This window comes from Leiobunum rupestre, chromosome 1 (assembly GCF_980474605.1).
Source record: "Leiobunum rupestre chromosome 1, qqLeiRupe1.1.hap1, whole genome shotgun sequence".
Taxonomy (NCBI): domain Eukaryota; kingdom Metazoa; phylum Arthropoda; class Arachnida; order Opiliones; family Sclerosomatidae; genus Leiobunum; species Leiobunum rupestre.
In genome coordinates this window covers 21,752,573-21,896,751 of record NC_143384.1, presented here as the reverse complement: position 1 = coordinate 21,896,751, position 144,179 = coordinate 21,752,573, and the positions used below count along the sequence as shown (strand labels likewise).

The following is a 144,179-nucleotide window of genomic DNA, read 5'->3' as shown; positions in this document are numbered from 1 at the left end:
TTGGATTCATACCCGAGTCACCCCACACCAATTAGGATCCATATCCGACACCATCACGGATTTATATCCGACCCCGTTTGGGATTCATACCCGAGTCACCCCACTCCAATAAGGATCCATATCCGACACCATCACGGATTTATATCCGACCCCGTTTTGGATTCATACCCGATTCACCCCACTCCAATTAGGATCCATATCCGACACCATCACGGATTTATCTCCAACCCCGTTTTGGATTCATACCCGATTCACCCCACTCCAATTAGGATCCATATCCGACACCATCACGGATTGATATCCGACCCCGTTTTGGATTCATACCCGAGTCACCCCCACTCCAATTAGGCGAGACCATGCAGAGTTTACCGTAAATTTCGCACTTTGCATACATAGGCACACAAATGCCAGCTCACTTGCGTTGCCCTTTAAATCTCAAATTCTGGGTTTTTACCAGTCTTTTTGGCCGCAAGTTCGGTGGGGTTATACGTATTTTAAAATATTTTCTCGGTAAAACGGTAACATAGTATAAGCCAGTGTTGCCAATGTGTGGGATAATTCCCATATTATGGGATTTTTGGCGATTTATTGGGCTTTGTGGGGTAAAGGGATTTTTAAGTGAAATTCATTGATTTTGTGGGATTTTTTACCTTAAAAATTTTGCTTTAATTTATTTGACAAAAAGCACTATTTCCGAAAAAAAATATCAATTTTACCTATTTGTGTATTTTATATCGCCTTAAGATTTTTGTATTTTATAATATTTTTTTTAATATAATTTTTTATTCCGCGCTAGCCTACGAAAGTAGAAAATATTTGATGTTTTCCGCTGAGATTTGGGAGGGGGCGTGGCTAAAAACGTTTGGGGGGTTTGGGTGAAAATTTGTTAACCGGACTGTGAGATTTTCACTCTTCAAACAATGGCAACACTGAGCACCTCCTTCGGTCGGTTGAACACGCATTGAGAAGTTCCATTCGGACGATAAAAAGTTCCAATTTAATCATGGCTGATAAAACGGTAAGTAATTTATTATTCTATTAGTCCCTTTAGTTCATATGAATACGAATATAAATTATATAATCTACTATAACAAATGAACTTTGGTTTTTCTTTGTATTCCTAAATAAATTTTAAAAACATCGCCTGCCGGTATCGAAGATTTTTATACATCAAAAGCAATTATCTAAATTTACGGCTGGCTTGGATATACTACGTTAGTACATGATATAGATGACAAAAATTTAAATTTTATTATGTAAGAATAAGACCTATAGTGCCGATTAGATCAGATAATGTTTTTACATTCACCGCCAAGTTAAACCTGATATTATTTCACAAAAATATACCAAATGGTGTTTAGAATTCTATACGATTCATAGAAAGTTTTGTACGACGGGTTATAAAAGAGTGTTATATGTTTCTAAATTTAGTTATAAAGGCATGTAGCTATAGTGGGTGAAATATGTATCCCCCTTATGAAGTGAAGACACACCCCCCTAAGTCGTTTTGTGTTCCATTATCTCGAGCTTTTAAAGTAATAAGTGGGTGCAAATACCTTTTAAATAGTGTGGGTACTTGTACATTTGTTATATCTTGGCAAACCTCGAATGCTACTTCTAATAATAAGCCCATGAGAAAAGGGGGGCTGCCTTTGAAATACACAGGCGGAAGTGAGGAAACGGATGTTCCGTCCAAATGCTAAGCTGCCAGTTAAAAATGTTAATTTGCGATCCCTCACTATTCTCATGGGTCTATTGCAATTTTCGTATCACCAGAAGTATATTATACAGGGTTGCCACACTACTGGAATAAATCAGGGAAATAGTTCTAAAATTCAGGGAATTTTAAGACCCAGGAAGAAAGGGGGTGGGGTGAAAGTCTGGAAATTTAGTTTGTTTTTAGTTTTTATATATGGTAATAATATTTATATACTTTATATTTTGTTCTTGAGTTAATATATTACGAAAAATGGTTTACATGGGCAGTTTAATAATATTGATTTTTTTTTGTAGATGCATCGCAAGGATCGTCCCAGAAAATCGTACAGATGTTAATACAAAAATCACATTTCTGACCAATAAAATTTTTCAGTTTGAGTGGATGTGATTATAGAAATGGAAAAAAATGGATTTTGTAACAAAAATTTAAAAACCAAATAAAACTTTAAGTATAGTATACTCATTGTATTTATATATAAACAAACAATTATTAACAGAATATAAATCAGTAAAATTAAAACAGCTCAAAGCTGTGAAATGTACTATAGTTATGAAAAAACGTAAGAAAAAACACAAAAACATGTAAGAAATGCAAATATAAACAATAAAATTTATAACTGTTCAGTAAAAACCACAGAATAACAACACAAATAAAAATAGTAAAATTGACAGTTGTTTCTGTCAAAAACACAGAATAACAACACAAATTAAAACTGTAAAATTTACAATTGTTTCTGTCATAATCACAAAATACCAATACGATAAAGACAGTCAAATGTGCATTTGTTTCTGTAAAAAATACAGAACACATACACAGATATAAATGGTAAAATTTACAGTTGATACTGTAAAAAATACAGAATACCTACAAAATATAAATAGCACAATTTACAGTTGATACTGTCAAAAATACAGGTTTGAAAACAGAAGCCCACAGTAAAACCTGCAGTTGATACTGTAAGAAATACAGGTTTGAAAAACAGAAGCCCACAGTAAAATCTGCAGTTGATATTGTAAGAAATACAGTTTTGAAAAACAGAAGCCCACAGTAAAATCTACAGAACATTTTCCATAATTTGGAAAAACGGCACATCGGCTTATTTTACAGTACTTTTCTGAAAATTCTACTAGCAGTCTTAACAGTAAAATTTACAGTAGTTTTCTGGCATCACGTGCTGCCAGAAATTTTCTGTAATTTTAGCAGAATTTTTTCTCTCAGTGTAAAGCGTATATTGCTTTATTTTCACGCGCGGAAACCAGCGCACTTCATTTGGAAATGGTCACGGACCTATCGACAGAAAAATTCATCTATTAGCTTCGAAGATTTATGTCGTTTCGCGGAATTCCGGCAGTTATCTACAGCGATAACGCGTTAACCTTTAACAGAGCCGAACAAGACCTCATGGAGATCTTTGGAGCAATTAGAAGTAAGGCGGTGGAAGACTTCTTGGCGAGCTCCAGAATCAGATGGAAATACATCGTAGAAAGGGCGGCTTGGTGGGGAGGATTTTACGAACGAATGGTTCGCTCCATCAAGACCCACCTTAAGAAAACAATCGGGAAGGCGTATCTCACTTTGGAGCGGAGGCAAACGGGGGTTGCTGAAATCGCAGCCACATTGAATTCTCGTCCTCTCACTTTTGAGTACGCGGATAAAGGCGAACCTATGCCTTTAACGCCAGGGCACTACCTAACCCAAGGAAGACTGACAACTCAACCGTCAAAGTTCTTTAACGCAACGGAACGAGTCTCCAGCTCCAGGGAAGAGCTGATCCAAAAATATAGACACCAGCCGACTTTGCTGGTTCGGTTTTGGAATCGTTGGCACAAAGATTACCTTCTAGAGCGAAAACCCGTGGAAGGCGGTACGCGTTTCAAAGTCGGTGATATCGCTTTAATTGCGGACAACGTTCCACGGTTGTTGTGGAAAACTGGAATAATTGTCGAGTTGCTTAAATAACGAAGCGACGGAATTGCGCGTTCGTGTAACTTGAGATTGCAAAATCGGAATGTAATAAAACGGCCGATTCAATTGGTCTACCCATTAGAAGTTGATAATTATGAAGATTAATAATGAACTATCAAGTGTTGAAAAATTAACTGTTTTGGCTCTACTTTTCAAACTTCACGTGGAACTCGCGTGCTTTGGAATACCGCGATTTGATGTCTCGCGACACGGTTTATATTGTATTTTTTCAAATCATTTTTTGTCGTTAGTCTGAAATAAATATTGTTTCGGAAAAGTTTAGTTTTTGTGTTCCCCAGTTTTTGTCTTTCACTCATCCACATTTTCATAGTGTAATTATTATTATTCGCGGCAATAATATATAATATAAATAATATATAATTTTGGTATAAAACACATATTATTTATTAGCAGTGTTTTTATTTGAATCGGTAATCTTTCAAATTAATACCCAATATTAACTTAAAGTGTTGGTTGCACGAAAAATCGATAGTAATAAAAACGAATGAATGCGGGCTTGTTTTGAAGCCCAGGACGATCTCTTTCCGAAAATGTCATTGTCGAAACAAATTTCCTAGCCTAAGTGTATTAACTTTGAGTCCGAAACTGACCTTTTTCGCTCCCCAAAATCCAGAAATTTTCGGCGAATTTTTCTCCTCCGTAGCACGAGCAATTTGGGGCAAATCAAAGCTGTAGTTTTATTCCTAAAATAGAAGGAACTGAAGTGGAGGGATTCTGTTTACTTGTAGAAGTTTTCAAACCAGAGGTTTTTAATCATAATATTAGAGTGACGTAAAATATACGTAATTTTCGGAATGTTTTTTAAACGTTTATGTAACTATTTTAAAACCATTATACTAACGCTTAAATTGTTTTAATATCAGCTGGTACATGGATACAAAATACAAATGAGCTTTAAATTCAGGTACTATTGCAAATTGTATAGGATTTAGAGCTCGCATCTTCAAATTGAAGTAAAACATCTCTCGCTGAAACTGCACGTCTTCTTTTTTGACGATTTGAAATATCAAAATTCTCCATTTTGCAAGCTATGATACCATTAAAGCCTAAAATATTATAAAACCAATTAAATTTAAATAAAGTTCCATATAAGTTTCAATTATGTTTGGATCAGAATCTGATTCATTTTGAGATTCAATAAGCTATTACACATTTAAGCTCATTCATCAAGCTGCAGGTCTACTAACAATTGTTAGTGATGTATTAAGATATCAATTGTCTACAATTTACAATCTAATTACATTAAAGTTTAAAAATTTCTAATTAAATTAAAAGAAACACCCTATATATTTTTCAAGAGCTGATGACAGACTAAAACCAAGTGTTTTAATGGTTCTAGTTTAAAAAAATCCATTTTTACAATCTCTTAGCTAGGTATACATTTCAAATAAATAAAAATATAAAACTTACAGTCGAAATCCTGATAAACGCTCATATGTAATTTTCTAGAATTATTATTACCTAATAAGATGTAGACATGGCTATATTTGACCATACAAGCCAATTATCCAATTCACTTAGCAACATCTTCTAAAAAAATTCTAGAACAGCCTGGTAATTCTACCTTCCCTTGCGATAACATTAAATATTGTAAAATCACCCCAAAAATGAAGAATATTATCCTATATCTGACCAAATTTAAATGAAATGACATATATGTTCCTCAAGGGCTAATAACAGACAAGCCAAGTGTTATTATGGTTCTAGTTTCAAAAATAATATTTTTATCAGTGTATAATAAAGGCGTTATAATTCAAATCCCTAAAAAATTAACATATCACAGTTAAATTCCAAATATTCCATTACCTTTAAATTTCTAAATAGCTTATTACGCTAAACAGAATAAGAAAGAGCATTTAGAAATACAATGAAATTGCCATGAGCATGAGCATTATTTTAAGACCATGGGTTAAACAAATGTAATTAATAAATCTAAGCTTTGCAAAAAATGTTTAAAACTTGTATTGATTTAAATAGCTCAGTCTATTTCGGAAATTCGGATAAAAATAGCCAATGACCCAATAATAAGGGCTAGATATAAGCGATGTCTCATAGTGTTTAATAAGTTAGTTTCTAATAAAGTTTTTGTCTTTTTTTCTAGTATTAAAACCATATTATGGAAATTTTAGTTTTATAAACATTTAAAAAACGTTTATATTTATTTTTAAATTACGATTCGGCACATCCAGATAAAATAAAAATTGGCCTAATTAAAAGTTTAAAATTCAAAATTGAAACGATTAGTGATGAACCGATGAAGGATAAAAAATTATTGTTAGAACAATTAAAAGATTGTAAATACCCTCAAAATTGTGTAAAAAGTATTTTTGATGATAATATAGTAAAAAATGATCCTATGGCAAAAAAAGATAAAAACAATGAATTAAAAGAAAAATTAAACTTAGTACTACCATACATTAAGGGAATTAGCGAAAAAACGAACCGTCAACTCGCGAGACATAATATAGGTCTTATTAATAACAATTTTGGAAACTTAGGAACGATTCTGATAAAGAACAAACCAAAAACTGAAAAATTGAATGAAACAGGAATAGTCTATAATATACCATGTAATTGTAATAAAAATTATGTAGGGCAAACTAAAAGAAGGTTTAAAAAAAGAATAGACGAACACAAGGAGAAAGTAAAAAAATTAAGTCTTGAAAACGGGTTAGCCAATCATGTAAATGAGAACGTTGGACATAAAATACTCTGGGAAAATGCCAAAATATTATCAAAGGAAAATAATTGGTTTAAAAAGAAATTTTAAGGAGGCAGCATATATTAAAAATAAGGGGGAATTAAACCAAGATAAGGGACAGGTAGATATAAAAAATTGGGGAAATTTGAAAATTAGATTAAAAAAATCAATAAATTGATAAGGCGTAAAATTGGTATAAAAAATATATTTTTGTGAAATCTTATGATTGTTCATTTTTAATTTTCATTTGTAATCCTCGGCTTGAAAAGGGACCACGGTCCGAAAGCTCGCCCATGTAAATAAAAATATATAAATTTTAGCCATGAAGTATCCAGTCTTTTTATTACGTAATTTTATTTTATTTTAAATTTAAAAAACGGGTTTTACTCGAAAACATGCTTATATTAAAACGTAAGAAAAACAATATTTAAACGTTTATTTGTTAATATTATTTATATCATTATTAGATGTTATAATACCAAGAACGTATTTATGTTATTATCTTCATAATACTAACGAATATTGTATAATTTGTTTCATTGTATATTTTGTTTTACTGTATGTATTAATGTTTGTGTGTACATTTTATTTTTATAACCATTATTTGTAAATGGCCCCTAGCAAACTCTTCCAAAAGTAAAATTCCCCCATCCTAAAAATTCCTGGTTCAAGCGGCACAAATTGATATATTATATTCTCTGACCCTTTCTACATGTAAAGTAAACCCCATAGAAAAATACTCCAGCCTCTCTGGCGCTAATATGTACTCGCCCGCTAATCCCCAAAACTTTCCATACCCTTTTCTCTAAAATGTTGGCCACCAGGGAAAAATGTTTCTTGGTAGTCTTCACGACGCCTTTAAGGCAGAATTATCATCGGGACTCAAGTGAATGGGTCAACTTTTAAACACCGTAACCAAGTAGTAAATAAATCAAAGTTTTATACAAAATGTTGTACTCTCTAAATTAAGATAGTCCAAATAATAACCTATCTTCTAGATTTTTCAGTCGGTTTAGAAGATTAAGTTGCTCTCCCAAATTAATAGTTAAAGGCGCGGAAAAGAAGAATAAATTCGGAAGTCCTTTAACTAGAAACCCGGGATTAAACGGACATAATAATTTTTTGGTTACTAATCAACCAGCGGAATAGGACGGATTTTTAGAGAGGTTACGCAACAACCCGCGGAAAATAAATTTTGGAACGGTTACGAAACAATCGGTCGAGCGGATTAGTGATATTAGTGAGAAGTAAGAACTAAAAATGAATAACGAAGTGTCAACCGACCAGACCGCAGTGGGAGCGGGGAACTTAAATAAGACAAATAAATTAAATCCGGAGTTAGCGAGATTGAGATCCTTGAGGACACCAGCGCGATCAAACCTAACTAAAGCCACCAACGCCATGAGTGCCCTGCTGAAAGACAAAACTACGGACGAAGAGGACATCGAAGACCATTTAACGCTGATGTTATCAAGAGCGGAAACGCTTAGTAATTTAGATAAAACAATTTTGGACTTAATTAAAGACGCATCTTCGCTGGAAAAAGAAGGGGAAGAAATAGACGCCTACTACGAGAAAAACAACTTCGAAATGCTAAAGATAAAGGCGCAGAGAATCGTCAAGAAGGCCAACGGAGTCAACTCAGCAGCATCAGGGTCTACAAGTGGACCATCAAACGTAACGAACACTAACGGAAACCAAGTCACCGTCATCAGGGAGGAAAGCATCAGGTTACCAACGTTAGTGCTCCCAAGATTCTCCGGTGATATTACCGAATGGGCAGGGTTTTGGAGCCGTTTTGAATCCACTTTTAAGGATAAGCCCCAAACTACTAAGGTAGAAAAATTTAATTATCTGTATTCTTTTTTGGAGGGTGACGCGAAGAAAACCTTAATTGGAATGAAAGCTAGTGAGGAAAATTACGATGAGGCGGAAAAGATTTTAAAAGAAAGGTTTGATAGAAAAGATCTAGTTATACATACTCATGGTAGAAGGTTAATGAATTTAGAGCCAGTGTCGGACTCGAGCGATACTAAAGGGTTACGTAATCTATATGATAAGATTCAATTAAACGTAAGATGCCTTAAAGGCTTAGGTGTAGACGCCACCTTAAGTGGTACATTCATTTGTCCCAGACTGATTGAATGTTTACCAAAAGACATCAGGTTAGATTACAGTAAGAAATATTCTAAAGATGGTGATTGGAACCTAAAAGCTTTTACCGATTTTTTGCAAAGCGAGGTTGAAGGTCGCGAAACTTGCGCACTCTTAGGTGAAGTCAAAGATAAAGAGAAATCGCAAACGCGTTCCTACGATAGAAGGGAAAATTCGCATCAAAATAACAGGCATGATAATTTGCGAAGTTACGTTCCCTCGACGCAAGCTCTACTAACTAGCGTTGCCCCGCGCAGCCTTTATTGCATTTTCTGCAAAGCTACGGAGCACGCAACGAGAAGCTGTACCAATTACACGCTCGAAGAAAAAAGAAATATAACGCGAGATCAAAGGAGATGCTATATTTGCTTAAGACCAAATCATGACGCCCGAAGATGCGACTCAGATTATCAAAACTGTCGAATTTGTAAAAGACGGCATAACCAAGCGCTTTGCACGCGAAACGAGGCCCACAAGCGAGACAAAACTGAAGGGATGCCCCCCGAAGAAGCGAGGGAAATAAATACGAATACAGTTTTCGATAATGAGAGAAAAAACGTTCTTTTGCAAACCGCGCAGATTTTTGTCAAAAATCCAGACTATCCCCAAAATCAAGGAGCCGGCCCTCTGAAGTTAGTACTGGACAATGGAAGCCAAGGGACATTCGTCTTGAACGAAGTTGCCGATAAACTGCAACTACCGGTAGTAGGAGAAACTAGAGTCCTGGTGAGCGAATTTGGAAACCAGGCAGCGGAGGAGAAAAAGAGAAAAATAGTTCGGCTCACCGTTCAAAACACCTCTGACCCGGGGAAGAAAATCGAGGTAGAAGCAGTGGCAGTACCTTTCATATGCCGCGCGCAAACGCAAGATTGTCAAGAAATTAAGAATTTCGTGGAGAAAACAAAAGTAGTATTGGCAGATGATCCCAGAAGAGAAGGTCCCAGTAACTCGAAAATAAGCTTATTAATCGGCGGAGATTACTATTGGGACATCGTGAGCGGTAAAACGGAAAGACTTCAACACAAGCTCGTAGCTATGGACACGCTTTTTGGATGGACCATAGAAGGCCCCATGAGCACGCCGAAATCCAATGTCAAGCGAGTTGAAATTCAAAACAATTTAATTACCGTAATGAATGTCAACTCTAAAGATGCGGATCTGACAAAATTGGTAAAAGGTTTCTGGGATCTGGAAGCCATCGGTATTCAAACTAAACCAGAAAGACTATCGGAAGGAGATGATGTTTTGGAAAAATTTGAGCGAGATGTAACATTCAATGATGAAGAAGGACGCTATCAGGTTAAATTCCCGTGGAATACGGAGAAAGACATTCTACCTAATAATTTACGATTAGCAACGAAACGAGCCTCAGGTCTAGCGAAAAGGTTTAACAAAAACCCTGAATACTACAACGCCTACAAAAACATAATAAATGAGCAGCTTGAACTCGGAATAGTGGAGAAGGTGTCTGAAAACGAAGCAACAAGAAGGCCAGGGACATATTATATTCCACATCAGGGAGTCAGCAGAGAAGGGAGTCAAACCGCAAAACTACGAGCCGTTTTAGACGGTTCAGCCCACGAAGATGGAGTTCCGTCGCTAAATGACTGCCTTTCCAATGGTCCGAATCTCAATCCGGATCTATTGTTATTGCTCCTTTGCTTCAGAAAATTTCCCGTGGCGATTGTCGCTGATATTGAGAAAGCGTTCCTTCAAGTGTCGCTGGCGAAGGAAGAACGAGACACTTGCAGAATTTTATGGGTCAAGGAAGAAGAAAACGGCAAGGTCAAGGAAAACGAATTTACCACTTTGCGCATGACCAGAGTGCCATTCGGCGTGAAACCAAGTCCTTATCTTTTGGCCGCTACAATAAAACATCACATCAAGAAATACGAAACCATAGATCCAGAAGCCGTAAACGTTCTGAACAAAAAACTCTACGTTGACGACTTAGTTGCCGGAAATCAAAATGTAGAAAGCGCGTTTCAGCTATCAAAGAGAATGTCAATCATATTGAGCGAAGCCAAGATGAATCTAAGAAAATGGCAATCCAATTCGGAAGAATTACGCAAGATGTGGGGAGAAGAGGCGGACAAACCAAATGCCGTGACCAAATTTCAAGTTCAAGCGCCAAATGGTCAAAAAATTTTAGGATTACAATGGGATCCAATTGCAGACGTATTCAGTTTCGATCTTTCTAATCTAGTTGATGTATTAAAAGAAGTAAAATTCACTAAACGCTACGCACTCAGCTCTGTTTCCCAGATTTTCGACCCTATAGGCGTATTAGCCCCCTTTACCATCAGGGCAAAATTAATCCTCCAAGAGCTATGGGAAAAGAAAACTAAGTGGGACGAAGAGTTAAACGAAGAAATGGCGAAGAAATTTGAAAAATGGTGCAGCGAACTGCCCGAATTAAGGAAGATCAAAATACCAAGGTACTATTTTACTACAAATCAAGCGGATCAAATTAAAAAATTGGAAATTCACGGTTTTTGCGACGCGAGCAAAAGGGCGTACGCTGCCGTCGTATATCTAAGGTACGAATTGAAAAATGGAGAAATTGGAGTCTCCCTCGTGACATCAAAGGCGAGGGTAGCGCCGCTCAAACGAGTAGACCCGTCGGACGAAGATTTGTCATTACCTCGATTGGAACTAATGGGGTGCGTTTTAGGCACGCGTCTCGTAAACAATATCAAAGGGATATGGAAGTCGGAAAATATAGATAATACAAAAATTATCTAACCCAAAAGTGTGGCAACACTGCCCAGGATTTCAAAATCCAGCGGATATCCCAACGAGAGGAGCACGAGCGGAAGAATTGAGTCAAAGCGAATCTTGGTGGAAAGGCCCCACGTGGCTTAAGAGAGATAAGTCCGAATGGCCCGCGGACGCGATGCCAGAAGTAAATACAACAATAATTGAAAAAGAAACACGAAAAACTGTACTCGCAGTCGCTAGGACAGAAAAGGCGGGAGTAAGTCAAATAATAGATTTATATAGATATAACGACCTGGATAAAACACTACGTATTACGGCTTATGTCTTCAGAGCTATAAAATATTTCCGAAAAGACAGAAGACAAAGGGGAGTTATTAAAACGGAAGAAATTTTGGACGCTGAAAATACTTGGATAAGATGCGTACAGAAACAAGACTTTAGGCAAGAAATATCAGCATTACAAAACAAGGAGAAAATTGAGAGAAGTTCGAAAATCGCGGAATTAAGACCAATATTAAATGACAATAAAATCCTTTGCGTCGGAGGCAGATTAACTGAAGCAGATTTAGATTACGAAATTAAGCATCCAATAATTCTCAAGAAGGAACAAAGATTGGCTAGATTAATCATGGATCGGTGTCATTATCAGATGATGCACGGTGGAATCCAGAGCACCCTAACCCAATCACGGGAAAAATATTGGGTAACCGCCGGGAGACAACTCGCGAGAAAATCGGTCAAAAGTTGCCTACAATGTCGAAAAGCCGGAGTAAAAGCGGGGGACGCCCCCACGGCGCCCCTTCCCAAAGATCGAGTTGAACAATCGCCGAGCTTCGAAATCGTCGGGATTGATTTCGCCGGACCCCTCTACGTCAAAATGACGGCCGGAGAGGTCGCCAAATCGTACATTTGCCTTTTCACGTGCGCCGTGACAAGGGCGATACACCTGGAATTAGTAACGTCGTTATCGACTAGAGACTTTTTATTAGCGTTCACGCGGATGATTTCCAGAAGAGGAATTCCTAGAAAAATATACACGGATAACGCGAAAACCTTCAACCGAGCTAGCAAAGATCTAAATGCAATTTGGAAAAATTTAAAAAGTAACGAAGTGTTAAATTTTTACGGAAAAAAGGGGATTTCATGGCATTTTATTGTGGAGAGAGCCGCGTGGTATGGCGGATGGTGGGAAATTCTGGTTAAAAGTACAAAATCAATATTAAAAAAGAACTTAGGAAATGCCTCTCTTACGTATGTCGAGATGGAAACAATGTTAATTTCAAACTGAGGCCGTCATTAATTCAAGGCCAATCACGTACGTTACTAGCGAATCGAATGATCCCCAACCACTGACCCCCTCTCACTTTCTAATCGGAAAACGTTTGACATGTCTGCCACCTCAAATTGTCAAAAATGAAAAAGCCCCCAAAACGCAAATTGAAATGAATAACCGTCAAAAGTATCGCTCCGCTCTAATGACTAGATTATGGAATAGATGGAAGAAAGAGTATTTATTAGAACTCAGATCAGCTCATCAAATTAAATTAGCCAGAAATAAGTCTAAAATGAAAGTAGGAGACGTCATGATGATTCATGATGATAATGTTCAAAAACATCTATGGAAATTAGGGATAGTAGTTGAAATTTGTGAGGGTAGAGATGAAAACATTAGGTCATGTATGATAAGAACATCAAATGGAAATGTAATAAGGAGACCTATTCAATTGTTATATCCGTTGGAAATAGACGCAATTTCGGTACGCGAAAATTCGGACGATTTGAACTGTGAAGCTTAAATGTTTAAATCAACATTAAAATAGATATGTTGTAAAAAAAAATAATAATAATAATAATCTTGATTTAACTTGTCGGAATAATTTGTTTACCCATTATAAATACTAACGTATTTATCGGCGGAGTGTATAATTTGTTTCATTGTATATTTTGTTTTACTGTATGTATTAATGTTTGTGTGTACATTTTATTTTTATAACCATTATTTGTAAATGGCCCCTAGCAAACTCTTCCAAAAGTAAAATTCCCCATCCTAAAAATTCCTGATTCAAGCGGCACAAATTGATATATTATATTCTCTGACCCTTTCTACATGTAAAGTAAACCCCATAGAAAAATACTCCAGCCTCTCTGGCGCTAATATGTACTCGCCCGCTAATCCCCAAAACTTTCCATACCCTTTTCTCTAAAATGTTGGCCACCAGGGAAAAATGTTTCTTGGTAGTCTTCACGACGCCTTTAAGGCAGAATTATCATCGGGACTCAAGTGAATGGGTCAACTTTTAAACACCGTAACCAAGTAGTAAATAAATCAAAGTTTTATACAAAATGTTGTACTCTCTAAATTAAGATAGTCCAAATAATAACCTATCTTCTAGATTTTTCAGTCGGTTTAGTTGCTCTCCCAAATTAATAGTTAAAGGCGCGGAAAAGAAGAATAAATTCGGAAGTCCTTTAACTAGATATTCTTCAAATATAAGATGTGAACTATAGAAATTAACAAATTTGTTTATGAAGCTTAATATTTTATTTAGAATCAATCACTTTAAGTTTAATTTCAAATTAGTTACTTGAAATTTAAATACTTGAGCCTAGGTGGCGCAGAGACATTGAAGCTTAAGCGTCTCCTAAGAGGTATTTTTTACAGAAATGAATAATTTGTTTTAGATGCCCAAGAAAAACGGAGTTATCATTTACGAGTATCTGTTTTAGTTTAGGAATAAGGATGTTTAACAGTTTTTAGTTGTAAATTCAAAAATTATAAAGAAAATCAAAGTTTTAAATGATAACTTCCGAAAATATGATAAATGTTTTGAAAAAAAATCGTATTTTTCTAAATATAACTAATATAATATTTGTAAATTGAAACGATATTTTAACGTCTTTATCGCTTATGGAATATAACGCTGAAAAGAGCTGAAAGTATTCACCTAATATCAACGTTTGATATAAATCAAAAAACAAAAAATCAAGAAAACTGAAACGTTGTCATTGCTACCTGGGAGTCCATAATATTTACCCTAATCGCCCTGACAGTCGAGAAAACACTTTTTGTATGATTGGGCGAGATTCTACCAACAAAACCGAACTCAAAAGGTCATTCGGAAATATTAGAAATAAAGAAATTAGCTGGTTTCGTGAATCCTTTTCTAGTTCAACATACGAAACACGATCCAACTAAATCTGAATCATTACTAGCTGTATTGTACTCACGTGAAAATGTTTTGGAAAAATATAATTTTGTACTACTTAAAAAATTATTATATAGAAGTATAATTGAAGAAATATGTCTGCGATTTTAATAAACAGTAAACCTAGTAGAAATAAATATAATTTTTTGTTATGTATTGTTAAATGTTCATTAATATAGTTTTGGTATGATAAGGGTCAAAGTATGCTTTAAAATATTTCTTTTAATTGTATATTTATATATGTTTAAATACGTTCTTTTAAATTGATTATCGTTTCTGCTCTTAGTTTTACACCAGAATCAAAACTATTTTATACATACTCTCGTAACAATAATTATAAATTCATATTGGTAACAAATTCATATTTAGTATTTCGTAACTTATAACCCACGAATATATAATTTATATATATTATATTATATATAATATATATAATATATAACTATATCATTTATAAAATATTACAAATAAAACATTTCAAGAAATATATGGGTGTATAGTTCTTAAAAAGGAAAAAGCTCAGCTACGCTGAGTAAAGAAGGTGCTATATAGGTACCCCTGTAGCACACGGGAGTCGGTTACGGGTCGGTCTTTGGTCGAAAAGTCGGTTTTAGGTCCATGACCAAAAACCGACCCACGAAGTTTTAATCTTTTTCGAATAAAAATTTATACGTACGTTTTTCAGACTTTTCTTAGTCAGGGTGGCGACCACTGTAACACACGGGAGTCGGTTACGGGTCGGTCTTGGGTTGAAAAGTCGTTTTAGGTCCATGACCAAAAGCCGACCTAAAAAGTCTTAATCTTTAAAAAATATATGTACGTATTTCAGACTTTTCTTAGTCAGGGTGCAATTTTGGACTTAAAAAAGACCTTACACTGTTTTCTGATAATTGAGATTTTGGGCATCTTATCGGTTTCATGAACCAAAAATATTACCAAAAATACTGTGTTAACGTTTTGAATACGTATATAGATAAACGATTAAATCAATAAAATATACAGCAGTGCTAGCTTGTAATATTTTGTTTATTTTTAAATAAAATTTATTGAAAAAGTGATATGCATTGTCAAATTGCTTTACTTAAATCTTGTACAAGATTAAAGATAAAACGAGCTGGCGAACACCGTGATCGACAAAATGACTAAAAATCTTTATCTTCATACTTTTCAACTGACATATTTTTCTTTAATTCTTAAGCACCACTCGTTTGGTTCTAACACCATTAAGTACTTTTTGGGTCGCAAATAAGACTTACCCTGTAGCACGAAGAGTCGATTTAAAGTCGATCTTTGGCCAAAAAGTAGCTTATCGGTCCTGGTCCAAATACCGACTCTAAAAGTCCTAAACGTTTGTGAGATAATAGGTACCTTGTAAAAACATTTTTGAGGGTTTAAAAGTCGGTATGGCGACTCAACATTTTGGACCACTTGCCGACTCTAAAAGTCTAAGCATTGGAACTATTTAGAATCCGAACGCCGACCTTGAATTGTTATAGCTGTCGTGACTTGAAAAAGACCTTACACATTTATAGCCCAACCAACGGCCGACTTATATCCGACATTTTATTTGCCAATTAATCTCTCAAAACTGTGAAACTTTTGCGATTTAATAAAACAAATTGAAATATTTTTAAAATAACATCTATTCTGTATTATATTTTTTCGAAAAAGATCATATATTCAATCTGAGAATGTTTCCTTATTAAAAAATTTCTCAACTCAAGTAGGTTACATTCGTATAGCTAAATATGTTAGGGTAAGATATGTTTAATGAAGATTTACTTGTTAGTTTTACTAAGCCTCAAAAAACTATAGAACTCTTTACTCTAGATTCAAGAGCTTTCCGACGGAAAGAAATTCATTGCTTCACTCTCGTTCATGGGACATCACGCTACTTTGCCATACCGGCCCACCGATGTTTCGGAGTACATACGACGAACATTTAAAGTCGGCAAAAGTCGAACATACGACGTCGGGCCGACCCTAAATCAAGTAGGACATTTCGACCCTAAATAGTGCAGTGGGCCAACGTCCACCCGACTCCGCGATTGGGGTCTCCCGCCGACGTCGGCCCGACTCCGATTTGCTACAGGGGTTATAGACCTGAGTCATTCGTGGCGGTCAAGAAGGGACCGGTATTTGAGTGGATAATAAATAGTTTGAATTGTAAATTAATTCCAATAGAGTTTATTTTTTGGGGTTACACAGGTACACTCTGTTTAAAAAGTCTTCGACAGGTGAAATTTTTGCCCTCTTTATAATTATGCTAGAAAACTATAATAGATAGATCGATGAAACCAATAGACGTTAATATAAATGGGGGTGGAATTTTAAACCGTCATTGCCACTAAAAAACTGGACACTAGCCAGGGAGGGAACACCGGATTGGTTGGTATTGGAGCATGCGCAGAGACCAATTTTTGACTGTCGCCGAGTAACAAATAACATAATCGTGATTCTTCGTAGAGCACGTGGCGCCATCTAAGTAAACTGACCGTTACATTTCGGGAATAAAAGCTTGACAAAATGGTTGTTTAACTGTAAATTTAGCTATAACTTGAATTTTTTAAATTAAAATACAAATTATTAATTTTAATGCATCGTAATAGACGTGAAAAACGGTTGAAAAAACTTCAATGACAAATAAAGTCGCGAAGCCGGGAGGCTGGCAGCCATGCCGTCACGAAACCTTCCCCCTTTTTTCCTACCCCCCAATTCAAAAACCCCTCAGAGGCTGGGAGGCCTTTGGAATTTATTTTACCGTCAATTGCAACTATTATTTATTTTCATAAATGCAAAATTTAACCATGGTTAGTTTAAACTAGTAAATAGTAAGTAATATACTATAGAGACAGATACTTCATGGTTTAAAATAAACTTTTATTAAAAAGAATATTGGGGAAGCTTTTCGAGCCCACTCGCTCCTTTTCAACCCAGATAGAAATGGCGAAAAATCCAAATACAAATAGATAGCAAAATCAGCGTACAGTTATTTTTGTTGAACGCGCTCTTCCGTTTTTATGGCCTAAAAACCTTTTAAAACTGCCCCAATTACTCACTTTCACCTTTCCCCCGTTTAGGTTCATACCCCCTCTGTCAGCAATAAAAATGCTTTCTTTGAAGGTCCGTCTGAACCAATTTTTTTCTTTTTCTAACACTCTCGCTTCTTCCCACTTGATGGCGTGTCCGTCGCCGCCAGAACTCCACATATGTTCGGCTATCCCGTTCTCCCTATTGCCCTCTTTTACACAATTCTTACGCTCTTTAATCCTTACATTTAAATACCGTTTCGATTCACCTATATATTTTTTTCCGCATTTGCAACCGATCTCATATACAATTCCAGTCATTTCATCAAAATTTTTATCTGGTTTATTTTTAATTAAGAGCGAACCCAATGAACCTTGGTTAGAGCTAACAAGTTTTATTCCTTATGGTTTTATTTGGCGGTTGGTTTTTTCGGTTATTGATTTTACATAAGGTAACACTAATATGTTATCATTTTTCGTTACCGTGTAGTTTTTATAATTTTTTACAAGATTTGTCGCAAAAATGTCTTCTACTAGTTTTTTAGGATAATTACAATTCAATAATTGTGTTTTATATAGCGCTCTCTTTAATCCATGTGTCCGTGGTTACCGTTAGTCTCTTCTATTTTACGCGCATGCGCAGAAAGCCATTTATTACTTTCAGTTAAATAGTTTTTGTTAGATAGATATTAATTAGAGTCACGTTGAATTGAATTAAGATGTCTTTTCGCTGGCTAGAACAATGGCTGAAATACAAATTAATGACTATTACCCTGTATTACTTTTGGCTTTCAAAGGTAACATGGACATTCAGTTTGTAGCGGATGATGAAATGGCTATTGTGCGTTATATTACTTCGTATATTACGAAAAAAGAGAAATCTGACCAAGATAATTTGTGGAATGATTTGGCGAATAAAAATGTTCGTAGTCGTCTTTGAGCTTTAGGCCTAAGCGCTATATCGCAACGATAAATGGGCAGTTACGAGCCACCTGATCGTTTAACACATCAGCATTTGTATGGAAAGTCGGATAGTTTCGTATTCGTGAATGCTGCTCCTAAATAACACAGAAAGCGCTTACTTGAGCGATATGAAGATTTACCATCTTTGAGCCCGAAAGCACAGATATTTTTATGAAACAACTAGCCCAGGTAGCAAAATTTCGTTGATAAACCGTAGAAAAACGGGTTTAAACGGTTGATAAATAGTTGATAATTAAACGTTATTGACTTGTTGATCATGTCCGGCTAAGGATCCCCACGCAGCAAAAATTGGTCGGACCGACTGTCGGTGTAGAGTGCATCGCGGACTTTCCCTTTGTACTATCCACTGGAGAGTCGCGAATGTCCCAGTCACCCCGACTGCCCAGAAAGAGGTCGGCCCGACGGCACAGAGTAAAGTTTGGGCCAACCTTCCAGAAATGAGTCGGCCCGACGTCTATGTGTTTTAGTTGGGCCTTCCCACAAGTTGGTTGGTCCGGCAGATTATTGTAATTTTAAGGTATACCTAATCATTGGTTGGCCCGATGGCTTACTGTAAATGTTGGACGGACTTTACCCAAAAAAAGTGAATTATCGAGGACTGACCGACTTGAAATAAATTGGTCTCCAGCCATTTGCTATGAAAGAGGTGTACGCCACTACTCTGACCAAGAGAATGTTTTTACAAGGTCTCTTTTATTCTCCGGTCCCCACAGTCACACGGGTTAGACAAATATAAGGCGCTAGTCCAATGACACCTGCTTTGCATTATATATACATTCCAGTAATGTCGCAGTAGAAAACCTTTCTCTGTCTTGATTTTGTTAATAGTATAAAGTAGATGAATATTTGGCAGTATTTGGATAGTGAATTATCAAGGACTGACTGATTAAAAATAAACTGGTCTCTAGCCACTTGATATCAAAGAAGTACGCCACTACTCCGACCAAGAGAATGTTTTTACAAGGTCTCTTTTATTCTCCGGTCCCCACAGTTGCATGGGTTAGACAAATATAAGGCGCTAGTCCAATTACACCTGCTTTGCATTATATATCCATTCCAGTAAAATGTCGCACACAAAGGAGAAAAGGTCGACAAGAAATAAAGTATATCAGCGCTAGATCCCATCCTAGACACCGACGAGCTGATTCGCGTTGGCGGACGCCTTCAACAAGCGGACTTCTCGTACGCCGAGAAACATCCACTGATACTACCAGACAAGCATCGTTTTACGAACCTCGTCGTCGACTACCATCACAGTGTGTCAGAACTTATAGCCCGGTGTACCTAGTAACAAAGACCATACCACCGGAGGCCTATAACTATAGTGCCCCACGCCAGCGTCCCCTAGCCCGGACAGGTGACAAATCCAGCATGGGTAGCAGAACCCTACTGTTGATGTTCGCATCAATGGAACAATCGCGAATCTTCGCGAGCATTACTGGATTTTGCGGTCGCGCCAGAAGGTGAAATCGCGAATTAAACTCTGCATTATTTGCAAAAAATTCAAAAGTCAGCCGGGAAATGCGATTATGGCACCGTTACCCAGCGATCGAGTAACAAAAGCTCCAGCTTTCAATACGACTGGTATTGATTGATACGTCAAGGGTGAAACGGGTCAAACTTTGAGAGAAATTCCTGTAGTTTTTACAGTGGTTTTTTTACAGTTTTGAATTGTTAATAACTTTTACAGTGTTTTTCTGTAAGAAAGAAAAACAGGAAAGTCGTTTTACCGTAATACAATGAACGTCTGTAAATCTTACCAATGGGACTGTTATTTTCACTAAATTGTGTAAGAATTACAGAACTTTTTCTGTAATCTTTAATCCACAGTTTTATACTGTTAATATCACATAAATATTTTACAGATGGACTGTATTGTTTACTAGATAAGTACTGTAAAAATACAGCTCCACTTTTTTCGTCGTCAAAGCGTTTTTTTTCTGTAGATTTTACGGAAACATTGCAGGCACTAATTACTTGTGTTTATTTCTTTGACTTGTGAAATAAAATGATTTCGAACTTATTCGGACGTTATGGCTATCTATATTATAAGGAGCGCTTGGTACGTTGGCAATGTTTGTTAATAAATGAAACAATGTTTTTTAAAAAAATGGTACTCGTTGTTCAACCCAATTTCATTCTTGACCAATACTCACAGTCACTGTCAGCTTACCTGTAAGTATATTTGTAAAGGGTATGAGACCGTTCCCTCCCCGCGTTCACAAGTCTCAGATTACTCACAAACTCAAGCAAGGTCAGCTATAGCCTAAGCGTCGACACGCTGGGGGTGCTACTACCAAGCCTACTGCAGCTGTGTGAAGGATGAACAATGCTTGGCGACAGGAAATTGAGAGACTGGTTTAAAGGGCAACGCAAGCTCTGAGGCAAGAAAAGAAAAAGCATGGTGCTTTTTAACCCCATCCACCCCCCCTCGATATTGGCGAGACCATGCAGAGTTTACCGTAAATTTCGCACTTTGCATACATAGGCACACAAATGCCAGCTCACTTGCGTTGCCCTTTAAATCTCAAATTCTGGGTTTTTACCAGTCTTTTTGGCCGCAAGTTCGGTGGGGTTATACGTATTTTAAAATATTTTCTCGGTAAAACGGTAACATAGTATAAGCCAGTGTTGCCAATGTGTGGGATAATTCCCATATTATGGGATTTTTGGCGATTTATTGGGCTTTGTGGGGTAAAGGGATTTTTAAGTGAAATTCATTGATTTTGTGGGATTTTTTACCTTAAAAATTTTGCTTTAATTTATTTGACAAAAAGCACTATTTCCGAAAAAAAATATCAATTTTACCTATTTGTGTATTTTATATAAGATTTTTGTATTTTATAATATTTTTTTTAATATAATTTTTTATTCCGCGCTAGCCTACGAAAGTAGAAAATATTTGATGTTTTCCGCTGAGATTTGGGAGGGGGCGGGGCTAAAAACGTTTGGGGGGTTTGGGTGAAAATTTGTTAACCGGACTGTGAGATTTTCACTCTTCAAACAATGGCAACACTGAGCACCTCCTTCGGTCGGTTGAACACGCATTGAGAAGTTCCATTCGGACGAAAAAAAGTTCCAATTTAATCATGGCTGATAAAACGGTAAGTAATTTATTATTCTATTAGTCCCTTTAGTTCATATGAATACGAATATAAATTATATAATCTACTATAACAAATGAACTTTGGTTTTTCTTTGTATTCCTAAATAAATTTTAAAAACATCGCCTGCCGGTATCGAAGATTTTTATACATCAAAAGCAATTATCTAAATTTACGGCTGGCTTGGATATACTACGTTAGTACATGATATAGATGACAAAAATTTAAATTTTATTATGTAAGAATAAGACCTATAGTGCCGATTAGATCAGATAATGTTTTTACATTCACCGCCAAGTTAAACCTGATATTATTTCACAAAAATATACCAAATGGTGTTTAGAATTCTATACGATTCATAGAAAGTTTTGTACGACGGGTTATAAAAGAGTGTTATATGTTTCTAAATTTAGTTATAAAGGCATGTAGCTATAGTGGGTGAAATATGTATCCCCCTTATGAAGTGAAGACACACCCCCCTAAGTCGTTTTGTGTTCCATTATCTCGAGCTTTTAAAGTAATAAGTGGGTGCAAATACCTTTTAAATAGTGTGGGTACTTGTACATTTGTTATATCTTGGCAAACCTCGAATGCTACTTCTAATAATAAGCCCATGAGAAAAGGGGGGCTGCCTTTGAAATACACAGGCCGAAGTGAGGAAACGGATGTTCCGTCCAAATGCTAAGCTGCCAGTTAAAAATGTTAATTTGCAATCCCTCACTATTCTCATGGGTCTATTGCAATTTTCGTATCACCAGAAGTATATTATACAGGGTTGCCACACTACTGGAATAAATCAGGGAAATAGTTCTAAAATTCAGGGAATTTTAAGACCCAGGAAGAAAGGGGGTGGGGTGAAAGTCTGGAAATTTAGTTTGTTTTTAGTTTTTATATATGGTAATAATATTTATATACTTTATATTTTGTTCTTGAGTTAATATATTACGAAAAATGGTTTACATGGGCAGTTTAATAATATTGATTTTTTTTGTAGATGCATCGCAAGGATCGTCCCAGAAAATCGTACAGATGTTAATACAAAAATCACATTTCTGACCAATAAAATTTTTCAGTTTGAGTGGATGTGATTATAGAAATGGAAAAAAATGGATTTTGTAACAAAAATTTAAAAACCAAATAAAACTTTAAGTATAGTATACTCATTGTATTTATATATAAACAAACAATTATTAACAGAATATAAATCAGTAAAATTAAAACAGCTCAAAGCTGTGAAATGTACTATAGTTATGAAAAAACGTAAGAAAAAACACAAAAACATGTAAGAAATGCAAATATAAACAATAAAATTTATAACTGTTCAGTAAAAACCACAGAATAACAACACAAATAAAAATAGTAAAATTGACAGTTGTTTCTGTCAAAAACACAGAATACCAACACAAATTAAAACTGTAAAATTTACAATTGTTTCTGTCATAATCACAAAATACCAATACGATAAAGACAGTCAAATGTGCATTTGTTTCTGTAAAAAATACAGAACACATACACAGATATAAATGGTAAAATTTACAGTTGATACTGTAAAAAATACAGAATACCTACAAAATATAAATAGCACAATTTACAGTTGATACTGTCAAAAATACAGGTTTGAAAACAGAAGCCCACAGTAAAACCTGCAGTTGATACTGTAAGAAATACAGGTTTGAAAAACAGAAGCCCACAGTAAAATCTGCAGTTGATATTGTAAGAAATACAGTTTTGAAAAACAGAAGCCCACAGTAAAATCTACAGAACATTTTCCATAATTTGGAAAAACGGCACATCGGCTTATTTTACAGTACTTTTCTGAAAATTCTACTAGCAGTCTTAACAGTAAAATTTACAGTAGTTTTCTGGCATCACGTGCTGCCAGAAATTTTCTGTAATTTTAGCAGAATTTTTTCTCTCAGTGTAAAGCGTATATTGCTTTATTTTCACGCGCGGAAACCAGCGCACTTCATTTGGAAATGGTCACGGACCTATCGACAGAAAAATTCATCTATTCGCTTCGAAGATTTATGTCGTTTCGCGGAATTCCGGCAGTTATCTACAGCGATAACGCGTTAACCTTTAACAGAGCCGAACAAGACCTCATGGAGATCTTTGGAGCAATTAGAAGTAAGGCGGTGGAAGACTTCTTGGCGAGCTCCAGAATCAGATGGAAATACATCGTAGAAAGGGCGGCTTGGTGGGGAGGATTTTACGAACGAATGGTTCGCTCCATCAAGACCCACCTTAAGAAAACAATCGGGAAGGCGTATCTCACTTTGGAGCGGAGGCAAACGGGGGTTGCTGAAATCGCAGCCACATTGAATTCTCGTCCTCTCACTTTTGAGTACGCGGATAAAGGCGAACCTATGCCTTTAACGCCAGGGCACTACCTAACCCAAGGAAGACTGACAACTCAACCGTCAAAGTTCTTTAACGCAACGGAACGAGTCTCCAGCTCCAGGGAAGAGCTGATCCAAAAATATAGACACCAGCCGACTTTGCTGGTTCGGTTTTGGAATCGTTGGCACAAAGATTACCTTCTAGAGCGAAAACCCGTGGAAGGCGGTACGCGTTTCAAAGTCGGTGATATCGCTTTAATTGCGGACAACGTTCCACGGTTGTTGTGGAAAACTGGAATAATTGTCGAGTTGCTTAAATAACGAAGCGACGGAATTGCGCGTTCGTGTAACTTGAGATTGCAAAATCGGAATGTAATAAAACGGCCGATTCAATTGGTCTACCCATTAGAAGTTGATAATTATGAAGATTAATAATGAACTATCAAGTGTTGAAAAATTAACTGTTTTGGCTCTACTTTTCAAACTTCACGTGGAACTCGCGTGCTTTGGAATACCGCGATTTGATGTCTCGCGACACGGTTTATATTGTATTTTTTCAAATCATTTTTTGTCGTTAGTCTGAAATAAATATTGTTTCGGAAAAGTTTAGTTTTTGTGTTCCCCAGTTTTTGTCTTTCAGTCATCCACATTTTCATAGTGTAATTATTATTATTCGCGGCAATAATATATAATATAAATAATATATAATTTTGGTATAAAACACATATTATTTATTAGCAGTGTTTTTATTTGAATCGGTAATCTTTCAAATTAATACCCAATATTAACTTAAAGTGTTGGTTGCACGAAAAATCGATAGTAATAAAAACGAATGAATGCGGGCTTGTTTTGAAGCCCAGGACGTTCTCTTTCCGAAAATGTCATTGTCGAAAAAATTTCCTAGCCTAAGTGTATTAACTTTGAGTCCGAAACTGACCTTTTTCGCTCCCCAAAATCCAGAAATTTTCGGCGAATTTTTCTCCTCCGTAGCACGAGCAATTTGGGGCAAATCAAAGCTGTAGTTTTATTCCTAAAATAGAAGGAACTGAAGTGGAGGGATTCTGTTTACTTGTAGAAGTTTTCAAACCAGAGGTTTTTAATCATAATATTAGAGTGACGTAAAATATACGTAATTTTCGGAATGTTTTTTAAACGTTTATGTAACTATTTTAAAACCATTATACTAACGCTTAAATTGTTTTAATATCAGCTGGTACATGGATACAAAATACAAATGAGCTTTAAATTCAGGTACTATTGCAAATTGTATAGGATTTAGAGCTCGCATCTTCAAATTGAAGTAAAAAATCTCTCGCTGAAACTGCACGTCTTCTTTTTTGACGATTTGAAATATCAAAATTCTCCATTTTGCAAGCTATGATACCATTAAAGCCTAAAATATTATAAAACCAATTAAATTTAAATAAAGTTCCATATAAGTTTCAATTATGTTTGGATCAGAATCTGATTCATTTTGAGATTCAATAAGCTATTACACATTTAAGCTCATTCATCAAGCTGCAGGTCTACTAACAATTGTTAGTGATGTATTAAGATATCAATTGTCTACAATTTACAATCTAATTACATTAAAGTTTAAAAATTTCTAATTAAATTAAAAGAAACACCCTATATATTTTTCAAGAGCTGATGACAGACTAAAACCAAGTGTTTTAATGGTTCTAGTTTAAAAAAATCCATTTTTACAATCTCTTAGCTAGGTATACATTTCAAATAAATAAAAATATAAAACTTACAGTCGAAATCCTGATAAACGCTCATATGTAATTTTCTAGAATTATTATTACCTAATAAGATGTAGACATGGCTATATTTGACCATACAAGCCAATTATCCAATACACTTAGCAACATCTTCTAAAAAAATTCTAGAACAGCCTGGTAATTCTACCTTCCCTTGCGATAACATTAAATATTGTAAAATCACCCCAAAAATGAAGAATATTATCCTATATCTGACCAAATTTAAATGAAATGACATATATGTTCCTCAAGGGCTAATAACAGACAAGCCAAGTGTTATTATGGTTCTAGTTTCAAAAATAATATTTTTATCAGTGTATAATAAAGGCGTTATAATTCAAATCCCTAAAAAATTAACATATCACAGTTAAATTCCAAATATTCCATTACCTTTAAATTTCTAAATAGCTTATTACGCTAAACAGAATAAGAAAGAGCATTTAGAAATACAATGAAATTGCCATGAGCATGAGCATTATTTTAAGACCATGGGTTAAACAAATGTAATTAATAAATCTAAGCTTTGCAAAAAATGTTTAAAACTTGTATTGATTTAAATAGCTCAGTCTATTTCGGAAATTCGGATAAAAATAGCCAATGACCCAATAATAAGGGCTAGATATAAGCGATGTCTCATAGTGTTTAATAAGTTAGTTTCTAATAAAGTTTTTGTCTTTTTTTCTAGTATTAAAACCATATTATGGAACTTTTAGTTTTATAAACATTTAAAAAACGTTTATATTTATTTTTAAATTACGATTCGGCACATCCAGATAAAATAAAAATTGGCCTAATTAAAAGTTTAAAATTCAAAATTGAAACGATTAGTGATGAACCGATGAAGGATAAAAAATTATTGTTAGAACAATTAAAAGATTGTAAATACCCTCAAAATTGTGTAAAAAGTATTTTTGATGATAATATAGTAAAAAATGATCCTATGGCAAAAAAAGATAAAAACAATGAATTAAAAGAAAAATTAAACTTAGTACTACCATACATTAAGGGAATTAGCGAAAAAACGAACCGTCAACTCGCGAGACATAATATAGGTCTTATTAATAACAATTTTGGAAACTTAGGAACGATTCTGATAAAGAACAAACCAAAAACTGAAAAATTGAATGAAACAGGAATAGTCTATAATATACCATGTAATTGTAATAAAAATTATGTAGGGCAAACTAAAAGAAGGTTTAAAAAAAGAATAGACGAACACAAGGAGAAAGTAAAAAAATTAAGTCTTGAAAACGGGTTAGCCAATCATGTAAATGAGAACGTTGGACATAAAATACTCTGGGAAAATGCCAAAATATTATCAAAGGAAAATAATTGGTTTAAAAAGAAATTTTAAGGAGGCAGCATATATTAAAAATAAGGGGGAATTAAACCAAGATAAGGGACAGGTAGATATAAAAAATTGGGGAAATTTGAAAATTAGATTAAAAAAATCAATAAATTGATAAGGCGTAAAATTGGTATAAAAAATATATTTTTGTGAAATCTTATGATTGTTCATTTTTAATTTTCATTTGTAATCCTCGGCTTGAAAAGGGACCACGGTCCGAAAGCTCGCCCATGTAAATAAAAATATATAAATTTTAGCCATGAAGTATCCAGTCTTTTTATTACGTAATTTTATTTTATTTTAAATTTAAACAAGTTGGCAAGCCAAAATATACCTCTCCTCGGAAGAATTGTCCCTAGTGGTATTAATTTCTCGAGATAACCCTTAAAGATATATCTCCGCAATTTAGAGTTATTTGTTAAAAATATTAACCCATTTCTATCCCGCCCGGTATAAAATGTTAATTATAATTAAAATAATTGAGACGAAACGACCAATTTTAATTTATTCAGAATATCATAAGTTAAGTAGTTACAACAGTAAGTTAGACGTACTATAGCAATGCACAATTGAATTAAACCCTTTTACAGAACAAGTTTATCAGTTAAATATAATACGAAGCAAATTTTAATGAAATATCTACAGAGGCTTTTTGGAATTACTCGCTTACGAAATACTTGCCGCATCTTTAACGCTCATTTTATTTCAACACTCGCCCTTGATGAAGATACCGTAGATATCTGGTAGTGGACGACTCGTTCACTTCCTGTTGACGTTGTGACGCAAACCACATGAAAAAGACCAATGCCGTCCAATTTCCAATATCATATAATGACTCGCACACCCAAGAAATCATTGACTGCGTTAGAAATCGTAGATATCCAAATATCCACACCAAATGTATTTACAAGAAGCAAAAACCTTACCATCAACAAAGCACAGAGAGCCACTTGACTAACCGCCAGCTTTTAAAGCAATTAACGTTAAATTATCTCCTTTGAATTAACAGAACTATATATAGGTCGTTAAGAAAGTGGACCACCCACAGGGTCTACCCTTTAACCCTCTAATCTCGGCTGACTGCGCTAAAACAAGATTTAACCTTTAAAAAATACCAGATTAGGCCTTCATAAATTCATTAATAAAAAAAGACTTTATTACCTATTATGCTTACGATGCCTGTCTTAATTTCAGTGAATCTAAGCAGCTATCGGTGGTTCTGTGGTAGAGCGCTCGACTGCCAAGCCGAATGGTCTGGGTTCGAAACCTGGGTGGCGCATTTGTTTTTAATCAATAGAGAAACGCTAAATTAGAATTTCTTCGATGCAATAATTTCAATTTCAATTCTATTTCAATTAAACCAAAATTTCGTACTCTATTAAATACGCTTCCGATAAAGCTGAAGGTCTAATTTTCAATAAGGCGTAACAAGTGTCGGTGGTTCTGTGGTAGAACGTCCGCCTGTCAATCAGGAGGTCTCGGGTTCAAATCCCGCCCGATGCGATCGCAAATTGATACTAAGACGAATACCGTGTACAACTGGTGGAAACCCTGCCATTGGACGTTGAGAGGTAGCATTACACTCAGCACTCGGTCCGTCCCAAAGTCATTAAGAAGAAGTTGGAGAGAAAACGCCCATATAAACACTACAGACTCAACATGCACATCCATCAGAACACAAACACAACAAATTCAACACTCACAACCTACGCATAAACATTACAAAAACCGTAATACACCAAACCGTCACGACGGTGAGCGAAAAAACACCATCCAAACCAAACCGCAAATGCATCCGTTAACGCTCACCGTCACACGGTGGTTTTGCCAACCCTTTGAGAAACTGCGTACGCAGTGATTACACTTTGCACCGAAAATGCGAACGCGTTCGCAGTCCTGACAGACAGACACACCAACAGACCCACCCACAGACCCACCCACAGACCCACAGACAGACACGGTCGTTGTATAACCCCTCCTAGGGGACTTTGTCCCCTCGGAGAGGTAAAAACGGGTTTTACTCGAAAACATGCTTATATTAAAACGTAAGAAAAACAATATTTAAACGTTTATTTGTTAATATTATTTATATCATTATTAGATGTTATAATACCAAGAACGTATTTATGTTATTATCTTCATAATACTAACGAATATTGTATAATTTGTTTCATTGTATATTTTGTTTTACTGTATGTATTAATGTTTGTGTGTACATTTTATTTTTATAACCATTATTTGTAAATGGCCCCTAGCAAACTCTTCCAAAAGTAAAATTCCCCCATCCTAAAAATTCCTGGTTCAAGCGGCACAAATTGATATATTATATTCTCTGACCCTTTCTACATGTAAAGTAAACCCCATAGAAAAATACTCCAGCCTCTCTGGCGCTAATATGTACTCGCCCGCTAATCCCCAAAACTTTCCATACCCTTTTCTCTAAAATGTTGGCCACCAGGGAAAAATGTTTCTTGGTAGTCTTCACGACGCCTTTAAGGCAGAATTATCATCGGGACTCAAGTGAATGGGTCAACTTTTAAACACCGTAACCAAGTAGTAAATAAATCAAAGTTTTATACAAAATGTTGTACTCTCTAAATTAAGATAGTCCAAATAATAACCTATCTTCTAGATTTTTCAGTCGGTTTAGAAGATTAAGTTGCTCTCCCAAATTAATAGTTAAAGGCGCGGAAAAGAAGAATAAATTCGGAAGTCCTTTAACTAGATATTCTTCATGGTGCCGAAACCCGGGATTAAACGGACATAATAATTTTTTGGTTACTAATCAACCAGCGGAATAGGACGGATTTTTAGAGAGGTTACGCAACAACCCGCGGAAAATAAATTTTGGAACGGTTACGAAACAATCGGTCGAGCGGATTAGTGATATTAGTGAGAAGTAAGAACTAAAAATGAATAACGAAGTGTCAACCGACCAGACCGCAGTGGGAGCGGGGAACTTAAATAAGACAAATAAATTAAATCCGGAGTTAGCGAGATTGAGATCCTTGAGGACACCAGCGCGATCAAACCTAACTAAAGCCACCAACGCCATGAGTGCCCTGCTGAAAGACAAAACTACGGACGAAGAGGACATCGAAGACCATTTAACGCTGATGTTATCAAGAGCGGAAACGCTTAGTAATTTAGATAAAACAATTTTGGACTTAATTAAAGACGCATCTTCGCTGGAAAAAGAAGGGGAAGAAATAGACGCCTACTACGAGAAAAACAACTTCGAAATGCTAAAGATAAAGGCGCAGAGAATCGTCAAGAAGGCCAACGGAGTCAACTCAGCAGCATCAGGGTCTACAAGTGGACCATCAAACGTAACGAACACTAACGGAAACCAAGTCACCGTCATCAGGGAGGAAAGCATCAGGTTACCAACGTTAGTGCTCCCAAGATTCTCCGGTGATATTACCGAATGGGCAGGGTTTTGGAGCCGTTTTGAATCCACTTTTAAGGATAAGCCCCAAACTACTAAGGTAGAAAAATTTAATTATCTGTATTCTTTTTTGGAGGGTGACGCGAAGAAAACCTTAATTGGAATGAAAGCTAGTGAGGAAAATTACGATGAGGCGGAAAAGATTTTAAAAGAAAGGTTTGATAGAAAAGATCTAGTTATACATACTCATGGTAGAAGGTTAATGAATTTAGAGCCAGTGTCGGACTCGAGCGATACTAAAGGGTTACGTAATCTATATGATAAGATTCAATTAAACGTAAGATGCCTTAAAGGCTTAGGTGTAGACGCCACCTTAAGTGGTACATTCATTTGTCCCAGACTGATTGAATGTTTACCAAAAGACATCAGGTTAGATTACAGTAAGAAATATTCTAAAGATGGTGATTGGAACCTAAAAGCTTTTACCGATTTTTTGCAAAGCGAGGTTGAAGGTCGCGAAACTTGCGCACTCTTAGGTGAAGTCAAAGATAAAGAGAAATCGCAAACGCGTTCCTACGATAGAAGGGAAAATTCGCATCAAAATAACAGGCATGATAATTTGCGAAGTTACGTTCCCTCGACGCGAGCTCTACTAACTAGCGTTGCCCCGCGCAGCCTTTATTGCATTTTCTGCAAAGCTACGGAGCACGCAACGAGAAGATGTACCAATTACACGCTCGAAGAAAAAAGAAATATAACGCGAGATCAAAGGAGATGCTATATTTGCTTAAGACCAAATCATGACGCCCGAAGATGCGACTCAGATTATCAAAACTGTCGAATTTGTAAAAGACGGCATAACCAAGCGCTTTGCACGCGAAACGAGGCCCACAAGCGAGACAAAACTGAAGGGATGCCCCCCGAAGAAGCGAGGGAAATAAATACGAATACAGTTTTCGATAATGAGAGAAAAAACGTTCTTTTGCAAACCGCGCAGATTTTTGTCAAAAATCCAGACTATCCCCAAAATCAAGGAGCTGGCCCTCTGAAGTTAGTACTGGACAATGGAAGCCAAGGGACATTCGTCTTGAACGAAGTTGCCGATAAACTGCAACTACCGGTATTAGGAGAAACTAGAGTCCTGGTGAGCGAATTTGGAAACCAGGCAGCGGAGGAGAAAAAGAGAAAAATAGTTCGGCTCACCGTTCAAAACACCTCTGACCCGGGGAAGAAAATCGAGGTAGAAGCAGTGGCAGTACCTTTCATATGCCGCGCGCAAACGCAAGATTGTCAAGAAATTAAGAATTTCGTGGAGAAAACAAAAGTAGTATTGGCAGATGATCCCAGAAGAGAAGGTCCCAGTAACTCGAAAATAAGCTTATTAATCGGCGGAGATTACTATTGGGACATCGTGAGCGGTAAAACGGAAAGACTTCAACACAAGCTCGTAGCTATGGACACGCTTTTTGGATGGACCATAGAAGGCCCCATGAGCACGCCGAAATCCAATGTCAAGCGAGTTGAAATTCAAAACAATTTAATTACCGTAATGAATGTCAACTCTAAAGATGCGGATCTGACAAAATTGGTAAAAGGTTTCTGGGATCTGGAAGCCATCGGTATTCAAACTAAACCAGAAAGACTATCGGAAGGAGATGATGTTTTGGAAAAATTTGAGCGAGATGTAACATTCAATGATGAAGAAGGACGCTATCAGGTTAAATTCCCGTGGAATACGGAGAAAGACATTCTACCTAATAATTTACGATTAGCAACGAAACGAGCCTCAGGTCTAGCGAAAAGGTTTAACAAAAACCCTGAATACTACAACGCCTACAAAAACATAATAAATGAGCAGCTTGAACTCGGAATAGTGGTGAAGGTGTCTGAAAACGAAGCAACAAGAAGGCCAGGGACATATTATATTCCACATCAGGGAGTCAGCAGAGAAGGGAGTCAAACCACAAAACTACGAGCCGTTTTAGACGGTTCAGCCCACGAAGATGGAGTTCCGTCGCTAAATGACTGCCTTTCCAATGGTCCGAATCTCAATCCGGATCTATTGTTATTGCTCCTTTGCTTCAGAAAATTTCCCGTGGCGATTGTCGCTGATATTGAGAAAGCGTTCCTTCAAGTGTCGCTGGCGAAGGAAGAACGAGACACTTGCAGAATTTTATGGGTCAAGGAAGAAGAAAACGGCAAGGTCAAGGAAAACGAATTTACCACTTTGCGCATGACCAGAGTGCCATTCGGCGTGAAACCAAGTCCTTATCTTTTGGCCGCTACAATAAAACATCACATCAAGAAATACGAAACCATAGATCCAGAAGCCGTAAACGTTCTGAACAAAAAACTCTACGTTGACGACTTAGTTGCCGGAAATCAAAATGTAGAAAGCGCGTTTCAGCTATCAAAGAGAATGTCAATCATATTGAGCGAAGCCAAGATGAATCTAAGAAAATGGCAATCCAATTCGGAAGAATTACGCAAGATGTGGGGAGAAGAGGCGGACAAACCAAATGCCGTGACCAAATTTCAAGTTCAAGCGCCAAATGGTCAAAAAATTTTAGGATTACAATGGGATCCAATTGCAGACGTATTCAGTTTCGATCTTTCTAATCTAGTTGATGTATTAAAAGAAGTAAAATTCACTAAACGCTACGCACTCAGCTCTGTTTCCCAGATTTTCGACCCTATAGGCGTATTAGCCCCCTTTACCATCAGGGCAAAATTAATCCTCCAAGAGCTATGGGAAAAGAAAACTAAGTGGGACGAAGAGTTAAACGAAGAAATGGCGAAGAAATTTGAAAAATGGTGCAGCGAACTGCCCGAATTAAGGAAGATCAAAATACCAAGGTACTATTTTACTACAAATCAAGCGGATCAAATTAAAAAATTGGAAATTCACGGTTTTTGCGACGCGAGCAAAAGGGCGTACGCTGCCGTCGTATATCTAAGGTACGAATTGAAAAATGGAGAAATTGGAGTCTCCCTCGTGACATCAAAGGCGAGGGTAGCGCCGCTCAAACGAGTAGACCCGTCGGACGAAGATTTGTCATTACCTCGATTGGAACTAATGGGGTGCGTTTCAGGCACGCGTCTCGTAAACAATATCAAAGGGATATGGAAGTCGGAAAATATAGATAATACAAAAATTATCTAACCCAAAAGTGTGGCAACACTGCCCAGGATTTCAAAATCCAGCGGATATCCCAACGAGAGGAGCACGAGCGGAAGAATTGAGTCAAAGCGAATCTTGGTGGAAAGGCCCCACGTGGCTTAAGAGAGATAAGTCCGAATGGCCCGCGGACGCGATGCCAGAAGTAAATACAACAATAATTGAAAAAGAAACACGAAAAACTGTACTCGCAGTCGCTAGGACAGAAAAGGCGGGAGTAAGTCAAATAATAGATTTATATAGATATAACGACCTGGATAAAACACTACGTATTACGGCTTATGTCTTCAGAGCTATAAAATATTTCCGAAAAGACAGAAGACAAAGGGGAGTTATTAAAACGGAAGAAATTTTGGACGCTGAAAATACTTGGATAAGATGCGTACAGAAACAAGACTTTAGGCAAGAAATATCAGCATTACAAAACAAGGAGAAAATTGAGAGAAGTTCGAAAATCGCGGAATGACAATAAAATCCTTTGCGTCGGAGGCAGATTAACTGAAGCAGATTTAGATTACGAAATTAAGCATCCAATAATTCTCAAGAAGGAACAAAGATTGGCTAGATTAATCATGGATCGGTGTCATTATCAGATGATGCACGGTGGAATCCAGAGCACCCTAACCCAATCACGGGAAAAATATTGGGTAACCGCCGGGAGACAACTCGCGAGAAAATCGGTCAAAAGTTGCCTACAATGTCGAAAAGCCGGAGTAAAAGCGGGGGACGCCCCCACGGCGCCCCTTCCCAAAGATCGAGTTGAACAATCGCCGAGCTTCGAAATCGTCGGGATTGATTTCGCCGGACCCCTCTATTTAACGTTCACATTGATATATGCTCTACGCTATTAAGTCTTTCGATTACAAGTAAAATTAGACTGGTAACTCTTATATTTCTAGAGAAATATCGACTTGAAAATCGACTAATCTTTGTTTTTCATACAAGTAGGTTACGTAACTACGCGTCATATCTCCATAACGACCTTGTAGAGCTCGTTCATATTGATATATGCTACTCTACGTTAGTAAGCCTTTTGATTAAAGGAAAAATTAGACTGGTAACTCCTACAGTTCAAAAACAATATTGCCTTGAAAATCGGAGGGAAAAACTATAACTCTTCGTTTTTCATACAAGTAGGTTACGTAACTTCGCGTCATATCTCCATAACGACCTTGTAGAGCTCGTTCACATTGATATATGCTACTCTACGTTAGAAAGCATTTTGATTAAAGGAAAAATTAGACTGGTAACTCCTATAGTTCAAAAGAAATATTGCCTTGAAAACCGGAGGGAAAAACTATGACTCTTCGTTTTTCATACAAGTAGGTTACGTAACTTCGCGTCATATCTCCATAACGACTTTGTAGAGCTCGTTCACATTGATATGTGCTCTACGCTATTAAGCCTTCCGATTACAAGTAAAATTAGACTGGTAACTCTTATATTTCTAGAGAAATATCGACTTGAAAATCGACTAATCTTTGTTTTTCATACAAGTAGGTTACGTAACTACGCGTCATATCTCCATAACGACCTTGTAGAGCTCGTTCACATTGATATATGCTACTCTACGCTATTAAGCCTTTCGATTAAAAGTAAAATTAGAATGGTAACTCTTATATTTCTAGAGAAATATCGACTTGAAAATCGACTAATCTTTGTTTTTCATACAAGTAGGTTACGTAACTACGCGTCATATCTCCATAACGACCTTGTAGAGCTCGTTCACATTGATATATGCTACTCTACGTTAGTAAGCCTTTTGATTAAAGGAAAAATTAGACTGGTAACTCCTATAGTTCAAAAGAAATATTGCCTTGAAAATCGGAGGGAAAAAACTATAAATCTTCGTTTTTCATACAAGTAAGTTACGTAACTTCGCGTCATATCTCCATAACGACCTTGTAGAGCTCGTTCATATTGATATATGCTACTCTACGCTATTAAACCTTTCGAATAAAAGTAAAATTAGACTGGTAACTCTTATATTTCTAGAGAAATATCATCTTGAAAATCGACTAATCTTTGTTTTTCATACTAGTAGGTTACGTAACTTCGCGTCATATCTCCATAACGACCTTGTAGAGCTCGTTCACATTGATATATGCTACTCTACGCTATTAAGTCTTTCGATTAAAAGTAAAATTAGACTGGTAACTCTTATATTTCTAGAGAAATATCGACTTGAAAATCGACTAATCTTTGTTTTTTATACAAGTAGGTTACGTAACTACGCGTCATATCTCCATAACGACTTTGTAGAGCTCGTTCACATTGATATATGCTACTCTACGCTATTAAACCTTTCGATTAAAAGTAAAATTAGACTGGTATCTCTTATATTTCTGGAGAATATCGACTTGAAAATCGACTAATCTTTGTTTTTCATACAAGTAGGTTACGTAACTTGGCGTCATATCTCCATAACGACCTTGTAGAGCTCGTTCATATTGATATATGCTACTCTACAATATTAGGCCTTTTGATTAAAGGACAAAATAAGACTGGTAACTCCTATAGTTCAAAAGAAATATTGCCTTGAAAATCGGAGGGAAAAAACTATAAATCTTCGTTTTTCATACAAGTAAATTACGTAACTTCGCGTCATATCTCCATAACGACCTCGAGTGGAGCCAGACCCCCAGTGCCAGCGCCGGCAATCACCCGGCTTTCGCCTGCGGCGAGAAGCCTCTCACTTCCTGCCACATTCCGAGGACGTGCATTGTGACCTTCATGCAAGATGGCGTCGAGGAAACGAGGTACATGCAGACCTGTTCTCCATGCCCGCAGAGGTATCCTTGGCTAGGCAACCCGGAAGGTGTTGCCATTCCGGGCGACATCGTCGGAGAGGACAGCAGCACTCGTGAACTTGGCCAGAAAGGGAGCAACCTCAGCGAAGAGGAAGAAGAATATGAAGACGAAATTGAAGCTGAAAATTACTAAAACAAATCTTGGCTGTTAAATCACGTCGTTTTATTAACGACTTTTTATGATCTCTGCATTTCTGTATAAACTGTACAAAATTCAAGAATAAATATTGTTTTTAATATTTGAATCGTTCTTTGTTATTTCATTCTGTTAGCCAATTTTATATACGGGCTTACATTATCACAACGACAGTCTTAAAGATGTTACCTACAAGCATATGTAATATTATTACTCAGAAGTTTGCCAATGCACCTATTATTACATTCGAAAGTCTTCACTTAGGGGTTGCCTCACAAAGAATTAGTGAAAAGTGGACTACGTTAGATTTCGGCCTTATTATTCATATCTATTGAAGCCAGTGGTAAACCCTCCCCAAATTGTTTGGAGGGAATTTTAGTGTAGTTCCATTGAAATTAATTATTTTATCCGGTTTATGCCGATGATATTAAATGGATAGTTTGGAAAATGAGAAGGCGCAAGATCAACATGGGCGTAGAGTTCTAAAGGGCTGTTGGGCCCGAGCCACCCCCCCCCCCTTAATAATTTGAAAAGATGGGCCGAGCGCTCCCAATAATATTAGATGTGATATCGAGCCCCCCCAAAAATTGTAAGCATTGTGTGCTAACAAGTTAACTCCTAAGTTTGTAGTATTGTCGAAACAAACAATTCCGTTCGTCGTGTGTCTCACTTCAGTACAAATACCTAAGCTATCAAGGTATTTACCAAATAGTCGCAGGCAACTATCGTTGTAGATTCAACCCAGTAAATATTTTTTACGACCAAACGCTAGATAACTTTATTTTATTTCGTCATGATTCCGCTCCACGAACGTATATGTACTACCCAAACTTTACTCATTTGTTTTGAAAAAAAGCTGCGCGGATTTTCCGGAAAATGGATAAATTTGTTATCAAACGTCCTCAGCTATCATCATCAGGTAATACTGAAAATACTTTAAATAAGTAATTTAAGAAATTCGACAAATAATGGAAATGGCTCTATAGACCCAGAAACATTCGTTGACACATTGGCTGATGATACTTTACAACTTGAGAGTTATCGGATGGTGATAGGGCAAAGGACAGTAAAGGTCGTCATGTAGAGAGGCAATCCAAACAGCGAAATAAAGGACGAAGCTTCCAAAATCGTTGGACAGAAGAATACCCTTGGATTTATTTTGATGAAGAAAAGAACAAAGTCTTCCGTTCGTTTTGTCAAAAAGCATTCGAAAATAACATCCTCATTTGTAAAAAGATAGATCACGGGTTTATTTCGGATGGGGTATGCAATGATAATGAGTTGGCGTCGAAATGCAACGGATTCTTGAAGCAATTCACGAATTTTGGATTTTACATTTCTTTAAAAATGATTGAAATAAGAATGGCCTACCCTTATATAAGGAGTCAGCGCGATTTCCTATGGCTAAAATTAATACAGCCAAGCGCAGGAGAATCAATAGATTCCCGAAACTGCCCTCCTGTCAACCCAGCCACTGATTTATAGTTTTACGATCGTCTTTAGAATCGACGGTGAATAGCGTATAGTGTGCATGCCACGTGTATTTATTATTGAACTCGAACCTTTGCCAGATTTTCTCGACCAATGCTTACAATTATAGTAGTGCGCCTCGATATTATTGTTTGGTGTAATTGTCACCGAATGTGTGCGCGTCTTGTGATCTCAAGAAATTGAAAAACACGTGAAACACATGGGCGATTGAAATAAAGCCCTACATTGAAATTTGGTGATTGGTCAAATCATAGTGTCTCTCCACGTGACAGCCCCTCATAGTAATTCGATTGGGTAACGAAAAAACCAGGATGGACCCAAAAAGTCACATGGCTTATACAACAAAACTGGGAGACAAGAAGTAAAAACAAGCCGGCCCAGGCCGTAATATTAGTTCCACATCAGTGTATTCGAGTGGGCAAACCCATACACCCTTAGAAGACACAGGTAGTGTGTCAGAATTTATAGCCCGGTGTACCTAGTAACAGAGACCATGCCACCGGAGGCCTATCATCATAGTGCCCTACGCCAGCCCGGACAGGTGACAAATCCAGCATGGGTAGCAGAACCCTACTACTGATGGTCGCACCTTTGACGCAAGCCACTCAACCCAGCAGAAGGTGCAGCAATGGGTGGACCAATCCCCAGTTCGCACACAGCAGTGGGATTTAGAATGGATGCTATAGCAACTCCAGCCGACACCCTACCTACATAGGTAAGGAGCCAAACCCTTTGGAGAGAGCTCATAAAGGGGAACGACGAGCATACAGCAGCCCAATTAGTGTCGGAAATATTACTTCTTGGCAATTTCTGGGAAGATGTTTTATTTAAGCGCCTATTAGTATTAAGAGCGAGGGATAAAAAATGGGAATTACTAGGTCGAAAACGCGAAAATGAAATTATCGCAAGAGAAAAATTTTAGATATCAAATGTGGAAGCGCTGTATAGACGTCTGCTAAAATAATGCTGTCGTAATTGGATTCTGCAGTTTTGTGTTTCCAACTAAACGACTACTCGCAATATATTATAACCTTAATTAATATGCTGTTTTATATGTTTAATAAAAATTTTGTTTAAATACATAAGAAATTAAACGGTTAAAGGAGTTTGCAACTTTCTATGTAAGCTAATAGACCCATGATGAAAGTTGGGGGGCCGAAAATTAACATTTTTAACTGGCAACTCAGCATTTGAACGGAACATCCGTTTCCTTACTTCCGCCTGTATATTTCAATGGTGGTCACGTGGTTCAAAACTTCACAAACAGGATGTTCCGTCCATAGGTCTCACTTAAGCCTCGTCTGCGGCCCCTCTTTTGTTATGGGTCTATTCTCATAATGAATTTATAAAACAGACATGTACTAAATTATATCTATCCAAGTCTGCACTTATTATTCTAAACTTCTGGTTTAAAGTAGAACTATGCAACAGTATTTAAATTTGGCATACATCATGAAAAACTGAAGATCCAAGTCAAGTAGTAGTTAAAAAAAATTGTTAAAGGGACTTTCAAGAAAGACTTAGTCAAATTGAAATAAGTCATTCAGTCGTAACTTTGGGTTTACAATGTACGGCATGTTAACTTTAATAACTTTCTTGATTAAATTGATTGCAAATCTCTTTTATTGATGACTTCTTTACTAGTTTAGTTTCTATAATGAGTTTCAGCAATTTAAATGCTGTAATTTTACACATAATCCTTTACAATTTAAAATTTTCTCAGTTTACTGTTACAGTTTCAAGGCTCAAATTTAAGGAAATGGTTTTAAAATATATAAAAGGTGAGGGAAAATTTATTAAAATTATTTTAGAAATATATTTTGCTTTTTAAAATAATTCCAAAAAAAACTCTTTAATCTAAAACATTTTGAATATCTGTGCCTTCATAGATCTGAACTACCCCTTAAATCAACCTTCCAACTGCTTTGATAAAAGCATTTTTTATTTAATAGCTGTCCCTTTGCTCTGCATCACAGGGCAAATTTTGACTAAAATTTATAATTGAAAATAAAATCCATAAGTTAGAAAATAAATAGGTTTTATTTTTAAAAATATTTTGTACAGACATTTTAAAATTATTGAATGTAATTTAATATATTGAATATTATTTTAAATATTTTACTTAACATTGGGAAATAAAGATGATAATTGGTTATGTCAAATTGAGGTTTAATTTGCCATTAAGACTTAGATAACAAGATAATAGGTGTATAACTGGTTCTAGTAAGCAAGTGAAATATGCTAATTTTAGTGAAACTTTCAATCAAAAACAGACCTTTGATGAGATAGTGTTTATGGGTAGCATAGCATGATTTGTGAAGAGCTTCTAATCGTTTACTTTTATCTCAATCATGTATCAAGAGTTTTCCAACTCTGCCGAGCTTTCAAATAAAAAACCAACCATGTGTAATTCATATTATAATAGAATGGGGTACACAGACATTGTAAATGAAAATAGCCACAAAGGCAATTAATATGAATATATATTATATTAAAAATCTAAAAAAAAATTCTAATGCGCAAGAACAAGCTTAGTGTAAGTAAGCACATTTATCAACAGTACTTGAATGGGGGGCTCCAGTCCTGTTCTGGCTGTACTACCTTACAACGGTATGGCTCGTACACTACTGATCCTCAAATAACAATAATTTATCTTTAAGCTTTTGAATAATTAAGACGCCTTTACATAGAGGATTAAGTTTGAATGCCCAAAACGTTTATTGTTATGAAAAATTATTCAAATATTTACCATACTTCATTACTGTAATTAAAATTCTCAAAATTATTTTCACAATGCTAAATGGATACACCTAAATCAAAATTCAATGATTATTTTTTTAACTCAGAAAAAATTAGCTGGGTAAAAAAAATATGTAAGAGATAAAACAAAATTAACTTCAAACTAAATTTCACTTTCCACAAAATTATTTCTGGTACTACTAAATACGTTAGTTTTAACCTAGAATATATGATCGGATTCTACAGGCTAATTTTCCCTACTATTAAATTGCAATTAAATTAATTACGAAAATGATAATTGTTACTTAAAAAATACTTAATTACGTATAAATAATGAGATTTAAATAAAGTTCCCATACGAAATGGTTTATTATTTCTTGAGTAAAGTGCGAAAATCAACGTTAACTCGAAGACCGACAAAATTTTATTTTAGTATTTTTCCGGGAAACTGGCTACGAGCTGATCAGTTGGCCTTCCATGTCAAAAATGGTATACTAACTCATAACAGTACGAAGCTTCTTATCTACAGTCGACTAACTTTCGTTAAATAACGGGATTCTAATACGTTTCTCGCTGAAGTTGACATTAGCAACAAATCCGTATGAGTATCTCTGTACTGTACACCAACGCTGTTACATTAATATTAATTGTAGTACTGGCAGACAATAATTGTTGACAGTAAGAATAATGCCGCTAGGCATCCACAATACTGAATCTTGGGCATGAAAATCGCTTAAAATAAAGTCTTAAAATTTTTTAGCGACCCGACTATTGATTCTCCTGCGCTTGGCTGTATTAATTTTAGCCATAGGAAATCGCGCTGACCCCTTAAATAAGGGTAGGCCATTCTTATTTTAATCATTTTTAAAGAAATGTAAAATCCAAAATTCGTGAATTGCTTCAAGAATCCGTTGCATTTCAACGCCAACTCATTATCATTGCATACCCCATCCGAAATAAACCCGTGATCTATCTTTTTACAAATGAGGATGTTATTTTCGAATGCTTTTTGACAAAACGAACGGAAGACTTTCTTCTTTTCTTCATCAAAATAAATCCACGGGTATTCTTCTGTCCAACGATTTTGGAAGCTTCGTCCTTTATTTCGCTGTTTGGATTGCCTCTCTACATGACGACCTTTACTGTCCTTTGCCCTATCACCATCCGATAACTCTCAAGTTGTAAAGTATCATCAGCCAATGTGTCAACGAATGTTTCTGGGTCTATAGAGCCATTTCCATTATTTGTCGAATTTCTTAAATTACTTCTTTGAAGTATTTTCAGTATTACCTGATGATGATAGCCGAGGACGTTTGATAACAAATTTATCCATTTTCCGGAAAATCCGCGCAGCTTTTTTTCAAAACAAATGAGTAAAGTTTGGGTAGTACATATACGTTCGTGGAGCGGAATCATGACGAAATAAAATAAAGATATCTAGCGTTTGGTCGTAAAAAATATTTACTGGGTTGAATCTACAGCGATAGTTGCCTGCGACTATTTGGTAAATACCTTGATAGCTTAGGTATTTGTACTGAAGTGAGACACACGACGAACGGAATTGTTTGTTTCGACAATACTACAAACTTAGGAGTTAACTTGTTAGCACACAATGCTTACAATTTTTGGGGGGGGCTCGATATCACATCTAATATTATTGGGAGCGCTCGGCCCATCTTTTCAAATTATTAAGGGGGGGGTGGCTCGGGCCCAACAGCCCTTTAGAACTCTACGCCCATGTTGATCTTTCGCCTTCTCATTTTCCAAACTATCCATTTAATATCATCGGCATAAACCGGATAAAATAATTAATTTCAATGGAACTACACTAAAATTCCCTCCAAACAATTTGGGGAGGGTTTACCACTGGCTTCAATAGATATGAATAATAAGGCCGAAATCTAACGTAGTCCACTTTTCACTAATTCTTTGTGAGGCAACCCCTAAGTGAAGACTTTCGAATGTAATAATAGGTGCATTGGCAAAGTTCTGGGTAATAATATTACATATGCTTGTAGGTAACATCTTTAAGACTGTCGTTGTGATAATGTAAGCCCGTATATAAAATTGGCTAACAGAATGAAATAACAAAGAACGATTCAAATATTAAAAACAATATTTATTCTTGAATTTTGTACAGTTTATACAGAAATGCAGAGATCATAAAAAGTCGTTAATAAAACGACGTGATTTAACAGCCAAGATTTGTTTTAGTAATTTTCAGCTTCAATTTCGTCTTCATATTCTTCTTCGCTGATGTTACTCTCTTTCTGGCCAAGTTCACGAGTGCCGCTGTCCTCTCCGACGATGTCGCCCGGAATGGCAACACCTTCCGGGTTGCCTAGCCAAGGATACCTCTGCGGGCATGGAGAACAGGTCTGCATGTACCTCGTTTCCTCGACGCCATCTTGCATGAAGGTCACGATGCACGTTCTCGGAATGTGGCAGGAAGTGAGAGGTTTCTCGCCGCAGGCGAAAGCCGGGTGATTGCCGGCGCTGGCACTGGGGGTCTGGCTCCACTCGAGGGCTCGCTTGACGCTGACAAACCAGACATCCTTGTGGGTATCTTGGACCTTCTGGATGAAATTCTTCAAGGCGTTTACTTTCTCTTCCTTCTGGAACCAATTGGAGTGGAAGTAGAGACCCAAAGGGGCGCGGTTGGTCTTGTAATGGCGGTTGAAGTTTTCCATCAAGAAATCGTAGATGATGTCCTCGTCCTCCTGGAAGACGCATTGGTCGGCCAGGGCGCAGCTTCCGCCCATGCCATCTTCGGTGAACATCATGTTGAGGGGGTATTCCCAGACGCCTTCGAAGGAGCGGGTTGGGCACTTGCTTCCGCCGACGCACCGATGAGGCATCCTGTAATCGAAGGTGTATGGCCACACGGGGACGTTCTTAGCGGCGGGCAAAGATGAATCGTATTTGAGACCCATGTCCTTAATCATGGCTGCCATTTCGTTTCCTCCGTTTCTCAAGAAAGGTGATCTCATTCCGACTATGCTCTCCTTCGTCAAGTTGGCGTACTTGACAAGCATGGACCTTAAGCCTTCGAACTGTTCCTTGAGCTCGTCCTTAGTAGCAGTTTCCCACCAAGTCTCGGGCTCTCTGGTGCTGTTGGTAAAGCAAAAAACATTGACAACTGACTCCCGGAGACTACGTCAGCGTGAACTCACTAGATCCCATTGAGACCGATTTCGTGCCCAGCGGCGGCCATCTGCTGGACGTTGTAGTAGCTGGAGTAATGATGCGAAACGAAGAAGGTGAAACTAGCTGGGCATCCGTTGGGGTTTTTCTTCGTGCTGTTGAGAACCTTCTCGTAATACGCCATGTTTTGGTAGTTGAGAGCACCGTCGAAGGAGATGGTGACCATCATGGGTACTTCCTTCGGAGACAGACGACCCGGAACTCTGGTTCCATCTCGGCTGCAATGACAGTTGGGCAGCGAACATTGAGATTCGTCACATTTGGCCGCCCTCAAAGGGTCAACGGTTGTGGTTACAATTGGAGCTTGATTAAAGAAGGGAACTCTGTCAATAAATATTTCTCTTACATTTTGAAGAAAGCTCAGTTTTCTACTTACGAAGAGGAACGGGACCACACATGAGGTCTTTGGTTTTATACATGCAATGCTTCTTCACATCGTCGAAATAGAGGCCGGGTGGGCAAGCTTGCGAGTAGGGGTAGTTTTCGGCACACGTGTAGAATCGCCGGCAAGACCCGGGATCGGCATACATCCCCTTCGCACGAGGGCACTTGTATGCGGCTGGCTTCGGTGCCGAGAGTACTGAAATTCAATCCTCAAGTCAGTCATCACACGCGTATAGAATATTCATAATCAACTGCATTCGTACGAATTTCATTATCTTATTGAAGCAAGTATAAAGCCAAACACTCGCTTCAATGGAATACACTAAAAGTCATACTTACCTTGATGGAGCACATTGCTGAAGAGGTACAGAGTTAGAGCTAATTTCATTGTCTTCGAAATAGATTGACTACACTTCATTTTCAAAACTTTAACTGAATAAAAGACGATGAAGCTATGAATGCTACTCGTTTCGTTGATACCCTATTTATACTTGCCAAGACCTTTTTTTTACCAAGCACAATTTCGATAAAAATTAAGAAACGGTCTAATAAGTAATTTTTAGTTGATCAATTAAAAATTCTTCGGAAATCAAACTAACTAAGAAAAGGGAAGTTTTTGTAAATAAAAAACAGGTTGCATCCGTCGCGTCGTTTTTGGAGGCTCAAAGTTCAAATCCTGGCTTAACGATTAGTGCGATATCAATTGAGCGTGTGTCTATGTGGCCGGTTCTAAGATGTAAATTGCTGATACCTTTTCCCGATCCCTGAGCGCAGACCAACAGATTGAAACCCCGGGATTGGAATGCCCAATTATTTTCATACTCGATGTAAAGTAAGACTTATCGGTTATATTTGCCGCGTCAGCGATACACTACCGCTATCTCTTATGCTGTAAAAGAATTCTAAAAATGATCTATGTTAGAAGTTCCAACCCTACAATTTTAATGAGTGCTCCATGTGTTATCAGCGCTGGGCTTGGTAGTCAGAGGTGGCGCGTTCGAACCCCCGACCATACAAAAATTTAATTGTCCAGATGATGGTTTAGCTTTAATGAAAGTTCATTGTGACGTTCTTTGGTTTAAGTGCCATATTTAACAAGTTAAAAAATTAAGTAGCTTTACGGGGGGGAGAGCCAGCAAAACGCCGTATTGTTGGACCACTTAAAAGTTACTTTTAACTTTTTAACTCTCCGAGGGTCTGTCTGTCTGGGCTGCGAAGGCGTTCGCATTTTCGGAGCAAAGTGTAATCCACCCAAAAACCATTCGGTTAAAAATTGCAAGGTCCTTTAAACAAAAACGTCACGTCGTATATTACTCCAAGCCATAAAAGTAGTGAAATCCAATAACGGGCAAGATCTGTAATTATATTCTCATAAACGTCATAAACTGGAGTTATTTATCGACAAGTGATGTGCTCTGAAGTAATATGCTAGACCTTGCGCGTCCTAAGTGTTTTACTGAGTTAAAATCCTTTGTACAACCATAAAACATTTCAAAGAGAATAGCTTATATTAGAAGAGACAAGTTTTCTTAGCTTAGCTGTAACGATTCTAATGATACAATATCAGTTAAATAATTTACCAAGTTAATTAAAGAAAAAGGTCAATATAAGATAAAATGTTTTCTTAAGAATGTATAAAGAGTGAACAAATCATAACGTAGCGGACGAAAGGCAAGCATAAATATCAAGAATTAGTTCCTAAAAACGATGTAGATGGCAGCATTACCTAATCACGGGACCATTTCAACCTCCCGACTTTAAAGTTTTCTTTCGTTCTCGCAAAACGTGGCCCAGCTTGTTTATTTTATTTATAGGTGCATATATTGTTTAGATCGAAATATATTATCTACTCTGTTTAGATTTACTCTTTTACCTTAAAAGCATAGTAAACGAGTTTCAATAATCAGAGTCAACATAACTTGGCAGTGAAATAAGCGTTGGCACGTGTTTAATTCTGGTCTTGCTCAAAGTACCACCTTGGCCAACCGAGACAAAATAAAAACACTCGATAAAATTACTGAAACTGTCCCTACTTGTGGTACTCGAATATTTCTGTACATTATAGATAGGTGGCGGTGCGACTATTGAAACTGGAAAATTACTGAAAGCAGACAAGTTGTTGACTGCAGTGACGTAATTACTGCAGTCAACAACTTGTCTGCTTTATTTAATTATGGTTTTAAGGTAAAAGAATAAATTTAAACAAAGTAGATAATATATTTCGATCTAAATAATATATTTGATACAATGCGATTCTAATATTAGCCATTCTCTTTGAAATGTTTTATGGTGGTACAAAGGATTTTAACTCAGTAAAACACTTAGGACGCGCAAGGTCTAGCATATTACTTCAGAGCACATCACTTGTCGATTAATAAGTCCAGTTTATGACGTTTATGGGAATATAATTACAGATTTTGCCCGTTATTGGATCTCACTACTTTTATGGCCTCGAGTAATATAGGACGTGACGTTTTTGTTTAAAGGACCTTGCAATTTTTAACCGAATGGTTTTTGGGTAGATTTTACGCCTTTTTGTTTATAACAATAGAAGTGAAGTTATTATAATACCTTCAAACGTAACAAAGCGGAAATAATATTTATAAACAAAATTGGAGAGTGAACTTTAACCTATTTGGAATATTGAGAACTGCCTAGCTCTTTCGCCAACATTGTGTACGTTTAGATATTGTTTACTTTAACGTTTTGAAAATGTTACGTCATTATGCTCTTTAATTCATTTTTTAATGTTAATAAATAAGCTTGTACGATTGTTATTAAACTTTACACGTTTTGTACTGTGTTTATTAATCATTGGCATCGATAACCGCCCTCTGGCGGCACACTGCCCACCCTGACACTGGCGAGACTCTTCGAACTCACTGCACCTCTTTCACTTAGAAACAACCTATAAATCAGAAGCATTCGAATGTTTAATCTATTTCCCTAGGACAAGATCTGTAATTATATTCCCATAAACGTCATAAACTGGACTTATTTATTGACAAGCCCTATGGCGGACAACCCCCACCCTGACACTCGCAAGACTATTGTTGTCGAACTCAGCGCCCATTTTTACCTACAATCCACCTATAAATTTGTTGCATACATAGTTTCCAAGTAAATCCGTCATAGCGGACTATTTTTTCGAACACAGCGCCACTTTTTCACCTAGAATCAACCCACAAACCTTTTGCATTATTTTTTTTATATCGCTGGTCGCTCCGGTATAGTACTTCTTATGTGTTTATTACTCCATGGTTTCGTTACCGACTCGCTGAACTGTACATTTGTCGCCATAGCTCATGAACTATACCAGATATGAACTTCTCCTTTGGAAGGACACAATGGGAGCTTAATGTGAAACAGTATACCAAATTTCATTTAAATCGGTTTAGTAGTTTTTGCTGTAGAGCCAGCGGCAGCGCTAAGACTTTATTCAAGGTAGGCTATAGAAGGTTTTGGGGCCCCCCATAAATAGGTCAGGGGCGAGCTATTCTACACTAATTGAAATTGTCTTTTTATTTTCGTTAAAATTTTAACGATAAGAGTAGAATCACACCCCAGATGAAATTCATTCAAACATAGATTCAAAAAAACTTTTATTTTAAAAGTTTTTATAATTAGGCTAGAAAAGTTTAGAAAATATATAGGCGCTATTTATTTTCCAGCTTAAATTGAAGCCTGCGATTGAGGTGGCCAGATAATATTTATAATTTTAAAGTATCCTAAGAATCATTTTTGGGCCCCCTTTTCATGAATTAGGGGCCCCCTATTATAGGCTACATAGGCTACAAAAATTTGACATAGGCTATAGCCTACTTAGCCTGAGTGTAGCGCCGCCACTGTGTAGAGCGGTCTGTGAGGAGAAGATGGAAGAAGAAGAAGAAAAATTAAGCCTTACTTTGCCCCATTACTACGAAACGTCGCCTCAACCCTGTTCGATGGAATTCGTATATGTTTGTCGCGTTCCCGTAAGCTTTCAAACGATACATCACTTGTTTTGATACGACCTATAGTTTTTGAGATACGAGGGAGTAAAATCGGCTTCATTCTGATTCGAGATAATATAGCAAGTGCTCGGGTATAGGTGCTCTACTCTATACCCGGACAGGGCCGGACTGGCTAGTAGTTGGCCCCACCGGCTATGTAATCGTGTGGGCCCCATTTCCCATTAATACTAAATTTTTCCTCTTTGGCCCCCAATTAGAGTTGGCCCCGATCTGACCGGCGATCGCCGGTTAGCCGCCCGGGCCAGTCCGGGTCTGTACACGGACCTTGCATAGGGACTACCGTCACTTTTGATCACTGCGTATGCAGTTTCTCGAAATCATCGCGTTCGCAGTTTTTTGGAATTAGGGAAAAGGTTTTTCCAAAAGAGCCCTCTTTTGGTCATTGGGTGTAGTACAATTCTCTTTTGCGAATTGTGATTGTACGTGACGAATCATTAATGTTTAGGACGGACCGAGTGCTGAAGGTTACGATAAACGTCTCAACGTCCAGACGGCAAAGTTTCCACCGAACAGTCACAGGTTACGTCATAGTATCATATTGCGGATTTTGAACCCGAGCCCTCCTGCATCACAGGCGAGTGATCTACCACAGAACCACCGATACTTGTTACGCTTCACTGAAAATTAGAAACTCAGCTTAAGCTTTACGTATGAAATTATAAAGGTCAAATCTTGTTTTTGCGTAGTCAGCAGAGATAAGGGGGTTAAAGGGTAGGACCCGTGGGTGGTCCACAGAGTTAGTTTTTTTGTCTATCGGTACTTTTGAACCGTTAAGGGTCATTTATGAATACAATTTCAAGTGGTATACAACGCGCTTTTTTCGTTTTGCTTACTTTACGCGTAACTACGTAATTTATGTTACGTGTTTTCTTATCGGCTTTAAATGTGTGATACATTTTCATTAATGTGGTTACGTTGGTTTTATTTATTTTGAGATATGCGCTGTTGTTTAGCCTTCACTATTCAGTTAATGGTTTTTGTGTGCTGTATAAGCCAGTAATTGTTAACGGTAAGATGTTTTTGGTTTTTTCTATTACAATTTTCATTACCTTGGGTATATGGATTGACATTTTCGGTATTTCTAAGTATTTGAATTACCTTGTTGTTTGATTTGGTTATTTTTATATATTTTTATTGCATATTTCTGCTAATACAATGTTTATTACTGTGGGAATTTAGATTGACTTTTTCTTGATTCCTAAGTATTTTAATTAACTTGTTACGTGGTTGGGTTATTATTATATTTTTCTACTAGCTGAGAAGCCCGGCCTTGATACTATACGATGCTTCGTATTGAACACTACTTCGAACTGAGAGACATTAATGGACTCGAAGATATGGCCAATTGGAGTTTCATGTGTGTATTTAGGAAAACGAAGAGAAAAATCCAAGAAAGTTTGGGGTACGAAGGAAGAATTATTATTCTCGCTTTCTCCCGAACAATTCGTCACGCCTTGCACCGCTCTATTCCCGTCTTCAACATGCTACACCATGGGTGTGGGGTAAAGAACAAGAAGTTGCATTCTCAGAAGCCAAGAAAACACTGAAAACCTCAAATCTTTTGGTCCATTTTGACATCAACAAGGAAGTCACGGTTGCATGTGACGCCTCACCGGTGGGCATCGGCGCGGTAATATCTCATCTCATAGATGGTCAAGATCAACCGATCGCTTTCGCTTCTAGGAGCCTCACCTCCACTGAAAAAAATTATTCACAGCTCGACAAGGAGGGTCTTGCCCTCATATACGGAGTGACGAAATTTAAGGACTACTTGTACGGCAAGAAGTTTACGCTCTACACAGACCATCAACCCCTCGTATCACTTCTAGCTGCTCACAAAGCGATCCCGGCAATGGCAGCGGCCAGGATCCAGCGTTGGTCCCTTATGCTCGCTGCATACTCATATGAGATCAAGTTCCGGAAAGGGTCGCAAAATGCAAATACCGATGCATTGAGTAGATCACCTTTACCATGTACGACACTAAACACTCCGGTACCCGCTGAGTATGTATACCTAATAAAAAGCATAGCAGAGGCCGATCCACTCACGCCGCGTCAGCTTGACGATGCAACGCAAGCGGACCCCCTTCTACGGCAGCTGAGAAATTGTATGACGAAGGGGTGGCCAAGGAAAATTAATCCAGATTTGGCCGCATATCATCGTCGACGCGATGAACTGTCTAATTTCAACGGCATCCTACTCATGGGCAATCGAGTGATCGTTCCAGAAGCTAAACAACACGAACTTCTAATGGAACTCCACAGCTCCCACCAAGGTGTGTTTAACATGAAGGCAGTGGCCCGGTCTCGAATCTGGTGGCCCACGATTAACACGGATATTGAAGCAATGTCAAACACTTGCAAAACGTGCCGCCAACATGCAGCCTTGCCAGCAAAACAATACCAACCATGGCCAACCACAAAAACCCCTTGGGAAAGGGTGCACGCAGATTTTGCGGGTCCCATTGAAGGAAAATACCTTTTCGTAATTGTCGATAGCTACAGCAAGTGGCTTGAGGTATTTATAACCACAACACAATCGTCACAAGCCGTCATGAAGTGCTTTCGACAATGCATTGCACGTTTCGGCATAATGCTCACACTAGTCACGGATAACGGCACATGCTTCACAAGTAATGACTTTGAAGACTTCACGAAATTTAATGGCATACACCACTTGCGCACCGCACCACATCACCCCGCTTCTAACGGAGCTGCTGAGCGTAATGTAAGAACCATCAAAGAAAACCTCAAGAAAGTATCCAGTATCAACTTTGAAGCCCTCGATATAATACACACCGGACTCACTGTACACAAAACTGGATCTTTAGACGAACGCATGGCCAGGATTCTCATCAACCACAGGCGGACGCCTACTTCCTGCGGCAAATCGCCTGCAGAACTTATGTTAGGACGTAACATCACAACACGGCTTGACTTATGTCACCCAAAAAACTGTTATACACAGTACCCGATCGGTATCGCAGACATAGACACTACTGACCGTACACAAAAATTTAAACTGAATGACACGGTTTACGCCTACAATTTTGGTGTCGGAGACAAATGGTTTAAAGGCACGATCACTAGTCACCTTGGGAAAATGATGTATACCATTCAAACCAACAGAGGAGAGATACGCCGCCACCAAAATCTACTAAGCTTGCGGACGGAAACCTCCACTGAAAAATCATATGATGTCATACCAGATGGTCATGTACCAAATCAACACCAACTCCCAAGCACTCCCTGTGCATCCACAAGAGGAGAAGTTCCAGCTATGACCACTCCATCCTTTGCGACACCATCCCTAGTGACTGTTCCAATTACACCAACTATAGAGACAGTACCAGTCAGGACGACAGTCCCAGCTACGGCTCCTCGCTCACCACATAGAGCTCCAGTTCAGACTCCTGGTCGTAAACCTTCATCAACAATCAAACTAAGGTTGGGCTTCACCCCCACACTAACAAAGAGTCCACTCTCGGATGAAACTGAAAGAAGCTCAACAGCAACAACACCATCGCCCGTAAATTCACAAGAAACCACATCTTTGGCACTCACGAGGGCAAGACGTCAGACACGAAAACCAGCCCGTTACAAATCAAATTAATCTTCAAATGATTACACCTTCATAGCATTATCTAACTTTAAAAAAAAAGAGGTATTGTTACACCCACATGACTTTGTATAAGATATTCCAAACCTAACTAAATGTAGAGGGCGCCACCTAACCAGGAGTTGGGGCTACCCAGCTTCCCACCAGGCCGGCCTCCGGCATTCTTGTTCCTGACTCCAACCGAAACCCTAGCATCTAAACTTTCCCCTTATCATTTTCCATGTAAACATGGTTCCAGTATTAAATAGTATCTTTCGTATAAAAGCATTATTATTAACGAACATAACAACAACACAGACTTTAATCGACCATATTTATGTAAATGTCCCTGGAAGGATAATAAATGTTAACGTTCTGGCAACTGGCATTTCTGATCATGACTTAATATATTTGGTACGAAAGAAAACAAGTAGTAAAGTTCAAAAAAGTATTAAAAGTTGCAGAAATTATACAGCGATGAATACGTAAACCTTTTTGGAAGAAATTCAACGGAGCCTGAATGGGGCAATAGAGAATTTAATTGATGTAAATTTTGCAGCTCAAAATTTTAAAAGTATAATCCTAAAAACTCTGACAAAAATCGCTTATAAAGAAACAAAATGTTCCTACAAAACACTCTCCATGGATGACGTCTTACTTCAGTCATCAATGCAGTGATAAATTTAAAACCAAAACCCGACGAGATAAATTATGTAACGCATATCATAAAACTTTCCAAATCTAACTATTTTAAAGACAATAGGCGGTTAAATAAACCCCTCTCTGACTGTCTTGCCCCCCTGTTGAAAAATGCTGCCAGATCCATGTATAGAAAATTCTTAGCTTCGGCAGTATAGACAAACCCGTTATAGGTCCAGTCGCAGCAGCACAAACTCTATAATCGGCGATGGATGATCTTTTATTTAAAAGCCTATTGTGGTAAACATATGAGGAAAGCGCTGAAGCCTTCCTTATACAAGGATAGAGGACACCAGAAAAGTTAATATATCAAGGCGAAGTGATCACAGATTCTAGCCAAAGCATTAATTATCTGAACAAATACTTAATGATTTATTGGTTACTGGATGGTATATATCATTACAAAATTCTAGTGATACAATATTAAAATACAAATACTTTATAAACGTGGAAGATTACTACTTGAAGATCTGGATGTAGTTCGGAATAACGACGCTGACGCACTAAACGTATCATCAGGAAACCTTGGAGAAAGTTTTCTGAAAACAAATAGAACAATGGACAATACGTTATAAGTTCAATAAGGTGACGGAGGAGCAAGCAGGGCCGTAACCAGGGGGGTGCCACACGGGCCGTGCCCTACCTGGAATTTGAAGTGCCCTACCTAGAATTTTGAGATGAAATTGAAATCTGAGGAAAGTGCCCTACCCAGATATTTTGGAGATCATTAAAGTTTTTCAGTTGTAAGCATTTTTCTTTTTCTTTTTTTCTTTTATTTATTATTATAATTATTAATATAAACAAATAAAATTATAAAAAAAATATAAACTAAAATTTTCCATAGTCTATATATCTCTCTTCGTCATTACACCTGATATACAAAGATATTTCTATCGTGTGAGTTAAACGGTGTGTACCTACCCCACTCGAAAAATTAATATTATGAACTTGCAGTAAATCTAATACAAACGGGGCGCCCGTCACTCGTTACAGGCATAGCTGCACACCAAGACTTGGTCTCGCGCTCAGTGTCACCAAACGTTTTGTTTGGCCTTAGTCTCGTCTCGGTCTTATAAGAATTTCCCCAAAAACACGAGAGCTCGTCTCGGGCTCATAAGTTTGTTTTCCGAAATACGAGAGCTCGTCTCGGGCCCATAGATATTTACCTAACTACAAGAGCTCATCTCGGGCTCATAGTTTTTTACCTAACTACGAGAACTCGTCTCGGGCTCATAGTTTTTTTTTCCCTAACTACGAGAGCTCGTCTCGGGATCATAGTTTTTTCTTAACTACGAGAGCTCGTCTCGAACTCATGAATTTTTTTAAACACGAGAGATCGTCTCGGTTTCATATTATTTTCTCCCAAACACAAGAGCTCGTCTCGAACTCATTCCTCTCCATAAACATTAGTGCTTTGTATCAGGCTCATACTTATTTCTGTTACTAACAAGGGCTCGTATCAGTCAAGTTAATAAGAATTTGCATAACTCGCGGTTCTCATTCCAGTCTCTTAATATCTCTTTTAATTCTTATGATTTATTTATCAATATGAAAAATAGGAAGTCAAACGAAACCGCCGGGCGACCAGGCTTGGTACTCTCTTCACTACAACAATCTTCGAAAATACCAGAAGGTATACTACTTTGGACCAATCAGAAAACGACTGGGCTAAGTCACGTTATCCGAAATAGCCAATAGGCGCTTAAATAAATCATCCTCCTAGGAAATCGCCAAGAAGATATATTTCCGAGAGCCAGGACCCGCAAGGTTTTTGTTTATATAGTGCTTGTGGAAATAATGGAAAGTTTTCACCTGTAAACGGAACGTCGTGTTTTTGCCAAGCCTTATTAAGTCGAAAAAGCTAACGGGTTAAAATATAACGCCATGGGGAACGCTTGTGGCTTGTAAAGGTAAAAAGTGTAAATTTTTTTTTAACAAGCACTATATAAACAGTGACTTGCAGGTCCTGGCTCTCAGAAATATTCCGAAATATTCCTTCTAGGTGATTTCCTGGGAGGATGATTTATTGAAGCGTCTTTTACGTAAACTCCGAATTAACCCTGTAGGCCAGAGCTCTCTTCACACGGCCAACTGTGCTCACGCGCTGTTCGAGCTTTAGCTATAAAATGTCACGCCAAACTATAGCGCAAACAGCACGTAATCAAAGTTGGTCGTATCGGAGAGAACAAAAGTGGTACGGTTACGGCACGTGTTGCTATGCGCCGCAGCACTCCCTAGTGGCCAAGGGAAACATAATCGTGGAAAAACGGCCACATAAGCGTCTCTTAAAAATTAGAAGGTCTCATATCGGGCTCGTTACAAAAATATGGTATCAGTTGGACTTTATAATATTACTCTGCTCAGGCTCACAGCAATTTACTATATTTGAATGGTCTCATCTCGAGATCACAAAAATACGCTATATTAAAATGGTCTCATCTCGGTCTCACATTAAATGAACAAAACGTTTTGGTCTCTTCTCGGGCTCGAATCATTTTCTTAATAAAGCTTGGGCTCAGTCTCAAATCGAGCTCGGGCTCTTAGTGTGAGACGAGCCCGTTCAGCTTTGGTTACAGTCTCTGATTGACTGCCCATCGCACATTGGATGACAGTTAAAACATTATAATTTTCATCAATAGGCCTTTCCATCAATTTTTTCTACGTGCTTTCATTGTTTTTTCTACGTCACCCACCACCAATTTCGCTCAAACTAAACAAAAAGCTGGCTGTACTTTTTGCATTTTCCGGTAAAAATTTCCCCAAACATTTTACGCGGAGCTCGGGTTAGGCTTAGTGACTTCGGAATTCAAACTGATTTTAATTTATTTTTGATACTAATTGAATGAATTATTATCGCAATACTTATATCAACTCTGTGAAAGTATTGTTAATATATTTATTAGCTAATATTTTATGATAAACAACAATTAATCTTAACCCGATACACTACTGTGGCTGTCAATGAAATGTTAAGCCTTAGTTCACAAGACTATAAACATAATTGTTAAACATCATCGAAACCATGTAAAATTTTTCGTTATTTTAAATATTTAAATCCCCTCCTATTATGACTAGTGAAGTAAACGAAATATTTTATACTTTAAACACTTGATATAACAAATTTATTAAAATTACTGGGATTAATTTTAATCCACCCTGTTTTGTAAATACTTACACTCGGCAGCAGACGACATACCGAGCTCAAGAATCGAGCGAGGGTAAAAACAAGGAGTAATATATATAACGTTGATCTAAAATATCCTTGCAAAAACAGTTTTCCTTCCCCGTAACGAACATTAGGAAAGGTCTATTTAAAAATATACATTGCGGAGCGCCTCGCTCGCTCATACTACGCCACTGAAAACAGTGCCCTACTAGTGCCCTACTCAAATTTTAAGGCTGGTTACGGCGCTGGGAGCAAGTCTTTGAAGTCATAAAGAAAATCAAACCGAATAAAGCAATATGAACTGATGGTCTTTAATTAATAGACGTTAAGTAGAGCACTCTAGAAGCTTACACAACAACTTCGTTAGTCACGTGAACATTTTAAACATTTCATCAAACACAACCCCACGCTCGTGAAACAAATTCGAAGACATTGCTTGTAGCAAATGTAACATAAGTACGCCACTAGCTCTATTTCTTCACCAACGGTTTGTTTCACGGATATAGCGTCAATCGTACCATACGTAATATTAAACGTCATATTTGACGTCAAAGAATCTCAAATGCCGATTATGCCGTCGCACAATTAGCTCTACGTCTGATAAACCGACGGCCATTATTTTAGTAAACGAACCAGTTTGAACAACCAAGGCTTAGGAGCTAAATTGATCTACAATGTATTGCCAAGTGCTGTTAGTGCATTTAATATGCATAATAATTAAGTTTTCAGATACTCGGGTTCTAAAACAAATGTTTATTGTCAAATGGAAGAAGGGGTTTTGTTGGAATGGTTGAAATTAGTGTTTAACTTTTCTGGATCATCTAGAAGGTTAGAGTCCTTGCAGATTATTTTGAACCTAGGCTTAACTCTTCTAGACTTGGTAAATTTGTTTTAATAACGCTAGTCGAATTTAGCACTTAGAGGATTTGTTCTATTTTCGGAAAGCGATCACTGAACCGAACCGTATTGATCATTATCCATAACTTTTCTTTTTAAACTACTCATTTAAACTTCATCCGCACAAACCGATTGAGTAAATAAATTTCCATGAAGTTACATTCAGTGCCCCCGCCAGCAGTAGGCACAAGTAGGCACGTGCCTATGTTAAAAAAATTTAGGCCTATTTTAGGGGCCTCTAAAAGTTTAAAAAAATTGCCTCTGGGGCCTCCAAATGGGATTTTTAAATTTTATTTATTTTTAAAAATTGGTCATCTAGCCCCCTAAAAAAAGAACTCCCATTCAATTCCAATTTCCAAGAGTCCTAAATGACCCTAACAAAACGTTCCCTTTTGAACCACCTATACTCGAAATCAATATTACTTGAGTACACAAACAAAGGCAGCGAACTCTGTGGTTTCTGCTTTTGGTAGTGTACTCTGTTAACATTGATATAGAGTATATGACAAAAGACTGGCCCGGGACGGGGAAGTCCGTCGAGCAAGGAAAGCAGCAAAAGAAACCACCTGTTCGCCTCAGTGATAACCATAGACAAAATACATACATACATGTATGTATTTTGTCTATGGTGATAACTTAGCTCCAACCAACACAATAAACATAAGCTTAGTTTCTAGGAATTCTACAAAAGGGGGCATAAAGTGAGAAACTGGATTTCTTTAATACGACTTAAACCGTTGCAACGCTTAAACGAAGGGAAATCCCAGCGGAGCTGAAGTCGAAGCGTAAAGCATCGTACCAGTCACTACTTTGAATAGAGAGCGTCCTGGGGATTAGGGTTTTTTCTTTTTTACTCCTTGTCCCTTTTGCGAAATCACGTGATATCAGTGACCACTGATCGTAGAGAAAGGACCTAGACCTTCGGTGGTCGGACTTGTCCCAGATAACGCGCGTTTCTTCATTTCGTTTTCTGCTCCTGAACAAACAGGTAGTTCTCAATTTCGATTCTCTCCCAGTCAAATTTTTTCTAAGTCTCTTCCGAGACTAACTTTGCCAATACAGCCTTTTTAAAGGCTATTTAGCTGTTTTAAGCTAAATTGTTCAAAAAGCCTTTTTCAAGGCTAATTAGCTATTCTAGAAAAAATATTCAAACCGCTTTTTTCAGGGCTTTGATATAGCTGGTATTATTAAAAAGTCTGTTTGAAGACTACATAGCTTTAACTAAGCTTTATTTTCTTAAACCTTTTTAAGGTTATTTCGCTAATAGTATATAATAGTAGCATTTTCAAATATGTGAACCAGAAAATTTTTATCTGGGTCCCAAAAATGAGAAAAATGGAAAAGGGAAGATAGTTTCGTTAGCAATCAGAAAGGTGCAATGGCACGTTTTTTGAAATCGTCGGCGCAAAGCCATAACTATAGTTCTGAGAAAAACCTAGTCAAAGAATTGGGAAAGGGTTTAGAATCCTTGGAGACTGATATGGAAATGGAACTGACCCATGAAGGAGAAATTGCAGAAGTAATTGCAAACCCCAACTCTAACCATGCACAAAATACTTTTAGAAAACAAGTGAGGTCAATACCGATTTTTTTTCGGTGATATAGTGCCTTTAAGTACATATTTTACGTCAATCTTTCGTTAATTTTAGCAGGAACAAAGTTCACTGTTAAAGGATTTTCTAAGCATTTACACGCCTATGAGGTTGAACAAAACGAAAACGAGTGGAATTTAATTTATGCGGGAAATGAACGTCATTATGAACTACAAGATAGAGAGGGGGATGTCCATCCGGTGATTGAGAATTTCATTCTCAATCACCGGAAGGACACAAAGCTGTAGCTCCCGCCGTTCACCCGCGCCTCTCCCCCATCTCAATCACCAGAATTTCTAATCACCAGAATTTCTATTCACCAGATTCTCGTTCACGGGTTGCTTTCCCCCATCTCAATCACCAGAATTTCTAATCACCAGATTCTCCCGTTCACGGGTTGCTTTCCCCCAACCCCCATTCACTGGATACTTTATCTCTCGTTCACCAGCTCCTTTCCCCCATTGCTTTCACCCCTTCTAATCACCAGTTGCTTTCCCCCATCTCTAGGCAATAAAAACAACCATAATTGTTATCTCTCATACTATCGATCCCAATCGCTAGAAATTGGCTTTTTCCCCATTCGCTATAAATCGCAGCAGTTTGCCAGAATTAGTTTTATCTCTCCGAAATAATTAATGTACCCAAAATTGGACCGCCAGTTTATTATTCTTTTTAGGGGAATCTCTATGGGAGTTTAACATTACAATAAAGCTAAAAGGTCCAGTTTGGGGTACATTTGGTCCGAAATGGGGTACATAGGGCCGAAAATGGTGACTTTGGTCGTTTTTGGGGTACATTTGGTCCATTTTGGTCCATTTTTGGGTACATCCCTGCTTTCCCCCATCCCCATTCTCCAAAATTAGTTTTCCTCGCGCAGATATCTGGAGATTAGATTTTTACCCGTTTGCTTATCGCTTTCGAACCCCTTAATTTCTAATCTCTAGGCAATAAAAACAAGTTATTTACATTTAATTTTTTATTTTAGAACTTTGTTTTACATGTTAGTAGGTACTATCAGATATTCCATTAGATGGTTATCTTGTACATTACACAATTAAAACAAATTAAAGTAGTTAAGTTTACAGGCATTTAAATGGGGTGAAACGATCTCCTGCAACTTAATTTAATTAAAAGTTCTAACTCACGTATTTGTAGTGTTTAGCAACAGTATCGTCTGACATCCGAGGGACAGTCACAAACGTCTTCTTCTGGTACAGGTGAGAAGCTTTTGTCAGAGACCGTAGTTGCTTTTGGCGTCGGGGGAATGTCCCATTCTAGCGAAAGGTACTTTTTTTCCGATGGTGAATTATCCCTAGCCGGACAGTTTGGAAAGAATCTAGCATGTTCAAGTTCTGGTACGTCTCCTGATTTCCATCCTTCTAATACGCCATGGCATTTGTAACATCGTACTTCATCGCCCTGCTGAATATAGTAGAATCCAGCCTTCGCTAGTTGCTCCTTAGTGACGTGCGGATTTTTCCAGTGACGAAACGTTTCAAGTCGATACACTTCAATGTCCATAGCTGATCTAGACCAAATACGTTCTATAGTTTCAAATGATACATTCTCTAAGCCTACATTTACCCCTAAGTCTACTAAACCTAATTTTATCAATATGGTTAAATTTCTACGCTAAAATTATCAATATAAATGCTTTTTTCAATATGCAAATTGTTTTAAATATGTCTAAAAATATAGTCTATTACCAAGAAAAAATAGTTACTTACTTTACGGGTAGAAATCCTTTGTCAAGCTGTAGAAAAGACTGAGCGATCCGTCAGCAGGTCTTTACTCGTCAATGTGCCGTAGAGAAATGACGCACGGAAGATTAATTTATTCCTATCTTGTTGAGAATAATTCATCACGTGATCTAAACTTCAAATAACCCTCAAATTCTATTGGCTGTCTCTCTCTGACAGTTTAAACCGCCTCTAATGATTGACGGCACATATTAACCCACTTGAGTATTTGGAAAAAAACCCTTTGCTACTCGAAGGATAGTTTTGGAAATACCACGTTGACGATATCAAAATCGAGCTCTCACTTGAAAATGTTTACGGAAAACAATCCTCTTGGAAAATTGAGTTACGTAGAAGATTGCTAAAAAATGGCTAAGTGTTAAGTTTTTTTCAATAATGAGTCTTATTTTTTACATTTTAAAGTATTTATTAAGAGTGAAAAATCCTATGACTACACTGACGGCATATCTTAAGTACCGGTGGAAAAAATCCAGTGCTCAAAGTTCAGTTATCTTATTAAACGTGCGCGTGCACAGAAAAATGAACGAGTCACGTGATAGTAACTTAATTTCTACGCTAATCTTACCCCTACTAGACCTAATTTCTGTCTAATACATTTCCAATATATATATATAAAAGAATGCCTAAAAATTTCATTTTAAATATAATAAAATAGCCTAGCTGATTATTATTATTATAACTTACTTTTCAGCGTGACCTTCAATGACTATTCCCAATGCTAAGACTCTTTATTGAGATAACTAAGAATTGATTCCCATGACTACACTGACGGCATATCTTAAGTACCAGTGGAAAAAAAAATCCATTGCTCAAAGTTCAGTTATCTTATTAATCGGGTGCGCGCGCACAGAAAATGAAAGTCACGTGAGAATCGGTACGTCACTGAAAATAGTGGAAGTGTCATCACTAGAGTTCTTTTATCAATATATTTAATTAAGGATTATTTCAAAGTTTAGATGGCGCCATGGTTCTCAAAGCAGTGATATTAAAAGATCTCAACGGGTGGAATTGGAGAAACGCTAAAAATATTATCGACATATTCATTCTCCCTGAGTATAAATAAATAAATAAATAAATACATTCTTGGCGTAGTAGTAGGATTTTAAGAAAAAAATTAAATACGGAAAATCAATTATTTTATTTTAAAGGTTTTGTGATTTCTCACCAAACAATTTCAACATCTTCAATGTAGGCTATCACATCAGGGGCATCTCAAAAATCTTTTTCCTCTGATCTCCTAGTTTCTACCTCTGTCTTTAGTATTTATAAATATTTTCCTATCCATAAACCATTTCCTAACTGGTGGACATTGATAACACTAAAAGTTTACTTATAATAATATGCTGAAATACATTTTCCAATACGCAAAAAATTAAAGCTAGACCTAAAAACCTGTAAAGTGTAAATAGTTAAGACTAAATTTCTAAGCCTAGCCCATGAAAGTACATTTTCCGTAAATCATATCCTAACATGAATGCATTTGTTAAGAATAAATGTTTTTTTTTAAAAATATGCTAATTAATTTCGTAAACAAGCATAAATTTTAGTTCGCCCTTCCTCCAAAATATCTAATAGAGCTAGTACATTCTCGATAAATATACATGTTCTTGGGGAATAAGAGACGTTTTTTATCAAAGTAAGCCAAGTTTAAAGCTTATTGTCATTGGTTCCATAACAAAAACCACATTCGGATCAAAATAAATTTATTTATTTTATTTTTATACAGATTTTTTTTCATTTTTTTTGCCTTAATTTCAATTTTGGGAGTCGGTACCCGTTTCACCGAAGATGAAGATGCTTCGTTTTATTCAGCGTTGGGTAAATCGCCGTGTAAAAAAACATCTAGCATTGCATTAACTTTTTCCTCGTCCTCGTCCGAGACCCCTACAATACGTCTCTCGATCTATAAAGTAAAGAAATCAAAATAATAAGCTAAACGATAATCCATACCTTCTATTCACTAGTTCAATTTATCACTGTCTCATATATCCACTATCGTACATACATACATACATACACTAACTTACTAACGCTTTAGTCTCCGCAAGTTTTTATGTTGTATAATCAAAGTTTTGAATCGAATAATAATAATAATAATAATAATTAGATCAAAACAAATTTCAAGCTTACGTTAATGTATTCCCTTGAGTGAGGGCCCAATCTTTGAAAAATCTTCTCAATGACGACATGGGTAGCTAGATGGACGTCGATGTAACCTTCGTCCTCTTGCAGGTTCAATTCACGTAAATACCAGTTTTTATATTTTCTTAACATTATTTCTAACGTTCTAAACGAAAATTGTTTTTCGTTTGGCATATCAGGCTTAAAAGAAAACCTAAGAACTGCTTTAGTTACACGCATATCCACGTTATTTTCCATAGCTAATATTTAGCCCTTAAACTTGCTCGTAATTACGAAGAATGTAAAAATGTAGAATGCTCGCTCCTATATTTATGCCAAATCAGAAATCACTTGAAATAATAACTTCATTTGGTACTTAAAAACGGTGAGAGGTGGGAGGAGGGGTTTGGTAATTTATAAATTTTTATAATCAAATGTACCATAGCAAAAGTATATAAATAATACAAGAAGTGCACTAATTATTATTTTCGCTCGCCAGGTAATTTCGTTTGATTTCCGTTTCGCACGGACGCAGATAACATGGTAACGCGACTACAGCGAACCGATAAAGCTAATTAATAAAATATTGTCAACCATTTGATATTAGAAATGTTAAAATAAAACTTTTACAGATAAATCTAATTTATAAAATATTGCCAATTGAGGGTTTGCAAGTTAGTTTGATTATAGGTTTTGAGTGTTAGAATAGAAATAACGCTAAATACAGGGTTAAATTCAATTCAAAATAAAAGACCATGACAATAAAAAATAACCTTTAAAATATAAATCGCGAAGAAAATGAAGTAACGCGACTTTTAAAATTAGTATAAAATGTTTAATCCCTCTGAAAACGTGAAAATTCATATAGGACAAAACCCAAATACATGTTTACTGAGCTTAGCACTCTACTTTTTCAATCCTCTATTCTCAATGGTGGCCTCTATTTTTACCATCGTCTGCTTCGTAAACTTTATGGATGCATTGGAAGGGCTCAAATTAAGCTAAGTGGGTACACTTCTTGTTTAATTTATATACTTCTAACCATATTAAAGTATCAATTTTAATAAAAGGAATTCAACTTAAGTGTTGTTTTGCTATCTGAAATTCGAAAACAAAGAAGGTAGTACAGGGGTACTTAAGTTGATTTTAATATTTTTTTTAGAAATAACTTAAGTATACAGCGAAATAATCATTAGTAGTATCTAATTTTTTAAGTGCCCACATACTTCTCATCTCGTATAAAAGAGGGTCATTTTTGTACTATAAAACCATTCCATTCCTGAAATCCGCTACAGGAAAAAAGTTGATTAAGCTAAGCAATTTACGAGCGACGTCCTAGCGTACTTGTAATTAAGAAAGTAAGTACTTAGTTTTACGATTTTGCTTAAAACTATGATTTTAAATCGATAAAGTGAAACACGTAAAGTGTCCCTGACCAAAATTGTTTCACAAACATCTGTACCGTTTAATAAGATACGAGTATGATAACGATTTCTAGAGCCCTATGTTCGATAATGATTCATTAGGAAAATTTGAATATAGTTTAAATTTTTAATTACTTATTTTTTGGTTTGACTACCAATTTGGAGGACTACTGTTTTGATTTTGATATAACTAAATTTGATTGGTTTTCGAAAAGTTTTCTCTTCTACCCCCGCCCCCCAGTTTATAATTATGATGTCAGTTGTAAATTGTTTTTTTCGAGTATAAAAAGGGTAAACAGAAAAATTGAGAGATAGTATTAAGAAAACAGCCAATTCGAATTGTTTCGGAATCGGCTCGAGGGACTAAGTACGTAGATATACGTCAATTGTAAATTCTAAACTTTGTATATATATTATATTCAATCATTCATTCTTACTAATTTTATAGTAATGGATCCTATTTCCATAACTTTGGCCTCGGGAAATGAGTACGTCGGTACGACAACCGAATCTATGATTTGCTTTCACTGCGGCGAATGTACGGAAGAATTGGCAGTAAGAGGCGGAGGACTCTTCTTTTGCTGGGGTCGAGAGTGCGCGCATTATCAAATGGGAGTAATTTTTCGACATGGTAATGTCTATACCAAACACATCCCAGGGCATCTTATAAAGGAGTTCCCGCCCCATCTCCGCTGTACGTACTGTGGAAGAAGAGGGTCGAAGAGAAGCCGTCGACGGGAGAAGTGCTCAGCGTTCGATTTCATGGGATGCTGTCATCACCCTAAGCCTCCCAGAGACCGAACTGTAGTTCGTTTTATAAATAGATAAATAAATAAATAAATAAAATTGCGAATAATTTACAAATAAATGTCTATTGACTTTTCTTCATCCTATAATATAAGTTTATTCCTAAATTTTTAAGCTTATTACAATAAGATTTCTTTAAGAGAGAGAGAGAGAGAAAAGAATTGCTTAAATTATTAAGTTAGGGTTATAAGTCAACATGATAACTTATATCCTGGGTATAATTTACTAAACTTTGACTTGATAAAGTAGGTAATATATGATTCCATCTAAGTATACAAAAAAAATGCTTCAATCTTTCAATAACTTTATTTAAATTACATTGATTGTGGAAAGGCATAATTTAAGTATGCGAAGGATATAATTTACTAAACTTCAATAACTTTTCGAAAACCAATCAAATTTAGTTATATCAAAATCAAAACAGTAGTCCTCCAAATTGGTAGTCAAACCAAAAAATAAGTAATTAAAAATTTAAACTATATTCAAATTTTCCTAATGAATCATTATCGAACATAGGGCTCTAGAAATCGTTATCATACTCGTATCTTATTAAACGGTACAGATGTTTGCGAAACAATTTTGGTCAGGGACACTTTACGTGTTTCACTTTATCGATTTAAAATCATAGTTTTAAGCAAAATCGTAAAACTAAGTACTTACTTTCTTAATTACAAGTACGCTAGGGCGTCGCTCATAAATTGCTTAGCTTAATCAACTAATCTTCACTATAACAAGATCTGTTTACAAGAATACTTCATAGATTATCTTAAGTAGCGTATCTAAAGAATTTTAAATCGAGTTAAACGCTATAAAAGGAATTTTTTCGTAAAACTTGTCATTTGTGTTTGAAACTTCTTTACTCGTTAGAATATTTTTTTAATATTTGTCTTTAATATTTATCCATAATGGAAATTCCTCAGCAAATTCTGAAATTCGTAAGATTAACGAAATATGCATGCGCGCCTACTCGAGAAACACCTGGCTCTGCAGGTCTTGATCTATGTAGTGCATATAACTATGTTGTAGCCCCCATGGCAAGAGAGCTAATAAATACTGATTTAAGTGTAGTTATACCTGATTTCTGCTACGGCCGTATTGGTAATATTATATATATATATTTATTTATTTAACGAATACCATGTTTTATTTTTATTTATTTATTTCTAGCCCCTCGTTCGGGTCTTTCCGTAAAACATGGTATTGATGTTTTAGCAGGTGTGATAGATAAAGATTACACTGGTACAATAGGGGTTGTCTTGATTAATCACGGGAAAAACGCATTTAAAATCTTCAGAGGCGATCGAATAGCTCAACTTATCTGCGAATGTATTTCGATGCCAGTTCCTATGGAATGCCTTGTGAGTTAAATTGATATGTTCCACCCTCCAAAATTATTATTATTATTTCAATTTTCCTGTTTTGGTTTGTATTAGCAAATTGAAGAAGATACAGAAAGAGGTTCGAGAGGCTTCGGTTCTACAGATATTTGAAATAAATATTTAATGTGTGTTTTTTTTTCATCCATATTCCTAATAATAATAAAACATGAAAATGGTTCGTATTTTTGTTTATTGTTTAGAAAATTACAGTATGTCTCCCAACAGTAATTGTAAATGTTTTATATCGTTCAAACAATAATTCATTAGAGAATATATTTCAAAGGGGGAATTCCCACAGAATTTTTCTAAAAAGAGGTTTTCCAAAGGCTTAGAATAGTCGTTTGAGAGACGGAATCCACGGGAGGCTTAGGGTAATGACAGCATCCCATGAAATCGAACGCTGAGCACTCCTCCCGTCGACGGCTTCTCTTCGACCCTCTTCTTCCACAGTACGTACAACGGAGATGGGGGCTGGAACTCCTTTATAAGATGCCCGGGGAACTTTAAGTATTTTTTTTTTAATCCGTTCGGTCTAATAGTAGATTACGCACCTATAATCCATGATGTTTTCATTTAAATTCAAATTATAACGAATTGAAAGTTTGAAGAAAATATGAATTTAGTTTGTAAATAAAAGGGACAAAGAGAGCAGCCAGTTCGTCATTGCGAAGTAACTGGTGAATGTTGTGTATTTCCAAAAATTAAAAAAAATAATAGTATGCGTGTTTTTCTAGTATTTTTTCACCTATATTTACGTATTGTAATCTATTTTAACGTATTGAACGTAGAGTCAGAGGTTTTTGCAGCATTTTACTACCTATATTTATTATAAAATAAATTAGTTTCATTTTGTAATAACAATCGTACAATCTCTGGATACTATCGAAGCTATGTAAAAATATTATTAAAATGTTTAATTAATCGATAGTTTTTTTAAATCAATATACCTACTTTCTAATGTTGTCCTACCACCATATGTATCAACGCTATTCTAAAATAAATCATTTAACATATAGTTATTCTAAAATAAACCATTAACTTAATATTTAAACTTCTAAATAAAACAATACTTTACCTGGACGTATACTATTTTGCTATTAGATCCACCTATAATCTATAATATAAATTAATCATTTATAAAACCTTTAATTATTTTCATATAAAATATATTATAAGTAAATTACCGCATTGTTGATGTTTAATGATTCACCTTTTTTCGAAGATATACAAATATTATATCTTGATGCACCGTAATCAGTCGGTTTTTGTTTATGATTTTTAATTAACTGAATACTGCTTACTGGTGAATCATCTTTTGGATTTTCCAAGTTAATATCTTGATGCATTTTCTTTACATTGGATTCAATAGATTCATTATTACTTCCTAATTTAAGCAATTCTTTTCTCTCTCTCTCTCTCTTAAAGAAATCTTATTGTAATACGAACGAACTACAGTTCGGTCTCTGGGAGGCTTAGGGTAATGACAGCATCCCATGAAATCGAACGCTGAGCACTTCTCCCGTCGACGGCTTCTCTTCGACCCTCTTCTTCCACAGTACGTACAGCGGAGATGGGGCGGGAACTCCTTTATAAGATGCCCTGGGATGTGTTTGGTATAGACATTACCATGTCGAAAAATTACTCCCATTTGATAATGCGCGCACTCTCGACCCCAGCAAAAGAAGAGTCCTCCGCCTCTTACTGCCAATTCTTCCGTACATTCGCCGCAGTGAAAGCAAATCATAGATTCGGTTGTCGTACCGACGTACTCATTTCCCGAGGCCAAAGTTATGGAAATAGGATCCATTACTATAAAATTAGTAAGAATGAATGATTGAATATAATATATATACAAAGTTTAGAATTTACAATTGACGTATATCTACGTACTTAGTCCCTCGAGCCGATTCCGAAACAATTCGAATTGGCTGTTTTCTTAATACTATCTCTCAATGTTTCTGTTTACCCTTTTTATACTCGAAAAAAACAATTTACAACTGACATCATAATTATAAACTGGGGGGCGGGGGTAGAAGAGAAAACTTTTCGAAAACCAATCAAATTTAGTTATATCAAAATCAAAACAGTAGTCCTCCAAATTGGTAGTCAAACCAAAAAATAAGTAATTAAAAATTTAAACTATATTCAAATTTTCCTAATGAATCATTATCGAACATAGGGCTCTAGAAATCGTTATCATACTCGTATCTTATTAAACGGTACAGATGTTTGTGAAACAATTTTGGTCAGGGACACTTTACGTGTTTCACTTTATCGATTTAAAAACATAGTTTTAAGCAAAATCGTAAAACTAAGTACTTACTTTCTTAATTACAAGTACGCTAGGACGTCGCTCGTAAATTGCTTAGCTTAATCAACTTTTTTCCTGTAGCGGATTTCAGGAATGGAATGGTTTTATAGTACAAAAATGACCCTCTTTTATACGAGATGAGAAGTATGTGGGCACTTAAAAAATTAGATACTACTAATGATTATTTCGCTGTATACTTAAGTTATTTCTAAAAAAAATATTAAAATCAACTTAAGTACCCCTGTACTACCTTCTTTGTTTTCGAATTTCAGATAGCAAAACAACACTTAAGTTGAATTCCTTTTATTAAAATTGATACTTTAATATGGTTAGAAGTATATAAATTAAACAAGAAGTGTACCCACTTAGCTTAATTTGAGCCCTTCCAATGCATCCATAAAGTTTACGAAGCAGACGATGGTAAAAATAGAGGCCACCATTGAGAATAGAGGATTGAAAAAGTAGAGTGCTAAGCTCAGTAAACATGTATTTGGGTTTTGTCCTATATGAATTTTCACGTTTTCAGAGGGATTAAACATTTTATACTAATTTTAAAAGTCGCGTTACTTCATTTTCTTCGCGATTTATATTTTAAAGGTTATTTTTTATTGTCATGGTCTTTTATTTTGAATTGAATTTAACCCTGTATTTAGCGTTATTTCTATTCTAACACTCAAAACCTATAATCAAACTAACTTGCAAACCCTCAATTGGCAATATTTTATAAATTAGATTTATCTGTAAAAGTTTTATTTTAACATTTCTAATATCAAATGGTTGACAATATTTTATTAATTAGCTTTATCGGTTCGCTGTAGTCGCGTTACCATGTTATCTGCGTCCGTGCGAAACGGAAATCAAACGAAATTACCTGGCGAGCGAAAATAATAATTAGTGCACTTCTTGTATTATTTATATACTTTTGCTATGGTACATTTGATTATAAAAATTTATAAATTACCAAACCCCTCCTCCCACCTCTCACCGTTTTTAAGTACCAAATGAAGTTATTATTTCAAGTGATTTCTGATTTGGCATAAATATAGGAGCGAGCATTCTACATTTTTACATTCTTCGTAATTACGAGCAAGTTTAAGGGCTAAATATTAGCTATGGAAAATAACGTGGATATGCGTGTAACTAAAGCAGTTCTTAGGTTTTCTTTTAAGCCTGATATGCCAAACGAAAAACAATTTTCGTTTAGAACGTTAGAAATAATGTTAAGAAAATATAAAAACTGGTATTTACGTGAATTGAACCTGCAAGAGGACGAAGGTTACATCGACGTCCATCTAGCTACCCATGTCGTCATTGAGAAGATTTTTCAAAGATTGGGCCCTCACTCAAGGGAATACATTAACGTAAGCTTGAAATTTGTTTTGATCTAATTATTATTATTATTATTATTATTCGATTCAAAACTTTGATTATACAACATAAAAACTTGCGGAGACTAAAGCGTTAGTAAGTTAGTGTATGTATGTATGTATGTACGATAGTGGATATATGAGACAGTGATAAATTGAACTAGTGAATAGAAGGTATGGATTATCGTTTAGCTTATTATTTTGATTTCTTTACTTTATAGATCGAGAGACGTATTGTAGGGGTCTCGGACGAGGACGAGGAAAAAGTTAATGCAATGCTAGATGTTTTTTTACACGGCGATTTACCCAACGCTGAATAAAACGAAGCATCTTCATCTTCGGTGAAACGGGTACCGACTCCCAAAATTGAAATTAAGGCAAAAAAAATGAAAAAAAATCTGTATAAAAATAAAATAAATAAATTTATTTTGATCCGAATGTGGTTTTTGTTATGGAACCAATGACAATAAGCTTTAAACTTGGCTTACTTTGATAAAAAACGTCTCTTATTCCCCAAGAACATGTATATTTATCGAGAATGTACTAGCTCTATTAGATATTTTGGAGGAAGGGCGAACTAAAATTTATGCTTGTTTACGAAATTAATTAGCATATTTTTTAAAAAAAACATTTATTCTTAACAAATGCATTCATGTTAGGATATGATTTACGGAAAATGTACTTTCATGGGCTAGGCTTAGAAATTTAGTCTTAACTATTTACACTTTACAGGTTTTTAGGTCTAGCTTTAATTTTTTGCGTATTGGAAAATGTATTTCAGCATATTATTATAAGTAAACTTTTAGTGTTATCAATGTCCACCAGTTAGGAAATGGTTTATGGATAGGAAAATATTTATAAATACTAAAGACAGAGGTAGAAACTAGGAGATCAGAGGAAAAAGATTTTTGAGATGCCCCTGATGTGATAGCCTACATTGAAGATGTTGAAATTGTTTGGTGAGAAATCACAAAACCTTTAAAATAAAATAATTGATTTTCCGTATTTAATTTTTTTCTTAAAATCCTACTACTACGCCAAGAATGTATTTATTTATTTATTTATTTATACTCAGGGAGAATGAATATGTCGATAATATTTTTAGCGTTTCTCCAATTCCACCCGTTGAGATCTTTTAATATCACTGCTTTGAGAACCATGGCGCCATCTAAACTTTGAAATAATCCTTAATTAAATATATTGATAAAAGAACTCTAGTGATGACACTTCCACTATTTTCAGTGACGTACCGATTCTCACGTGACTTTCATTTTCTGTGCGCGCGCACCCGATTAATAAGATAACTGAACTTTGAGCAATGGATTTTTTTTTCCACTGGTACTTAAGATATGCCGTCAGTGTAGTCATGGGAATCAATTCTTAGTTATCTCAATAAAGAGTCTTAGCATTGGGAATAGTCATTGAAGGTCACGCTGAAAAGTAAGTTATAATAATAATAATCAGCTAGGCTATTTTATTATATTTAAAATGAAATTTTTAGGCATTCTTTTATATATATATATTGGAAATGTATTAGACAGAAATTAGGTCTAGTAGGGGTAAGATTAGCGTAGAAATTAAGTTACTATCACGTGACTCGTTCATTTTTCTGTGCACGCGCACGTTTAATAAGATAACTGAACTTTGAGCACTGGATTTTTTCCACCGGTACTTAAGATATGCCGTCAGTGTAGTCATAGGATTTTTCACTCTTAATAAATACTTTAAAATGTAAAAAATAAGACTCATTATTGAAAAAAACTTAACACTTAGCCATTTTTTAGCAATCTTCTACGTAACTCAATTTTCCAAGAGGATTGTTTTCCGTAAACATTTTCAAGTGAGAGCTCGATTTTGATATCGTCAACGTGGTATTTCCAAAACTATCCTTCGAGTAGCAAAGGGTTTTTTTCCAAATACTCAAGTGGGTTAATATGTGCCGTCAATCATTAGAGGCGGTTTAAACTGTCAGAGAGAGACAGCCAATAGAATTTGAGGGTTATTTGAAGTTTAGATCACGTGATGAATTATTCTCAACAAGATAGGAATAAATTAATCTTCCGTGCGTCATTTCTCTACGGCACATTGACGAGTAAAGACCTGCTGACGGATCGCTCAGTCTTTTCTACAGCTTGACAAAGGATTTCTACCCGTAAAGTAAGTAACTATTTTTTCTTGGTAATAGACTATATTTTTAGACATATTTAAAACAATTTGCATATTGAAAAAAGCATTTATATTGATAATTTTAGCGTAGAAATTTAACCATATTGATAAAATTAGGTTTAGTAGACTTAGGGGTAAATGTAGGCTTAGAGAATGTATCATTTGAAACTATAGAACGTATTTGGTCTAGATCAGCTATGGACATTGAAGTGTATCGACTTGAAACGTTTCGTCACTGGAAAAATCCGCACGTCACTAAGGAGCAACTAGCGAAGGCTGGATTCTACTATATTCAGCAGGGCGATGAAGTACGATGTTACAAATGCCATGGCGTATTAGAAGGATGGAAATCAGGAGACGTACCAGAACTTGAACATGCTAGATTCTTTCCAAACTGTCCGGCTAGGGATAATTCACCATCGGAAAAAAAGTACCTTTCGCTAGAATGGGACATTCCCCCGACGCCAAAAGCAACTACGGTCTCTGACAAAAGCTTCTCACCTGTACCAGAAGAAGACGTTTGTGACTGTCCCTCGGATGTCAGACGATACTGTTGCTAAACACTACAAATACGTGAGTTAGAACTTTTAATTAAATTAAGTTGCAGGAGATCGTTTCACCCCATTTAAATGCCTGTAAACTTAACTACTTTAATTTGTTTTAATTGTGTAATGTACAAGATAACCATCTAATGGAATATCTGATAGTACCTACTAACATGTAAAACAAAGTTCTAAAATAAAAAATTAAATGTAAATAACTTGTTTTTATTGCCTAGAGATTAGAAATTAAGGGGTTCGAAAGCGATAAGCAAACGGGTAAAAATCTAATCTCCAGATATCTGCGCGAGGAAAACTAATTTTGGAGAATGGGGATGGGGGAAAGCAGGGATGTACCCAAAAATGGACCAAAATGGACCAAATGTACCCCAAAAACGACCAAAGTCACCATTTTCGGCCCTATGTACCCCATTTCGGACCAAATGTACCCCAAACTGGACCTTTTAGCTTTATTGTAATGTTAAACTCCCATAGAGATTCCCCTAAAAAGAATAATAAACTGGCGGTCCAATTTTGGGTACATTAATTATTTCGGAGAGATAAAACTAATTCTGGCAAACTGCTGCGATTTATAGCGAATGGGGAAAAAGCCAATTTCTAGCGATTGGGATCGATAGTATGAGAGATAACAATTATGGTTGTTTTTATTGCCTAGAGATGGGGGAAAGCAACTGGTGATTAGAAGGGGTGAAAGCAATGGGGGAAAGGAGCTGGTGAACGAGAGATAAAGTATCCAGTGAATGGGGGTTGGGGGAAAGCAACCCGTGAACGGGAGAATCTGGTGATTAGAAATTCTGGTGATTGAGATGGGGGAAAGCAACCCGTGAACGAGAATCTGGTGAATAGAAATTCTGGTGATTGAGATGGGGGAGAGGCGCGGGTGGGGGAGGAACGGGAGAGGCGCGGGTGAACGGCGGGAGCCAAGCTCTTTGTGTCCTTCCGGTGATTGAGAATGAAATTCTCAATCACCGGATGGACATCCCCCTCTGGTGATTGAGAATGAAATTCTCAATCACCGGATGGACATCCCCCTCTCTCAAGATGTATATAAAATAAAACAGAAAAATGTGTAAGCTATCCCGTGACATAGTTGTTATTTGAAAAAGAGTACACTTTTAAAGGTCTTAAATTTTTAATTATCTAAATTGTGTTTTAAACATTTTAATAATTATTTAACTGGTGTAGCTATGTCGCCCTTTCTATTACTCCGAAACACGTTTTAGATCTAAATCTATACTGCAAACTTGTATGCAGACCCGGGCAAAACTCCGAGTGATATTTCGCGAGTGCTGCCGTCCACTCTTTGAAAATTCACTCCACTCCTAAGAGTGAATTTTCCGCTTTATCGTCACTCCCCGAATTAGAGCTAGCGTAAGAGAGTGAGAATGAAAGAAATAAAATGTTTTCACTCTCACTCTAGAAAGAAATAAAATATTTTCACTCTCACTCTAGAAAGAAATAAAATATTTTCACTCTCACTCTAGAAAGAGATATTTTAATATTTTCACTCTCACTCTAGAAAGAGATATTTTAATATTTTCACTCTCACTCTAGAAAGAGATATTTTAATATTTTCACTCTCACTCTAGAAAGAGATATTTTAATATTTTCACTCTCACTCTAGAAAGAGATATTTTAATATTTTCACTCTCACTCTAGAAAGAGATATTTTAATATTTTCACTCTCACTCTAGAAAGAGATATTTTAATATTTTCACTCTAGAGTGAAAGAAATACAATATTCTGATTCATCAATTTAAAAATTAGAATTTGAAATTTAAAATATTGTCCAAACAGAATAAATTTAGCAGAAGCTCGTAATTTTGCTTTATATAATATAATATCCAAACTTTCATCCACCTTTAAATATACGCGAATAATACTACTGTATCTTTAGAAGAGTTTAGAATTTAATAAATACGAAATATTGAATACTGAATATTTTTATTTCATAATAACACTGTAACGAGCATTTTCTTTCACTTGCAGAGAACGGTAACATTTGTAACGGTACGTAGACATTAGCATATGCAACTAATGATAATATAAGCTTAGTTCAAATAGGCGTGAAATAGGCTTAAGAAATCTTTATCTGCCTAAAACTTTCGATTAAATAAGCTTGTACACCCTCTTCGTGTTTAAGTTTTATTAAAAAATAAATAACCGGTTAAACAGTAGTCGCCTCGACAAATTTTTATTAACACAGACCAGAAAACTGAATTGGAAATGGCATAAAGCGTCACATTTGCAAGGTTTCCATTTAAATGAATTAAACTAATTAACTGAGCTTTAGAATTAATTGGAACAATGTAAAACTTTTTAAAAATAATTCAACTGAGGTTTAGAAATCTTTAAAACACTGTAAAACTTCATAAAATAATAATTTAAAAGTAGGGCAAAATCTCCACTCTTGGGAGTGGAGTGCGTTCGGTAAAAGTGAAATCGGGGACGAGTAAAAATGTCAATTTTTTCCAATCTCATTCTCTAATGAGAGTGAAAATATATAATTTTATTCACTCTCATTCTAGAGTGAGAGTGAAAATATTTAATTTTATTCACTCTCATTCTAGAGTGAGAGTGAATTTTTTTTAATAGTTTTCACTCTCATACTGGAGTGAGAGTGAATTTTTTTAATAGTTTTCACTCTGATTATAGAGTGAGAGTGAATTTTTTTAATAGTTTTCACTCTCATACTGGAGTGAGAGTGAATTTTTTTTAATAGTTTTCACTCGGATTATAGAGTGAGAGTGAATTTTTTTAATATTTTTAACTCTCATTCTAGAGTGAAAGTGGATTGTGGAAATTCACTCGCAATTTTGCCCAGGTCTGCTTGTATGTAAATTTTTAAACACATTCATTAAACCTTTAGCAATTTTATCAACTTAAATTTGCATCCCTTTTTATAGTTTCAATAAATCGTCGCTCGAGTAAAAATATTTTCATTTTACACTCATAAGTGAAACCGCGTCTTCGTTTGTCTCCTATGGGACAATTTAATATTTAAATAATATAATTTCAATGTTGAATTTGAGAAGTTTTAATTTAAAAAAAAAGGTTTTCCCTACCAATACGTACTTTGTGCGAAACGTGTTCGATATATTAAAGATACGTGGAAATGTTTTTTTCAATTTTAACAAAAACTTTCAATTGCAATCAGTTATTGTTTCTATGGTATATACCTAATTTGGGATGTTTATTCTAAATATGACCGTTTTTAAAAAACCACGTATCTCAAGTTACGTGGTTGTGGTTTTCAATTGACGAAATATCTTTCTCATTTAAAAGTAGGTTTATGCCCAACGTTTTGGTCTCGAAGTTCTCAAGGTCAAGTGCCAGATGGTAAATAAAAACAGCCATTTCAAGGAAGGTCCTAAAAAAGTGGGTAGGAGAGGAACACCACGTAGGACGGTCAGAATACACACAATCCTTCTAATGTGTTAAGTTTGTTTGAGCTATTCACAGAAACCTGCAAGCGCCGGTATCACAACAAATATATATCCACGGCCACACATAATTGTATTTACACTTATTTGTTACTTTTAGTCATACTTTGAAAGCATAGAAGATTCCTTTGATCAGTGTCTTTCTTATTTTTTACTTCTGATCACACTTATTTGTTACTTCTGGTCATACGTTGTAAGCATAGCCACACTTATTTGTTACTTTGGGTCATATTAGAACGGCGTTGAAAAATGCCAGAGATAAATTCGCGGATTAACCACGCGTATTTCCAATGTTTGAAGTTGAGGGGGGTACGTATACGCTGCCCAAAAAACCTTACTTAGAATTAAAATTAAGCAACGTAATTGAAATTCTAGGTTATATGGAAACCACTGCTTTTCAAAAATATAATTTACATGAAAATCGGACTTCAATTAAGGAACGTTGTGTCGACTTTCAGGCGGAAATATAAGTCACACTTATTTGTTACTTTTGGTCCTATTAGAACGGCCTCCAATAAGTGTCACACTTATTTGTTACTTCAGGTCATACGTTGTAAGCATCGCGTATTACTCCGATAAGTGTCACACTTCTTTGTTACTTCAGGTCATACGTTGTAAGCATCGCGTATTACTCCGATAAGTGTCGCACTTATTTGTAACTTCAGGTCATACGTTGTAGGCATAGCGTATTACTCCGATAAGTGTCGCACTTATTTGTAACTTCAGGTCATACGTTGTAGGCATAGCGTATTACTCCGATAAGTGTCACACTTCTTTTTTTTCAGGTCATACGTTGTAAGCATCGCGTATTACTCCGATAAGTGTCACACTTCTTTTTTTTCAGGTCATACGTTGTAAGCATCGCGTATTACTCCGATAAGTGTCGCACTTCTTTATTACTTAGGTTATACGTTGTAGGCATAGCGTATTACTCCGATAAGTATCGCATTTATTTGTTACTTCAGGTCATACGATGTAAGCATCGCGTATTACTCACAATTATTTGTTACTTTGGGTCATATTAGAACGGCCTTGAAAAATGCCAGAGAGAAATTCACGTGTAGTCTCTATAACCACGCGTATTTCCAATGTTGGAAGTTGAGGGGGGTACGTATAAGCTGCCCAAAAAACCTTACTTAGAATTAAAATTAAGCAACGTAATTGCAATTCTAGGTTATATGGAAACCACTGCTATTCAAAAATTTATTACTTTCATGAAAGTCGGACTTAAATTAAGGAAAGTTTTGTAGATTTTTAGGCGAAAATATAAACACACGGAAATTGGTGTACCGTAAATTACCATGAAAACTATACTTAAATTTAATATTTACTGATATAACCGAAGTTGTAGGTCCGCTGAATCCTAACCTCATAAGTTTTTTTCCTAAATACGAGAGCTCGTCTCGGTCTCATCAATATTTTTTTTAAACACGAGAGCTCGTCTCGGGCTCATATTTTTTATCTCCTGAACACAAGAGCTCGTCTCGAACTCACAATTCCTCTCCCTAAACATTTGAACTTCTCTCGGGCTCATACTTATTTCTGTTACTAACAAGGGCTCGTGTCAGTCTCAGAAGAATTTGCGTAACTCGCGTGGCATTTCAGTCTGTTAATATCTTTTTGAAGTTTTAATATTTTTTTATATTGATATATAAATCCTAAGTCAAACGAAACACCGGGCGACCAGGCCTGGTATTCTCTTCACTACAACAATCTTCGAAAATTCTAGAAGGTAGTTTACTTTGGACCAATCAGAAAACCACTGAGTGAAATCCCGTTTCCGTGTTAACCTAGTAGGCCAGAGCTCTCTTCAGGGGCGACACGGCCAACTGTGATGACGCGCTATTCGCTCTTTACCTACCACGCAAACAGCACGTAATCAAAGTTGGTCGCGTCAGTGAGAAAGAAAGCGTTAGGGCAAGGGCCCGTGTTTCTCTGCGCGGAAGCGCTCCCCAGTGGCCAAGGGGAACATAATCGTGCAAAAATGGACACATAACCGTCTCTTAAAAATTAAAAGGTCTCATATCGGGCTCGTTACAAAAAAAATGGTCTCAGCTCGGACTCGTAATAACACACTATATTATATTGGACTCAGCTCAGGCTCACAGCAATTTACTATATTTTAATGGTCTCACCTCGGGCTCAAATTAAATGACCACGACGTTTTGGTCTCTTCTCGGGCTCGTATCACTCTCATAATAAAGCCTGGACTCAGTCTCAAATTGAGCTCGGGCTCTTAGTGTGAGACAAGCCCGTTCAGCCACGGCCAACTTTGATTTATCGCGCATCTCTCGCGCTACAGCGGCCATCTCATTCGTAGCGCGAACAGCGCGTGATCAAAGTTGGCCGTGGTTCAGCTATGATTGCAGATCTGGAGCCGAATCAATATTCGCGGGCATCTAAGACGCCGATCTTTTGTGGGGTGACGTATCTGATTTGGTATCTCCCTTTTCTGACTTTTCAATATCTTGGTCGGGCCCTTGCGTTGCTACTTCTGACTTTTCGGAACTCATTCAGTGTTGCCATATCGTGGGAAATTTCCCATATTGTGGGAATTTTTGGGGTTCATTTTGGCTCTGTGAGAAAAAGGTAATTTCTTTTCAAAAACATTGATTTTGTGGTAATTTTCATGTCTGCGGGTATTAATCTCATGTTTTTTAATTTGGCAGTGTATTTTCGTGAATTTTTGTTTTTATAAATAATATAAAGGAGGTACCTCCTAATACTACAATCAATCAATGCATAGGCCTAACAACCAAAATCTTTAAACATTTTAATTTCCATAAAATTTAATTTTAAAAAGATAATTTTTCAAAAATTTTGAAAATTATGGCATGTTTCCCGTTTGGTTTTCCTTGGGGGCGGGGCTAAATAGGGGTGTGGGAATTTGTGGGAAATTTACTACCCAGCAATGGGAATTTCAACTTTGAAAAATTGGCAACACTGAACTCATTATCAGACAGAAAGGGTTAGAGCTATACTTCATTCATCCAAGGTTAGAGTTAAGTCTAGCCAAAGTCAAGCCCCGGGAATTTTCGGGGAATCCACTACATCGAAAGAGAATCAAAATCGTTCTTTATCGCGATTCTTATCGCAATTCCGTTGAAAATACTGGTAGATAGTCCAAGGAACGTGTGGAAGAAACCCTGATTGACCGGTAAGTCTCTTGTATTACGTCTCTTAATACAAATAAGGTCCGTCGCTTCTATAGAAGTTTCCAATACAGGGAGGGCAGCTAACTAAAACAATTATTAAGCCTAAATATACCTACATAGTATCAAAATAATTAGATCCCTAAGCCTAATTCTCTTCAAAAACCGTGGAATTAAGTAATCTTAACTTATTAAAAAAGTCCAAGCTGCTGCATGATGACCAATTCACAAATATTTCAAACAATATTTTGAGCATTATATTAATACAAAACCGCAATAAATTAAATTCATTTTACATTTAAACAATCAAATAATCAAAATGTTTTTTTCACGTTTCTTCTTCAGATCTACATTCAGACTGGTGACGCCCTAAGTTTCAAACACATTTCTCTATAATACTCTAAAAGAACCCTGTCTGGTAACGATGGCCGGCCAAGCGAAATTTCCAGGATTTGATCAAGGGATCGAATATGTCACAGATGTGGAAGACATCTCAGCCTTTTCTCCAGACTGGGTGCCTCTGAGAAAGTTCAAACACGTGTCAGCTGCTATAGCCAATTCTCGGACAAGCCATGTTACTTGTAAGGTTTTTAAGGAATTCGTCATACAATTGATGGACGGAAATATTCCTAAGCCTTGCTCATAGATTTTAATTCACCAAGGCGGGGGGAAGATGGCGACAAAATGCGAGTCGTGGCCTTATCGTGGAGTGAATTAAATCTGAGAGAGGTGGTTACATACAGGGGAAAGAAAAAAATAAAAAAGAGGGGGAGATTCGAATTCAGAATGGAAACCCTTTGTCGTTAATCAATCACAAAATCTTTATTTAACACTCAAATTTATAAAGAACACTAAAATACAAAAACAAATGAACAAAATTGCGGGGGGAACTGAGGGGATAATCTTACTTCGCTTCTAGTGATGGTTAGGCCATCTCTACTACGGTTCTTTTAGCTTTTTTTTCCAATATACGAGGGGAATTTAAACACTAAAAATACACTCTTTGACCTTAAATTTGATAATGAAACTATCTCTTACTATTTTCTATGGGATCAGTTCCGGTATCCCTACTCTCAGGCATCTTGGTTTCAAAGGATGGAGGGGGCAGAAACAAATATACACTTACACTAAATAATAATAAACATTACAATTAAATACTACAATTAAAGATTCTACAATTAAACAATGACAATAATTAACTCAAAATAATAACAACGGCGAGGGCACAGCGCGAACGGAAAAAGTAATCTGAACTGTATAAATACAAGAAGCAGAATGAACTCTCAACCTCGAGGGGACCTGTCTTAAATCCTTTTCTCGGACAATAGCGAGGGATTAAGCTTTCTTTTCTAGACTTTTTCTCTACTTTTCACTGGCTACTTCGTATTTCGACCCTGGGTACTCTACAAGGGGGGGGGAGGGGGGTTATGATGGAAATTCTACTCATCACTTGGTTTCGGTGTCCTCCGCTACGTTGTCGTCTCTCCGTTTACGGGTTTTCTCGTTCCTCGGTTTACGTAAGATGCCCGACACACGCACTTCACAGAACGGGACGTCTTTGGGGATTGCTTGCTTACGCGTTTTCTTTATTCACACTTTTCTTTAATTCTCTTTATTTACTCGTCTACGGTTTGGCGGCCGGATTGCGGGTTTCTTCCTATATTCTTTTACTTCTCAAGCTGACGGGGGCGTAGGTACTTCGGGTTTCGGTCTGAAATGTCCGGCTAGGCTGGGGAATCGGTCTCGGTCATCTGGCTGTCTTCTCTCGGAATGGCTAGATATTGGGTGATCAACAGGTGATTCGAGGGTGTTGAGGGTATTACGCTTCTCAGACTTATTACTGCTTGGCTAATTATGTTGTTCCGATCGGAATGTCCTGGCTGTGGGTCATCTAGGCAATCAGTGAGGGTTGTTCCGATCATGTGGTTTGCATTGAGGATTAATTAATATTTAAGCGCGACTTCATCGCACATTATTTTATATTTATTTCGACATGGTTCTTCTCTTGCCCGAGAAGCAGAGTTCAGTACCATTCTGTACCGTTCTCTACAGTTCTGCCAAAAGCAGAGTTCTGTGCAGTTCTTGCAAAAGCAGACTTCTCCCTTTTTGGGGCTCTGTCTCTTGGTTTTGTTCCAAGGATTGTAGGCGGAGTTGAAACAAAAGTAATTAGTGACCTCCCTTCTTACGTGGGTCATTGGTGCCCCTAAGACTCGTGTCCTATGATGGTACTGATGACGTCGTCTGATTTACAAAAGGTCGCTCGGGGTTGCGGGGGGGGGATGCCAGAGAGTCTCGATGTTCCCGATTTTCTGTCTCCAAGCGGAAATGTCCAGGAGCCCTCGCGACTCTATGGCGGCAACCTTGGAAAACGTCCGCTTTTCTTGGGATCTTGCTACCTGATAGTTAATATGAAGCTTGTGAACTTGAAATGACTTCATGGGATCGCTGTGAGCTGAGGGGATTTTACTGGTCTAGTTCGGAAAGTTTTAGGGAAAACCTGGGCTGGGAAAGTTTGCTGAATGTATTGCACCATGGTCTTGTGACCGAGATAAAAACACGTTAATTAGCGAGGGATTAATTTTAGCGTTGCCGAAGGCAGGGATTAATTTTAGCGTTGCCGAAGGCAGGGATTAATTTATAATTTATACTGAGAGAATGGTTTAATTAATTATCTTAATTTTATATTTTATCGTGGGGTTTGATCGAGTTCTATAAGGCTTATAAACAATAATTAATTTGTATGTATGGTTCAAAAGTTATTTAAGTTTTTAGTTTATCATTAAATTAAATTTATATTTAACACTGGGATTAGTTTCATTAAATAGAGCTCGGAATTCTAAGATATTTGATGTAGGGGGCTTCAAGAATACTTAACAAAAACTGTAAATTTAGAGGGTCAAGAGTGCGGGGAAAACGTATTAACAAAAGTAAATAAAACACAAAAATTATAAAAAAAGTAAGTAAGCGGGGAGAATGAACCTGAAGGGTTACATACTGCAGTAGAAGCAGTAAGCAATTCTATCGTCTTCATCCTGAAGAGACAGCCGACGAATTTCACGGAGGGAGCTTTCACCGATCTAACACCACCTCTGAAAGCAGCAGAGGGAGGGCACAGGCAAACTGCTCGGTTTTTTGCCTTAGCAGGCTTGTGTGTTTTGGTCAAGCCTCTGTCTCAGCAGAATGATATGTATATTAGGAAAATATGGCAAACTTATTGTGCTAAATTAGGCCAACCTTCTGTCTTAGATGGGCGGATGAATTTATTGGTACAACAAGTATTGGATTGGCAAATCTATATGGCTAGTCATATAGAAGTAAGCCTAAAGCTCGTGAAGATAGCATTGCGCACTACAAGGAACGATCATGTGTGCACCGGTCTCCTAGCCCAGGTGAGAGTAGTGTATACGGGTTACGGAATGACCCTGACAAGCGCAATGGATCAATACTGCAAACGTCCTCCAAATAGAGCAATTCTTTTGCCAGCTGTGTTAGATCAAGCCGTAACGTCCCGAAGAGAATTCGACAGTGCGAGACAAAGACTGGGGAATCAGTTTCCATTTGCCCATATCCTGGGGCTCAATGTGGCAGCTTTAGCTCACAGGGCATATCCGGATCTCTACTACTGTGCGTTTGAGTCTTTTAGGAGCTCTTTACCCCAAACTCGAGGTCAACTTATAAGAAGCAATTACACTACACACACGCAAAAAGATCTGCTGGATAAGATGCTGGCCATACCACTCTTGGCCACAAATGTAAAAGTATAATAAAATTATATTTTGAATCAGAAGCAAAATAAAACTAAGCCATTTAATACTATTACTTAAAAATAAATAATTAAGACTATCGGATGAAAAATGTACTCTAGAAATTGCTGTTTCTCGAAGCTTAATTTTAATATCTATCCAAATCTTACTTTTGGAATTACAATTTCACTATATAAAATAAAGCTTTAGGCGAACCATTCAGTGAGAGTAATGAATAATAATCTTAAAAAGTTAAATTGAAACATGTACAGGTCCAAAATGAACTTTAAAAACAGCCAACCTTCCGTAATGTTCGGAGAATACATCCAAAATCTTACTTTTGGAAATACAAATTCACTAAACTATTCAAGGAACACATTTGAGCTATCAGTCACTGCCAACTTCGATTACGCGTACCGCGCTTTAGCGGCCCCGTCAATCACCTCTTATCTATTGTTAATTTGCGTGTATGAATAATCCCGATAGGGGCGCTACATACGACCAAAAACCGGCTACTATCACCAAAGGCGGGGAATACAAGCGAAATCGCGGAAACATGTTTTTTCTTCGGTTTTTCACTTTCTTATTTAGAAAAAACAAGGTATAGTAAGTTAAACTATCTTTTCGCAATATATTTATGTATAATTCATAATTAAAAAAATATTACCTTATAAATATTAAATGAAAAAAAAGAGACGCTTTTTTTACGCGAAGGCGCCATATTAGAATACATAGTTTTGAAGGCTGTTGAGGTGTTTAGAGCGTTTTGACGCGTATATAATGTATCTCTTAAAATTTATAAATCTTAATTAATAGTATAGATATAGCAAATTCATTAGTTTATAACCCTTCTTAGGTAGTATTTTCTGTAAATCTAATTAGTTTTAAGAGTAAGAATCTTTAAACTAATATAATTGAAGATTACGTACATCTTTGGAACTAAATAGGTAAAAGATAGATGGTCTTCAGCCTGCATTTCAAGGAGGATGATTTCTGTTCAGGTTTGTACCTTTATTATGGAAAAAATTTCAGTCAGATAAAATTACAAACCGGCCCTAACTAAATATACAATATTATTCTAAGTTTAAAAAGACGGAAGCTTAAAACTTGTTGAAACCTAAAATTAAAATTTATTGCTCTTATAATATATTTTAACTTATTATTATTTAATAAAACATGTTAAAATAATATATTTACCCAGAAGTACAGTGAATCTTCTTTTTACTTTTTGTTTTATTTATTTATTTACATGTGTTTCAAGTATTAAACAATAATACTGGCAGCATCTAGATTATGTTCTTGGTTTCTGTTTAACTCTTTTATAATTTATAAACACCGTTAAAAAATTATAATCATTAAAAAAATATTATATTATTAGTTAAATATAAACCTACATTCGGTTTAATTCTATGTTTTTTAAATGTATTTTAAAATAATGGTTTTTTTGTGGATTTTTCCTATCCGACTAAAGTTAAATTTTGGTCGTAGCGAAACCCTGGTGTGAAAATATATGCACGGTAAATTCAGGCGATAGACGGGGCCGCTAAAGCGCGGTACGCGCGATCGAAGTTGGCCGTGTACAAGTCCACCATTCAGTGAGAGCACGGCGAACTTAGATCTGTGCGAGTGCAGCGAGAACAGATCTAAGTTGGCCGTGGTGAGAGTGAAGATGAAGGTAAAGAGTCAAAATAGAGTTTAATCAAACATATTGTCTTCCTACCTCTGTAAAAGATCCATTAAAAAAATCGAACAGATTTTTAATAAAATACTTACTCTTATGATATATTATCAGCGATACTAGAGATTACTATGTTATAGTCTTTAACGTTTGTGTAGAACGCATTATACTATCGAGTATTCGAGTAATGGCCAGCGTTGAGTCAAAACCACCTATTTTAGAGATATTAAGGCGGAAGTCGGTGGTTTTGTGTTTCGGGGAAATATAAGAGATGGCGCTATCGTGCTGGAGCTGAGTAGAACAGAACTGTCAAACTGCCGCTAACTGACGTCGTGAGTTTAATCACTTTTATTTAGTTGTGAGTTACAGCTCCAGACAATTTTGCTTGTATGGGGCTGAACATGAATTAAAATCATAATATTCGATTTATGTAAAAATTATTGAAAATATGGTACATCTTAAGGAAATTATTGCATAAAAGCGTACCATATGGTACACGTCTAAAATTATGGTACTTTAAATTATTGAAGTGTACCATAATTATGGTACGTCTGGCAACGCTGGTAATGGCATCGTCATAGAAATCGGATAACAAACTAGAACGCTTAATCGAATGGCTGACAAGCAAGGACAGTAGATACTACTACTGTCCTTGCTGACAAGGTACCGATTAGATTCTTGGCTAAAACGACAGTAACGCCACCTGCGCTGCCTAAAGAGGCGCGCTCGCGTGTAACTTGGTTAAAAGTTTTCCCCCACCCCATTGAAATGAATGTAAAGTTGGCGATAATTAAACGTTAATTAACCTACCAAATGATATAAGAAATATTCCACTGACAATTTTTCCCGTTTAAATGAACTTAAATGTAATATAAAATCGTCTTGAAAAATCGTTTATCGCTTTATAACATTCAAAAATAATATTTTTCCCGCGCCATGTAGATAACCGATCATCTGCTCGTGTAGGTAAAGTTTGTGTTGTCACCGCGCGTATTAGGAAGAAAAATGAGATTGTAGAAAGTAGGTTGTAATTTGGAACGATATTAATACTTTTCACGAATTTTGTCATCGGTGAATTATAAATATGACTTGAAATAAGTTTCAAGGTTTATTTAAAAGCTAGTTTCATAAATTTTCATCGATTGGTTCGTTCAGAATGACGTATCTTAAAAGTAGACGAAAATTTTAAGGCGTGAATCTTGCCCAGTCTTAAGCCTCGGTTTAATCTACTGCGTATTTTGAAACGAAAAACCCGATTACTATCGTTAAATGATGGCGAACGCTCCTTGTAATAAGAAACAAATAACGAAATACGTTCTAAGCTTATTTAACGCCAAAAATTCCACGTATTTCGTTATTTGTTTCGTATTTAAAATATATTATTAATCCAAGATTTAACAATAGTAATCGGGTTTTTCCGTTTCAAAATACGCGCGTTGACAACGCAAACTTATTATATTATTAATGTTAATAATTTTAATATTATTTTTGAATGTTATAAAGCAAAAAACGGTTTTTCAAGACGATTTTATATTACATTTAAGTTCATATAAACGGAAAAAATTGTATGTTGAATATTTCTTATATCATTTGGTAGGTTGATTCGCACGCGTTCTACATTTCGAACAGTCTCATCAGTGTCGTGTTTTCTTTTCAAAGCATAGATACTGTTTTTTTGGATTTATTCCTTACGGCAGTCAATATGAACTTAAATTGAAGTGACCCATTATTCCAACTTTCCCATCATTTTGTCTCACACAACCTTCACAGTAGCTTTATTTTCAAGCGATTTATTGCAAAAATAACAAGAGTTAGCTGGGTGGTAAATTTTAAACGCGGTTACATGCAGTGGCGGCGCTAGGGGGTAGGCCAGGTAGGCCACTGCCTACCTTAAAATTTTGAGGGGCCCCAAAATCACCCTATAAGGGGCCCCAAATTGATCTAGAAAGGGTCTCAAAATTGTCCCACGAGATAAAATTATTTATAAATAACAATGAAACAATTGTCGATAATGTATTTAGAAATTTTTGAGGTATCTCCTAGTAAATAAAACCAGTTCTGTTATATTTGGACTCGTTTTACTGTTGTTAGAACTTTTTGTTCGTCATATACATCACTACTTTATTTTATTGAAGCATTTCGTTGAGAAAAGTGGGGTCCCGGGTCGGGGGCCCATTTATTTGGTTTGCCTACCCTCGCGAAAATTCCTGGCGCCGCCACTGGTTACATGAAGAGCGGCGGATGCTTTTTAAGTCAACGAAGGCACAAAATTGTAAGACGCGTTTCAGGTACAACGTTAAAACCGCGATTACGACACAACGACTGCTCGTATGTAAAATGTTCATAGAACATTTTTTTTAGGAAATAGCCGGACCCTAATGTTCATACTTGGGGTTTATAGCCATACATACAATATTAACGTAGATATTCGCGATAAACCATTACTGTGCACCGGTTTTCCCCATAACCATTGCTCGTAAAACAACTATTTCTAACAGTAACCTGTGAAAAGATATGTTTTTGTTTGAGTAATTACTCCTTAAATATTTAATTACGGAATTTTGAACCATTCTTCATTTTTTATTTAAAAAACTATCTTTCTATGATTTGAAAGAAACACGTTTTCTAGTGCGTTCTTAGCGATTGGAAATTATGGTAAAAAGAAAACTATTTCTAACACTAACCTGTGAAAAGATATGTTTTCTTTTGAGTATGTACTTTTACACGATTTGATTACTTTAATTAAACATAAGTTACTTTAAAGATGTAAAAAACCGCGTTAGCGTCGAGCTAAAGTCGGCCATTTCATTTTAGACGAAATAGAGTGTTAGTTCACCAGTTTGGCACCGATGGCGTAACTTTCGTTGCCAGCCAAACGAAAAGCATGGGCCAAAGGCAGGGTTTTTTAAAAGTTCTAATCGGAACCCGCGACAAAATTTCAAAAATCGTTCTAGTTTGTTATCCGATTTCTATGGGCGTCGTACAAAACAAACTACAAACTGGGCTACCAGATATTTTAAAAGGACTTTAGCGCGGCCAACTTAGAGTCTTAGATCAGCTTTTTCGCAGTAATTGGCTGTGATTGTAGAAATAATTCACCAAATAAAATAATTATCATCAGAATACTATGAAAATAATGGAAATAAAATTTAAGAAATAATAGTACAAAAAATAGAAAAATTAAGAACAGATAAAATTAATTAAATAATTAAGTAATTTTGATTTAACACGTAATTTCATTAGTTCACGTTAAATAAACTCGTAAATTTAAATAATAATATACATAATAAAATTAATATTTTGTGGTTCATTAATCATTACAAATACAGGTGAAACAAATTAAAATTAATTGCTGATAAACGCGCCTCTAGATAGCATTGATGGACGAAACATTTCGGACGAATAGTGGAGATCCATGCGACGTCGATTGGGCTGAATATCGGATGTCGCGAAATTGGCCTGACTAAAATGGGACGTCCGTTATTCGTCCCGTAGGACGAATTTTGGACGGGACCAAGCTGGGCTCTATGCACCATACTGGGACGTCCAGGGGACGATTTGTGTTTGCTGGGGACTTAATTGACAAGTTACTAAGTATTGGCCCCCAGATACCCGGCCTGGTGGTAGGAGTTCCCCTAGTGCCTTAAGAAGTTCAATATATCAAAGAACTATAATTGCAATAAAAGCCTAAGTGAGAACTTCTCATACCCCATATTCATGAACTTTCTAAAATAGAGTATATTATAAATAAAGAAATATCTTATGTTTTCATATCACATATATATAAAGTTATATAAGTTGGATTGTATCGTGACATATAACATGTAAAAAATAATAATAATAATAATAATAAAAATAATAATAACAATTAATATTAATCCTGTGAGACAAACGAGCGGTGTCAAATTGATTTTTTGGAATAATTATAAACCAAAAGTATTATTTTTTCTTCATGGTTTTTGTTTATTCCTATTAGATTCCGCTTATGGAGTATCATCAAATATTTCTTCTTTAGCGAATAAATATATACCTTTGCGAAAAAAATGGTATCAAAGAGTACCATTTTATTTCCTAATATTCCTATTTGAAACCATTTATGGAGTATCACGAATTATTAATTCCTATTTGAAACCGTTTAATTATAATAAAAATAATAATAATCAGCTATGCTAATACCCAAGGCACCAACCACCTTAGGCCTAAGTCATCAAGCGACTTTTGAAGCCATTAATTCAGGTGGCCGGGTTACAATGCGTAGGAGGGTGGTGGCCAGCCCTGCATGCCACGAGATCGAGCCAATAGCTCCCTACACTAACTATTACCGTTAACCTTGACAAGTGTTTTATGGAAGGGGAAACTGAAGAACTCGGGGGAAAACCCCTTAAACCAGTTGTACTTCTTTCTCTACGCAGGTTACCCACTCTTTATAAGATTTAGCTTGTCCAATTTTCGTTAGCTGGTCAAGTCTTTCTATTCTCTGGTCCACTCGGTATTTTCACCCGTCTACCGGATAAATCCATAAATTTGGTACTCAGTTCGATCTGATTTCAGGAATTTGAGACATCCTAGGAACTTCATTTTACTCCTCGCTTTTCTAGTAGTCACGCAGTTCCAACCCATTTCACCATCGATTGCCACAGTAGCTGCCAAAGGACCAGCATTTATTGCCGTTCTACCCACTAGCCTTTGATAACGTTCCAACATTTCTCTAGATGTTTTTGAATAGCATACAACTTCATTGGCAAAACATTCTTCTGGAGAGTACGGTCAACGGAGTATTTGATGTAGGAGCTTTCCGATAAATCGCGAACTGTCCAGCTCATTTGCTAGCTATCTCGTTTTCCATGTCCTCTAGATAATGCCCGTCACTACTAATAGAGATCCCAAGGTACGTATATTGAGTTACTGCTTCCATTTCTCTTCCATCAAGGGTAAACGGTCTTAAAAGGGAGGTCTGATTGTTTAGAGGTCTACATCGTATTTTACTTCTCCATGCTAAAAATCAAGCTTTTACTCCTTGCAAAGTCCGATCCTATATCAAGCAGATTTTGAAGATCCGAAGAGTTATTGGTGAACAGGACAATGTCGTCTGCGTAGAATAAGCATGGGCGCGTCAAAATTCAAAAAAGGAATTCTTCTCAAGAGAAGAATTCTTCGTGAATATTTTTCATCCCGTGAGACCTCGCTAAAAATGCGAAACGATTCTTCTAAAAATGGCGGCCACGAACGAGTTAAACTAACATTGTAAGCCTTTGACAATAAATAATATTTTTACACGATTTCACGAGAATATATGCAAAAATAAAACCGCCCACTTTTTGACCAAGTGTGAATGCTCGGAGCCACAACACAATCAACGAATAATAGAAAATGAATCCTAGATGCATTTAAAATGCAGGTCTCACTGTATGCAAAAATCAGTTGGTTATAAATACTGTGGAAAGAGATCGGAGATGGCTTTAGATAATGCTCCATGAAGCGCCAATTTCAAACCTACAAAATTAACCCTATAATCAGTACTCTAAGATTAATTTTAACCAATTAACCTCCAGTAAACGGTGTTATAGTACAATAAATATTTCTTTTTCTAGAATGTTTTATGCGTACTTATAATGTATGAGCCGCTCGGTATGAACTAATAGAATTTCATGAGGTAAAGCAGAGGCTTAAAGGTTTTTGAGATGGATTACAATGAAATTAATAACGGTTATGATAATTTTGATGTAAAAATATTTAATTAGGTATAAATAAAGAAATTTCAAATAAAATTACCAATAACAAAAAGTGTTTTCCTTTTGTAAAGTGCCCAAGACAAGGTATGTAATTTTTGCATTTTGCGGCGAAGCTGTTAACGGACTGCGCAGGCGCGGGTTAAAAGCTTTCCACGCCAAAAAATTTACACTATGAAAATATACAGTCAAAGCTCTTTATCTACTGTCAACTAACCTTAGTTAAGTAATGCCATTCTATTATGTTTGCTGTTGAAGTCGAGAATAGTAATTATGTAACGCCAATTCTTAGGCATTTAATTAATTTCTGGCTATTTCATTTTAAATCGTTACTTGCTTGGTTTTCGACGTTTAAGCACTCTTGATGCCCTATTTTTTGTAAAATCGATTTAATTTTAAGTTTCGAAAATGATTCTACATGTGCCCATATTCTAAGTTAGCGTTGGTTGCTAGTTTCAGTAAATGGTTCCATATGTATTGTCTACCTCCCTCGCCCCCGTGACTTTCTTGGTTTCTGGTTCTTTGGGGAGAGCAAGTTTTTTCTTAGCTTAACCGAACTGAAACAGTTAAACTATCTGACTCTAGTACTTATTCCGCGTACCTTTACTAATTATTAAATAAAGAAACTGTTCTTGTTTTGAGCTATCTTTTATTTTCTAAGTTCCTTAGCTTCCCTTTTTGGGTTAACTATTTGAGATGAGGTTTATTTGTCGAATGGAATATTTTCGGGACATTTTCTTTAAGATACAAAAAAAGGGGGGACACGAGAGGCTACATATGGAACATCTGTGGATATTATTACCAAAAAAAGGGGGGGGGAATATTTGGAAAGAGGAAATGAGGAATGTTGAAATCTAGGAGTAGTAAACACACCCCTAGTTGAAATACAGGTGTTATTTTTTTATGGTTAACATTTTTGGTACATTTTACAAAGGAAGATTTTTACAGAAATGTTGAAATAGATATATACAATGCAAATACACTAAATAAAATAAATGACAATGGAAAGGTTACATTTCCGTTGTAAAGTGGGAATTCACAATGAATGTTCTATAGCGCGTGTTATATACAGAATATTTAAGAAGGTTTTAAAATGCTAATGACACATACTATAAGTTTAAATTTAAATTAAAACGCGCGTAATTAACGTATCTTTTCACACACGATAACTAACTGGAACCCATCACTTCTGAAGCATCTACTGAATAAATGACACTGGAAGAAACGTGAGATCTTGCAGGGGAAGTGACAAAATCCAGAATTTCTTCTTTACCCTTTTGTGACCGCTTAATTTTTTTGTTTTTTATTTTTATTTTTTTCATTGTGTGAATTCTATTTCTATATATTTTTAAATAATATCAGAAATACATGAACCGAAATTATCAGCGAACAAATTTTTCTCGGGCGGCAATTTCCCCGTGCGACAGGGGAGGGTTAAATATTGAGCCCTTGTTAATTTTCCGCCTCCCGCGACTACAGGGAAAATTTCGAATGCACCACGGGTAACTAGACCGCCATCTAGTGAGGCTAAGAGAAATTATTTCATCGAAGAAAATCTTGAGAAACGTGGTCTGCAGACCTAGGCTTAGCAATATAATATATATATAAACGTTTTATAAAGTAAATCATAAATATCTATTTTTGTTGTTTATAATCAAATTTGGCTGATACATCCATTCAGTGGAAGCTCTGCAGGTGGAAGTTTTCTTTTTATTCCTTTGCACCTGCGCCGTAGATATAACAAATATAACATAACCCCACGTCTTGTTTAATTTTTCTCACTAGCGACTAGGGGAAACAACGCTCTCTTTCCCCTTTCCCAGCGGCTGCCAAAATCCACTTTCCCGCCACTCTTACAAGAGCCAACCTTATAGTGCTTTTCTTTTACGAACCTTGGGCCATTCTCCATATCCTGGGACCAAAGACCCGAGCCTAGACCCCCCACCGGTGGTTCCAGGTAGTGGCCGACTAGCGGGCGGCCAAAAAGAGGGGTCGAAAAGACCGTGAAAAAGAGTGTCTTCCGTGTGTTTGTGTTGATCTTCACAAGGCGCAAAGGCCTAATTGATTTACATTTTTTTAAATAGTTTTAAGTTTAGCTTATAAATAATTATCTACAATGGTAAACTACACAAAATGTTGTTACACGGGTTTTAAAAATAGCAGTAAGATTTACAAAGAACCTTATATGAAGAACGTTTCATTTTTAACATTCCCTAACCCAATATAAGAACCATTATAATTAAAAGTTAAATCAGCAATTTAATTTACCCCAAACTACCTAAGCCTTACACATGAAAAAAATATCCGTTAAAATTTTAAAAACTGTACGCAGAACGATGACCAAACAAATAAGTTGTAACTTACTAAAGAGCATTGAATACGGACATGCAGACCAATAACATAAGGTAGGATGCGCGTGAGGGTTGCGCAAACGAAACTTGATGCCCGGTAAAAGTATGGGGGGAATGAACAAATAGGGGAATTTCTAAAGCTTTTTGCGACAGGTTTTTTAACATGAGGCCGCCGTTCCTTCTCTACTTCTTCCATGCTTGGGCTTAGCCGTGTTTGGTTTTTGATAGAGGTCAGTGGAATTGTGGAACGCGGTAGCTGCAGCTAAAAGTAGATAAATTAAAACCTTTTAAACTATTCTTACCAGACCATTTGCTATTCAGTTTTATATTTCAAATAAAACAAGTACAATTATTTTAACAAATTAATACAAATATTTATTGTTTATAATTCTTAACGTAGTCAAGTTAGTCTACTTTTTATTAGTCGTTAACTGGGCTTTATTAATTAATAACAACTGATTACGATGATATTTGTTTGAGCGATTCTTGCCTTGGACGTTTCTTCTAATAGTGACAGCCTTTCTTCCACTGACACATGATGCACTTGTAATTTTTCCCCAGCAACATATTTTATTTATTTGTTTTTCGAGAAAGTTTCGCTCGGCCGTCGCCAGGAAGCGTATTCAAACCTTCGCCGCGGAGGTGGGTAGGTCCTCTTATGGAGGAGGGGAAGGTGGCACGCAGCCACTAAGGTGGGGCAAAACGGGGAACTTGCCTCCCGTGTTAGAGGAATATGACGCTGATAATTTCGGTTCATGTATTTCTGGTTTTTTCGATACTGAAATTTATATAAAATAGACTACCGATAATTTCACACAAGGAAATAACGAACAAACACCGTTCAAATTGAAGAGCGGTTTTATCGGCTTAAACATGGCGTGAGTAACCTTGAAATTCTGAATTCAAGGTTATTCACGGAAATTATCAGTTTCGTATAAAAAAGTTATTCAGCTGATAGTATTTTTTTTTTTTTTGAGATACACAAACATCGGTGTCGACCCGAGGCCTTAGACATCAGCACACACACAATAACTGATTAATCAGGGTGAGATGTGTGTAACGGCTACGCCAACGGGGGGATACGTGGGAACAGGGGTGGGGACACCCGTGGCGGAAGTAACCCGACCACCCGTTGGAGGATTGGTAGTCGTCCTCACACGGCCTTCCACAAACTCTACCTCCCGGACGCCTGGGATTACAGGAGTGAGCCACTACTCCCGGCTCAGCTGATAGTATTCTTCACTAATTTTCAATGAGTTGTAGCATATGTAACATAATACTGTAAGAATAACAATTCGTTTTCTCCCAATGATAATTTTTTTAATAATAGTCTGTCTCGGCAATGACCAGTGGCGTAGCCAAGGGGGTTCCGTGTACTAAATTTCCGCCCCCTTCTCAACCCCCTCTTAATATTCACAATCTTGCCGAATTTCTGGCTGTGCTACTGGCAATGACCATATACATCATTACATCCTAACGACTGACAACTCTCCGTGGGTTGAATCGGAACACATTTTAAACTTTATCTTTGTTTCTGAAGGAAGTTTTGTTTGAATTTTAGACCCGCACGCGTTTTGATTCGTATTTAATGCCGTAAAGATGTTTTTCGACGAATTTTCGGTTTTGAATATTCCGATCACGCAACCACCCCGCGACAGACTATCATTAACCGACATCGTACATTGTCATACTAATCATTTTATGTAAACAATTAGCTAGACTCAGTGGCGTAGGAACGTTTGAAAAGTTGGAGGGGGCAAAGACAAATTAACAAGGCCTCAATATTTAACCCTCCCCTGTCGCACGGGGAAATTGCCGCCCGAGAAAAATTTGTTCGCTGATAATTTCGGTTCATGTATTTCTGAAAAAACCTAATGGAATATAATATATTGTTCAAGTTATGAAATTGAACTGTTTGGGAATGATTGAAAAAACCTCTGAGCCCAAAACACAAAATGAATGTTATCTCATGTATCCGTTCCTTTTTTAAACCAACAGTATAAATTGTTGAGAGATGATAACCCTAAAATTATGTTTTTTATCGGTATCTCGAAAATTGTGTTAATGAACACGAGTATGGAACGCCAAATGTGTCACAATTTGCCCAAATTATGCGCGTTGGAAAATTCGGAGCGCAAAATCGCGTTCTCCAATCCGGGCACAGAAAACAAGTTTTTAACCAATCAAATGCGTAAAATTTTTGCGTGCAAAAATATTTCGATGCGTGTCAAAATATTTCGGAGGGTTATTTAAAAATACCGAGTCTTTTTAACGCGCAAGGCCTGTAAGCCAATGAATTTTAACTTTACATATCAAAATTTAAATTCAACCAATTAGGTTTGAATTGAACGTAAAGGCGGAGTTTAGCGATAGTAGAAAACATTTCAGCACGCCAAAACTTTTAGCGCGCAAAATTGGTTTCTTGCGGGTTAATTTCTTCAATGTCATTTGCACTGTCCCATTGGTTGATATTTGTAAACGAGCACGTTATTGGCTTATTTAGGACACGCCCAATTTTTGAAATTAAAATTTTGGCAGGTGCGCAAGATTTTAACGCGCTAAATTTTCACCCGTTAATAATATTTTTGGCGAGTGCAAAATCTTACATTTTGCATTTCATAACGCGACAAAAGCAAAATTTAACGCGTTATATTTCGTTTCGACGCGCAAAAAAATCGCGGTCATCAAAATATTTCGACGCGCTGAAAAAAAAAACAACGCGCCAATTCCAGAAGCCGCGCGTCAAAACTCGCTTCCGGCGTGCAAGAAACTCGTTTCCGGCGCGCAAGAAAATCGCTTCCGGCGCGCAAGAAACTCGATTCTGGCGGGCAAGAAACTCTCTTCCGGTGCGCAAGAAAATCGCTTCCGGCACGTAGTAAAATGTGGAATTTATTTTATAGATTCGAAAAATAAAGCGCGAAAGTAAAGATTCTCTTTAGTAGTTGTTTAGATAGTTATATAAAAGATGTCGCTTATTTTTCATTTAACCTAATAACTTAAAAAACAGTGTCTGATAATTAAGATATATTTCAAACTTTCAATAAAAATCATTATGAAACCATAAAAATACTAAAAATACGGAAAAACTTGAAGGCCTACTTAATTCGTGAATGACCTTTAAAAGCTGAAGGGGATCGTACGAAGCACTAAATGTGGTAAGGGCCTTTCGCTAATAAAAAAAGTTCAAAATCAAATTTCATGGGAATATTACCTCCTGTCAACTAATAATAGCTAGAAATAATAAAACAAAAATATTGCGAACAAAATAATCATATTTTTGAGATTATAAAATTATTACAAATGAAAAACACATGGTAATATTTTTAAAGGGACTACCTCACGACCATTAATATAGAAAAATTATTTTTAGAGACTCGATTTTAACGCTTAAAAAGTGGGTAGATGTCACTTCTTTAAAACCAAAATACACAAGAACAAATTTGAATACAATAAAAGCCCACATCAAGTACAGTCTTTTGAGACCAAAAAATATTTTTTTAAAAAATAAGGTATTTTGGCTATCGGCAATCAAACGTTTTTAAAATTTAATTTCCATGGAATACCTTGCCAAAATTTCACGATGGACCTACTTTATCTCCGTGTCAAAACCAACGCGTTCTGCTAAACCCAGATTTGGTAGAAGTTTAAATCTAAATTTAATTTTAGTTTAAGAAATTTTATATGATAGAATTTAAAACATAAAGTTGTTAACTGATTTCATACTTTGGCCAATTACAACTGGTTGGCGTTTTAAGGCGTGAGATTTTATAGCAATTAAAAGCGCCATCAAGAGGTCAGCAAACGTTTTCATATTACACGCGCCGTTGTAAACAAAACCCACATTTATTCAATAGATCTTTCTACAATGCAATTTTAACAAATACATTTATGAAATTCTTAAGTTTTCGGAGGACGGGCTGACGGTTTACCTAAAATTTCGATCTACACTAGCTCTCGTAATTTTACTGAAAGTTGAAATCGTATGCGCGCGTTCTATTTATGTGGAAAGTTCAATAAAACAGATTTACAGAATCGATAAAAATGGTATGCTTAGTTTTTTATTTTACTATAGTGTAAGCTTATCTCAGTAGCAAGTCTAATTGTTTATTTTATTCAAAATTTTACATTATTTTCACACTAGGATTCAATCATAATTCACTACGCAAATTATGCGAATTTGTTTAATTTTGAAAGTTTTTGAAAGAATACATCGAGGGGCAGCTCACTCCAATGATTATTAGGACACCCTCGTATGATTAAATCATGATTAAAATTAAATCTGTAGCTTTGGCAGTACAAAGATTAAAAATGATTAAATCATGATTAAATTTTTAATCATGATTATTAGGACACCTGGTAAATAAGTGATCTGCCCCTCGGAATACATCAACCTTTATTTATACTAAAACATATTTAAAATGGTTCCAGATATAATTAGAAAGTAATTGTTGTTTCACCCCAAATTGAAATATTTTAATTTTTTTATCTGAAATATTTTGTGATCAAAATATTTTTTTTTGGAGTTTACTTGAAATTATTCCTAAACTCAAAATAGCATACTCTTAAGAATTGGCACCATTAATATGGGCACTTTAAATTATCCTACACAACTACGCAAAAAAATTAATATCGAGTAAATAGTTATTTAAATATTAATTATTTAATTTAACTCTGTTACTGATCACACTTACCCCCAAAATGTGGGGGGGATGGTGATCACGTGAAATCCTTGACCAATCACTATGAAATTACATCCAGAGGTGAAATATGGTGTCCCAATAAGCTATATTTTTTTCGTAGCTCTAAAATAATATCTTCGTGTGGTCACATTTAATGCAAAAAGTAGAAACTCCACCCACGGAAATATATTCTATGTGTCCTAGTATTATTTTTCAGAGGTTTCTATTTTATTTTAAACCAGTGGCGTTTTCAAGGGGGGTCGAAATTTGAATTTTTACCCCCTCTAACCTAAACGTCTCCGTAGCGTTTGATAGGAGCAATGTACAATAATTTCAAATATATCGTTTTATAGGTATTTGACTAAGGAACAACCAATTATGTTCAGAGTTGGGCAAAAGGGGCGGAAAGGTGGCAAAAATTTAAAAACTCTCAGCTTTTTCTCGAATTTTCACCCCTTTTGAACCAAAATGTTCCCATATCTCTTAAAAGGAACATCACATGATGAAATTGAAGGTATCGTTTTATAGGCAGTTGTTTAAAGAACAATCTCGTACAATCGGGGTGGAACAATGCGGGTAAAAGGGGAAAATGTAGAAATTCAAATTACATTTTTGATCTTACGTGGTTCTTATCACGGTTTAATACTAAAAACAATGCTCAAGAACCCTTTCAAAAAAACGAAGGAACGTCCGAATTGATTTCGACTATATTTCTTAACGTATCCAGTTGAAATTAACTATTTCCTTAATTACTAACTACATTTAAAACATAGAGGGTTGTGCCTTAGTCAAATACCTATAAAAATATGTATTTGAAATTATTCCGCGATACTTTTAGGTTAAAGATTTTAAAAATTCACATTTCACCCCCCTTAAAATGTAAACTTGTAAAATTACTAGGACATATATAGAACATATTTCCGTCGAGTGTCCACTTTTTAAATTCCATGGACACGAATGTGTTTTTTGTGACAGTACAGACTGGACTAAAAAAACAAAACAAATGAAATCTTTAAACTATTTAATTGCGCATTTTAACAATAAACGTATAATAAATATGAAACTTATAATACATCTGTATTGTGTATATAGAAATCAGTTTCAAAGTTGATTTTATCGGATCTTAATTATTGATGTTACGAGGTTTTTAAACTAAAGTACCCAGATGCGTATAAAGCTAGCTAAAGCTTAACATTACCTTTATTTAGTAAATTTGAATAAAAGTTATAAAAAGTTGTTTAAAAACCATAAATTATTTTACGAAAATTTAACATTGATTACACTTACCCCACACTGCAAATTTAGAAAGAGTTTTTCTAAATTAAATTTTGAAAAGCTCACATTATTAGCAAAAATAGAAAATTTTCCTAAAACGATAAGCCGACTACAAAATACCAAAATATGAAGCCGGTTTGCTTTTAATTTGTTAAAATTTAAAATAGTTAATTACGCGTTTTTAGATTGTAAGTGAAATAATTAAATTAATTAGTGTAAAAATTGTATTGTATGACTGTAAATTTTAAGTGTATTAACCTTTGTAAAAATAATAGTGTTGTATATAATATTTCGATTGTTGTAAATAGGCCTAAAAATATTCCATTTTTGTTGTAAAGAAAATAACTTTTACTTCAGAGAGGAAATCATCTCTGAAGGTCGTTCATTGTATGTCATGTTTCAAATGTATTGTGCGTACGAGAGTGTGGAAAACTCAAAGATAATTCCGCTGCCCATCCTAGAAGTCGTGGGAGTAGGGGTACGTGGTCAGCTTGTCGCCTGTCTAAATTTTCCAGGCATTGCCCGGCCACTTATCCCCCTCCCCCCCACTTGAAAGAAGGGGTCCTTTCCGAAGGGTAAAAAGCCCTGTAGAACCAAGAAATCTACCAGAATCGAATAAGCTTTCGAACTCGAAGTCCTTAGCTGTAATTCTGCCAAAGCAGATAGTCATTTCCTTCAGAAATAATAAAGTATTAAAGTTTTTCGGTTACCAAAAAATGTGGTATTTTTTACATTAACTTCGTCCAGCAACGGTTCCTACTGTTTCAGTCCGGTAGGAAACTTAAATTAGCTCTCCGCTAAGACCAAATCGCCAAATATCACGAAAGAAATTCTTCATAATTTAATAGTTTAAAAATCGATTTCAAATAATATATATTACTACTGGAACGTTGTAGAATCTAAGAATCAAAGAGTCAGTTAAAGAATCGTGGAATCTATAGTGGAAATAACGGAATAGGAAGTGGAATCTAATGAAATATAGAGAATCAACCAGGAGTATATAGGAATCGCGGATTCAAAGTTCGAAAATCGTTTTTCCAGAATCACAGTAGAATCTAAGAATCATGGATCATGATTCCTTGATTTGGAATCTTGTACACAATTTTTCGAAGTGACTGACCCCTGGAATGCGGTAATGTCACTCCGTAGCTTTGACGTCACACTGATACTACTCTATAGTTTATAATCTTTGCATATAATTTAAAAGGGGTCTAAAAATAACCTTTTTCGGACTCCTTTCCTCGCCCATTTCTTCGAATTACTTCGAACCCCACCCCCCGACCTCGACCTCGAAAGCTATTCCCAATTCATCTCTTATGTCAAATGTCCCCTATCTTTCGCTTCCTTTTCGCACGGAGAAGCTAGGGTAACCTAGGGGGGTCAAATAACCCTCCTAGGTGAGCATTTTTACAGTCCGAACGCTCGGCGAAAAGACGGACGAAAAAACCGGAGATGTTCGCCTCCGGTTTTCTGATCACCTAGGGGGGTGAGATACCAATAATTTTCTTCGGTGCGAACAATTAACGGATTACGGCAAGTCCAGTTCCGAGAACTTATGCACGTGCGAACGCTTTATGGTACCTTCTTTGATTAAATCCGATTTAATCATGATTAAAGATAATATCGTGATTAGAGCACCAGAAAATTGAAAAGCTGTGTGTTGTAAAATCGGTGCGGAAAAAGAACGAGCGAACGGTTTCCGGAGTTTCAAAATTCTGGGAAAACGGAGAGAAAAATTCCTCGTCCGAACGGTCACCGCTATTCACCTGGGAGGGTGAGCTAACCCCCCTAGGTTACCCTAGCTTCTCCGTGCGAACATGGTAGAGATAAGTGGGTGTGTATACCGATAAGGGGCACCTGCGGGCGGGGGAAACGGGCCCCTATAGGGGCCCCCCCTTTTGCGGCAATATTCGGCGGGGTCAAAAGGTTAGCTGTTTTACGAGGTTGATTTACGATGTTAGGTCAATAGGTTATCTGCCCCTATGGACACGATGCAAACAGCCGTTAAATAGGTGTGAAACGGACCCCCTGTAGGGCCCCCATTTTGCGTACATTTTCGGCAGGTCAATAGGGCAATAGCTGGAGGCACCCCATTTTAGGTCAAAAGGTTAGCTGATTTACGATGTTAGGTCAATAGGTTATCTGCCCCTATGGACACGATGCAAACAGCCGTTAAATAGGTGTGAAACGGACCCCCTATAGGGGCCCCATTTTGCGTACATTTTCGGCAGGTCAATAGGTTAGGTCAATAGGTTAGATGATTTACGATAGGTTATCTGCCCCTATTCCGCAGGTGGTGTGGACTGACACGATGTTATGCAAACAGCCGGCCAGTCATAGTTAATAGCTGGGGGCACACCATTTTAGGTCAAAAGGTTAGCTGATTTACGAGGTTAGATGATTTACGATGTTATAACCCATAAAACCCAGGTGTTAACCCATTTTAGGTCAATAGGTTATCTGCCCCTATTCGGCAGGCGGTGTGGACTGACACGATGTTATGCAAACAGCCATTAAATAGTTTCCGTCATAGTGAATGTCTGGCACCTGTCTTTCGAGTTGGTAATAAATAGTTCAATGGGTTTTCGCCGACAAACACTTTCAAACACTTTCGGGCCCCTAAGGGTTGTAAAAGGGTACCGTAGAATAGCGGGTGGTCATCGGTAAAAGTGTTTTGGAAAAAAAGAGCAGAGTGTATACAAATTATAAGGTTTTATTATTGCTCCCAATCGCTAGAAATTGGCTTTTTTTTCCCATTCACTATAAATCGCAGCAGTTTGCCAGAATTAGTTTTATCTCTCCGAAATAATTAATGTACCCAAAATTGGACCGCCAGTTTATTATTCTTTTTAGGGGGATCTCTATGGGCGTTTAACATTACAATAAAGCTAAAGGGTCCAGTTTGGGGTACATTTGGTCCGAAATGGGGTACATAGGGGCGAAAATGGTGACTTTGGTCGTTTTTAGGGTACATTTGGTCCATTTGGGTCCATTTTTGGGTACATCCGAATTGCAATTGGAAAAACGAAGAGCCGTAATTTGTTCCACCCATCCCTAAACTCCTTAAATTTATTGCTATAATTTATTTATCGCTGGCGAACCCTAGAATATAATTAATAAGGACAAGTTATTTAAATTTAATTTAGAACTTTTGTTTACATGATTACGACTAATCCGATATGATATATAATCCGTTTAAATCGTAATTTATCTATATAATTGTAATTAATTCGACATTTTAAAGGGTTGAAACGAACTACCTTCTGCAACTTGTATAAATAATTTAATTAAAAGTTCTAACTCACGTATTTGTAGTGTCTAGCCGCAGTATCGTCTGACATACGAGGGACAGCGACTTCCCACCCCCACCACACCCCACAGTCGCATTCGAATCTTCTTTAACTAAGAACTCTCTGCATAATTAATTTTTATAAAGTAAAAAAATAACCTTATTAATAGTTAATTAATAAGATATATAAATAATTATGCTTTATATGCTTTACGTAATGTGTTTACTTCTATATTAAGCTATTTTAAATACCATTATTGGGCTCAAGTACATACCATAAATATAATATAGCAAATTTGAGGGTGTGTATTGACAATATAAATACCAAAACAGTAAAAAAAAATAACCTTGTTTAGCGTTTTTCGATTAGAAATTTATTATCAATGATCGTTATATAGTGATATACCATTTCTTATCTTGATAAGTTTACAGATAGAGGTAACCATTATTACGTTACAATGCGGTTTTTGTTATGGAACCAATGACAATAAGCTTTAAAATTTGCTTATCTTTGAAAAAAGTCTCTTATTTCCAAGAACTATCTTATCGTGTGTAGATGCTCTAGAATTTTTAAAGAGGAAATGGCTGTGAGATATAATATTATTTTGGCGTATTTCAATAGGTTTTTCTATAAAATGTTCAACGGCCGGTCTCCGTCACGCAACGCCAACTTCACTAATAAAAGTTGGCAGTACTTTTTTATTTCCTCTTGACCATCGAAATCTCATATGTATCTAGAATGCTGCCGCCTACGGCCGAGCTTGTCGCCAGTTCGTTTTGAACCTTCAGCCAATGAGAGGCCGTAGAGTGGTTCCACCAAGGAGGATAATAATTCTCCTTGGTAAATATAATAAAATAGAAACTTACTTTTTTTTCTCTTTGACGGTACAAAGGGATACAATATTTCCATCAACGTGACTTCCCAACCCACCACACCCCACAGTCGCATTCGAATCTTCTTTAACTAAGAACTCTCTGCATAATTAATTTTTATAAAGTAAAAAAATAACCTTATTAATAGTTAATTAATAAGCTATATAAATAATTATGCTTTATATGCTTTACGTAATGTGTTTACTTCTATATTAAGCTATTTTAAATACCATTATTGTCTCAAGTACATACCATAAATATAATATAGCAAATTTGAGTGTGTGTATTGACAATATAAATACCAAAACAGTAAAAAAAAATAACCTTGTTTAGCGTTTTACGATTAGAAATTTATTATCAATGATCGTTATATAGTGATATACCATTTCTTATCTTGATAAGTTTACAGATAGATGTAACCATTATTACGTTACAATGCGGTTTTTATTATGGAACCAATGACAATAAGCTTTAAAATTTGCTTATCTTTGAAAAAAGTCTCTTATTTCCAAGAACTTGTATAATTATCTAGAATGTACTAGAGCTATTAGATATTTTGGATGAAAGGCGATCTAAAATTTATGCTTGTTTACTTAATTATTTCATTTAACCTCATTTTGGGTATGATCACTCTAGTACAAACATTGATCATAATCGATATCCTGAAACAATCATCAAATTGATAATATTATATTTTTAATGATTAATTAATCGCTTGTTTTATTTTTTATTACCTTAAGACATTTTCTCGTTATTTAATAAATTAATTGTACATTATTTATCGTTATTTAGTTTTTCGTTGAGCAAAGTTTTTTGTCTATGATTATTTGATAAAAAACGTCTCTTATTCACAAGAACTTGTATATTTATCGAGAATGTACTAGCGCTATTAGATATTTTGGAGGAAAGGCGATCTAAAATTTATGTCTATTTACTTAATTATTCCATTTCACTCTAGCCTTAACCCAACCAGTGTTTATTCTTTATATTTAAATAAAGCATATGATGTTTTTTATATTGACAACATTCCGATTAAACAGAAGCGAAGATATAAGAAAAGGTTTTTATTGGAATATCCATTTCAGAAGACCAACGTCAGTGAATGAATTGGGCTAAATTTGGAATGATGTAATGAATAAGGGAATTATACATAACATAAAACTGAATTGTTGGAAGATACAGGGTTATATCAAATGAAGGTGCTGAATAAGTAAACGTTATCTGAAACACTTAACTTGGAAGAAAATCAAAATAGGGCTGATATTATTTCTACCCTCAGAACCCACATTTTATACTTTATATACGGAGATCCCTCAAAAATCGAGAACAGTTTATGAATAGACTCGGTTCGAGTAAAACGTATGTGTTTGTCTTCTTCGAATATAATCCAAATGGGTCGAAACAAATATATTCAGTGTCCAAGTTGCGAGAAACGAATACGTGGCTATAGATTAAGAACCCATAAATGTAAACGTACATCGTGTACAACATGCAATAAATCGTTTAAATCACAACTGAGTCGGCATATTAGACGGTGCAGTCTAAGCCCTCACAAAGTAAACTTGGGTAAAGTAGAAGCGGAAATTGATAAACAACGAGTCCGCGCAGAAGCCGTTGCTCGATCGGGACTACCATCGCATCTTTTTGGAAATTTGACAAGTGCTTGGGTGGAACAAATGAAAACCCCTAAACGAATAAACAAAGATATAGAACTTAGACCATGGCAGAAAAGTTTATTGGAACATTTAATTCTCTCAGACAGAAAAATAATATTTGTAATAGGAAAAGATGGAAATGAAGGAAAATCGTGGATGTTAAATTACTTGAAATCCCGTAAGCCCGACTTTGTACATTGTCAGCAAGTGACAGTTTCGGGGAGTGAAATGCTTTTTCAATTGAAAAAAGTTTGCTCTGGTGTGAACCACTTTTTCTTTAACACCTTGAGAAGTATAAAAATATGCGACGAACACTTGGCAGTATTTGAAAGTTTAAAAGATGGTGAAATTGTTAGTACGAAATATAATTGTGTGAGTATAAATATTAGTACTCCAAATGTAGTTTGTGTTTTTGGAAATTATATGCCTGAATCTTACGGTTTAAGTTCTGATAGAATTGTACGATTTTATATAAAAAATAATTATTTATGTAAAAATTAATTATGAAATATGTATAGTAGAAATGTTAATATAAAATTTGCATAATTGAGGACGTGTGAATATAAAAATAGTAAACTTAAGGTTGTTTGTGTTTAATTCCCGATTTTTTTGGTATATGTTCATATTATAGCCGTCCTCAGGTTATCTATATAAAAACAAATGGTTGTACAAAAAAATGAAAAGAAAGAATAATAAAATTGTTGATTTAAACCAGAAAAGGTATGTCGGTCAAATGTTTGAGTTTTCTTAAATTTATTTCATATACATTTCTACATGTTTTTATTTCACTGTAATAAAGTCTCTAACACTTATGAATAGATAATTGTATAATTGATTTACAAGTTATTAGAGTTAGAAATTTAGTCTTAGCAATTGTTTTTTCACGCTTTATTTAAGTCAAGCAATAACATTTTTAAAAATGAAAGCTGTTAAACGAAATAAAATAAGCATTTCTGAACTTTTTATATTAATTATGTTTTATTATTTATAACGATATGGATTTCAATACATTTGAAGAAGCGAGTAAACTCAGCTTATCAGACTTGGGCAAAGTGGTTTTTAATTGATGGTGTTATATAATAAAATATACTTCAGCTTTTGAATAAGATTTTTTTCTATCCAACCGATATCCTTTATATAAAAGCTGAAGTAATTAATCCATTCAATTCAACAAGCATTAAAAAACCCGGTTCAAGTCAGAATAGCTGTGCAAAGTACTAATAACGTAGAAAATGTTTTTGGGGGTTCCATTGACCTGATGAAAAATTTTCATAAGATAAAGTTACTGGACTGATGGAAGCTTCAGTGTTTTCAGAGCGAAGTCTTAATTGCATATTCTAAGTTTTTTTAAAAACAAGTTTATTTCTAAAAATGAAAAGTACATGTTTTATCGGGGGCAAACTTTTTCCGTGTGAATGGAGAAATGATAATTAAAGAGTTAGCTATTTACGATACGGAAACGGAGAAGCATAACGTCTGGACCTTTAAACCACCATATCCATATTCCAGTCTTACGGAAGACGATAAATGGCATTGTAGATGGTTGTATTGGAACATTTGTGATCTCCGTTGGGACGACGGACAGGAAGACTACAACAGCCTAGGAGCCATCGCGAATTATATAAAAGAACAAGGGTTAAAGTTTTTTTTTGGAAAGGTTTAGTAAAGGCCAAAGTTTTATCGGATTTCATAGGAGTTAACGTCAAGAACGTCGAGGATTTAGACTGTCCTACCATTCTTTGTATAAGTGCTCCTAAACATTGTCATTTTCACCGTGACCCTAATAATTTCGCCGTTGTGAAATCTCACAAAATCGCTGTGTGGTACCGAAAAATCGTGTGTAAGAAAATATAAGTCGTTTTAAGATTATTTTTGCTACTTTTTCATCACATTGGTTTTACGTTATGTCTGTTTTCTAAAATTACGTTTCTTAAATAGCGTAACGTATTAAAGTTGAATAAAGAGTTTTTCATTTTATTTTAATTTTAGTGTTTTTATAATATCTTTCTGACTACATGTGTATTGTTTAACTTCTTTCATTTTTAAAAATGAAATTGCTTGATTTAAATAAAGCGTGAAAATTATTAGTTTCGAAATGATATTTACAAATCTTATCCAATCTAAAGTCCATCGTTCGGGTATTAGTAAGTATTTCATACAAACTAACTTAATTCAGTATTTTTAGAAGTGAAGAGAAAACACATTGTGAAAAACCAAATGAAAAGAGACTTTAAACGGTTTTAAAAATCTTAATATATATATTTAAAAAATCCAACGTTTCGGCAGTGTAGCATATGAAAGTATTAAGTTTCAAAAAGTGCATTTAAATTGAAGTGAGTCCTATTTTGGGATTCCCCTTGTTCCTCCTTCTTTCATCCCAGCATGTATCCCCTTTTATCATGGTTTCTCTCCAAAAATCTTAAATCAGTAGGTCTCGCTCCTATTTATCTTCCACCATCCCAAATTGTCAGCTTTATTATGTAATAACAAAGAACCAACTAACCTCATCGACAAGGCCATCATTTATAAAATCTCCCGTGCTTGTGGTGATAATTACATTGGGCAATGCCGTAGCCCATTTCTTCAAGGGCGTAAAGAGCCCCAAAAATATAAACAACCCGTACAATAATTCTCCCCTTAACGAACACCTTCGTGTTTTTGGGGGCCATAATGCTAGGTGGGGCTCAATAGATATACTAGCTCGACCCAAAATTATATAAAACAAATTTTAATGTACGCGAATCCATCGAAATTTAAAAAAATAAATCTGCGCAATGTTTAAACCGTGACGATGGTTCCCTTTAACGTAGCCCCGATTTCTCCACTTTTTAAATGTTTTATGGACCTCACCCTCTCACACAGACAACAAACCAATTCCTCCTCTCGCAGAATCCACCCATTCAGACCATAGTAGCCTCGAGCGCGAACGAAGATATCGAGCCCATATAACACTTCGACGGGGGTCGACTCGCCTTTGAGAAAAAAAACGCTCGCGGCTAAAGAACAGTGGCATCCACTATATGTATGCATAAATATTTTTTCGTCCCAAAGTTTTACCATCGTACTGTCAGACTTGTAAAAATCCCATGAAGAAGGAGGAACAGTTCCTCCGAAACGTTCGATTTTTTAAATAAATATATTGTGAATTTTAAAAACGGTTAAAGTCTCTTTTCACTAAGTATTTTATATATTTGAATATCGGAATTGTATTTCGTTGCGTTAAAAGTAGAGTTTAGATGTATAGTCTTTTTAAGTAATACTCGTGATATAGGGTCAAGTACCAAGCATATTTAAGTACTACAATGATATTAAATTAAAGTTTAAAAATATTTCCATTCTACGTTACTTTAACAACGAATATTCTATGACGTCAAAACACTCAAATCCATGTTTCAAATTCAAATTAACCGCGCAAAACACTTAAATCTATGTTTTCATTTGATTTTTAAATTAACCGCGACGCGCCCCCAGACCGCGCCCCCCCGAGAAATCCGCGCCCCAGACCGCGCCCCCCAGGGGAAATCAGCGCACGCGCGCCGCCCCTGGCTACGGCGAGGTGGGGAGGGCTTCGTATATCAACATATTGTGTTCAGGCCAACTTGTTCACTATGTTATATTGTTTTACTAATTTACGCGCACTGTGATTTTCGTAACTTACCATTAATATATTAGCATCTCTGTATAATGTATATAAACAAGGTATTTAACAATGCGTCGGTTAACGCCATGCAGTTACATTAACATCGCTGCAAAATATCGCGTTAATCATTCAATCAATCAGCTAAAGCACATATCGTGATGACTACATGTAAGTCGTTCCGGCTTCGTAGGTATGTCTCTTAAATAAATAACTAAATAAATAAATAAATCTAACCGTCATAAGAACATTTGTACCTACACATATTGCACTTTCATTACTTGAAACTTCAGATTAGTTAGATTGTATCGCTAATTAATCCACTGAATATTTTAGTATCCCGTTTTTGTGAATAATTCCAAACCGAGTTAGTTTTGTTTGAAGTTACGAGCAGACCTGTTTCAATAAAGTTTTAAAACGGAATTTATTTTTCCTGAGTGACAGAGAAAAGATTCGTTCATACCAAAAAAAGGTAACGTCGTCCATCGTAAGTTAATGCGAACTTGTCGTATTGTCGAAAACGTATACCGTTAAATTGTTAAAGCTCTCGTGGAGGTTTACGATAATAATATGTAATGACTAACGTAGCTAAACGATAATAGTAAGTTATGACTAACGTAGTTTAATGATAATAGTAAGTAATGACTAAACGCAAAATTTAACCATGGTTAATTTAAACTAGTAAATAGTAAGTAATATACTATAGAGACAGATACTTCATGGTTTAAAATACACTTTTATTAAAAAGAATATTGGGGAAGCTTTTTCGAGCCCACTCGTTCCTTTTCAACCCTGATAGAAATGGCTAAAAAATCCAAATACAAACAGATAGAGCGCGTAAAAAGTCATAACCTGAGCGGTGCGCGTAATCGGATAATACAGAAATATAAATTACTTGATCAAAAAATTTTACGAATAATTTTGAGAGCTTTATCTAGTGAATAAAAGTTAACCATCCCCGACCTCAAGGGTGGTATCGACTTAGATAGAAGACCCTATATGTTCGCGAATTCCGACAACGACCCTAATTTCAACCTATGTTTTTTATATTTTTTATTTCTTTCTTTTATTTTGTTTAATTATATATATTTAAAAATGAAGCTGAAACAAATTTTAAAATGACTTTGGTTTCCCATAAGACATGCTGAACACATATCAGTCGACTATAGCTATCTCAACAAGCTATACAGATGTTTCAACTCACACAGTTAACGTAACTTCAAGGCGGTGCGCGTGCGCTGATTTCCCCTGGGGGGCGCGGTCTGGGGCGCGGATTTCTCGGGGGGGCGCGGTCTGGGGGCGCGTCGCGGTTAATTTAAAAATCAAATGAAAACATAGATTTAAGTGTTTTGCGCGGTTAATTTGAATTTGAAACATGGATTTGAGTGTTTTGACGTCATAGAATATTCGTTGTTAAAGTAACGTAGAATGGAAATATTTTTAAACTTTAATTTAATATCATTGTAGTACTTAAATATGCTTGGTACTTGACCCTATATCACGAGTATTACTTAAAAAGACTATACATCTAAACTCTACTTTTAACGCAACGAAATACAATTCCGATATTCAAATATATAAAATACTTAGTGAAAAGAGACTTTAACCGTTTTTAAAATTCACAATATATTTATTTAAAAAATCGAACGTTTCGGAGGAACTGTTCCTCCTTCTTCATGGGATTTTTACAAGTCTGACAGTACGATGGTAAAACTTTGGGACGAAAAAATATTTATGCATACATATAGTGGATGCCACTGTTCTTTAGCCGCGAGCGTTTTTTTTCTCAAAGGCGAGTCGACCCCCGTCGAAGTGTTATATGGGCTCGATATCTTCGTTCGCGCTCGAGGCTACTATGGTCTGAATGGGTGGATTCTGCGAGAGGAGGAATTGGTTTGTTGTCTGTGTGAGAGGGTGAGGTCCATAAAACATTTAAAAAGTGGAGAAATCGGGGCTACGTTAAAGGGAACCATCGTCACGGTTTAAACATTGCGCAGATTTATTTTTTTAAATTTCGATGGATTCGCGTACATTAAAATTTGTTTTATATAATTTTGGGTCGAGCTAGTATATCTATTGAGCCCCACCTAGCATTATGGCCCCCAAAAACACGAAGGTGTTCGTTAAGGGGAGAATTATTGTACGGGTTGTTTATATTTTTGGGGCTCTTTACGCCCTTGAAGAAATGGGCTACGGCATTGCCCAATGTAATTATCACCACAAGCACGGGAGATTTTATAAATGATGGCCTTGTCGATGAGGTTAGTTGGTTCTTTGTTATTACATAATAAAGCTGACAATTTGGGATGGTGGAAGATAAATAGGAGCGAGACCTACTGATTTAAGATTTTTGGAGAGAAACCATGATAAAAGGGGATACATGCTGGGATGAAAGAAGGAGGAACAAGGGGAATCCCAAAATAGGACTCACTTCAATTTAAATGCACTTTTTGAAACTTAATACTTTCATATGCTACACTGCCGAAACGTTGGATTTTTTAAATATATATATTAAGATTTTTAAAACCGTTTAAAGTCTCTTTTCATTTGGTTTTTCACAATGTGTTTTCTCTTCACTTCTAAAAATACTGAATTAAGTTAGTTTGTATGAAATACTTACTAATACCCGAACGATGGACTTTAGATTGGATAAGATTTGTAAATATCATTTCGAAACTAATAATTTTCACGCTTTATTTAAATCAAGCAATTTCATTTTTAAAAATGAAAGAAGTTAAACAATACACATGTAGTCAGAAAGATATTATAAAAACACTAAAATTAAAATAAAATGAAAAACTCTTTATTCAACTTTAATACGTTACGCTATTTAAGAAACGTAATTTTAGAAAACAGACATAACGTAAAACCAATGTGATGAAAAAGTAGCAAAAATAATCTTAAAACGACTTATATTTTCTTACACACGATTTTTCGGTACCACACAGCGATTTTGTGAGATTTCACAACGGCGAAATTATTAGGGTCACGGTGAAAATGACAATGTTTAGGAGCACTTATACAAAGAATGGTAGGACAGTCTAAATCCTCGACGTTCTTGACGTTAACTCCTATGAAATCCGATAAAACTTTGGCCTTTACTAAACCTTTCCAAAAAAAAACTTTAACCCTTGTTCTTTTATATAATTCGCGATGGCTCCTAGGCTGTTGTAGTCTTCCTGTCCGTCGTCCCAACGGAGATCACAAATGTTCCAATACAACCATCTACAATGCCATTTATCGTCTTCCGTAAGACTGGAATATGGATATGGTGGTTTAAAGGTCCAGACGTTATGCTTCTCCGTTTCCGTATCGTAAATAGCTAACTCTTTAATTATCATTTCTCCATTCACACGGAAAAAGTTTGCCCCCGATAAAACATGTACTTTTCATTTTTAGAAATAAACTTGTTTTTAAAAAAACTTAGAATATGCAATTAAGACTTCGCTCTGAAAACACTGAAGCTTCCATCAGTCCAGTAACTTTATCTTATGAAAATTTTTCATCAGGTCAATGGAACCCCCAAAAACATTTTCTACGTTATTAGTACTTTGCACAGCTATTCTGACTTGAACCGGGTTTTTTAATGCTTGTTGAATTGAATGGATTAATTACTTCAGCTTTTATATAAAGGATATCGGTTGGATAGAAAAAAATCTTATTCAAAAGCTGAAGTATATTTTATTATATAACACCATCAATTAAAAACCACTTTGCCCAAGTCTGATAAGCTGAGTTTACTCGCTTCTTCAAATGTATTGAAATCCATATCGTTATAAATAATAAAACATAATTAATATAAAAAGTTCAGAAATGCTTATTTTATTTCGTTTAACAGCTTTCATTTTTAAAAATGTTATTGCTTGACTTAAATAAAGCGTGAAAAAACAATTGCTAAGACTAAATTTCTAACTCTAATAACTTGTAAATCAATTATACAATTATCTATTCATAAGTGTTAGAGACTTTATTACAGTGAAATAAAAACATGTAGAAATGTATATGAAATAAATTTAAGAAAACTCAAACATTTGACCGACATACCTTTTCTGGTTTAAATCAACAATTTTATTATTCTTTCTTTTCATTTTTTTGTACAACCATTTGTTTTTATATAGATAACCTGAGGACGGCTATAATATGAACATATACCAAAAAAATCGGGAATTAAACACAAACAACCTTAAGTTTACTATTTTTATATTCACACGTCCTCAATTATGCAAATTTTATATTAACATTTCTACTATACATATTTCATAATTAATTTTTACATAAATAATTATTTTTTATATAAAATCGTACAATTCTATCAGAACTTAAACCGTAAGATTCAGGCATATAATTTCCAAAAACACAAACTACATTTGGAGTACTAATATTTATACTCACACAATTATATTTCGTACTAACAATTTCACCATCTTTTAAACTTTCAAATACTGCCAAGTGTTCGTCGCATATTTTTATACTTCTCAAGGTGTTAAAGAAAAAGTGGTTCACACCAGAGCAAACTTTTTTCAATTGAAAAAGCATTTCACTCCCCGAAACTGTCACTTGCTGACAATGTACAAAGTCGGGCTTACGGGATTTCAAGTAATTTAACATCCACGATTTTCCTTCATTTCCATCTTTTCCTATTACAAATATTATTTTTCTGTCTGAGAGAATTAAATGTTCCAATAAACTTTTCTGCCATGGTCTAAGTTCTATATCTTTGTTTATTCGTTTAGGGGTTTTCATTTGTTCCACCCAAGCACTTGTCAAATTTCCAAAAAGATGCGATGGTAGTCCCGATCGAGCAACGGCTTCTGCGCGGACTCGTTGTTTATCAATTTCCGCTTCTACTTTACCCAAGTTTACTTTGTGAGGGCTTAGACTGCACCGTCTAATATGCCGACTCAGTTGTGATTTAAACGATTTATTGCATGTTGTACACGATGTACGTTTACATTTATGGGTTCTTAATCTATAGCCACGTATTCGTTTCTCGCAACTTGGACACTGAATATATTTGTTTCGACCCATTTGGATTATATTCGAAGAAGACAAACACATACGTTTTACTCGAACCGAGTCTATTCATAAACTGTTCTCGATTTTTGAGGGATCTCCGTATATAAAGTATAAAATGTGGGTTCTGAGGGTAGAAATAATATCAGCCCTATTTTGATTTTCTTCCAAGTTAAGTGTTTCAGATAACGTTTACTTATTCAGCACCTTCATTTGATATAACCCTGTATCTTCCAACAATTCAGTTTTATGTTATGTATAATTCCCTTATTCATTACATCATTCCAAATTTAGCCCAATTCATTCACTGACGTTGGTCTTCTGAAATGGATATTCCAATAAAAACCTTTTCTTATATCTTCGCTTCTGTTTAATCGGAATGTTGTCAATATAAAAAACATCATATGCTTTATTTAAATATAAAGAATAAACACTGGTTGGGTTAAGGCTAGAGTGAAATGGAATAATTAAGTAAATAGACATAAATTTTAGATCGCCTTTCCTCCAAAATATCTAATAGCGCTAGTACATTCTCGATAAATATACAAGTTCTTGTGAATAAGAGACGTTTTTTATCAAATAATCATAGACAAAAAACTTTGCTCAACGAAAAACTAAATAACGATAAATAATGTACAATTAATTTATTAAATAACGAGAAAATGTCTTAAGGTAATAAAAAATAAAACAAGCGATTAATTAATCATTAAAAATATAATATTATCAATTTGATGATTGTTTCAGGATATCGATTATGATCAATGTTTGTACTAGAGTGATCATACCCAAAATGAGGTTAAATGAAATAATTAAGTAAACAAGCATAAATTTTAGATCGCCTTTCATCCAAAATATCTAATAGCTCTAGTACATTCTAGATAATTATACAAGTTCTTGGAAATAAGAGACTTTTTTCAAAGATAAGCAAATTTTAAAGCTTATTGTCATTGGTTCCATAATAAAAACCGCATTGTAACGTAATAATGGTTACATCTATCTGTAAACTTATCAAGATAAGAAATGGTATATCACTATATAACGATCATTGATAATAAATTTCTAATCGTAAAACGCTAAACAAGGTTATTTTTTTTTACTGTTTTGGTATTTATATTGTCAATACACACACTCAAATTTGCTATATTATATTTATGGTATGTACTTGAGACAATAATGGTATTTAAAATAGCTTAATATAGAAGTAAACACATTACGTAAAGCATATAAAGCATAATTATTTATATAGCTTATTAATTAACTATTAATAAGGTTATTTTTTTACTTTATAAAAATTAATTATGCAGAGAGTTCTTAGTTAAAGAAGATTCGAATGCGACTGTGGGGTGTGGTGGGTTGGGAAGTCACGTTGATGGAAATATTGTATCCCTTTGTACCGTCAAAGAGAAAAAAAAGTAAGTTTCTATTTTATTATATTTACCAAGGAGAATTATTATCCTCCTTGGTGGAACCACTCTACGGCCTCTCATTGGCTGAAGGTTCAAAACGAACTGGCGACAAGCTCGGCCGTAGGCGGCAGCATTCTAGATACATATGAGATTTCGATGGTCAAGAGGAAATAAAAAAGTACTGCCAACTTTTATTAGTGAAGTTGGCGTTGCGTGACGGAGACCGGCCGTTGAACATTTTATAGAAAAACCTATTGAAATACGCCAAAATAATATTATATCTCACAGCCATTTCCTCTTTAAAAATTCTAGAGCATCTACACACGATAAGATAGTTCTTGGAAATAAGAGACTTTTTTCAAAGATAAGCAAATTTTAAAGCTTATTGTCATTGGTTCCATAACAAAAACCGCATTGTAACGTAATAATGGTTACCTCTATCTGTAAACTTATCAAGATAAGAAATGGTATATCACTATATAACGATCATTGATAATAAATTTCTAATCGAAAAACGCTAAACAAGGTTATTTTTTTTTACTGTTTTGGTATTTATATTGTCAATACACACCCTCAAATTTGCTATATTATATTTATGGTATGTACTTGAGCCCAATAATGGTATTTAAAATAGCTTAATATAGAAGTAAACACATTACGTAAAGCATATAAAGCATAATTATTTATATATCTTATTAATTAACTATTAATAAGGTTATTTTTTTACTTTATAAAAATTAATTATGCAGAGAGTTCTTAGTTAAAGAAGATTCGAATGCGACTGTGGGGTGTGGTGGGGGTGGGAAGTCGCTGTCCCTCGTATGTCAGACGATACTGCGGCTAGACACTACAAATACGTGAGTTAGAACTTTTAATTAAATTATTTATACAAGTTGCAGAAGGTAGTTCGTTTCAACCCTTTAAAATGTCGAATTAATTACAATTATATAGATAAATTACGATTTAAACGGATTATATATCATATCGGATTAGTCGTAATCATGTAAACAAAAGTTCTAAATTAAATTTAAATAACTTGTCCTTATTAATTATATTCTAGGGTTCGCCAGCGATAAATAAATTATAGCAATAAATTTAAGGAGTTTAGGGATGGGTGGAACAAATTACGGCTCTTCGTTTTTCCAATTGCAATTCGGATGTACCCAAAAATGGACCCAAATGGACCAAATGTACCCTAAAAACGACCAAAGTCACCATTTTCGCCCCTATGTACCCCATTTCGGACCAAATGTACCCCAAACTGGACCCTTTAGCTTTATTGTAATGTTAAACGCCCATAGAGATCCCCCTAAAAAGAATAATAAACTGGCGGTCCAATTTTGGGTACATTAATTATTTCGGAGAGATAAAACTAATTCTGGCAAACTGCTGCGATTTATAGTGAATGGGAAAAAAAAGCCAATTTCTAGCGATTGGGAGCAATAATAAAACCTTATAATTTGTATACACTCTGCTCTTTTTTTCCAAAACACTTTTACCGATGACCACCCGCTATTCTACGGTACCCTTTTACAACCCTTAGGGGCCCGAAAGTGTTTGAAAGTGTTTGTCGGCGAAAACCCATTGAACTATTTATTACCAACTCGAAAGACAGGTGCCAGACATTCACTATGACGGAAACTATTTAATGGCTGTTTGCATAACATCGTGTCAGTCCACACCGCCTGCCGAATAGGGGCAGATAACCTATTGACCTAAAATGGGTTAACACCTGGGTTTTATGGGTTATAACATCGTAAATCATCTAACCTCGTAAATCAGCTAACCTTTTGACCTAAAATGGTGTGCCCCCAGCTATTAACTATGACTGGCCGGCTGTTTGCATAACATCGTGTCAGTCCACACCACCTGCGGAATAGGGGCAGATAACCTATCGTAAATCATCTAACCTATTGACCTAACCTATTGACCTGCCGAAAATGTACGCAAAATGGGGCCCCTATAGGGGGTCCGTTTCACACCTATTTAACGGCTGTTTGCATCGTGTCCATAGGGGCAGATAACCTATTGACCTAACATCGTAAATCAGCTAACCTTTTGACCTAAAATGGGGTGCCTCCAGCTATTGCCCTATTGACCTGCCGAAAATGTACGCAAAATGGGGGCCCTACAGGGGGTCCGTTTCACACCTATTTAACGGCTGTTTGCATCGTGTCCATAGGGGCAGATAACCTATTGACCTAACATCGTAAATCAACCTCGTAAAACAGCTAACCTTTTGACCCCGCCGAATATTGCCGCAAAAGGGGGGGCCCCTATAGGGGCCCGTTTCCCCCGCCCGCAGGTGCCCCTTATCGGTATACACACCCACTTATCTCTCATGGTGTTTCGACTCCCCCCTCCCCCCGTCTTATCGGATAACTCTCTCCTTTTGTTCAGAGAAATTCCTTGTTTCCACTTTATCTTGCGAATTTGCTGTTATACTTTTGGTCGTCTGGCCTTGGGCACGTTTCGTAGGAATAACATTGCTTCTAACAGTAGTCTTTTATGTAGAGAAGCAATCGGTATTCGAAGTTCCCAAATTATTTTCTTCAAAAGATAAAACATTTCTGATATTTCCCTAAAGGCAGTAATCTTTAGTATTTTAACCGGTCAGTCAATCAGTTTCTAGTTCTAATAGAACGTTTTAATTTAAATATTTATCCATTCTGTAATTATATATTTCATCCGACTGATCGAACATATAGTGCTCAAAATAATTTTGGTAATTCCAAGATCAGTAGTTAACGGTATCTAACGTCCTTCCTGACTGAATTATCGGGAAATTCTCAATTTGTTTAGTTCCGGGGTTATTCAATTTCAGATTGCCAAATTTATTTTAGTTATTATTAGTTGTTTATAATTAAGTTTCAACACAAAGATAGAAGAGTACTACACGAACTAGAGATAAAGTAGGCAATGACCATAGTACTCTTCCTCCTTAAAGGGAATATAACCTTTAAGGCGTTTTTTATTAACAACCCCCCCCCCCCGCCCCTCCCCCAAAACCACTAAACAGCACCAAAAATATCTGAAACCAAGGCAGAGTGGTGAAGGAAAGAACCCTAGGTGTTCCAAACAACAGAAGTTATACTCCCTTTAACACGGGGAAATGGGGAATGATTCCATATGATTCGTAAATTTGGAATAATCATATTAGATTCTCGAAATTCCATCACGGATTCCTTCGATTCGGAATACGAGAATCAAGGCTTGTACAAGATTATCGCTAGTGACGGCTCGACATTACTCTATAACTACCCTGGCGGAATTTTAAAAAAGCTTTTGCGTAGTAAGCCTGTTTGCCATCAAAGTTTGAGTTGAAAGGCAGCTTACTTCCGTTTCGGGTGCGTTAAAATGATTATTATCAAGAGTCATACATTCGAATCGCGATTTAATTACTCTAATCACGATTTTATCAATGAAATTACGTTTCAAATTCACTATAGCCACGTTTTATTCAAATCATTACAATTCAAAAACGTACCAACAATTGAACTAATCCTAACCACGATTTAATCAAATCACAAATCAATAAACCTTATAACAATTCAGTCAATCTAATGATTCTAATCACTATTCGATAATTCTAATCACGATTCAATCAAATGTTCTAATCACGATTCAATCAAATGTTCTAATCACGATTCAATCAAATTTTCTAATCATGATTCAAACAAATGTTCTAATCACGATTCAATCAAATGTTCTAATCACGATTCAATCAAATGTTCTAATCACGATTCAATCAAATGTTCTAATCATGATTCAATCAAATGTTCTAATCATGATTCAAACAAATGTTCTAATTGCATTGTAGAAAGATCTATTGAATAAATGTGGGTTTTGTTTACAACGGCGCGTGTAATATGAAAACGTTTGCTGACCTCTTGATGGCGCTTTTAATTGCTATAAAATCTCACGCCTTAAAACGCCAACCAGTTGTAATTGGCCAAAGTATGAAATCAGTTAACAACTTTATGTTTTAAATTCTATCATATAAAATTTCTTAAACTAAAATTAAATTTAGATTTAAACTTCGACCAAATCTGGGTTTAGCAGAACGCGTTGGTTGACATGGAGATAAAGTAGGTCCATCGTGAAATTTTGGCAAGGTATTCCATGGAAATTAAATTTTAAAAACGTTTGATTGCCGATACCCAAAATACCTTATTTTTTAAAAAAATATTTTTTGGTCTCAAAAGACTGTACTTGATGTGGGCTTTTATTGTATTCAAATTTGTTCTTGTGTATTTTGGTTTTAAAGAAGTGACATCTACCCACTTTTTAAGCGTTAAAATCGAGTCTCTAAAAATTATTTTTCTATAATAATGGTCGTGAGGTAGTCCCTTTAAAAATATTACCATGTGTTTTTCATTTTTAATAATTTTATAATCTCAAAAATATGATTATTTTGTTCGCAATATTTTTGTTTTATTATTTCTAGCTATTATTAGTTGACTTTTGGTCAAATTTTCCCTCAAAATTGACAGGAGGTAATATTCCCATGAAATTTGATTTTGAACTTTTTTTTATTAGCGAAAGGCCCTTACCACATTTAGTGCTTCGTACGATCCCCTTCAGCTTTTAAAGGTCATTCACGAATTAAGTACAAGTTTTTCCGTACTTTTAGTATTTTTATGGTTTCATAATGATTTTTATTGAAAGTTTGAAATATATCTTAATTATCAGACACTGTTTTTTAAGTTATTAGGTTAAATGAAAAATAAGCGACATCTTTTATATAACTATCTAAACAACTACTAAAGAGAATCTTTATTTTCGCGCTTTATTTTTCGAATCTCTAAAATAAATTCCACATTTTACTGCGCACCGGAAGAAAGTTTCTTGCACGCCGGAAGCGAGTTTTGACGCGCGGCTTCTGGAATTGGCGCGTTGTTTTTTTTTTCAGCGCGTCGAAATATTTTGATGACCGCGATTTTTTTGCGCACCGGAAGAGAGTTTCTTGCCCGCCAGAATCGAATTTCTTGCGCGCCGGAAGCGATTTTCTTGCGCACCGGAAGCGATTTTCTTGCGCGCCGGAAGCGAGTTTCTTGCACGCCGGAAGCGAGTTTTGACGCGCGGCTTCTGGAATTGGCGCGTTGTTTTTTTTTTCAGCGCGTCGAAATATTTTGATGACCGCGATTTTTTTGCGCGTCGAAACGAAATATAACGCGTTAAATTTTGCTTTTGTCGCGTTATGAAATGCAAAATGTAAGATTTTGCACTCGCCAAAAATATTATTAACGGGTGAAAATTTAGCGCGTTAAAATCTTGCGCACCTGCCAAAATTTTAATTTCAAAAATTGGGCGTGTCCTAAATAAGCCAATAACGTGCTCGTTTACAAATATCAACCAATGGGACAGTGCAAATGACATTGAAGAAATTAACCCGCAAGAAACCAATTTTGCGCGCTAAAAGTTTTGGCGTGCTGAAATGTTTTCTACTATCGCTAAACTCCGCCTTTACGTTCAATTCAAACCTAATTGGTTGAATTTAAATTTTGATATGTAAAGTTAAAATTCATTGGCTTACAGGCCTTGCGCGTTAAAAAGACTCGGTATTTTTAAATAACCCTCCGAAATATTTTGACACGCATCGAAATATTTTTGCACGCAAAAATTTTACGCATTTGATTGGTTAAAAACTTGTTTTCTGTGCCCGGATTGGAGAACGCGATTTTGCGCGCCGAATTTTCCAACGCGCATAATTTGGGCAAATTGTGACACATTTGGCGTTCCATACACGAGATGTTTGTTTTCTTATAAAATAGAGCACTAGGTGGCAATTCACTCCTTGACTTCGGTTCTTAGATCTACGAGGGAACGGCTCTACTCACGCTAATATCAGTGAAGGACGATCACAGGGCCGGCGTGATGCGGGTGCAAAGGGTGCGCTCGCACCCGGCCCCGCACTAGCTAGAATTTAAGGGGCCCCGCAAATTTAATTTTATATTAGAAAATAAATGATTTTGACAACAATTTTTTTCATATTCAAATAAATTGTGGGATCATTTCACCTATTTTATTATGCATCTTAAATTTCTTAGAAACCATTAAACGAAGTGGGTGACTATTTTTGTAATAAACCGGCCTCGCAGCGTAGTGGGCCAGCGGGGCCCCGCTGGTTTCTTGGTATTTCACACTTTCAAGCATTTAACGGGAAATTCCTGGAAAATCCAGTTATAGATAAGGTAACAAAAATGCAGGTGTCCAATGTCCATTTCCAATATCCAATATATGGGAAGAAAGTATATGAGCGGCGCAGAAAAGAAAGCATGAAGAAATTGCCGATAAAGAAAAGGATGCGCCTTCAAAATTTTTCGAAAAAAGGAATTGTACTGGCACACTTATAAGCAACGAAAACTGTAGGGTTTACGAGGAATTAAGAGAGAACTTCGTTCAGTCATCGGGTGTCGGAGAAGATAAAATTGCGTGCGCGATTGAATCATCGTTCGAACGCGTAACTTTGTCACCAATCAATAATAATAATAATAATCCACTAGGCTAATACCCAAGGCACCACCTTAGGCCTAAGTCATCAAGCGACTTTTAAAGCCATTTATCCAGGTGGCCAGGTTAGAGCTGTTTGATTTTAAATTCCGGCCTTTTTAAAAGCCCTAAGCGAGATTTCAGAAAGAGTTTCAGATGTGAAGATTAGGAGCGAGGCTCAGGGTTTATTTCAAGAACTTACGTCTTTTGATTTCATCGTTAGTTTGATTATTTGGTACGAAATGTTGACCCAAGTTAATATAGTCAGCAAAACCAAAAAGTGACAATGGACGTAGCGACTAAACATTTTATCAGAAATTGTTTTTTTTTTTTTTTTTTTTTTTCAAAATTATCGTTGAATTGGATATTCAACCATTTTTAGGGAAGTTAGGACACGAAAAAAAATAAAATTTTTAGTTGTGAAGGTCCCGATGAAACAGTTTACAATGGTGAGGTTCAATTTAAAACGAATTTTTTTAAAATTAGTTGATAGCGCGTTATCCGCCATGGAAAGTAGATTTAAACTGTACAGAGAGCACAAAGATGTATTTAGCTTCTTATACGGTGGGGGTGCAATAAAAAAACATTTCGGAAGAAAATCTACAAAATTCTTGAAACGACGTTAATTGACGATGTAGACGGAGAAGAATTATTTGAAGAGTTTCAGTTGTTTAAAGATGTTATTCCTGTAACAGTCTTGACAGCTATTGATACTTTAAATTATATAACTAAAAATAACATGGTTGTACCCTAATATCGTAATAGCTTTGAAAACTTTGTTGACCACTCCAGTTTCAGTAGCCTCCGCAGAAAGATCTTTTTCAAAATTGAAATTAATTAAAAACTATCTAAGATCAACTATAAGCCAAGATGGACTGTCATCACTAGCCTTATTGTCAATCGAAAATAAAGTGGCGAAATCATTAGAGTTTGATGGCGTAATAAAAGATTTTTCTGCCAAAAGATCTAGATGTCAATTTTAAAGGGTAAAGGTAACAAGTAACTGTTACAACTGTAAATGAACTATGAAAAATAAAATTAATGTCTTCCAATGTTAGAAACTTAAAATAGTGCAATATTTGATCAATAAAACGACGGGGGGTAAAACGGGGGTGTATAAAAGTGAGGGTAAAGCTATAGGGGTTATGAAATCCGAAAGTCGAGAGCCCCGCAAGTATATTTCGAACCCGGCCCCGCAAAACACCAAGCCGGCCCTGGACGATCACTCTAACACGCTCGCCGTTATTTGTATAGTGATCATGCTCATTCAAGGAATTATTGAGCTAGTCCAAATTAATTTCTGTTGTGATGTGAGTAATTGGTGTTAGGTGATTTTCACTCAAGCGAAGGAGTGAAACAGATACTGAAAACTCGCGAAACGCCCATCTATGCTCCTGACTATACATATAAATTATTATTTTTTCTTTAAATTGTGAATTCCGCCTAAGATTCAGTGAAAAATGAACTGGTCACAGCCGAGGCTGCCCCCTAAGAAGGTTAAATTGAACCTATCACACATTATAGATGATATAAAATGAATCTTTTGCAAGTGTTGGTACTTATGGGAGCTTGGTATTACAAAAGGTAAAAATAAAATTCGGAATCATTTATTGTACCATGTGTTTCATAATGTATTTTCCAAGCTAACCAAAATGGTGGATTATAAAACATCAATACTGAAGGGTATAAGGTTTTTTCTAGGTATTTATAGATTAGGTTTAGTTTTCAGTTACAACAAACATTACAGGCGATACTAAAAAGTTATATGCCTCTATTTAACACGCAATTATTTTCAATTAAATATATTATCAATTTACTACTCAAATATAAGGGTTGAAAAATATATACATAAGTTAACAGTCTGTCATGGCCTAAGCGGGACGACAAATGCCATGTACCTCTTAACTTGATTTTGCGACTAATATCAACGCCTACAGCGACTTCTTCCACGGCTAGATCCTTTATTCTTAAAGATTATGATTTAGTAAATATTCGAGCATTATTTATCACACATTGTTAAATACGTAGTAATAATTTCTAAAAGATTTAAACCATTTTTTGTATGATATCAAAAATAAAAACATTCAAGTGTTGAATTTAAAGAAAATGGTTATTGATTTATCAAATAAAAACAAGGAAAATACCCCTTTCTTTTAAGCACTTATTTTAAAGCTCTTTTATAGAGCTATCTAATAGTGAATTTATATTTCGTGTTTTCAATCACCCACATGACCCTTTAACCCCTCGAATGAGACCCCCCAAAAATAAAAATGTACATTTTGACATCCAATAACCTGGTATCAATTCTAGTTAGGACTATATAAACTCCACCATTGAATTGGCCTTGCCAAAATGTGTAAGATTGTGTTATTTTGTTAAAATAAAATATATTTATAAAAAGTTATTAAACTTAAAGCGAAGGGGTACTGAAATCGAGGTACGATATACCAAAAAATGTGGGGTTTCGGTTTAACTGTGTTTATTCTAAAACTTCTCAATATTTTCAGCTAAAACCTTGGATATCACCGTTTTTTAGACAGATCTATCTGTGTTTAAAATTTATAAAAAATCGATTGACCCATAGTGACATGAGTGGTCGAAATCGTATGGAATAAGTTTAAATCACACATTTGGGAGAAGCTAGACATTTTCTCGGTGTAGATTTGGAATTTACAAGAGATAATATGTTCATACATCAATGGACAAGAGAATGAAGACTCAACTAGATCGGATATTGAATATGGACATCCCATTACCTGCAGGAACCACGTTAACTGTAAAAGATTTCCCAATAGCACAGGATACAAAAGCAAGCAATTATCGACCATAGACATCTATCTATATCTATATTATAAGGAGCGCTTGGTACGTTGGTCGTCGTCGGTCGTACGTCCGAGCTTTCAGGAATGTTTGCTTAGTCTGTCATGAAGCCAAAGGCGGGGCGGCGAGGAAAAAGTAAACCGCGGAACAGAGAGAAACCGAGACTGCCTTTGGCTTCGTTACTGAGGTGGTTTGACTATCTATTTTCTAAAAATCTGTCACCCCTGAGAGTTGGGCCGTGTTTGTCCCAACACGCAATACACCCGAAATTTTATCTCTGTTTTCGCCGCGAATTTCGGAGGGGGGGGGAATCGGGGTCGTTCCGATTTGAAATCCCCATGGCCCTCTCGGCGTACGTTAGTTCCGTGGCCTTTATACATCAGCCATTGGATACAGGGGTTTAAAGGGGTACACGAGGGTTTGGTACGACTGCGAGTTTGAGTTATTTTTGCGGGGAAAAGGGTACCACGGTAATTATCACATGGGAAAAGCGGAGAGGGAGTGCCACGGTAATTATCACATGGGCAAAAGGGGGAGGAAGGGCCTTACTGGGGTGGTTCTACTATTGGGAAAAGGGTACCACGGTAATTATCACAAGGGGAAAAGGGGGAGGTGGGTTCCACGGTAATTATTACATGAGAAAAAAGGGGAGGAACGGTAATTATCACATGGGAAAAACGGGGAGTACCCCGGTAATTATCACATGGGGCAAAGGTGGAGGAAGGGCCTTACTGGGGGTACCCCGGTAATTATCACATGCGGAAAAAGGGGAGGTAGGGCCTTACTGATGTGGTTCTACTTTGGGGAAAAGGGTGCCACGGAAATTCGCGCATGGGATAAAGGGGTTGGGGGGCGTACTGGGGTGAAGTGCCTCGAAACACACAACTAGCTGAGGGCCCGCCTTACAGGCGGGCTTCTCGGCTAGTCTTATATATAATCCTCAATGTTTGTATGTTTGTGTGTTTGTGGCTTCCGTGGACCGATCGACGACTGCCCCTTAAGTTTTCTCCCCCCTCGATCCCGGTCTCTCTTGAAACCGTTCCGGTTGTCCCCTCCGCCAACAATTATTTTTTACCTTATTATTTTTCGGTATTCTTTCGAGTTTTGCAAGTTCTTTCGCGTATTGAAAGTTTGCGAGTGCTTTTCGCCCATATTCTTTACCATATTATTTTTCGGTATTCTTTCGCGTATTGAAAGTTAGCGAGTTTTGCTTTTCGCCCTTATTTTTTACCGTATTAGTTTTCGGTATTCTTTCGCGTATTGAAAGTTAGCGAGTTTTGCTTTTCGCCCTTATTCTTTACCATATTATTTTTCGGTATTCTTTCGCGTATTGAAAGTTAGCGAGTTTTGCTTTTCGCCCTTATTTTTTACCATATTATTTTTCGGTATTCTTTCGCGTATTGAAAGTTAGCGAGTTTTGCTTTTCGCCCTTATTTTTTACCATATTATTTTTCGGTATTCTTTCGCGTATTGAAAGTTAGCGAGTTTTGCTTTTCGCCCTTATTTTTTACCGTATTAGTTTTCGGTATTCTTTCGCGTATTGAAAGTTAGCGAGTTTTGCTTTTCGCCCTTATTCTTTACCATATTATTTTTCGGTATTCTTTCGCGTATTGAAAGTTAGCGAGTTTTGCTTTTCGCCCTTATTCTTTACCATATTATTTTTCGGTATTCTTTCGCGTATTGAAAGTTAGCGAGTTTTGCTTTTCGCCCTTATTTTTTACCATATTATTTTTCGGTATTCTTTCGCGTATTGAAAGTTAGCGAGTTTTGCTTTTCGCCCTTATTTTTTACCATATTATTTTTCGGTATTCTTTCGCGTATTGAAAGTTAGCGAGTTTTGCTTTTCGCCCTTATTTTTTACCGTATTAGTTTTCGGTATTCTTTCGCGTATTGAAAGTTAGCGAGTTTTGCTTTTCGCCCTTATTTTTTACCGTATTAGTTTTCGGTATTCTTTCGCGTATTGAAAGTTAGCGAGTTTTGCTTTTCGCCCATATTCTTTACCATATTATTTTTCGGTATTCTTTCGCGTATTGAAAGTTAGCGAGTTTTGCTTTTCGCCCATATTCTTTACCATATTATTTTTCGGTATTCTTTCGCGTATTGAAAGTTAGCGAGTTTTGCTTTTCGCCCTTATTTTTTACCATATTATTTTTCGGTATTCTTTCGCGTATTGAAAGTTAGCGAGTTTTGCTTTTCGCCCTTATTTTTTACCATATTATTTTTCGGTATTCTTTCGCGTATTGAAAGTTAGCGAGTTTTGCTTTTCGCCCTTATTTTTTACCATATTATTTTTCGGTATTCTTTCGCGTATTGAAAGTTAGCGAGTTTTGCTTTTCGCCCTTATTTTTTACCATATTATTTTTCGGTATTCTTTCGCGTATTGAAAGTTAGCGAGTTTTGCTTTTCGCCCTTATTTTTTACCATATTATTTTTCGGTATTCTTTCGCGTATTGAAAGTTAGCGAGTTTTGCTTTTCGCCCTTATTTTTTACCATATTATTTTTCGGTATTCTTTCGCGTATTGAAAGTTAGCGAGTTTTGCTTTTCGCCCTTATTTTTTACCTTATTATTTTTCGGTATTCTTTCGCGTATTGAAAGTTAGCGAGTTTTGCTTTTCGCCCTTATTTTTTACCGTATTAGTTTTCGGTATTCTTTCGCGTATTGAAAGTTAGCGAGTTTTGCTTTTCGCCCTTATTCTTTACCATATTATTTTTCGGTATTCTTTCGCGTATTGAAAGTTAGCGAGTTTTGCTTTTCGCCCTTATTTTTTACCATATTATTTTTCGGTATTCTTTCGCGTATTGAAAGTTAGCGAGTTTTGCTTTTCGCCCTTATTTTTTACCATATTATTTTTCGGTATTCTTTCGCGTATTGAAAGTTAGCGAGTTTTGCTTTTCGCCCTTATTTTTTACCGTATTAGTTTTCGGTATTCTTTCGCGTATTGAAAGTTAGCGAGTTTTGCTTTTCGCCCTTATTCTTTACCATATTATTTTTCGGTATTCTTTCGCGTATTGAAAGTTAGCGAGTTTTGCTTTTCGCCCTTATTTTTTACCATATTATTTTTCGGTATTCTTTCGCGTATTGAAAGTTAGCGAGTTTTGCTTTTCGCCCTTATTTTTTACCATATTATTTTTCGGTATTCTTTCGCGTATTGAAAGTTAGCGAGTTTTGCTTTTCGCCCTTATTTTTTACCATATTATTTTTCGGTATTCTTTCGCGTATTGAAAGTTAGCGAGTTTTGCTTTTCGCCCTTATTTTTTACCATATTATTTTTCGGTATTCTTTCGCGTATTGAAAGTTAGCGAGTTTTGCTTTTCGCCCTTATTTTTTACCATATTATTTTTCGGTATTCTTTCGCGTATTGAAAGTTAGCGAGTTTTGCTTTTCGCCCTTATTTTTTACCGTATTAGTTTTCGGTATTCTTTCGCGTATTGAAAGTTAGCGAGTTTTGCTTTTCGCCCTTATTTTTTACCGTATTAGTTTTCGGTATTCTTTCGCGTATTGAAAGTTAGCGAGTTTTGCTTTTCGCCCTTATTCTTTACCATATTATTTTTCGGTATTCTTTCGCGTATTGAAAGTTAGCGAGTTTTGCTTTTCGCCCTTATTTTTTACCGTATTATTTTTCGGTATTCTTTCGCGAATTGAAAGTTAGCGAGTTTTGCTTTTCGCCCTTATTCATTCGCATATTGAAAGTTAGCGGGTTTTTAAATCTTACTTAGCTTTTCAGTCGGCTAATTAAAGAACAAACTCAAAGTTCGCTCTCCCAAAAGTTATTTGAAGAATCGTCAGAAGGAAATAAAAGATGGTTTTGTTATGGTGCCGTACTTTTGTTACGTAGCCGGGTATTAAAGCTAGTATGAAATAAAATAGAGCCCCGATTTTACACGGAGAGCGTGTGTCAACAAGACCTAGCAGTCGTGAGGTAAAAACTGCGGATCGCGCCTTCTATCGATGCCCAGATTAAATAGGAAATTACATTATCTTACGTGATTTCACGAAGGTCTCGGGTGTCGAGAAAATGATTTTTGGTAATCTGATGAAGGTGCTATTTAATTTTAATTATGCAAATAAATATACTGATTCGTAGAAAATGTAAGGTAGACAAATCGTAAATTATATTATTTTAAAATAAATAATGAAAATTAAATTAAAATGAATATTAAAATATAAATTTAAAGTGCACTGCTTGTAACAGTAATTTCCGCAAGGTAGTAATTGATTAATATTTATACTTTAACCTACACGAATAGATCCGTGACCGAAGTATGTGTCAGTAGTTTGAGAGATATCCTTTAATAAATTAGCAGTTGGAATTGCATTGGGTACAAGTCTCCGTTTTCCATAGAATATTTCTATATTCGCGTCTAAAAAATCGTCACTACAAACAGAATCGTTCTCTGATGGATGCCAGTTATCACGGTTGACGGCACTAATCCATTTTGAGTGTTTCGGGTTAGTGAAGATAAACCTTTAGTTTAGAACAATTATAGGCCTATAAATAATAATTTAAATTATTTAAAACTACTCCTACCTATGAAAATATACGTTTGTGCCTAATTTCTAATTTCGGCAATGCGAAAACGCGCAACTTTTGAACATTTTCACACTTGTAAATACCAAACCTTTTTGCGTCTCTTTTAAGCCAACGTCCAATTACGCGATTGTTCTTTTTGTATGTGGTTTTTAGCCATTAAAAGACGTCGCGAAATAATTTTTGATAATTTCGAATTGTTATTTCAGAAGTGCTAGCTCTTGCTTGCATGTTTATTGTTAGGCTAAGCCTATTCGCCGGGGGTCTATTTTATTTCATAGGTCGATGTTATCGACAGATAATAGCTATGCTACTTAGCACATAGAACCCGTCCAGATAAAGTTATCAAGGTTTTGTACTAAGCCTAGGCAAAAGCATGAAGAGTATTTGGCACGAGTGCTACAATATGATTATGACGCAGAACATTTGGGATTAATGTTCCAGAAAACATACAGGGTGTTAACTAAAAAAAGATACGAGGTCAATAACTCCAAATGTTTTTAAACTAGGAATTTGAAACTTTCAGGACACACAGAACGTGTAGGAAGTCACTTGACAACGGAAATATCCATGACCTTGAACCATGTCTTCAAGGTCATTAAAAATTTATCTCGAAAACCATTAGATATACCAAATTTATTTCCATTAGAAAAGGGTTCCCCTTCACATTTTAGGTATCGTTATTTAGTTAAGACCCTGTATATGGAGGGTTTTCGAAGTGTGGATTTCAAGGATTGCGGCAGAGATTAAACCATTGTCAACTACGTTCGCATTAGTTTCGACAATTATACATAGTAAAAATCAATCAGCCATTGAATTAGGTGGCCGAGTTAAACACTTACTATTACCGTAAACCTCAACAAGCTCTTATGGAAATAGGAAATTGAGAACTCGGGGGAAAACACCTCGAATCAGTGCTAACTCTGTAACGACTAAATTTAATTTCTTCATGCTTTCTATTAATTTAGCCAAAACCTATATATGTCAACAGGGATTCGGCCTTGTAATTCTTACTTTAGGACGGGGAATATTTTCAGGCGACTCCTAGCGGCGGCGCTGGCCGTTGCTGCGAAGAGTATCCGTGGGAATATATTTTTAGTCTTATCTCTTCGGGGGGGGTCAAAGGTGACCGTGTGGCCACAGGTAGCCTGAGCCCCCCTTACTTTGTCTTCTCTCTCCTTTCTTGTCGCCGTCGCTTGTTTTGGGATAGAGCGAGGTCCGTCCCGTTCCGTTCCGCGTATTCCCCTCGAGCCCATTAACCCCTTTCTCTCTTTTCCCCAGCTCAAATATTTTTATTGTCCGTCCGAATTACCAAGTTCGGAGAATTTACCAATTGTTAACCATTGCTTAAAGTGACTTATTTTTAGTGTTATATATGGCTGGCGTCTTGTTGGCGCCAGTTTTGACAAAACTTGAACCAGTAATTTATCGGTCAAGTAGCGACTGACTCTTTGAGGTGTCCCGCTTGTGGGACCCTTATTAAAAAGTGAACGTCACGACACGTTAGATTTTCATTAGTTGGGACCCAGCAAAAATTATCCGGGCCCAAATGACGGTTGGAGAAAATACTTTTCCCGCCAAGCACCGGATCACGTTCACGTAACACGCGAGAGAACAAAACCGCGGACTTGTGGCAAAAAGAGTCACTCTTGTCGGGACGCACTTCCTCGACTGGTCGCGCTTGACCCGAGAGACCAATGCCACGATGGTCAAGTTACGAGATATCTAAGAGCCGGAAACAATAGGACCACCGCCGTTCATCTAGCCAACCCGGGTAATCGCGAAAAGTGCGGTTTGTGCCAACCACGGATAGTGGCGTGAAAGATGTGCGTGTGCTCCCGTAAAGCGAGCAGCCTGGGAGAAAACAGGTGGACTCCCGAACTCATGGACCAATAAAAGGTACTATCTTATATATAAATATATATGACCATTTAGTCATTGGCATTCTGCCGTTATGAGTCGTAGTACTCAGGCCCTCGTAATGAGCAGGGTAAGGGCCGAGAGTGATCCCGCTGTAAATTGAAAATCAGGTGTTATGTTCTTAGTATGTCGTGTATTAATTATTTTTTTCAATGCGTAGTGTAGTGTGTTAATTATTTATCAATGTGTAGTGTATTAATTATTATTTTTCCAATGCGTAGTGTATTAAACTTTAATCTTATTTCTTTAACTTGGCAATCCTCAATTCAGTAACTTAAGCAATCAACCCCTAGACACCCTAAATAATCTCGCTAACCCCAAATGAAAAAGTTACGCGAGAAGGGAGGACCAAAGAAACTAATGGTGGCTAGTACTCGCAGTGATTCCTTTAGGCTAGGAATAGAGTTCAGGGATTAGGCAGAAAACCCCCTACAACTCTACGCGGAAGGAGTTGGTATGATCAGTGCCAGAAGCTGGGATCGAACCCGGTTCCTCTTGCTGTGAGGTGAAAGGGCCAGCTACTCCTACTCCCCACGTTCCACCATTCGAGCCTTCTGTGGAGTGTCACAGCTCGACCATTAGAGTATAAATAAAATAATTCGTGTAAATATTTTTATTATTATTTCATTATGCCTATAAGTACCTATTATAATTTTTGCTGAAGAGCAATGATCAAAATTATGGTGCTAATGGGGGACAAGATTGCCTGTTTACTCCAATGTCCGACTGAGGAATCTTGATTTTAAAAACGTTCGTTGCTTTCGTTTCCGTTAGGAGCAACAAACGCAGCACCCCACACAAGAGGACGCAACCCGTCACAAGTGGTGCATTTTCTTGTGTACATTGCTCATTGGTTAGACGCTTTAGCGCCTACTGCCGTCGGGAGGAGAAAATTCATAAATTTTCTCTCCCCGCCCCCCCCCCGTAAAACGTTCAGCGTAAAGGCTCGTCCAATGAAATTTGTACACAACACTGCGTCAGCGTGTTTAAAGGCTGGCTGCGTTCTCCTTGTGTTTGTTGCTCCTACGTTTCAGGGAGAAGAAGTGAATGAGGTAAAGGCCACTCTGACGAAATACGAGGTTTGTCCACTTGGAGCAATAAAAATATTCGGATCATGATTTGATCGGCCAATGTTTGATCAAAATTTGATTAACCGTTTTTGTTAGTTGTATTTAGTCGAAATAGTAACTAATAAAATATAAATAATATTTAGAAACACAAATCATTTGACGTGTTGAGTTTTAGTTTTAGATTTAGTTTTACCATGAATCTATTTAACCCATGAATATCCAACTATATCATTAGCCACGGTATACTCTGAGGGAACGTGGGGCGGAGCCTATTTTCGCGCCATACGAGTGATTTACTCTTTAAGCCAATAAGAACGAATTCGGAAATGATGTCATTTTAGCGCCAGATAGTTTACGAGAGCTCGGAGAGCAGAATAGCCGCGAAATGACTTCTCAGGTACGGTTCACGTTATTTTGTTCAAAATAAGCTTTACAGTTATAATTATTTCTAGTATAAAAATATAAATTAAAAAGGAATGTTACTCCGATATTTTGAAAGCAATCTTATGCTATCGAGTGTCTGTGAGATTTATAACAATTTAAACATATAAACTATCTCTGAAAAGCTAAGCCTCGGTGAAACTTTGGAAGAAAACCAGAGTCAATTTTTGCCATATTATTATTAAATAATAAATGCTCTGTTATCATTTTATTCTAATAAAATCTATTCTAATAATAATATGAAATAGATCTATTTATTTAAATAGATTAATGATAAGTACTGCAAAAAGGAAACATAACCATAACGTGTCATTTTAGGAACTAACGCTTCGACTGCTTATAAATAACAGCTGACACAGCTGAGTTCTACTTCGACTCCGTCACTATAAATTGGCTCCGCCCCACGCGTCGCCAGAGGTGACCTAGGGTATTCCAGTTGAATATTCATGGGTTAAATAGATTCATGGTTTTACTTTGCTGTCTTCGGAGATTTTAATACCGCGTCAGAACCTCATTTTCGTAACAGTCTATGCATTTGGTTGACAGAACTATTTTACTACGCATGACGTTAATTACCACTCGCCTCCAAGCACATATCAGGGATTTAGGAAGTAGCCACCACTTCTGTGGGTATATCTCTCTCAAGGGTACTGACTGTGGTAAGCCCCAGCAAAGGCAGCAGAGTTTAGAAAACCGACATTGTTCGCCCCAAAATATGGACGCCACCATTTTATAAGATCCATGCTTCCTTGCCGTTAGCAACAGCAAAAAAAGAGCAATTTAAGTTGCTATTTTCTAAAGGTGACTCTCTTGAGAAGAGTATTTTTCAAGATATGGCAATATTAAAAGGATATCACGGACAATTAAGTACAAACAATCCCCCGATATATTGACTACTAGCCTCTTTCTCCTCGCCGGCCCGCCTTCGCCTTCCTTACTGACTAACCAAAAGCTCCAACGACGACGACGACGACGACGAAGTGGTTTTTATAATACAGACATTTTAAAAACTAAATCCCAATCATTAGCTTAATAAAGTCCAGAGGAATGTTATCGAAAAATTATTTTTTCGAGTTACCTGGTTTTGGAAACAAGGCAAATGTTTTTAAAGTTAGATGGCGCCTGTATCAAATGGTATGAAATTAAAATATCAAAATAGTGCGTACAAAATTATTGTGAAATCGTTCTTTCATTCTTTTATGATGTTAGTCTAAACATTTTACCAAAAATGGTAAAGGTTTCGCTCTCATTTTTAAAAAAGTGGGCTCCACCATTTTCCGAAAAACCCTGATTGTAATGTCTGTTGATAAGTGCGCAGTGTAATGCTTTCCACCTAGTTACAAATTATGTTCTACCTTGGAGTAGAGAAGTTGACTGTAGGGGAAATTCCCATATCTGTAGCATTGAGTCTCTTCCCCCATCAATTTGGCCTAAGCCCTCCCAGCATGCATTGCGTTTTTGGTAGGGGCCTACGTTTTACCTTACTCTAGCGACGAAAAAGAGAGTTATTTCCAAGGGTGTTGTGAATATTTGATCTTGATTTTTTAGAACCAAGGCCGAACAAACCGTTAAAGGTTTGAACTTAGAGGTTTTAATGGCAAATTTGTTACAATCAAAATCATGTTTTAAAGACGGTATTATATAGTTTAGCCATTGACATAGTTAGTATTGTTCATAATGAAAAAGTACTGCTGTTATAAAAATTGCAAAAGTGATTCAATTAATAATTTTAATTTATAAAAGAGAAAAAAACTTGTTAGGCCTTGGTTTATAGTACAATATTAGATAATAGAAGAAAATTTACCTTCATTTTTTTTAATAATTTTTGAAAATTTGATATATGTGTGATCATGTTTGTTATCCAATAAAATTTAAACTAAAACAATCCATTATAAAAAGAACTAATACAATCGGAAATAAAAATTCATTCTTAACTACTCCAAGCTTCAAAACTAAAGCATGGCGAATATTTACAATTTTATTTCAATAAAAACCCGAATGAGGGCGACACTAAGGCGCCCCTACCGTGGAGCAAAGGATTCTGGGTAACGTTGAGCTTACAGACTTCCCGCCCTCTTTTCCCCTCCAGTCAACTTCTCTACTCCAAGGTTCTACGGCACCTTAATAGGGACGTTAAGCGGAACACTCTTGAAATTTGCGCAACAATGCAACGTCGGGAGCCACTTGAACATTTTAGACGTTTTACTTTTCCCGTTTGTACTTCGGAGTCGAATATTTAACCACTTCAAGCCTACGCCATAATTTTATCGAGCTTACGTGACAGGTTGTAATATATTTACAGTATTTAAATAAAAATTATGATAATTATAACTTTCCAACTGAACAAATCGAGGCTCAGTTATGACAACTTATTTATCCTGTTATTTATACCTGTCAAAAAGCGTAAATACTGGTTTAAATTGAGAAAAGCGTAAGCCTTGTACAAGACGAATTTGGCGAAATAGGTACGAGTATTCAAAGACTGACAACGAGACACCGATTTTGTTCAAATTCGGGGGATTGGAAGACCTTCGTGTAACTTGAAAAATCCTAAAGGGAATTTATTCAATGGGCAAACGTTTTGCCATGGCAACGAAAAATGTTTTGGACAACACAAAATGGGAATTTTCCTATTGAAAATAACATGGGTTTCTGACCGATTCCAAGACAAATTTTAAAAAAATTTAAAATACCAAAAATAGAAAACACAGATAAAATGGGTGTAAATGGACCAAAATGGCTAAAATCGGGAAAATGTGAGAAATAATTTAAAAAAGTACAAACACTGAAAAAATATTTCGAAATTGTTTGTCATAAATTATTTTTTTTAAATTGATGAAATTAATTTTAAAAAAATTGATCAAAAACGTTTATAGTTGATAGTAATTGATTGAAATAGATTATTTGTGAAATATCGGATTAATTTATGGAAAAATTTAGTGTTGTTAATTTTTCGGAAAAATAATATGCGGTAAAATTAGTAGAAAAATTAAAAATTGAAACATAAATTAATTTTTAAGGGTTTTTAATATTTTCAAGTTTTTATCGATATAAAATGTCGACTATCAATAAACATACAACAAAACATTAATAGTGTTACATTGTTAATCAGTTTAAACTAGTCTAGAGGTTTAGTTTTACTTTTAGATTCGAAAATATGAGGGGAAAATTTCGCTTTATTTAAATTTGCAAACAATATTAGACTAATTATGGAATGGAAACTGCTTTATTTTTTCCGGAAAAAAGTCCTCCGTCATTTTCCGACTAACAATTAAATTGGTTTAAATAACAAAATATTTTGGTTAATTTGGTCAACAATGATCAAAGTTCTAATTAATAGATCAAAATGGGCAAAATTTTAAATTAAAAAATATATACAAATGACTAAATTGTAAAATAGTTAATTTAAAAAATTAATAAAATTGAATAAATTTCTACCAATTTGATCAAAAGCAGTAATTTTGATCAAAATTGAAAGGAATTAAATTAATTGAACTTCATTAGTTGTATAAAATTTGATTAATATACAGGATGTCAACTAAAAATGATCCAGGGCGAATATATCAAAAACCGTTTTCTCTAGAAATTTAAAATTTTAATGTTACGTAGCTCCTGCAGGGGGCCAAAGAAGAATGAACCATGTCTTCCAGGTCATCCAAAAACTATCTCGAGAACCGTAAGTGTTAGAAAGTTAAAAGGAACCACCTATGGACTGCATTGTAAAGGATGATAAAATTGGCGAATAAGTAGATAAGTCCATAATGAAAAGGGATAAAAAAGCTAAACCCTAAACAAATTTGAAGAAATTTAAAACTTACTAATAGCTCGTACCGATAGGTCTTCGAGCGGACAAAAACGCGAAACTCGGACCAAATAGATCTTCGAGTGAATAATTAAATATAATAAAATAGCCAGAATATCCAACGGTAGACCGGTTTCGTCCTATTTGGGACTCGTCAGTACCGTGCGGGAAATCTGGCTTGCGACTATAACACCGAATAGAGAAACTAAGCCTAAATAATACAAATTTCAAAACCAGTTGCATAGCAACGGAAAGCCGAATAGGCGGAGAGTGGTGGAGATAATTATATACGTAATGTTAAGTTAAAAGCAACCATCTATGGACTGCATTGTAAAGGATAATAAAATTGGTGAATAAGTAGATAAGTTCATAATTAAAAGTGTTAGAAAGTTGGTTTCAATTAGAAAAGTGTTCCCCGTCAAGTTTTATGCCTACTTAGCGTGAACATGATCGGATTCAAGTTGGAAAAATTTTAGCAAAATCACAAAGGTCGTAAAAAGGGAAATTTGCGAGACAGCGCTAATAACTGCTAAACAAGTCATGCCACTTTAGAGCAATAATTCCAATTAAAAATTATTTCAAGTTATTAATACATACAATGTGACTAAGAAGAACTTTCTTCTTGGAATTTTTGCTCTAAACCTAATGGTTCTCGTGATAGTTTTAGTATGACCTCTTGTTTCCGCTCAATTCTCTTCGTAAGGTTTTTCAAAATCGTAGAATTAACGACGTCAAACACCACACCAGGCTCGAACATATTCGAAGACATGGCTTTTAGGTAATGATAACATCCCGAAAACTGTCTTTGCGTAAGTGTAAACCCCTAAAAATTTAGGCGAACAAAATGAAATAATAAAGGCGCTTCAGATGTTAAAAACAATGTATATTCTTTAAGTTTTGTACAGTTTATACAGAAATGCATATATCATAAAAAGTCGTTTGTAAAACGACGTGATTTAACAGCTTGGCAGTTTTTTTTAGTAATTATCAGCTTCGAATTCGTCTTCATATTCCTCTTCTTCTTCGCTGAGGTTACTCTCTTTATGGCCAAGTTCACGAGGGCCGCTGTCCTCTCCGCCAATGTCGCCCGGAACGGCAAGACCTTCCGGGTTGCCAAGCCAAGGATACCTCTGCGGGCATGGAGAACAGGTCTGCATGTATCTTGTCTCCTCGACGCCATCTTGCATGAAGGTCACGATGCACGTTCTGGGAATGTGGCAGGAAGTGAGAGGCTTCTCGGCGCAGGCGAAAGCCGGGTGGCTGGCCGCGTTGGCACTAGGGTTCTGGCTCCACTCGAGGGCTCGCTTGACGCTGACAAACCAGACATCCTTGTGGGTATCTTGGACCTTCTGGATGAATTTAGTCAAGGCGCTTACTTTTTCTTCCTTCTGAAACCAATTCGAGTGGAAGTAGAGACCCAAAGGGACGCGGTTTGTCTTGTAATGGCGAATGAAGTTTTCCATCAAGAAGTCATAGATGATGTCCTCGTCCTCCTGGAAGACGCATTGGTCGGCCAGGGCGCAGCTTCCGCCCATGCCGTCTTCGGTGAACATCATGTTGAGGGGGTATTCCCAGACGCCTTCGAAGGAGCGGGTTGGGCACTTGCTTCCGCCGACGCACCGATGAGGCATCCTGTAATCGAAGGTGTACGGCCACACGGGGACGTTCTTAGCAGCGGGCAAAGATGAATCGTATTTGAGGCCCATGTCCTTAATCATGGCTGCCATTTCATTTCCCCCGTTTCTCAAGAAAGGCGACCTCATTCCGACTATGCTCTCCTTCGTCAAATTGGCGTACTTGACAAGCATGGACCTTAAGCCTTCGAACTGTTCCTTGAGCTCGTCCTTAGTAGCAGTTTCCCACCAAGTCTCGGGCTCTCTGGTGCTGTTGTTAAAGCAAAAAACATTGACAACTGACTCCAGGAGAATACGTCAGCGTGAACTCACTAGATCCCATTGAGACCGATTTCGTGCCCAGCGGCGGCCATCTGCTGGATGTTGTAGTAGCTGGAGTAATGATGCGAAACGAAAAAGGTGAAACTAGCCGGGCATCCGTTGGGGTTCTTCTTAGTGCTGTTGAGAACCTTCTCGTAATACGCCATGTTTTGGTAGTTGAGAGCACCGTCGAAGGAGATGGTGACCATCATGGGTACTTCCTTCGGAGACAGACGACCCGGAACTCTGGTTCCGTCTCGGCTGCACTGACAGTTGGGCAGCGAACATTGAGATTCGTCACATTTGGCCGCTCTCAAAGGGTCAACGGTTGTGGTTACAATTGGAGCTTGATTAAAGAAAGGAATTCAGTCAATAAACATTTCTGTTACATTTTGAAGAAAGCTCCATTTTCTACTTACGAAGAGGAACGGGACCACACATGAGGTCTTTGGTCTTATACATGCAATGCTTCTTGACATCGTCGAAATAGAGGCCGGGTGGGCAAGCTTGCGGGTAGGGGTAGTTTTCGGCACATGTGTAGAATCGCCGGCAAGACTCGGGATCGGCGTACATCCCTTTGGCACGAGGGCACTTGTACGCGGCTGGCTTGGGTGCCGAGAGCACTGAAATTCAAACCACACGTCACCTCATTACACGCGTGACTGAATATTCTTAAACAACTGCATTCGTATGAATTTTATAATGCTGATGAAATGACACCAATAGGATGCTAATCGCTCGCTACAATGGAATACAATGAAAGTCATACTTACCATGCTGGAGCACATTGCTGAAGAGGTACAGAGCGAGAGCTATCTTCATGGTTTTCGAAATAGATCGGCTGCATCCCATTTCAAGACTTTCGCGAATCAAGACACGATGAAGCTATGAATACCATTCTTTGTGTTAATACCCTATTTATACCCGCTAAGACCTTTTTTTAACCCAGCACAATATCCATAAAAATCAAGAAACGGTCTAATAAATAATTTTTAGTTGATCAATTAAAAATTCTTGGGAAATCGAACTAACTAAGAAACGGGAAGTTTTTGTAAATAAAAAACAGGTTGCAATCCGTCGTATCGTTTTTGGAGGCTCAAAGTTTAAATCCTGCGATATCAACTGAACGTGGCCTATGTGGCCGGTTCTAAGATTATATCACTGATATATTTTCCAGATGCCCGAGTGCACACCAACAGATTGAAACCCCGGAATTTGAAGGCCCTTATGTCATCATCCATTCAATGAAGGTGTTATCAGAACCTAAAATAGATTAAATGAAAGAGGCCATCGTCAGGGATCCGGCAAGGCAGTCTCTTCTCATGTACTTCAACGGTGGGTGGACAAAGTCAAATGAAAAGTTATGCCATGCAAGGGTTATACATTGATTGGTATTCCAAGAATAGAAACACGATGAGTCAGGCCTAATTTACAGGGGAGGGGGGAGGGGACTGTTTGTTTATTCCGAGAAGTCTGAGACAATGGGTTCTTACAAATCATACACGTGGTACATCAAGTTATAATTGATGTGACAAGCCGAAATGTTGAATCCGGACTCCCCTAACAACGTCAGCAAAGTCATTGATTCCTCATTACCCGACAACAGCCATTCGAGAGACACTAACAATCTATGGTATCTTAGCAACCAGATCCAAGGTCACTGAGACTAGAAATCCCAGACAAAATACTTCTGCCCCTAGAAGCCCCAAACGGGTATCGCGATCGATAATTATTTTCCTACTTGATATCAAGTAAGACATATCGCTTATATTTGCCACATCGGCGATACACTTATGCTGTTAAATAATTCTAAACATGATCTTTGTTAGAAGTTCCAACCCCACAATTTTAAAGAGTTCTGTAGCCATGAGCGAACAGCTTTGGGCTACGTAGTCCAAGGTGGCGCGTTCGAACCCCCGACGATACAAAAACTGAAATGTCCAGCTTTAATGAAAGTTAATTGTGACTTCTTCGTATGAAGTTCAATAGTTAACTAGTTTTAAAATAATAGCTCTATGGGTGAAAAAGTACACTAGTACAGCCAAAGGCTGGAAAGTTGATGGTCGGACCACTAAAAAAATATTTCAACTTTTTAAAAATCATTTTACACGTTCAAGATTCAGTGCTAGGGAAGCAATAACAACCTTAATTGTAGCTATTTAATTAGCGTATTAGAACCGTATCCGACTTACCTTGAGGCGGCTCAGAAGCGGCGCTAAGGTTTTTTCACAGGTGGGCTAATTATTTTGTGGCCCCTAAGAATTTTGTGACCCTTAGCGGGAACCTTGTATTGACCATATTTCGCAAAAGTGGTGAAATCGAAAAAACCCAAAATTTTCCAGGAAGCGAGAAGAGCAAGGTCGTTTTATTGTTGCGGCTCTCGTCGCGTTTTCTGGACCCCCTACTGACCTTGTATCCGACCTGGAGGGGACACGTGCATGCCTGGGATATTTCCCTAAATTTCCATAAGCCCCTTTCTATTCAACTTGCTCTCAATTTCCGCTCCCTTCCTCCCGAATCTATATGTTTATGGTCTACTACCTTTTTGAGTAAACAAATTTATATTGAAAGATTTTTTCCAGAAAAAGTTTTTTGGCAATAAAACAAATTTCTAGAGATAATGAAAATTCATAAATTAAAATATGTGGCCTCTTAATTATGAATATGTGGCCCCTCTCAGAAATGCAGGGGGGCTAAAGCCCACTTCAGCCCACCCTTAGCGCCGCTACTGAGGCGGCTACAATTAGTAAAACATCCCGGGTCACCATTGGGGTAGCGACTAGGGTTTATGGGCTTACTTATACAGAGACTACTAAATATAATAAGGATCGCAAAGTTTTAATCAACTAACAGATATTTAAACAACACAACACACTTAATAACAACACACTTATAAAACACTCAACGCAAACTATTAACACTTGACATACCCTTTCATACTTAAAACGGTGATTGTTAGTCTCATGAATTATGTTAATGCCACACTGTGGATGTTCGGGAATCACTGCGCGGAGAATCTTCAAACAATTACATCACGCTCCAGGTCTCGATATCTCGATCCTTTCGTTGCACCCAGCACCGAGCCCAGCACACTTGTCGCGGTTAACACGGGCGGCACTACCACTTTCTCGAGGGGTTTACTTTGTAACCCAGCGTAGTTATTGAAAAGTAGGTTCTCTCTGTTGACCTCACAGATTCTCATCATCCAGGCACAGGTAGAGATCGACCCATCGCTACAGATCCCAACACCTTTTGTCTTCCACCCTTGTCAATCACCAAGTCGACAGACGGACTCGACCGAATTTGCTGACCTTAGTTCAGTGCAATTGGTGACGGGGGTGGGGGAGAATCACACCCCTCACCCCGAGTACCCAGGTCCTTCGAATAGCTTTCTTGGAACACAGAAATAGGCAAATCAATAAAGGAGTGGCGTTGTGGCTTAAAATTGAATATAGACTTAGCCCGTCACGGTCCCATGTAGAAAAACGAAATGATAAACAATAAAATTATATTATATTATATATATATACCAGGAGTGGAGTTCTGGGAAAACCGAAGCGTCAAAATAGAAGTGACAATGAACATTTTGGCAGTCGGAAAATATCGTGGCGATTCTTATTTTATTTCTGGCAACGGAAAAGATTGAAGATTCCTAAGTTTCATTATAATGAACGGGGCAGGGCCGGATTAACCAATAGGCCGGGTAGGCCTGGGCCTAGGGCACCAAGCCTACAAGGGGCACCAAGAGGGTTCGAAAAAAATAAAAGTACAAAACTTTAATCATTTGCTTTTCACAAAATATTTTCTGGAGTAATTTTAGTAAATGCGTCCACCCCTATGAACCAAAAACGTTTGATTTTCACATTCTCTGACGGACTGCCGTCTAACCCCTGACGACATACTAAATCTGGCAGCAAAATAAATTTTCCTTCCATTTCTCAATTATAAATTGAGGAAGCACCTAGCTCGCTATTAGAAGGGGGGCACAAAAATTAACTTGGGCCTAGGGCCCCATAAAGTCTTAATCGCTTGAATGAATGAATGAATGAATAGTTTATTTGATTTGCGTACAATACGCACCCTTTTAGATCAGGGCGGCTCCGCTTTGGGGGGCACAATCAGTTATCAGGAATATACAAAATATTATTACATGTTATCAGAAATACATGAACCGAAATTATCAGCGTCCTATTCCTCTAACACGGGAGGCAAGTTCCCCGTTTTCCCCCACCTTAGTGGCCGCGTGCCACCTTCCCCTCCTCGATAAGAGAACCTACCCACCTCCGCGGCGACGGCCGAGCGAAACTTTCTCGAAAAACAAATAAATAAAATATGTTGCTGGGGAAAAATTACAAGTGCATCATGTGTCAGTGGAAGAAAGGCTGTCACTATTAGAAGAAACGTCCAAGGCAAGAATCGCTCAAACAAATATCATCGTAATCAGTTGTTATTAATTAATAAAGCCCAGTTAACGACTAATAAAAAGTAGACTAACTTGACTACGTTAAGAATTATAAACAATAAATATTTGTATTGAAATATATATATATATATATATATATAAAACTGAATAGCAAATGGTCTGGTAAGAATAGTTTAAAAGGTTTTAATTTATCTACTTTTAGCTGCAGCTACCGCGTTCCACAGTTCCACTGACCTCTATCAAAAACCAAACACGGCTAAGCCTAGGTCTGCAGACCACGTTTCTCAAGATTTTCTTCGATGAAATAATTTCTCTTAGCCTCACTAGATGGCGGTCTAGTTACCCGTGGTGCATTCTAAATTTTCCCTGTAGTCGCGGGAGGCGGAAAATGAACAAGGCCTCCCTATTTAACCCTCCCCTGTCGCACGGGGAAATTGCCGCCCGAGAAAAATTTGTTCGCTGATAATTTCGGTTCATGTATTTCTGATAATATTTAAAAATATATAGATATAGAATTCACACAATGAAAAAAATAAAAAACAAAAAAAAATTAAGCGGTCACAAAAGGGTAAAGAAGAAATTCTGGATTTTGTCACTTCCCCTGCAAGATCTCACGTTTCTTCCAGTGCCATTTATTCAGTAGATGCTTCAGAAGTGATGGGTTCCAGTTAGTTATCGTGTGTGAAAAGATACGTTAATTACGCGCGTTTTAATTTAAATTTAAACTTATAGTATGTGTCATTAGCATTTTAAAACCTTCTTAAATATTCTGTATATAACACGCGCTATAGAACATTCATTGTGAATTCCCACTTTACAACGGAAATGTAACCTTTCCATTATCATTTATTTTATTTAGTGTATTTGCATTGTATATATCTATTTCAACATTTCTGTAAAAATATTCCTTTGTAAAATGTACCAAAAATGTTAACCATAAAAAAATAACACATTTCCTCTTTCCAAATATTTCCCCCCCCCCCTTTTTTTTGGTAATAATATCCACAGATGTTCCAAATGTAGCCTTTCGTGTCCCCCCTTTTTTTGTATCTTAAAGGAAATGTCCCGAAAATATTCCATTTGACAAATAAACCTCATCTCAAATAGTTAACCCAAAAAGGGAAGCTAAGGAACTTAGAAAATAAAAGATAGTTCAAAACAAGAACAGTTTCTTTATTTAATAATTAGTAAAGGTACGCGGAATAAGTACTAGAGTCAGATAGTTTAACTGTTTCAGTCCGGTTAAGCTAAGAAAAAACAAAGACTATAGAGAAATGTTGGAACGTTATCAAAGGCTAGTGGGTATAAATGCATTAAATGCTGGTCCTTTGGCAGCTACTGTGGCAATCGATGGTGAAATGGGTTGGAACTGCGTGGCTACTAGAAAAGCGAGGAGTAAAATGAAGTTCCTAGGATGTCTCAAATTCCTGAAATCAGAGCGAATTGCGTACCAAATTTATGGATTTATCCGGTAGACGGGTGAAAATACCGAGTGGACCAGAGAATAGAAAGACTTGACCAGCTAACGAAAATTGGACAAGCTAAATCTTATAAAGAGTGGGTAACCTGCGTAGAGAAAGAAGTACAACCAGCTGCGCTCTAGTCCATCAAAAGGAGAGTTTGTCTCACTACAGGGTTAAGAAGCAGCCAGTGAAATATCCCTGTTATAATGCTTCATGGTCTTCCAAGCTCGTACAGGGGCTCGTACGGGTGTGCGCCAGGATAAATTACTGGAGCCTGACTCGGGTCATCCGCTATGCAAACTCTGTGGTCAGGTTGATGAGGACATTTATTCTACTATATGCCCTGAAACGAGCGCGAGTCAATCTAGCCATGACTGGAGAGCGGATCATTTTGGTAATCCAATTGAAGAAGTTCTTGGCCTTACGGGAGGAAAGTGGCGTGTAAATCGGAAATCCTAGAGACTATCACTGTTAAAAAAAATGGTTTCGAAATGGTTTTAAAATGGAGTAAACAATTAGTAACACCCTTTACGGTTTAAAATCAACACTGAAATGGTTTAAAAATGGTATCGAAAAAATTTAAAACCTCTTATGGTTTCAGAAAATTTGTGATTTCGGCCTATTGCGACACCATACTAAAAAAAAATGGGAGAGTTTTTAAACTAAATCACCAAAAATATTTAGCGTCTAACCCGCCCTGTATTAGGATCCCGTGGTCTTAAACTACGACCACCAAAATTACCAGGAGCAATGAGCTCCTCCCCTGGCTTATCCGTTCCTTGGGGTTGTGAAATAAAATCGGATTCATTTAACTTGTGGCTCGCTCTCTCAACATAAGGTTTTAAATCCCTAATATGGAAAGTACCCGTCAACTGCTTGTTAGTAAGCGTTTCGAGACGGTACGTCCATTTGGAAAACTTTTGAGACACGCGAAATGGACCTATGAAACGAGGCGCGAGCTTAGCCGAAAAATTGTCAGGGGCGCTTGAAAGATAATGGGCCTTCCTGAGTACTAAGTCGCCTTCCTCAAACTCGGTGTCACGATGACGCTTATCGTAGTGTTGTTTCTGTGCGGCTTGAGCTTTCAGTATCTGTTCACGGGCGGTTTGGTACGCG

General features: G+C 36.3%; 4 protein-coding genes and 2 long non-coding RNA genes across 6 annotated transcripts; 3 read left to right on the top strand and 3 right to left on the bottom strand.

Moving 5' to 3' along the window:
* Window positions 1-7,667: 7,667 nt before the first annotated feature.
* On the top strand, window positions 7,668-13,078 carry LOC149961353 (uncharacterized). Its single transcript, XM_090161759.1, has 3 exons — window positions 7,668-11,224; window positions 11,613-12,533; window positions 12,589-13,078. The coding sequence occupies exons 1-3, from the start codon at window positions 7,668-7,670 to the stop codon at window positions 13,076-13,078; spliced, it is 4,968 nt and encodes a 1,655-aa protein (XP_090017885.1).
* Window positions 13,079-29,967: 16,889 nt separating this feature from the next.
* Window positions 29,968-36,564, top strand: LOC149961352 (uncharacterized). The gene is made up of 2 exons (XM_090161704.1): window positions 29,968-33,524; window positions 36,207-36,564. The coding sequence occupies exons 1-2, from the start codon at window positions 29,968-29,970 to the stop codon at window positions 36,562-36,564; spliced, it is 3,915 nt and encodes a 1,304-aa protein (XP_090017830.1).
* A 6,331-nt stretch (window positions 36,565-42,895) lies between these two features.
* On the bottom strand, window positions 42,896-138,044 carry LOC149961348 (chitin deacetylase 7-like). Its single transcript, XM_090176835.1, has 5 exons — window positions 137,951-138,044; window positions 137,597-137,800; window positions 137,190-137,523; window positions 136,215-137,127; window positions 42,896-43,004 (listed from the first exon to the last, which is right to left on the bottom strand). Exons 1-4 carry the CDS (start codon window positions 138,027-138,029, stop codon window positions 136,221-136,223), a joined length of 1,524 nt encoding a protein of 507 aa, XP_090032961.1. The 5' UTR covers window positions 138,030-138,044; the 3' UTR covers window positions 42,896-43,004; window positions 136,215-136,220.
* Window positions 43,008-44,793, bottom strand: LOC149961351 (chitin deacetylase 1-like). The gene is made up of 4 exons (XM_090161644.1): window positions 44,725-44,793; window positions 44,378-44,581; window positions 43,971-44,304; window positions 43,008-43,908 (listed from the first exon to the last, which is right to left on the bottom strand). Exons 1-4 carry the CDS (start codon window positions 44,771-44,773, stop codon window positions 43,008-43,010), a joined length of 1,488 nt encoding a protein of 495 aa, XP_090017770.1. The 5' UTR covers window positions 44,774-44,793.
* Window positions 66,684-67,063, bottom strand: LOC149961350 (uncharacterized). The gene is made up of 4 exons (XR_016480846.1): window positions 67,026-67,063; window positions 66,917-66,955; window positions 66,793-66,832; window positions 66,684-66,729 (listed from the first exon to the last, which is right to left on the bottom strand). It is a non-coding gene; the product is annotated as an uncharacterized LOC149961350 (long non-coding RNA).
* On the top strand, window positions 71,483-72,445 carry LOC149961349 (uncharacterized). Its single transcript, XR_016480200.1, has 2 exons — window positions 71,483-71,676; window positions 71,876-72,445. It is a non-coding gene; the product is annotated as an uncharacterized LOC149961349 (long non-coding RNA).
* Window positions 138,045-144,179: the final 6,135 nt, after the last annotated feature.

Bases quoted from the DNA above. Each gene is read 5' to 3' on its own strand.
- LOC149961353 (XM_090161759.1), top strand. From the start codon at position 7,668: ATGAATAACGAAGTGTCAACCGACCAGACCGCAGTGGGAGCGGGGAAC. The intron at 11,225-11,612 runs GTGCGTTTTAGG...TTATGTCTTCAG, and splicing joins CCTCGATTGGAACTAATGGG to AGCTATAAAATATTTCCGAA. The intron at 12,534-12,588 runs GTATGTCGAGAT...CATTAATTCAAG, and splicing joins TTAGGAAATGCCTCTCTTAC to GCCAATCACGTACGTTACTA.
- LOC149961352 (XM_090161704.1), top strand. From the start codon at position 29,968: ATGAATAACGAAGTGTCAACCGACCAGACCGCAGTGGGAGCGGGGAAC. The intron at 33,525-36,206 runs GTGCGTTTCAGG...TTTTCATACAAG, and splicing joins CCTCGATTGGAACTAATGGG to TAAATTACGTAACTTCGCGT.
- LOC149961351 (XM_090161644.1), bottom strand. From the start codon at position 44,773: ATGAAATTAGCTCTAACTCTGTACCTCTTCAGCAATGTGCTCCATCAA. The intron at 44,582-44,724 runs GTAAGTATGACT...ATTGAATTTCAG, and splicing joins CAGCAATGTGCTCCATCAAG to TACTCTCGGCACCGAAGCCA. The intron at 43,909-43,970 runs GTGAGTTCACGC...CTTTACCAACAG, and splicing joins ATCGGTCTCAATGGGATCTA to CACCAGAGAGCCCGAGACTT.
- LOC149961348 (XM_090176835.1), bottom strand. From the start codon at position 138,029: ATGGGATGCAGCCGATCTATTTCGAAAACCATGAAGATAGCTCTCGCT. The intron at 137,801-137,950 runs GTAAGTATGACT...TTTGAATTTCAG, and splicing joins CAGCAATGTGCTCCAGCATG to TGCTCTCGGCACCCAAGCCA. The intron at 137,128-137,189 runs GTGAGTTCACGC...CTTTAACAACAG, and splicing joins ATCGGTCTCAATGGGATCTA to CACCAGAGAGCCCGAGACTT.